This window comes from Arvicola amphibius, chromosome 2, assembly GCF_903992535.2.
Source record: "Arvicola amphibius chromosome 2, mArvAmp1.2, whole genome shotgun sequence".
NCBI classification, from domain to species: domain Eukaryota; kingdom Metazoa; phylum Chordata; class Mammalia; order Rodentia; family Cricetidae; genus Arvicola; species Arvicola amphibius.
The window spans coordinates 143699287-143843465 of record NC_052048.2 but is presented as its reverse complement, the minus strand read 5'-3'; the positions used below and the strand labels follow the sequence as shown (position 1 = coordinate 143843465).

The window sequence follows — 144179 nt, the reverse complement described above, 5'->3', positions numbered from 1 at the left end:
TAGGTTTAACCAAGTTCTCTGTGTGACCATTCAACCCCGGATCCATAGTCTACACAATTTATCCTTCCTGAACATGTTCTTTCTTCCTACTTTGAATTTCCAGCAGGAAATTTATTACAGCTGGCAAGTCATAGCTGATGAAAGTTATAAACACAAGCTTCTCTTCCCTAAACACAAGCTTCTCTTCCACAGAAGAAAATGCTTATTTCTGCTAAGGACTATTTTATTTCTGAATAGGGTGAAAACTGGGGCATTCTCCCAAACTTAACCACTTTGCTTACCAAACACAGACAGCAGCAGAGTTCGGGTCCGTCACGGGAAGGCCACATGCAAGGACAGAGCGGTGCAGCTGAGCAGCTCCTGAACCACACACAGGTCTTGTTACCATGCATGGCTCTGTGTGGAAAATGCTGGGGGTGCTGGAGGGGTGACCGTGTCCTGGGGGCTGTGCAAAGAGGCCAGCACAATACACTCCGGCAGGGGGTCCTTCTGGGCCTATGGTTCAGTGCACTGGAAGGGTACCTGGGGCTAGGTCACTCCCACGGGCCTGGACAAGGATATGCTCAAATGTTCTTGTCATACAAAAACCTGGACACATTCAGGAACATCCATTAAGATTCCTAAAGAAAAAAAAGCCTATTGGTACTTTGAAATATGTCAGAAATTGCTTAGAAGCAAGTAGCTGGTCCTTGGTAGAGTCAAGAGGACAACATGTCACCAGAAGTCTACATCCCCTGCCACCAACAAGAGCTACAGCTTCCCAGGGTTTCTAGAATGAGGTTACCCAGTACCCTCCCCCGTCCCATTTCCGAAAAGACAGACTCTCAAATGCTGCCACTCATTCCTAAGACAACTAACTACACGGGTTAGTGATGTAGGTGGGTTTCTGTTTTGTGTTGATTTCATTGGTTAATTAATAAAGAATAATGCTTGGCCTGATAGGTCAGAACATAGGTAGGCAGAGTAGACAGAACAGAATGCTGGGAAGAAGGCAGTGAGGCAGATGCCTCAAGCTGTCTCCATGACTCTCCTCTCCGAGATGGATGCAGGCTGAATCTTTCCCGGTAAGCCATCACCTTGTGGTGCTACACACACATTACTAAATATGGGTTAAAGCAAGATGTGAGAATTAGCTAATAAGAGGCTGAAACTAATGGTCCAGGCAGTGTTTAAATGAATACAGTTTGTGTGTTGTTATTTCGGGTGTAAAGCTAACCATGCAGGAGCTGGGTGGCGAGACGCTGCAGCCCTCATCACTACAGGTCAGCCCCTGGGCTGAGGACCTCACTACAAGGCAGTACTAGCTACAGGCTTTGAGCTGGTCTCCATGGGGGCCGGACTTTCTTCAAGAGCCTAACCTAAAGAGCTCCGGTTTAGAAATGAAATTTCAGGAGGCGTTTGTTTGTTTGTTTTTCTGGCAGAGTATTTTGGGAAGACAGTAGGACTAGAGAATGTATTGTTTACTTTTATATTTCTGTGACCTGACAGAGAGAACTTTGGGGAGGGGCCTTGGTTTGAGTCCCTGCTTTCGGGGAGTTTCTGTTCAACATGCCACAGAAGGGGGCGGGGAGACTCAGAGGATGGCATCAGAGTGTGCGGGAGACTGTTCACATCACAGAGGCCAGGAAGCAGGGGAGGAGACCTGAGGCGGGAGGTGGGCAGACCCTTCAAAGGCCCGCCCTTAACCTCCTCCCACCATCTGTGCCTCCTGAAGGCTTCCTGGGCTTCCAAAACAGCATTACCAGGAGAAAAGCAGTCAAAAACCCGAGCCTGCAGGGCATTTTGGAGTCACACCAGAGCTCTGTTTCCAGGTCTTTGGGTAGTATTGTGTGGCAGCTGTGGTCCAATAAACATGTCTTCACTATCCCAAACATTCAGTGTTGAGTAACGGAATGCCTTGAGTATCTTCAATAATCCCTAAGATAGTCCCTTCACGCAAGTGCACATTCCCAGCACGCTCAGGAATGCTCGGTCTGCACATCTCATTTGTAGTTAACTGAGAGTTAGTTGAGAAATCTAAAATAACCAAGTTTTTAGATCATAAATGTTTTTACAAAGAAATAAGATTTGCAAAAGCCTTGTGCTTAACATGTTATAGACACAATATTTAACTTTTGCTGCAAACATTTCAGCCTAACATAAATGGTTTCGTTTTTAGAAATAAGTAGCATGATTTTGTCAAAACTCTCCTAGTTAGAAGTGCTGTAGTCCTGGCAACTGGGGAGCTCAGTGGAAGGGAGAGGAGACTCTTGCATGCTGGCAAGGGGGCGGGGTGCACGACCCCCACCATGGTAGGGCTCTTAGTCACTAGGTCATCTTCCCAGCTTGGGCCTCAGTCAAAAGGTGGAAACAGAACAGACGTTTGTGCAAAGATCCCCATTCGTTGTATTTACAAGAGTGACTTGGGGGAGAAGCAGCTAAAGAAGGAATAGGCCATGTTCCAGTTTCATCTTTGAGGTACACACATGTTCTATCACCCAGAAGGAAAAAAAGAGGAAGTGGAATGGCTCCATCCAGGGGACACTGTAAAGGAATATGAGATGGTAGAGCATCATTGGGACAACAGGAGTTTCCCATGCAGAATTAGGCAGGTGTCAGAAAAAGCCAGTTTATAAAAGAAAAAATACAAGTGGCCAATAAACAAGTATTGGGGGCGATGACAGAGTTGCAGAGTGTTATCATGTGGCTATGATATGTGTTATCATGTGGCTCTGGTGTGCATTTTTCCACTTAGGAAGCTGATTGATTTCCTTTATCTGTCCTCTAGCTCTTCTAATTAAGCGGAAGACATCTGGGGATTTCATTATATCAATAGATACATTGTCAAAACATACATAGATAAAAATGAATTTATTATGTGCATGTATACATACATGTATGCAAATACACTTAAATACAGATTCCTGTCAACTAACTCAAAATTTTAGTCATAAATCATGGATGCTTTGACTATGACCACAGAAATAATAAATTCCCCAAATATGGATGGAGCTAGAACAAAGGGGAAAATGTAGCAGTGTAAGATGGACAGCTTCCGGAAACAGGAAGACACAGGAATAGTCCAAAGCATGTTGGTTTATGCTTTCCATGTCACCAAGCAGCAAAACTGACATCCAAACTAAAATCAAAAGAAGGACGAGGGCACTGGTCACTGGCCCAGATGGGCTGGTCCTGATCGCCCCTAAAGGACGCTTTTTGCTATATTTATTTAGTGTCATTATTTAACAGAAGGTAAACTGATGATGGAGAAACTGCTGTGAGTTTGTATGTGACAGTAGGCAGACAGGCTTTTATTCTCCTGCGAAGATTTTCCTCCCACCACCCATTGCCTGATACAATGATGCTGCTGACTTAGAAACCCAGGGCTAATGGAGACTGAAGTAAAAGGCTTGAAGGAGCTCAAGGAGGATGCAGTGGGATGTGGATTAGACTATGGAGGTCTTCAAAGTCCTATTCATCTTGGTTTATATCACATCCTAGTCTCTAGTCTGTGCACCCCTACTATGGACACTGGCAGTCGGCGTTCCTTTAAGCAATGCCCACTTCTGAGCTCAACCTGGAGTCACGCTGCCTGGGTCTGAACCCACTCACAAGGCACAAGGCCATGAATGGCTTCTTCACACCTTGGTTTTTTAACTCTAAAATGAATATGATGATGGTACTTACCTCAAGAATGGTGCTAAAGAGCCGATGGGAATGATAACGTACAAGGTGCATGAGACAGTGTCTGGTGGAGGCGGTGCTTGAAAGAGCGTAGGGAATGGTGTGTATTGGGAGCAGTATTCACATTTGGTTATTAACATCATCCCCACGTCACCACTATGAGGTTCAAAGCATTAAAGGGTTGTCAATGCGGAGGAGGGGCACTGAGTGCTCTGGAAAAGATAAGCTTAGAAAAGCACCCTTTGTTCCTTCCCTGCCTGTCAGGCCCCAAAGATGAAGGACTAATATAGACCTCCCACTGAGACAAAGACAGCAGGACGAGTTCCACAGAGCAGGACCACAGTGACAGGAACAAAGTAACTAGTGTGGCACAGAACACAATAAACAAGATTGTTTTAGTGTTTGAACTTAATATTTATGCTATAAATGCACAGGCTTGCCTTACGAATGCTCAAATAGCATAGATGAGAGGCTACTCTCTTGACCACCATTGCTGACCTAGGCCCACTCTTCCATGTCCTGTACAGGAAAAAAAGCACATGGATCACTTTGAGTCTCATAAACGGATTCAGCTTCCCCACTGCTCTGTAATTCTATTCAGCACCGCCTGGAAATCTTGCCACGTTGCCGTGTATAAGCAATTCCATCTCACTGATTCTTCTCCATTTGTGTCTATTCCCACTAATCATGATGGACGGCGTCAATAGCGGGTGAGCATCCATTGCTTGCTCCCCTCTGTCTGCTCCAGAAGTCATGGCTTCATGGGAGAAATGACATTACCCTAAGAGACAGCTAGCTACTGTTTGGTCCTAGCCATTCTAAATAGAGACCATGAGCTTGTCATGAAGCTCTTCTGAGCTTCAACTTCCTGATCCACTGAGGAGAGAATGTGTTTCAAGATTCCCACACCTATGCTAATCCGTGTTTTGGGTTTTGTGATAGAGAAAAGCCAGTCCCTTCTAAAAGTCAGAATGAAGGAAGTTACATGAGTGGGCAAGAGCTGATGGCCCCCATGACATTCTTCACACTAATAGGACATGTCTCCCACAAAGTGAAGCTTGTTCCGAAAGCCCACCTAACGTGGTTCTCCTAATGCATGCAGAGTACTCGATAGGATGTGTGCCTTACTCTACCTCCCAAGAGTCAAGGAACTTGAATGTACTCCCAGATTAAGACATGTAGTTGGATTGTTTGTGAGGGGTGCTAGAGGGTAGATCTGAGAAGTATATGATAAAGAGAAAAGATCTGAGTGCCCCCAAAGCGGTGCTCGGTCTTTTGTTCAGTTTTTATTGAGCATCTACTATATGCAGCGGTGGAGATGTTGAAATAAAAGGTCTAGGAGCATTAACCTTTGTGCCTCTGAAGTCTTGTCATCACTGCTGTCCACCGTGGGGTGTGCACGTTATAGAGATATCGCTCACTGCCCAGCCCACGCCAAGGTGTCCTTGTGCTGTTGAAGAATTCTGACGAAGACTTTGGAAGTTGCTTGCCAGCTTGCTTTCTTGGTTTTTTGAGACAGGGTTTCTATGTGTAACCTTGACTGTCCTGGAACTATCTCTGTAGACCAGGATGGTCTTGAACTCTTAGAGATCTACCTGGTGACCTTTGGCCTGTGGTGAGGTAATACCTCAAGGTGGAAGAAAGCTGATCACTTCTCGACAGCTGAGAAGCAAAGAGAAAGTAAAGGACCCAGGTGTCAGTCATACCCGCCAAGGGCACATTCCCAGCCACAAACTTGTTCCAAAAAGATCCAGCCCTTAAAGATCCCCCTGCGTTCCCTTAGTCTGTAGAACTGTGACTCCAGCATTATTGCAGGCCTCTCGTGAAGCAGTCACCTTAAAGATCCCCCTACGTTCCCTTAGTCTGTAGAACTGTGACTCCAGCATTATTTCAGCCTCTCGTGAAGCAGTCACCTCCCAGCCACCGTACCTCTTAACACTGCCACACTGGGGATCAAGTCTTCGAGACCAGAGCAGAGGGAAACATTTTGGATTCAAACCAGTTCCCCCATTTGAACTGCAGTTGGTTGTAAGACTTGGAGAACTCACAGCCTCCTCTGTCTTCACACAAACTTTGGTGCTAAGCCCATGGGGAAGCTAAGGTCAAGAAGAGACTGGCATTGGCACCGGGCACACCAAGACCAAGTTCTTGGTGATATGTTTCTGCCAATGCGAAAGACCAGATCAGACCAGATTAAAGGCAGATAAATGCAGGTTTATTGGGCATGGTTTCTAGGTTCACTGGTCCCAAAGAATGGGGCCAGAGGGTCACACATCCAGGCTAAAGCAGGGAGGTTTTATAGACCCAGGTGAGGGGTGATGATGTGCCAGCCAGGAGCTGGGACTGTGCTTAAGTATGTTCAAAACCTTAAGTCCCTAGGCAGACACTTGGATGCCTTTCCTTTGTTCAGAGTTTCCTCAGTGTGGGCGGGGTTGGGGGAAGCAGGGTAGATGGGGTTTTCCAGCTTGGGCAAGGGGGAGCCAGGGTTCCAGCTGAACACTCAGCACAAAGCACCTTTATTTGCCCCCAGAGGGACAAAGAGCAGGGAATAAAAGACAAAGACAGGAGATGCTGAGGGAGAAGGGAAAGGATACAAGGGAGGGGGAAAAGGGTATTTGTCCCAGAGGACCAAGGACTGCCTCTCGATAGGAGAAAGACATGGCCCATAGGCAAATGGCAGTTTAAGAAGGGAAAGGGGTAAACCCCATGTTAGCATGAATCAGCTAATTTTGATTGGAGATATTAATTAGGATAGCCAAAGGGGGCTTTTGATTGCTTGACTTTAATACCTGGATAGCTGGACCTCGGTGATCAGCCTCAGGAAGTGGCCAAATAAGGGAAAAGCTTAGCAACCAAGGTCACTAACTTTTGGAATGTTAACTAATGGTTTAGCGGGGAAGAGGGGATGGAGAAGGGTGAGGCCTGCTAGAGCCACGTTTGTCATGCTCAGGCCTACTAGAGCCTTTGGAGCCCCTTTGTCCCTACCTCACATTCTAAGAGTCACGTACACACCCCAGCTGCATTCTAGACTCTTAACTGTAGTGGCCGCTCCTGCCCAGCTCTTTCCTTTCTGGTCCCCAGGGGAGTAACCTTGTTTGTTCAAGAGAGTCCTTGGAGGAAACTATGTTTTGTTTGGTTTTGGAGATACAGCTTCACTATATAGCTTTGATTGGCTTGGAACGTGCTTCATAGACCAGGCTGACCTTGAACTCACAGAGATTCACCTGTTTCTGTCTCCTGAGTGGGACACAGAATTCTGCTTGAGTTATAAACATGAATAGTTTTGTTTTTGAGACAGGGTCTGGTTGCATCATCTATGCTGCCCTATCTGCCTGTCCCTGTCTCCCTAGTGCTGAGATTCCAGGCGTGTATCAGACCTGGAGAAACGGTAGTTTTAATGGCACACTGAGTTGTTTTAATTCACAAGGTTTAGTTTGGCTTTGTCTGAAGCCCACCAGATCTCCCCAAAGTGCCTCGCTAAGAACAGCAGCACCATGGCTTTGCCTAGTTCTTTTTCCATCCTTAAGACGAGAGGAAGAAGAGTGGAATAAAGTTGCCATATGCCTGTGACTCATCAAGATGGAACAGATACAGGCTGCGAGTTATTTTTAATGCAAACTGAGACAAACTCACCCGTGAATTAAAATCAGAATATTTGTATACTTTGACAAAAGTACTCTAAGCCCCCAAATCTGTGTTGGGTTAAATTCTTAAAACTGTTCTATGTAGATTGCCTACTATACATATGTTCATTTTCTGATAAATCATTATCTTTATATTAACTTTATGTTAGAAATAACAGTGGGCTAATTTAAATTTGTTCTGTTTAAATGGAAAGATCTGAGTTATTTGAATGATTTTTTTTCTTTTTTGTTTTTTTAAGACAGGGTTTTATAACATGAATTCTAATTGGTTTTAATAATAAAAACCTGGAGTCAGCTATCAGCGATGCAGAGTGGCAGCCACTAGAGTTCTTAGTGCTACCAATGCTCAGACCAAAGGGGTGATCCTGTCCTCAGACTGCCTCCTTAGTCAGACTGACTGCCTCTAACTGCACTGCTGCTCAGACTGCGCTGCTGCTCAGGCTGCACTGCCACTCAGGCTGCATTCAGCTCCTGTCTCCTTCCGTCTTGCATTCCTCTCTCTGCCCAGCCACGTCACTCCTGTCTCCACCTCCCTAGCGCTGGGATTAACAGCGTGTGACTCCAGGTGACCACCTTTGTGTGACCTGTTTCTCTTTTAGACTGGATCAATCTCGTGTAGCCCAGGGTGGCCTTGAACTAACAGAGATCCGTCTATCCCCCAAGTCCTGAGTGAGATTAAAGGTGTGGGCTACCACTGCCTTGTCTCTAGTGGCTTAGCTCTGCACTCTGATCTTCATGCAAGCTTTATTTGTTAAAACACAAACAAGATATCACTAGAGGGTTTCTCTGTGTAGCCCTGGCTGTCCTGGAACTAGCTCTGTAGACCAGGTTGGCCTTGAATTTACAAAGATCCAACTGCCTCTGTCTTTCAAGTGCTGTGCCATCACCTTAAAGGCATCTGCCAACACCACCTGGCTTAGTTTTGATTGAATTAAAACCCCCAATTTTTTTGCACATGTATATATTTAATGAAGTAATTTCATTATATTTTTATTAATGGTGATTGTTGATGTTCACGGACTGAGGAACACTAGAGAATGGGAAAAAACTCCTCTGGGTATGTCTGTGAGGGACATTTTCCCAGGAATGTGCTTCCAGAGAGGATTAACCAAGAGAGGGAAGTTCAGAACCATCCTATAAATTGGGGGACCCAGACTGAACAAAAGGGGAATGAAGACGTCTGTTTGTGTAGCATCTCTCCCTGCTTCCCACCTGTCTTTCCACTCTGCCTCCCAGCCACTGTAAGGTGAGCTGTTCTAGTCCTCCACACCCTCCCAGCCATGATGGACCGACACCTCCGAAACCATGAGCCAGAAAACATCTTTCCTCCTCTGGTAATTGCTCTGTCACAGTGGGAAAAAGTGTAACTTACAAAGGACATTCGTTCCAGAGAAGTACTGTCATTGTGTGGTTCTGGGACCAATGTTGTGTTTCTTCCTGCGGCTTGTGTTTACCGCGGAGTAGGAGGAAGGAACCTGGGACTCGACCACGTGCATGCGTGCGTGGAAAGGTTGTTTATTAGGGAAGGGGGTGTTCCACAGTGGGGTGAAAGGGCAGGAGGGGGGCAAGGAGAGAGAGATGAAGAAGAGAGGGGGGGGAAGCAGAGAAGTGGGGAGAGAGGGAGAAGTGAAGCTGCCTCTCTGAGAGGAAGATGGAAAAGAGAGTGAGCTCAGGCCAGAAGCTGAAGATCAGCCTGCCTCAGTGGATGGGGGAGGGAGTGGGCGTGTCTTGTCTCTTAAAGGGACAGGGACCAAAACCATAACAGCGTGACTAAACCTGACTACAGTTTGGAAGCCCTTGAAACTGATTGTGAGAGGACTTTGAAAAGATTCAGAGAAGGAGGCTAGAGAATTCATGGAGAATGCTGTACACTGGCTTTCATGGTTTATCATGGTGGGAGTTCAGAGGACCAACATGCAGTAGTAATGTCTATGCTCATGAGGTTTCAGATAGAAGTGAAGACTCAGTTAGGAATTGTATTTAGAGGCCAGTGATTCTGGCAAAGAATTTGTCTACATTTTGTCTGTGACTTGAGATGGTTGGAGTCTTTGAGTTTAAAGGTGGTGGAATAATTCATCTAGCCAAGAAGTATTTAAGGTGGCCTGGCATTTTAGGTGGCCCGGTATTTATGGTGGCCTGGTGTTCGGGCTGTGTATGGATTTTGCTGATTGCTTTTAGTCAGCTTAACAGTGAGAACAGTAAGCAAAACGAAAGGTGTGAAAACTTAGACTTTTTCAAGAAAGGGAGGAAGGGAAAGTTAGGGCCAAGGAAAGTGTGGCTGCTGAAGAATCAAGGACTTAAAACACTGGCAGGACGGTGGGAAAGAGGCCTTGAAGGCGCCCTCCGAGTCAGGGACCCTGCTTATCACAGGCTCAAGGGGTAAAAGGTGTCTGCTGTTGTTGGGCTTGCTTTATTTTGTTTCTGTGCAGGAGACGGAGACATGGTTTCTCTATGTAGTCCAGGCTGGCTCAGGACTCACCATGTTGGCTGATCTCAAATTCATGGCAATTCTCCTGCATCAGCATGCCACCAATGATGAGACTGGAGGTGTGTGCCAACATGTCTGGCTCAGGGGTATAAAAGTTGACTCCTTTGGAAGGCTACACCAAGCAAAGAGCTCTGAGGAGCTCTGCACGTGGACCCCTTATGGAAGCATTGTCCCCTGAACCCATCAGCAGCCCAGGCCCTCAGAGACCCCTGCAGACACTGCCCAATGACTGCTCGTGCCGATGGCAGAACTTGGTATCCAAGTGCTGCTGGTTTTATAATCATGGAGGCGTCTATTAGATTTAAAAAGGAAGCCCTTAGAGGCAGTGTGTGGCTGGGTCCGGAGCCCTTGAGGTAGCCCCTGAGAAGTGATACCTGAAGTAGAAGAGACAGTGTTAACCTTAGAGGCCTGGAGAGTGGGATATCTGCCAGGCAATGAGCAAAGGTGGGGCTTGCGGGGACTGCCCGCCCCACCCCCACACTCACATCATGCCCGCCCCACCCCCACACTCACATCATGCCCGCCCCACCCCCCACACTCACATCATGCCATTGCGGTCAGTGTCAGACACCTGTCCTGCCCATTTCCAACCTAGCTTTGGTCCCATCTCACCTTTCCATGCCCCATCTCTCCGTTTTAGAATGGGGATGCTTACTTTGAGACACGGTATATTAGAAGTATGTCACTTTCTTTTCTTATTTCATAGGTGTCAAGGCTAAGCATTTGCCTTGAGCCTCAGAGGACACTTTGAAGTTGGACTTTTGAACAGTGTAGGAACTGTTAAGCTACGGGGCCTCTTGGAGTCAGACAGAATGTATTTTGCATTACAAGACAGACACAAATCTTTGAGGTGTCAGGGTGCGATGTTATGGTTTAAAGAGATGGTTTGTGCATCATGTTGACACAAGGTTTACCTTGATTGAACTGAAAAGGGCCTGGGGGTCAGAAAAGCACAACTTTGGGTGCTTCTGAGTTTCAAGAGAGAATAAATTAGTGTGAGATTCACCCTAAATGTGAGCAAAACCATCTCCTAGGTAAGGGCCCAGATTGAGTGAGAAGACTTGCCAGCTCAGAAGTCTGTCTGCTTCCTGGCCACTGTGATGCGGGTCCCTTGCTCTGCCATACTCTCCCTAACATGATGGACTGAGACCTCTGAAGCCATGAACTTATCATTTCTCCAGGAAGTGGTTTCTGTCAGGTATTTTGTTACAATAACAAGTGTACACAGTGGCCCAGAGCGTTCTTAGGAATGACAGAGAGATGGAGCCATGCAGGTGTACACAGCGGCCCAGAGCGTTCTTAGGAATGACCGAGAGATGGAGCCATGCAGGTGTAATTTTCTTTCCTCCTAACTTTCGGGCAGGATGAGGCTTTGTTAAAATTTAGTTCTGTTTAAGATATTTAAATATAAATGTTATCCCCGCCCTCCCTCAAATATTTTCACATGGATAAGCGGAAGTTCCAGAGCTGTGAATGTTACATGCAGTCCCAGGGAGGGACCAACACGGACTGAGAACTTGGGTGGTCCTCCAGATTTCACAGCGGGATTCCAGGCCACTATGTGCTAAAAGCCTTCCTTACAGCTTAGTGATCTGTGATTCTTACAGCCTACACGGCTTTCAGCCTCTCCTGATTTTTTTTTTCCCCTTACATAAGCCTTACTTTGCCCCAGGAGTGAGGCAAACAGCCTTGAGGTTTTAGAAGCGTTGCTTCCAGACAAAAGCTCATCCTTCCAGCGGCTGAAGCACTCACGGCTGCCTGGCTATTTGTCATAACTTAACTTCCCCTCTTTAGAGCTCTCACGGACCACGCTGTTTCTTTAGCCCACAACATGAAAAACCTAGTATAGGTCACAGACAGCACTAAACGCCAGCGAGGTGGGGAAGCCATTTTTATTACCATTTCTTCTGTCATGCACACTGTGAGATCCAGCTAGATGAGCCCCAAGGTTTATATTAATGCAAAATGAAGATATTCCAAGTTTTCTTTAAATTTGGCATTCTCAGAGCTGTCATCTTGCCTTTCTATATTTTAGAAACAGACTTCTGGACGCTATGATCATATTTAAATCGGCTTTGCAAATTCCAGCAGGAGATTGTGTCCGAATCGATGCTGGCTCGACTCTGCCGACTTCCCTTGTTTCCTCCTAGCCAAAAGATAAGTCATTTTTTATAATCATAACTTTCCTTGTAAAGCATACAGCTAGCTAAGTTCCTTGGGAACCACAGCACAGAAGGGAAATGGACAGACAATATGACATCAGGCAGAGTTCAAGAGAGACTAGTAAGACTAAAGCAACGGAACAAAGCGCGCTTTGACTGTGGGCCGCGACTCTTTAGTTCTTTCTTAGCTAACCTTGGGTGGTTAGGCTATTGAACATCACAGGGCTGTGGAAGTCAGCGGGGGACAGCCCTTTCCTGTGGCATCGGGCAGCAAGGACTGCCTCGCAGAGCTGGTTGGCAACTACAGAGCCCTGGAGAGAAGTGGACTCTGGGACCCCGTTTCCTTACAGTCTCCCACCCTGTCCAGGCTTCTGTGTCTTAGAGTTGTCTTCTATACAACCATCTGTGGGAATATTGCACAGACAACAGGAACCCAATGGGAGTGGGGAGGGGAGGGGAGGGTAGGAAGGAGAAGAGGGGAAGTGGGGAAAGCAGGTCTACTGGGCATTTCCCAACACAGAAAAGGGGCCTTAGCCTTTTCTTATCTTTTCTTCTGTCTTTTAATTTTTCTTCCAAAGGGGAGCCTTTTCTAACAGGCTGGGAGCTCTGAGTATAATCCATGCCTCGTTAGCTCTGAACTCCGGGCAGAAGTCCCACTTCTCTAAGCCACGTGTGTTCAACCAATACTTGTCAAGCTTGTGTCTGCCAAGCAGTTTGCACAGCTCCTCTATGCGCTGACTTCTCGCCAGAGAGAAACAAAACACAGCGTGATGAAATGGCCTCTGTTACAGTGGACGGCACCAAGGGCTGAGACAGGGAAGGCGGAACCAAGGGAAGAGGATGGGTTTGGTTGGAAAGGCAGAGCTCTCTAGGAGAAGAGGTTCGGTCAGACTCCAGATGAAGAGAGAGAGCTGTGTCTGAGGGAAGAGCAGCAACTGCAGTCTTCCCTGTGAGAACAAGCTTGGCCTGTCCCCATGAAGACAATGAGACAGCATGGCTGGTGGGACACACGTGTAGGCACGGTAGATGAGGTCAGATGTGTCTACGGGGCCATGTCCTACTGTGGCGTGGGTCTACAGAGTATATTCAAGGACAGGGAACAGCCGGGCGGTGGTGGCGCACGCCTTTAATCCCAGCACTCGGGAGGCAGAGGCAGGCGGATCTCTGTGAGTTCGAGACCAGCCTGGTCTACAAGAGCTAGTTCCAGGACAGGCTCCAAAGCTACAGAGAAACCCTGTCTCGAAAAACCAAAAAAAAAAAAAAAAAAAAACAAAAAAACAAAAAAAACAAGGACAGGGAACAATGGAGGAGTTTTACATTTGTTTGTTTACATTTAGTGTGTGTGACCTATGTGCCAATGTCTGAGGAGACCAAAAGATGGTGTGGGACCCCCTGGAGCTGGTCACAGGTGGTTGTGAGCTGCCCACTATGGGTGCTGGGAAATTAACTTGGAAGAGGACATGTAATAGTCTCCAGGCCCAGACAATGAGAGACTTTTTTAAAAAGATCTATTTATTTAATGGACACGGGTGTTTTGCTGTATATATTCTGTGTGAGAGTATCAAAACTCTGGACATATGGGTGCCGGGAATTGAACCCAGGTCTTCTGGAAAAACAGCCAGTGCTCTTAACCGCTGAGCTGTCTCTGACAACAGAATTTTAGCAGAGGAAGTGCATGGTGCTTTTGTGAAGCTGGATATAATGACAGAGAGGCTTGCTCTGTCTAGCATGGACTCTGGGAGCATTTTCACCCTTGGGGGTCATTATTTAAAGGCTATTCTTCTGCCCTGGTATTTGCCATTCCCATCGCCCAAAGTGACACGCTGCAGTAAAGCTCACTACGGGAAAACTGGTCAAGAAGATGAAATCTCTGGCCTTGGTGGAGACCCACTGTAAACAGAGTAAATCCAGCTGGGTGGGCCAGTCACCTGACCAAGGGACCACCCATCAGGAAGGCTGATGCTGGGATTGACAGCTTGGTTTGCCGTTTTTCAACAAAACTGCCACCTTTGAGTAAACTTGGGCCTGGCTTGACTTTCAAAATTTTCCTGCCTTTTAATTCTTACTGGGTAGGAAAAAAGGAGCCTGTCCCTGCACTCCACGTGTGTCAACGGGATTCCAAAAGCTCCACGCTGACCTCCAAACATTTCCTCAAGGGCCTCAGAGCATCTTTACACGAGGGAGGTTGTTTGGTCAAGAATGCAGAGAACGCACTGAGCAACAGCATAGGGGTGCACAGCTGTAATCCTAATACTTGGGAGACTGAGACAGGAGGATTGGGAATTGGAGGCCTTCTTGGGCTACATCAGTCAATTCCAACCCAGGCCAGCTTGGAACGACATGGGGAAACTATCTCAAAGAATCAAAAAGCAAAGCGGCACAATGTCCCAAGCACGTTGTGAAGACTGTCGTCCTGTAGCTGCAAATCCTGCCAGAGGACACAGAAGCAGCATGGCAGCACGGTTTCAACCCCGCCTCCAGGGGGCATCTGACAACAGAAAGGGGGATATCTGGACCACAGCGCAGGATGGGTATGATGCTGGTACTCAGTGGTTGAGAGCTGGAGCTGCTCCATGAGATAGCCCTGCGCAGTGTAGAAACTGAGGGCGTGGCTGCTCCATGGCATGGTTAAGGGGAAGGTTTTAAACTATAGATGTGAGGGGAGTACAGCCAGAGGCACCTGGGGGAGTTCTGAGCAGAGTGAGAAAGCAATAAAGTAATAGCCTGGATGTGGTCCGCAGAAAGAGGGGAGAGAGGTGGGATTGGAGGGACAGGGACCAAGAAAGGGCAAAAGAGAGAGACCAAGAGAGCTCACAGCCAAAACAGCAGGGTTCTGAGGAGAAAGGCGCAGCTGGGGGACCAGGGTGGGAAGCCCATGAGCTGGAGAAGTTTAGGGGAGGGGAGGGCCAGGAGGCCAGCATGTGCTCTGAAATGTGTACCGGGTTCTTAGATACCGAAAAAGCCTGGAGGCCAGTGTGCACTTGGGTACGTAATAGGCACCGCAGATAGCCATTTCTCCCTTCTGCCGGCGATAAAGAGAAATGGCTCCTTTGATAGAGGGAAACTGACTTCACAAATTCACTGTCATTTGTGTAATTGTTGGGATTTGGGGAAAGGGAGTCTCCTTTGGAACTGACACAAAATAAATGATTTTCCCACCCCCAACTTCCCATGTCATCCCTCTGAGAAATACACAGGTGGCAGGAAGTCCTGCACGAGGAAGTCCTACATGTAGTCTAGCTCTAGGGAACCCATGAAGCCTGGGCCCCGGAGAAAGCAGCACTGAGTCCCAGACTCATCCGTAACAGTAACAGAGCTGGGACCCGGGCTATTTCACTGTAGTTATTATTTTGTCTTCTTTACCCATAAAACAGGAAACCCTTTCTCTCACCAGCTTCTTGGAAAGCTAGAGAAATACATTAAGATGTGGACTGTGTATGCTTTTATTACGTTGTAAATCATCGGGCTAAACAGCTTACCCCTCTGCACACACAAGCTGTTAACAAGATAAAAATGCAGTCTATGCCCCAGAGAATTTGTAATTTAATCAGCAGAATTAAAGAGCTACAAGTCTTTATTAGATGACAGAGTAGGAAATATGCTTTCAAAATTACAGGACTGTTTTCGCAGACCAAACATCTTATATTTAATTAAATTTACTAATGTCAATTCTATTTTTTTTCTGGCAAAGGATATTTTCCAAAGCATATCCATTCTATACCAACATGCATTAACTCAAAGACACCGAAAACACTATGTGGTTTTTAGGTGCTACTGTTTATGCCACTTACTTCACCTTATTTTTCTGCTTTCATTGAGAATACTATTATTTCTTATACAGTAAATTAGTTTCACTAAGAAAAATTCTGATCTGTTAAAACAAAACTAAACTAAAACAAAATATCATGGGAACATATTTTTAGGTTTATTTATTTTATTTTATGGATATGATTGTCTTCCAGCATGCATGTATGTATGTGTACCACATGCTGCGAGGGGGGTCAGGAGGAGGCGTTAGAGCCCCTCAACCCGGAGTTACAGATGGCCGTAGGCTGCCATGTGGGTGGGTGCTGGGAACCAAACCTAGGTCTTCTGCAAGGACTGTTTTCGCAGACCAAACATCTTATATTTAATTAAATTTACTAATGTCAATTCTATTTTTTTTCTGGCAAAGGATATTTGAGCCCTCTAGGCCTCAAAATTTCATTCGTTCACAGAAAATAATGGCATCTGGGTAGATGTCTCGGGCAGTAAAGGCTGTGTGAGGACTGTGCTCAATACCCCCCACCCCCACGGCACCCCACCCCCACACTCATGGAAAAGGTTAACATGGTAGCACACATCAGTAACCCCAGTGCTGGGAGGCTGAGACGAAGAGCCCCAGGGCTTGCTGGATAGCCTGTCTGGTTGAAGTGGTGAGCTAGGAGTCCAGGAAGAAACCATGTCTTGGCTTCGGGTGTGCGCGTGGGTGGGGAAAGACTCAGTTTTCCTTAAGGGGCTGGCCCCTGGGAGTTTAACCGTGCTCCAGGGAGAAAATGGGCAACACAAATTGGACTTCTTTTTTCTTTCTTTCTTTCTTTCTTTCTTTCTTTCTTTCTTTCTTTCTTTCTTTCTTTCTTTCTTTCCTTCTTTCTTTCCCTTTGTGTTTGTGTGTGTGTGTGTGCAGGGAGGTCATAGTTGGTGGGGGTGGGGGACCTGGGAAGGAAGTGCAATCAGGGTTCATCACCTGAAATTCCCAAATAATCAACAAAAATATTACATAAAAAAGCAAGAAAGAAAAGAGAGAAATGGTGGCACACACCTTTAATCCCAGTGCTCGGGAGGCAAAGGCAAGGAAATCTCTGAGAGTTCAAGGCCACTGACATCTACGCGCTGAGTATCTGTCTCAACAACAACACTCCTCCAGAAAAAAAAAATAAGGTGGAGTAAGATTAAGAAAGATACCCAGCATTGCTCTCTGACCTCCACACACATGGGAATGCTATACACAGACACACACACACACACACACACACACACACACACACAAACAAAAGCTCCCATACATACACACACACACAACCCTTGCCCCCTCATACTCACACAATCTCCCCCACAATCACATACATATACAAGTACACACATGTGGGCCAGCACACATAAATTTTAAAAATTTAAAATGATACTCTACCACAAATAAAAGATGATGTAATTTGGGAGCATCCGAGCCAAATATACTAAAGTCTGTACTCTAATTTTTCAAGGAAGATAGTACTCTTAGTTAATAAAATAAATAATAAAAGTAAAATATAGACGCTGTGGTGGAGCGTTTGACAAAGTCATTGCCCAGGCCGGCCCACAGCAACTGCAGCGGTCTGGACATGGCCAGGTCAGTCGGCATAGAGCATAAATGCGGGAGGGGCTCGTGAGGCAGAAAACTCTCAGGAAAGATGGAGGACTTGATCAATATTTAGTATTATATCCAGCATATCCAGCAAATGCATAGATGAAAAATTAAATTAGAAATCAATTTTTAAAAAGGTATCCTGAAAATCCCAAACATTTAGAAATTAAGGAGAAATCAGAAGAAGCTGAAAAACAGCAATCATCTGACATATAAGCATATATTAATGCCGACCAGACAATGCTTGGAGAGCGTTGGAGAGTGTCCCAGCCAGGGTCACTATTGCTGGGATGGAGCACCATGACCAAAAGCAACTTGGGGAGGAATGGGCTTGTTTCACTCACTGTTCCATAATTCATCATCAAAGGGCGAGAACTAAAACAGGTCAGGAACCAGGGGGCAGGAGTTGAAGAAAAACTCATAGGAGGGAGCTGCTTATTGGTTTGCTCCTCATTTGCTCAGCCTGTTTTCTTATAGAACAAAGGACCACCAACTCAGGAATGGCACCACCCACAATGGGTTAGGCCCTCCCCTGTCAATCACTAATCAAGAAAATGCCCTATCCATGCCTGCCTACAGACCAATCTGATGCGGGCATTTTCTCACCTGAGGATCCCTTCTCTCAGATGATCCTAGCTTGGGTCAAGTTGACATAAAGCCAGCCAGGGCAGAGAGCTACAGATGCCCACGATAGGGAAGCTCTAAGGCCATGCATTCTACTGTAAGCTTTAAAAGTATCAGGAAAGTAAATCCAAAGCAAGCAGAAGGAAGCAGATAAAATCGACTAGAACAGAGGTCAGCAAGACGGCAAAGAGACAGAATGAGACAAAGCCAGCACAGCAATCACCAAGGATTACTGGAGCCAAAACTTTAAATAGAACCAAAGCAGAGACTCCTTGAGCATCAGTAACAAAGACAGGTTAGTATTGGCGAAAGATCGATACACAGAGCACTAGAGCAAAGAGCCCAGAATCAGGACACACATACGGTCAATTAAAAATGGTTTTAATCCCAAGCCACTTAAAAGTCAGGAGATAAAGTAACCTTTTGTGTTTGTTTGTTCTTTTGAGACAGGGTCTCTCTGTGTAACAGTCCTGGAATTGTTCTATAGACCAGGATGGCCTCAAACTCACAGATCTGCCTGCCTCTGCCTTCAGAGGGCTGGGATTAAAATAACCTTTCTAACAGATGGTTCTGGCTATTTATAGGGAAAAGGAATCACTGATTTCCCAAATCATCTACAAAACTAAGCTGAATTTTATACAACAGACAACTGTAGAACCTTATCTATAAAATCCCTAGAGGACAGTACAGTTACTGCAGAATAAACATGTTTTTAGATAAGAACACAAAAATACGGAAAATGAATGGGAGAAATACAATGTCAGGTTTTCCAGCCAAAGGACAGTAGCATGTAAGGATGGAAAGACATTCAGGGCAATGGCCATGAGGCACAGATCCAAGCCACAGCAAGATCCCACTCCCAATATGCTGGGGCATCAGGAGCAGAAACATCAGGGCTGGCAAGTTAGCAAGTAGGTGGAGGGACAGTCATGGTGGCACTGGGACCAGTGCACAGTTCACGGACACTAGAGAGCAACCTGCAGCTCCCCGGAAGGAAAAGCATAGTCTTACCACAGAGACCGGCAGTCCACTCCCAGGCGTGGGCTAAGGGCACATAAAATGCATATCCATGTTTTAAAAAATGGCACAGAATGTCTGTAGCATTTGTAGCTGCCCCCAAATGGAAACAACTTAGAATGGACAATCAAGAAAATGTAGGGTAATCAAGAAAATGTGATTTCTTGGTATCAAACATGATAGAGCGAGAAAACATGAATAACTGATACCGAGAGTAAAAAGACCCAGGTTAAAGCCATATGCAAGAGAAATTAAAAGAATTACGGAGAAGCTTATGAAATGTCAGACAAAAAGGAGAAAGGAAACTGGACAGTTGAGATGAACTGACCAAATTCCCGGAAAACCCACGATTTACTGAAACTCATAGAAGAATCAGAATATCCAAGTGCCTGCAGGACAGTTCAAAGAATCGACTGTTCCATCCTATCTGCTGTCCCACAGAACGAAATCAAGGCCACGTGGTTCAACGGGGAGTTCACCAATCAAGGGACAAAGAACACTGATTGCGTGTGAGATTTTTCAGAAAGTAAAATCCTTGGTACTTGAGAGCCTATAACTCCAGCAGGTTCCTACAAGGCATCACGTAGTGACACAAAGTGACATTCTTCACGAGCCACACTCCCCCACTGCCGCCACAGAGGAGGAAGGCATTTTTATTATTATGACTAGACAGGGAGGGAGCCAAACTGAGTGAAGGTCCAGCCACTAGGGACCACATTTCTGCAGTGTTTTAAAGGTTTTGCTTTATTATAGAATGCTGAAGGAAAACAAGTAGAGGATTATACTTTTCTTAGATTCTAATAGATTTATTTATTTATTTGCTTTTTTGTGTCATGGTTTCTCTGTTTAACGCTATCCTGGAACTCACTCTGTAGACCAGGCTGGCCTTGAATTCATAGAGATCCACCCGCATCTGCTTCCCGAGCCTTGGGATTAAAGGTGTGCTCCACTACCACTCAGTCCTAATAGTTTTTTTAAATATCTATTTATTTTTATTTAATTTGCATTGGTGTTTTGCCTGCATATATGTCTGAGGCATTGGATCTCTTGGAACTAGAATTATAGACAGTTGTGAGCTGCCATGTGGGTGCCGGGAGCTGAATCTGGGACCTTTGGAAGAGCAGTTGGTGCTCTTAATCTCTGAGCCGTCTTTCTAGCCCCTAGATTTTTAATCTTGATGTAGACAGCTATAAAAACACCATAAGCATAATATTAAAGCTGACAAACGAATAAGGCCAGGAAGATAGGAGGTATAGAAACTGTCACACCTAGTGGAAAGGTAGTGGTTCCCACCTTAAAGTTCCCCTTCAAGAGCCCATGTCTGAAAAGCAAAGGGCAAGCATACACTGCAGTTTCAGGTGGAAAAGGCCTCATTTTAAAAAGCAGTTTTTGTCACCATCATTACCTTGTTCTCCTCTTCATTTACTTGTCATTTGCTTGCTTATGTTGAAGCAAGGTTTCATCCGTAGCCTATCCTGGCTCTTCCTTCTGCAGGCTCCGCAGTGGGAAATCACAGGTCTATGTTGTCCTAGAGTTCCATTGCTGGGAAGACACCCTGACTGCAGCATCTCTTCTAAAGGGAACATTTAGCTGGGGCTGGCTTACAGCCAGAGGTTTAGTCCACGGTCATCCTGGTGGTAAACATGGCGGCACTCAGGCAGACATGGCGGTGGAGAACAGCTGAGAGTTCCACATCTGGGTCTTTGATCCCCAGGCAGCAGGAAGACAAAGAAGAGACACTGGGCCTGGCTTCAGCATTTGAAAACTGAAAGCCCACTCCCAGGGGCACACTTCCTCCAACAAAGCCACACTCACTCCAACAGGGACACAACCCCAATGGTGCCACTCCCTATGAGCCTATTGGCCATTTTCTATTAAGCCACCACGCTCCACTCCCTGGCTCTTAAAGGCTTGTAGCCATATCATAATGCAGAACTGCATTTAGTTAAACTTCAAAAGTACCCATAGCCTATCAAAGTCTCAGCGATGTTTAAAGTTCAAAGTCTCTTTGGAGACTCATGGCAATCTCTTAACTGTAATCCTCTGTAAAATCAAGATAAAAAAGCAGATCACATACTTCTAATGTACAATAGCACAGGATTTATATTACTATTCCACAAGGAAGGAAAGGGAGCACAGTGAGGAAATACTTGACCAAAGCAGGACCAAAAACCAGTTGGGTGAACTCCAAAGTTTGATGTCAAAGCCCTCTTCAGATTTCCAACTTCTTTCAATTTTTTGGCTGCATCACACTTCCTTCTCTTGTGCTGGGGCCTCCAAGGCAATCCAGGGTTCACCCTCACAGCTTCGCACAGTGGCCTCTCTGGGTCTCCATTCATGGATACCCCTGGCACATTCTTGGTCTCAGCAGCTTTCCTTAGTTACAGAGGGAGATTCCACAACTCCTGTTTTGTATCCTTGACTCTAAAGCCAGAACACGAGGCTAAAGCTGTCAAGTTCCACTGCTGGCTGAGGCTGGCACATACCCCCTTGTTCAAACACATTGTGACTAACTTGCTGTTTTTGATGGTGTCCTTCACTGCCTAAGCTTGGCTAACCTGGAACGTGCTGTATAGACAAGGCTGGCTCAGAGATCCACCTGCCTTTGCCTCCGGAGTGCTGGAATTAAGGGTGTGAGCCACCACATCTGGCCCTAAATGTTTCATTAATTCCTTTTCACAAGTTGGAAGCTTAATTGGGTGGGGTCTTGACCTGAGGTCACCACTCCCTTTATTCCATTTAGCAGGTTTTTCTTTAAACTTTTTAATCTCCTTGAGCACTGAACTTGACTCCATTAAACCCCTAGGGCTCTTTTCCTCCTCTTCTGCACATTTGCAGTTTCCCTGTTCAGCTTATAGATCTGCATAAGACTGGCCACTAATAACCACAGAATACAGTCAATACTAGACTGCTTTGAAATCTCCTCTGCCAAAGATGTTAATCTCTAATTCTTCAATTCAGCCTCAGGTAGGCAGATTTTTTGACAAGGACAAAAGTAGCCACATTCTTCACCAACATATCACAAGAATTGTTTTTTAGGCCATATACGAATATTCGTCTCCTCTGAAACATTTTATCCAGGCCCCCACCGTTTAAATCACCCTCAGCAGCGCTGTCTTCCATACTCCAGCTAGTATGGCCCATTAAACCCTGCTTAAAGCATTCAAATGCTTTAATCCCAAAGTCCACATTCTTCTAAAAAAAAAATCATATGGTCAGGCCTATCACATCAATACCTCAGTTCCTGGTACCAACTTCAGTCATTGCTAGGGTTTCATTGATGGAGAGACACCATGAGCACAGTAACTCCTATAAAGGAAACATTTAAATAGTTTATTTTCATCTTATGTGCACTGGTGCTTTGCCTGCATATGTATCTGTCTGTGTGAGGGTGTCAGATCTTAGAGTTCAGGCAGTTGCGAGCTGCCATGTTGGAGCTAGGAATTGAACCCAGGTCCTCTGGAAGAGCAGTCAGTGCTCTTAACCTCTAAGCCATCTCTCCAGCCCAAAGAAAACATTTAATTGAGGCTGACTTACAGGTTCAATGTTTAGCCTGTTATCATGGCTGGAAACATGGCAACATGCAGGCTGACATGATGTTGAAGAATAGCTGTGAGTTCTACATCCGGATTGACAGGCAGGAGAGGAGAGGAGAGGAGAGGAGGGGAGGGGAGGGGAGGGGAGGGGAGGGAGAGAGAGAGAGAGAGAGAGAGAGAGAGAGAGAGAGAGAGAGAGAGAGAGAGAGAGAGAACAGTGGGCCTGGCTTGAGCATTTGAAACCTCAAAGCACAGTGACACACTTCCTCCAACACAGTCACACCCACTCCAACAAGGCCACTCTTCCTAACAGCAATAGTGCCACTCCTATGGGCCTATGGGGACCATTTTCATTCAAACCACCGCATGAGCCTTTATACGGGGTTCATTTCTTAAAAACTTATCTTTGGTCCTGGGGACTGAGTCTTTCACATGTGAAGCATGTGCTCCACCACTGAGCTACGTTCCCACCCCAAGATTAGCAACATGAGTGAAATCAACAGAAAGTGCGCCGCTAGTTTTTGTCAGCTTGACACACACTGGACACCTGGGAAGAGGAAACCTCAACTCAGGGACTGGATTGCCCTGTGGCTATGTCTGTGGAAGGGCCTAGCCCACTGTGCATGTACTACCCCTGGGCGAGCAGTCCAGGGTTGTATAAGAGAGTAGGCTGAGCAAACCGTGAAAGCAAGCAGTAAGTGGTATTCCTCCACAGCCTCTGCTTCGGTTGTTGCCTCAAAGTGCTGCCTGCCTTTGCTTCCCTTGCTGATGAGGAGAAAGCAGATGTGTTCAAGAGGAAGGATAGAGTATGTGTTAATGAATCAAAATCCGGTGGGTTAAGTCAGGTGCATGGTTCACACCTGCAGTCTTGGTTCTTGGGAGGCTGGGGCAGGAAGACTGCTGAAAGCTAAGGTCAGCTTGGGCTACATAGTGAAGTCTGGACTACCCTACGGGATCCTGCTCCAAAAAGAAATAAGAAAGAAAGAGAGAGAGAGAGAGAGAGAGAGAGAGAGAGAGAGAGAGAGAGAGAGAGAGAGAGAGAGAGAGAGGGAGGGAGGGAGGGAGGGAGGGAGGGAGGGAAGGAGGAAGGAAGGAAGGAAAGAGAGAGAAGGAAAGAAGGAAGAAAAATTCTCAAAGGAGCCTTAAACAGGTAACATTAAACATTAAAATTATTCTTATAAAATTAGGAGAAATAGAGTGTATGTATTTATCTCGGCTGTGGAACAATGACACATTACTGTTTGTGGCAGTCTTACTATGTATCCAATAGCCTATGGCCTCAAACCTGGAATCCTCTTGTCTTGGTCTCCTGAGTACTAGAATTACAGGAATGTACCACAACTCCTGGCTCTATAGTTTTATTGAGACCCCCCCCCCCACTTCTATTATTTCTTAAATTTAAGAAATATTCCTTGGTTAGCTTTTCTGGCCTGGCACCAGTGTGACACACAGCCTTCCGTTCCCCACACAGTACAACTAGGTCCTCCTCCTCCTCCTTCAGCCCCGCCAACTCTTAGGATTCTGGTTGAAGGAACAGCACAGGGAGAGAACCTCAAGACCAGCTTGTGTTGTCGGCTACAATTGTGAAAACCACATTGCCCCATCCACCTGCTAATTCCTGCATGCCTTGAGAATGTCTTCTCTCGGTGGCATTTATCCGCTTCTCATTTGCCAGCCCATGATTGTTTCCATCCAGCCCTCTCCACTTCCCTACCACCCCCCCCCCCCCCCCAGCCTCTACTACACTATATTCCAGCTAGTGAGAGCCTCCGGACACAGGTGTGGAGAGTTCATTAATCACCCCCAAAGAGAGGTCAGGGCCTTGTCCTTAGCGCCTGAAAGGTGATCCCTAAGCTGTAAATTGTGTGGTTTATAGTGGGGCCTTTGACCATGCAGTGACAGAGGGGCACGCTAGCTAGGGTCAGCTAGGCAGGCAGTCATCCACAGCTGTGCAACTGACTTGGATGGAAACTGTATGCACAGTTGGGTGAGCTGCTAGACAATTCTTCATCTTGTCTTACACCATAGCCAGGAGAGGTCAGCAGTGTGCCAAGTCCACCAGAAGAGAGGAGGCTACACAAGGACTCCTCAACTCTGCACTCTGCATCCCTCCTGCAGGCTGCTTTTTAGTGCATCCTTCTCCTGGAATAACCCACAACTGCGGGTGGGACCCGCTTCCTGTGAGTACCGCGTGACCTAGCGAATTACTGAACCTGAAGCTGGCCTTGAGGCTCTCTGCCTGTGTACCAAGACTCTCACATCAAGGTCTTTCATGCCTGCAGACCTTCACTCCTGTAGATCCTCCACCTCCAACTTCTCCATGATGCTCCTGTCCCTTATTCCATGTCTTTTTTTTTTAAATTACTACTCAATGCTGGCCTGATCTACATAGCAAGTTCTAGGCTTGCCAAAACAATATAGAGAGATGCTGTCTCAAAACAGCAACAAAAACAAAACCCAACAACAAAACACCCAGTCAGTGTTGCTTTCTTTCACCTGAAAAAGTAAGCTTTTTTTTAATATGAAATATTTGAACAGACAGGTACTAAAAATTAATTACCAGACAGTCACATTTGTAACTGCAAGGTTAGGAATTTAAACACGTGATGTAAAAAGTGTAACTGAAATGAGTTAAAGTTCCATATTTAAATTCATATGCAGATTTCTTGGAGCAATCTAATTTTAGCAAGAAAATACATGATTACACTTTCCCCTTTCTTCTCAGCCAATTTATTTTAGTTAACTTCTAGTTGTGAGTTATTGTAAAAAATACTTCACAAATAGGCTTCTCTCTTTCTCTCTTTTTTTATTTCTGAGACAGTCTCACACTGTAGCCTAGGCTGGCCTGGAACTTACCATGTAACACAGGCTGGCCTCAAACTCATGTCACCACTCCTGCCCCAGCGTTTCAAATGTTGCAGTTACACATAAGAATGTCCCATGACTGACTTAAATGTCCTTTTTTTTTTTTTTCTAAAGCACTGGCCACCAACCAAGAGACAAAATTTACAGAAATGATGCTTTTGTTCTTTCATGCAAATGTGTATGTTTATTGTGTTGATGCAGCTACATAGCTGGGGTTTGTCTTTCTGGACTTTTATCCTAATGATGCCTATGGTCGGCAACATTTCATGACGGGGTAAAGTAGTGCAGAAAGGGCCTATTTATTAGATCTCGAGAGCAGAGAGGAAGACATCCACGACACACTCCTGGATGACAGCCTTCATAAGCAGTTCCAGAGCCCGGATCTTAGTGATCGCCAGCAAACAGGCGGCTGCTCAGAGGCCTTAGCCCTAGAGGGCATCTAGAGATCTTGTAATAGAAAGCATGGCTGAGTGGGCAGGGTTTTATTTATGTTTCAGATCAACTGTTTACTGTTAGGAGTCGTTATGCTGGGACTAGTTTTTCAATTGCTCACTGTTAGCTGTGAGTCGTTGTGCTGGGACTGGTTTTATTTTTATTCTAAGGTCTCTGCACTTTAGACATAAACTTTAGCAGTGTCTTTGGCAGCAAGATAGTTCACCATGAAAACCATTCATGAGCCCACGTACTGCTGTTCTCATGTCTACCTTTAAATCCAAGTTCTTGTAACATTTCTGGTTCCAGCTCTGTACCCTTAAGTCTACCCTAACCAAATGTTTCTGGCTCCATAGCCCCATCTCAGCAGAGCAGCACATCTCGCCATTTTTGTTTTGTTTCTTCTTTCCAAAAAGGATGCTCAGACGCTCAGCATTTGAGAACCGGCCAGTGACAGTGTCACAAAGGTGTATCCATTGGTCTCACGGGAGGCCACCGGCCACATTCAAACCCAAGAGATGATGCCAGTTATTCTTCTAAACTCAAACAAATGATGCTTCTTCTTCTAGGGTAACAGCATGAGGAACTCTCAGGAAACAAGCAAAGTGAGAGTTAAAAACTGCCCCCCTGGTTGGGACTCGAGAGATGGCTCAGCAGTTAAGAGCCCTTAATGCTTTCACAGAGACCCCGAGTTCGGTTCCCATAACCCACACTGGACAGCTCACAACAGCCTATAACTCCAGCTCCGGGGGTTCCAACCTCTGGCCTCCACGGCCTCCACATGCTCTTACACTGCGGTGGTTTTGAACGAAAGTGACCCCTGTGGGCTCATAGGAAGTGACATTATTTGAAAGGATTAGGAGGTGTGGCCTTATTGGAGAAAGCATGTCACTGTGGGGTGAAGTTTTTAGTTTCAAATGCTCAATCCAGGCCCTGTCTCTCTCTCTTCCTGCTGTCTGCTGATCTGGATGTAGAACCCTTGGCTACGTCTCCAGCACCATGACTGCCTACCTGCCGCCATGCTTCCCACCATGATGATAATGGACTCTACCTCTGAACCTGTAAACCAGTCCCCATTAAATGCTCTCCTTTATAGGAGTTGTTGTGACCATGGGTCTCTTCACAGCAATAAAAGCCCTAACTAAGATACACATAATTAAAAATAAAATAAATGGTTTTTTAAAAAGTGCTCTCACCATTGGGGCAGAGGGTGTAGTGAGGGTGGATCTTGGAGGAGTTAAAGGAAGGAATAGAGGGTGATTGTGACCAAAATATGTTGTGTTGTTATATGGAATTCTCAAATAATTGAGAGAGCAAGAGCAGAAAAATATTAAATAAAGTTCATCAGACTAAAATAAAATAAACTCAGATTAAATCTGAATGTATCTGAAAGCAAAGAAAGTGTGGGAAAAATTAGAACTATATTCCTGTGTAGACATAGAACTCTTCTTTGTTCTTTCATCTGAATTACCAAGTGTATAAACTTTATACATGTACGTATGTACGTGTTTCTGAGCCTGTAACATTGAGCATCGTGCACAAAGAGGACATCTTGGGCTAGGGTATGGCCATAAAGAGATGACACAGTGAGCTGGGTGGCGGTGGCACACACCTTTAATCTCAGCACTCGGAAGACAGAGGCAGGTGGATCTCTGTGAGTTTGAGGCCAGCTTGGGCTACATTGCAAGGTCCAGGACAGCTACGACTATTACACAGAGAAACCCTATCTCAAAAAACCAAAAAAAAAAAAAAAAAAAAGAGAAACTCAAACTCATGAGAACAAGCAAAAGCACAAAAATGACAAACAGGAGAGCTAAATATAAGGAGCACTAAATGTAAATGCATACCTTATAGACATTATTTTTTATCAGTAACACATATATAGCTACATAACTAGCAATTATGACAATGTTTTCATTGCTTTGTAGAGCATAAAAGACATAGTATGTATAACAGCAACAGAGAAGACAAAATAAGAGGGCAGTTTTCCCTTCCCATGGGGTTAGGCTGGTACACATCTGATGGTAGCTCTGACAGGTTAAAATGTTTAAGATGAACCATAAGGCAACCGCTGAGGCAAAGACAGAGGCCACAGTGGAAATAATCATTAAGTTTAAACATGATAATAGGTTATGTTTTTTTCTTTCCCCCTTTTTTGAGATTTATTATTTTTCTGTTATGTGTATGGGTGTTTTGCTGGCATGTGTGTCTGTGTGCCATGTGGTTATAGTGCCCACAGAGGCTAGAAGAGAACACTGGATCTCCTGGAACTAGAATTACACAGTTGTGAGCTTCCATGTGGGTGCTGGGAATTGAACTCAGGTCCTCTGGAAGAGCAAGGCCATCTCTCCAGTCATAGACAATGTTCATTTGAACATAGACGCAGTGAGAGACAAATAAAACAAAAAGACAGAGACTCAGCCTGGCAATGGTAAGTCTAACTGTATTAATATAACATTAAATATGAATTATTAATTCACCCAGAGGCAGAGACTAGCAGAACATGTAATGTAGCAACATCCAACTACATGATCTCCATGTGTTATGCATTTCAGATTGAAAGACAAAAAACATCAAGTTGAAAGCAGAGGGGTAGGAAAAAAAATGTCATATAGACAGCAAGCATGGGAAGCTGCAGCGCTACACCAACGGCAAACCAAACAGCCTTTAAAACAAAGGAGCACTAGAGGCAGCCACAGTTGGCCACAAGAAGCAACAAGCTGGGCGGTGGTGGCGCACGCCTTTAATTCCAGCACTCGGGAGGCAGAGGCAGGGGATCTCTGTGAGTTCGAGGCCAATCTGATCTACAAGAGCTAGTTCCAGGACAGGCTCCAAAGCCACAGAGAAACCCTGTCTCAAAAAAAAAAAAAAAAAACCCAAATAAACAAAAAAGAGCAACATGCCAATGCCACTAGATATCAAGAATCAAGAAAGGATTTTAGAGCCTTCCTCAGACACATGGTGCTTATCACACTTAGATTTCAGGCTGCAAGAGCTGTGAGAACACACACTGTGTTGTTTTAAGCCAAAGAGTTGTGAGTGCTTGCTACAAGCACTCCAGGGAACTAAAGCCCCACCTTCTGAACTCAGTGAACATTTGTCTCCTGCGGAGTTATAGCTTCATGGAGAGGGAGCTCTTTTTTTTTTTTTTTTTTTTTTTTGGTTTTTCGAGACAGGGTTTCTCTGTGGCTTTGGAGCCTGTCCTGGAACTAGCTCTTGTAGACCAGGCTGGTCTCGAACTCACAGAGATCCGCCTGCCTCTGCCTCCCGAGTGCTGGGAGAGAGGGAGCTCTTGACTCTGCTATTGTTACCATAGAGTTGTCACTTCCTCCCTTCAGCTCCATCAGCCTTTCCTCATATAGTCAGACTTTTTGGTTAGGTCACCTGTTTTATAATTGCCCTTTCTTCATAACAGATTTACCACGATCTTTATCATTATAAAATGCCTTTCTCTGTAATAACGTTGCAGTTAGTGTGTGTGTGTGTGCGCGCGCGCACGCGCGCACATATGCACACACCATGGTGTATGTGTGGAGAGCAGAGGACAGTCTGACAGTTGGTTCTCCCCTTCTGTCATGTGGGGCTCAGGGATCCGAATCATCAGGATTGGCTGGCTGGCAACAGGAGCCTTTAGCTCCTGTGCTATCTCACTGGCCCCTACAGTAATACTCTTTCTCGCTTTAAAGCACCGTGGGATGGTGTCAGTATAGCTCACTGACTCCTTTATGATTTCTATTTGCATAGTGTTTCTCCTGGCAGATATAGTTTGGGGTATGGGTGGTAGGATAAAGGGGAACTGGAGCTTGCTGGCCAGTTAGTCCAGCCAATTTGTGAGCTCTAGTTTCAGTGAAAGACTCTGCTCCAAAACATAAGTTGGAGAGTAACAAAAGACTCCAGAGACACCTGATGCCAACCTCTGGTCTCCATAGCACACATGCATACATGTGAATAAGCATGCATGCGTAACCCACATGCATGATTCTGAGTCTCGTGACTCACTAATCAAACCCAGTTTTAAGTCCATCTCTGATAGCACTAATAATTGGCTTAACTGTGTACCCAACTTTTTGTCTTTATATTTTCGATAAATGTATAAAATAGCATGTTTCTGTATGGCTTTCCCACATATTTCTTTTTCTTCCAAGACAGGGTTTCTCTGTGTAGTCCAGGCTGCCCTGGAACTCACTCTGTAGACCAGGCTGACCTCAAACTCACAGAGATCCATCTGCCTCTGCCTCCCAAATGCTGGGATTAAAGGCATGCACTACCATTGCCTTTCCACATATTCTTAGTTTGTTACTGTTCCCTCCTTCCTGTCCTCCCACTCCTTCCCTACTTAGACCCTTCTGCCTGAAGCGTTCTACCACCCACCCATCTCATGTCTTATGTGCTCTACGATATCCCTCCCCCTCTAGTGGCCCCTGTCTATCTTTCTGGTCTTTATTCAGTGTTAAGCTCAGTACTCTAAAACCTGTAGCTAGGATCTGCCTGTGACGAACAGGCAGCATTTGTCTTTCTGGAGCTGGGTTACTACATTCAGTATAATGTTTTCCAAACTCATCTATTTTTCTTCAAATTTCACAGTTCTATTCTTGTTTATTGAAAACAATTCCATGGTACATGTTTCAATATCAGTTGATGGACAGCTAGGCTAGTTCCATTTCCTAGGCTGTGATCAGAGCCACAGGGAACATGTATATGCAGGCATCTCTGAAGTAGGGATGTAGAAATATGCCCGGGAGTGGCAGAACTGGCGCATGTGGCTGTTTTAGCTTTTTGAGGAACCATCGAACTGATTTCCATTGTGGTTGTACCAGTTTTGTTTTGATTTTGTGACAGAATCTCAACACATAATCCAGACTGAAATGGAACTATGTAGCCTAGGCCAGGCTCAGCTCTGTATCCGCCCGGGTGCTGGGATTACAGCTGTGAACCAACATGCCTGGCTCCAAATGACTTATTTCCTTAAGATGTGTGCATGCCTATGCTGGTCTAGAAGTCTTGATTCTCCTGCCTCAACTTCCCTAATCCTGGGATTACAGGCATGTATCATCATGCCTGGGTTTGTGAATCTGTTTTAGTTCCATTTTCCCCTCAACGACTCTCAGAATTTGTAATTCTCTGTAAGTAATTCTCACATAATTCTCGAATTGCGTGTGACACATTTTACACCAGTTTCCTACAAAGAGGGATCATGGTATTTCCTATTGGGAAGAGAGTGGGGATGTGTAGATCACATTCACCTAATCAATAATTCAGTTGACTTGATCCAGGTTGAGACTTTATAAGGCTTAATTTACTCTGACCCATCTGTTTCTAGGGTAAAGCTCTTTGGTGTTCTGTGGGCTTTTCTGTTGTTTTGTTGTGTTCTTTTGGTGCTGGGCATTGAACCCAGGGCTGTACACATGCATAATCTATGCCATGCTACATCCCCAGGTCCAATCATAAGTCAGCTTCTGAGATGTAACTTGCATTTTCCTCTTAAATAAATACTTTTCCTTTTTGCTTGTTCAATGTCACAAACAATAAAAATATCAAACCCACAACTTGGCTCTAGTTTTCAGCCTCTCTTTCTCTGTATCTTCCTGTATCTCTCTCATCAGTCTTTCTGCTCTGAGCAGTTGGTGAATACAGCAACTCATCCCCTCAAGCAGACAGCCATCAGGGCCAGACTTGCTTCTCTGAGGCTCCCGCTTACCAGGCTCTGCTCTCTCAAATGCTGGCTGGTTTGGCGGCTTTCCATTGGTTTCTAGTTCTGTGTGCTGTTGCCATAGTATGCTTGTTTCTCTGATACTTAGCAGTGAGTTTTTCAGGGGTCTTTTACCCCAATTTGTGTCAAAATTTGGCAAACTCCAAATGGAAGAAATATCTGTGGAATATAGTCCCTTCCTAAGACTATACAGCGAGACCCCACATCTCACCCCTTCTTCCCAGTCAGTGACTCACAGAAGGATTCCAAGGGCTCATTGTACAATTGTGTTCATGGCTACGGTTTATTACAGCAAAACATTGGGAAGCCAAGTCAACAAAGGGAAGAAAAAGGCACAGGATGAGATCTGGAAGAAACAAGGTCTGAGCTTCCTTACTCTAGGGGGTGACACCTGCTGTGCTTGATTCAGCCAGCCCTGAAATGTACCCGTTATGGGTGCTCATTAGACACTTACTGACCAAAGTTTGTGTTACCGCTAATGCACATCACAATTCCATACTCCCCAAAGATGGCATTCAGTATAAACCGCATTGCTGAGAATAAGCAGTTTCTAGAACAGAGAAGGTGGAGCATTTTAGAAAGTTAAGTTCCCAGACCAGAGCCAAAGCCCAACTTCAATAGCTTCAGACTTGGCTTCCAAGCAATTTTATCCAGTGTTGCTTATTCTTTTAAGGGTAGCATTGTTATAAAATTTCAGGTTGTCTATGCACTGACTTTGAAAAATTGTAAAGCTGTAAATTCAAGATGATGGACTGTTTGTTCCTCTGGAGTAGATGCTTATTGTCAGGAAGCCAGAAGAGTACTTGAACATGGCTCCAGGAATTGACATGATCTGGGGAGGGGGTTGAGACGGTCCTGCTATGCAGACATGGCTGATTCTGAGCTCACCATCTCCCTGCCTCAGCCTCTCAAGTGCTGAGCTCTCTGCCCATATGTCTGTGGGAGGGCTACCCCTTCACTTCACTTTCTCTCCTGTGGTAGAGATTTAAAACCCTAACCCCAGGCTCGGGCATTGTCTTAGCCCTCTCTCATGATTTGGCAGTCACTGCCATCCCGTTTGTAGCTTCCTGAAGCAGTAAGATGAGCAGAAAGTAAGCTCACATCTTAAGTGTTTCTTCTTGTTTCTTCTATAATCAGCCAGCATCCCCAGGAAATAAGCTGGATTTAAAAGTTTTTGTTGGGCCAGTGGGATGTTAGTAGAACAAGGCACCTGCTGCCAAGTCTGAACTGGATTTGATCCTCAGGACTCACAGGGCAGAAGAGAAGTGACTCCTGAACACTGTCCTCTGACCTCCACAGGAGTGTGTGACACGCATGGGTGTGCGTGTGCGCATGTGCGTGTGTGCATACACACACACGCACACACATACACACACAATATATTAATAAATGTAGGAAGCTTTCCCTACGTTCTTATTTATTATCTAATGGGGGATTTGATGTTAATTATTCTGATTTCCATTGTCAACTTGACAGGATTAAGGATCACCATGGAAACACACTTCTGAGTGTGTCTGTGAAGGTGTTTCTATAAAGATGTAATGGATGAGGGAAGGCCCACCCTGCATGTGTGTGGCATCGTGCCTTTGGCTGGGGTGTCAGACTGAATAAAAGAGAGAAGTGAGCCGAGCGCCAGCACTCCCCTTTCTCCTTCCTGGCTGCAGATGCCTGCCGTGTGAGCGCGCACTGGGGCTGCACAACTTCTCCCTTGACCGACTGCCTAGGCCTTCATTCTGGAGCCAACACGAGCCCTGCTGCCCTCAAGCTGCCTTTGCTGGGCATTTTGTCCAGCAATGAGAAGTGCAACTCCTATTGTGTTGTTCCTAGAAAGAAAACTCCAATTTTCTCTTTGGATGTTTTAAGGTGAGGCTCTTCAGGAACCTTTGGAGAGAATCAAGATGGTAAACAGGGCATCTAGTATTGTACATAGAAGCCATGGTACTTGGGGAAGGCAAAGCTGAATCCAGACTCAGGTACTTGGGTTCTGGGAAGACAGACAGCTAGCTGCCTCTCCTTGAGAGGGTGGTATTGAGGTCCAGCTTGCTGACATCTGTGCACAGCCTCGGTCCAGTATAGCCAGTAGCCTTCCTCACAGCCACCTGCTGACTGACAGGGACCCCACCCACCCACCCTCATCTTGATTATGTGCTTATTAAGGGCCTCCTTCACAATGGGGCCTGTGCCTAGCCATTTATGTGGCAAACAACTATTCTTATATGAGCCCATTTTAAGAAGTCCAATCAGACCTGTAGCTCTAAAATTTCCATCACTGTTACATCCATGTCCCCAAGCATCTGGATGGGTGTAAAGGGTGCCGAGCTGCACCTCAGGATGGCTCCCTGAGCAGACAAGAGCACAGCTTGTATTCCTCATCCTGCCCTGCTGGCCGCTAGCGCCACCTCCACAGGGGATTTAGTACCACAGCTCCAACCTACTCTGGCACGTCGTGCAGTGTTGCTTGAGTGGTTTTTCCTCTTCGGTGAGCTCAAAGTGTATTATTTCCCATTGCAGGTGATTCATGGCTTTCTTTCTGGCTGTTTTTCTCCTTTTGAAGGTCTTATAAATTTCAGCTTGATTGATGTAAATAAATTAAAAGACTTAGGGAAAGAAGTAATTACTGAGCCAGGTGTTGGTGGTGCACACCTTTAATCCTACCACTTGGGAGGCAGAGATTCCAAAATTACCCAGAGAAACTCTGTCTCTAAAACAAACAATCAAACACCAAAAAAGAAGTAATTATTGCAACAGGACTCTGAACTAGTGAGGAACTGCAATAGAAGAGGGGAGGGTAGTTTTAAAGGAGAGAACACACTGTAACTGTCAATTATGCAGAGGCCAGGGGTAGAAAGGTGCAGGTTAAACAATGAGCAAGGGTTCCAATGAGCACCCGCAGGCTCGGCATTCCGTAGCAGCGCACCCAGCCCAGCCACAGCTAGTGCGGCAAGGAGAATGTGAGACACAGAAGACAGGTCTTGCCTGTTTTGCCATGTTTGGAGTCTCATCATCGCTCAAGTGCAGCAGACACACAGGAGAAAATGATATGGCAGAAAATGACAACAACAACCAAGTTAATGCCAAACACTGGCACAGAAAAATCCTTCCGCTCCATTACCTCTGAGGAAAAGAAAACATGTCTATATTTGCAACATATATTTGCAGACACATGCCTAAGAATCACAGTAATCACACTTTACTCTCTGCTCCATGCAGCGGAATGCGAGGGAACAGGCTTCCCAACCTCGCTTGAGTGCATGAGAAGCAGTACAGTCGGCTGTGGTTTCGCTGCCTTCCTGACTAGAGTCAAAGTCCATCTAGGAGAACGCATCTTACTCTGTCGTGCAGAATGTGCTAAAGCCTCACTAGGGAAAACACAAACACAGCACAACGTAGTGACCGTCCTAGCACAAACAGTTAGGCCCAAGGGCTGTTAGGGTCAAGGCGCTTCAGAAGAAACTGTGGGGGATCTTCAGGGTAGCCCTGAGAAGTCAGTAAACACACTGACTTACCACCCTTGTAAAAGGGCAATAATTCAAGCCCATGAACCCCAGCTAATGGGCAGTGTCAGAATGGCGTAGAGAGGACGGGCCTTCCCGTACCAGCCTGGCTTTGTTACTGATTCCAGGAACTCTGTGTCCAGGAAAGAGTAGAATGTAAACGAATGAAACAGACGCATGAACCATCTCTATTTCTCTCTTTGCACTAAGAAAATTGGAAATAATAATCTGCAATCCTAGTGGTTGCTTCTCAGTGGTTGACTTAGCAAGGCTCTTTATGACATCCCCCCCCCCGCCCCGCCGCCACCATGAATCCTAACTATTAACTCTTCCAAACCCCATCCCTCCCTCATGACAGAGACACTCATTTGCACATAGATCCCCAGTTCTGCAAGTACCTTACTCCTTGCTGCAGCCAGAGACGCCAAGGTGACCCTTCACGAAGGGAGTTCTATTTAGTTTTGCTTTGTTGACAAGTCATCTGAAGTTAAACAGTAGCAAAGATGTTTTAAAAGAGACTGTTGACTTAATGGGTATGCACTCGCATACAGGAAATAGTCTATTTTTTTAAATGCCAGAACAGTTTGTCTTTCACTACAGGTCTCTGTCCGTGATGTCACTGACAACTGAGAAACCCCACTGAAAATTACCACATCTCTTTGAGAAGTCTTTTCTAATAACAACCCACCACCCAATACCTAATCCACTGCTGGTGGTTACTGGGCCAAACTTTATGTTAAATTGAGGAACTTACTAGAAATACAGGTTTCCAAGTTTCACACACAGTGATTAGGATTCTTGGGAATTAGCACAAACCCAAGAATCTCCATTTTCAAAGCATCAGTTTTTCGCAACATAGGTTGTGGTGCGTGTATGTGTGTGCATGTGTGCATGTGTGTGTGTGTATGTGTGTGCATGTTTATGTGTGTGCATGTGTGCATGTTTTTTTTTTGTGTGTGTGTGGTCATCTGTATAAGTATATGCTGTATTTGTCTGGGTGTCCACCGAGGCCAGAAGAGGGCATTGGATCCCTTGGAACTGGAGTTGGTTGAGCCACTGGATGTAGGTACTGGCAACTGAACTCAGGTCCTCTTGAAGACCAGCAAGCACTCTTAGCTGCTGATCCATTTCTTGAGTCCCAAGCCTGTCTTTAGACCACATTTTGAGAAACAGTGTTCTTCCTTGGTATCAAAAAACACACATGAATGTTGTGTGTATGTATATTACATATAATATACATAATATGTAATATATACAGACATTCAACATAAATATAATGAAATGGGCTCACACTACATACAACATATACAGATTCACATTTTTAATGGCTATATCATATTCCACTATATGTACTAATTGAGACATTTAAAGTCCTGACTTTTTTTCCTATTACAAACAACAAAATTTAATGCAAAACAGAGTAGAACAGTTATAGGGTAGGATTACTAGGTCAAAGGGCATGGGTAATGAGTCTGCTGAATTGCTCATACTCCATTTGTAGCAATTTACATGACCACCAATTGTCTCAGGCACTGAGGATTTCTCCAGATAAATACAAATACCAGTTCCAAATTTTACCAATCTAAAAAGCTAAGGAACCATTTATTTTAACTTGAATTAGTATATTTTAAATACAGCAATAACTAGCATTCTAATTACCAATGAAGCACAATTATCTCGTATTCTACAAAATATGGCATCATTTAGTTTTATTAAAATTTTACTTTAAGATGGACTAAATGAGTTTAAATACATGTCCATTTGACAGGACTTGGGATCCTTTTACTGAGCAACAACAGAGCTGTAAGGCCAGCCTATGTTCAAGGTCGGGTGTGGCCACCCAGCATGTGGAGACCTTGAGCAAGGCACCTGCTCCCTGAAAACTTCAGTTTCCTCTTTTGTAAAATGGGGTGCTGCTCACTTTTAAAGACAGTTTTGAGTACTTAAGTGATGAATCAGCTATTACAGCCACAATCACCCAAAAGAAATTATGGAATGATTTCAGTCCTTATGAATGACTATAGAGTGGGCATGCAGGTATTAATGAAGTCCGACTCTACTAGGGGAGCCGGCTGTGTGCCAGGGACTCTGGCGTCACTAGAAGGCTGCTCACGTCATAATACCAGTTACAAGTCTTTAAACAGGCAGGCGCTGGTTCCACAAGCCGTCTTCTAGGAGTAGCTAAGGAAGTGTTTGCTTAGGATAGCAGGAATTAGTCACATACGTAATCAACTGCCCACTAGAATGATTTCTTTTCAATGGGGCTTGTTTTAGTATACACAATACAGATCAGGAATGCCACTGGGATCTCCTGCCACCAATAAATGAAATATTGGGATGTATCTTACCATCCAGAAGCCAGCAGCATCCCAACTCTGCTCTGCCTACCACCCCTAAAGGCCTGTGCTCAGGTCGCGAGGAAACCCTCTGCACTCAGAGATAAGCTCACTGAAGTTAAAGGCAATCCTATTCACTTTGGCCATGCTTCAAGAACCCCTCCCGCACCCGGAGCTCATCCTTGGATGGACACTAATGAGGTTTCCCAGTTCCTCATCCTGAGCTATAAAGCCTGGAGTGAAAGTCATTGGCCGGCTAATGGCAGCAGCTCCCAGCAGCTGGGCTCCCCCACGCTGACTTCTGCCCCTCCCATTGCGAAGCTCACAAACTCTTATAGCAGCTTTTAATGAATAAAATGATCTGGAAAATTACTTTTTAGTTTTTATTTCAATGAAACAAGAGGAAACACGATGTATAAAGTACTGCATATGGAGAACATGTATACAAACGTACAAAACTTCAAAAAACTCAACTCCAGTTTATTTCAACACCTTAAAAACGTAGAGAGCACAAAAAATATCCAAAGTCACGTCTATTCTTAGGAATGTAAACTCTAGAAAAACAATGACAAGTTTATCTGTGAGAAGAGTTTAGCATTACCACATGATCAGAAGTAAAGGTCAGAGGCACAAAGTCAGCTCCAACAATAGACAGTACGGGGGACAGGAAAGGGAAAAAAACCCACAATTGAGACCCACGTCCACTAGCACTCCACTGTAAGTCACAAAACCATCGTCAAAGTCTTTTTGGATATGTGCAAGTTACAGCGTACAGAAGCTAGCACACTGGTGCACTCTTCACTGGTACTAAACACATCTCTCAGCGATCCACTGTCAGCGCTCAGCAGCAAGCCTACGAGTGTGAACATAAGCTCACTAGAGGACGAGGGTGTCAGCCTTCACTCAGGGACTGGGAAGACATTATTGTACAGTAGTTTCTATCTACAACGCCTTAGTACCCAACATTGTGTTTTTCTATTTTTCTGTTACAATACTTAACATATGCTTCCTTAATGTGCTTTCCTTATTATAAAGTTTAATGTGCTTATAGACCTAGACATTAAGCTACCTTACTTCGGCTCTTGCTTAATTACGGAGTAAATATTTACTCCGTAATTTACTGTTCAACATTTTAGTTATGACTTTCCAAAATGGGCAAAAATCCCTTTAAACTGGGATCCTTTTCATCTATTTTGATTTAAAGAAATATTTCCCTTTAATTCAACTTTTAACAACTGGGTATTATTTGCAGAGTGGTTGCTTTACAATTGAAAGGGCAATGAAACATTGCTTTTTCAAAACAAGTTGTTAGGGAATTCTTGCTCTTGGTGTTACAGAGAGGAACAGTCCAAGAAGCCTCCCAGTGACCCCAAGGTGCTCCCCAGATCGAGGCTCCAGGGAGGAAGGGAGGCACCCAGGCAGAGGGACCCCTGGAAAAGTCTACTTTGTTTCTCTCCTGACCTGTACTTCAGAGGTTAGTGCTGGGCACTGCTTCACAGGGGTGCCCAGACAGCACGGCTCTAAGAATGCAAGGGTCAGGCCAATTCAAGAACCCTATATTATAGCTGAACTATGGGGTGCCAGACCCCAGTTCTGTGTGGAATCCTCTTGGCAAGGGTTATTACTCTGGATCCACAAGATGTCTACACTTAACAACTTTATAGAAAAGTGACCCACAAATCTACCCAACCTTTCACTTTTGAAAGACGAGTAGGGAAAGACTTGTGAGTATAACAATTGTTTCCGTAGTTAATATCATCTGACTTTTACAACTGTTATAAAAAGCCTTCAATGTACACAATCCGTATTTGAAATAGTATCAAAAGTAGTATAAAAGAATTCCACATTCCAGAGAATCAATTGTTGTAAATCATTTGGAGCCAAAATTCAGACTCACTCCATGTTGTAAGCTGTTACAGATGCTGTAAAAGAGCATGAACACATGCAAACAAGCTGTGCTTCATCAACAGTTCAAAAAACAAAGGCAGCGCCTTTCCTCTTAGAAGCTGCAGCATCCGAGGCTCTGATTTCATTCACAATCAACAAGAGAAGCAGACGATGCCTCATTTTTACTACAGAAATAAGTGAGAACTAGGAACTTAAAATGAGAGGGTGTAACAAGTCATGTGTCTATGTTATTAAAAAGTTAATGAGCTGTCAAAGCCAATGACGGTATGACAATCTAGGATCTAATATCTGTGCTTGCAGGCTGTGAGACCACTGAGACTCCTGCATATTAGACAAGTATAGCACTCTGAAACTGCCTGCACAAAGATGAATGCACACAAGCATCATTGGGGACCTTGTTAAAATGCCAGTTTTGATTTACTAGGTCTGCCCCTAAAACTGTGAAGTTCTATTAAGATACCAGGTCACACCAATCGTCTTTGAACCACATAAGTAGCAAATGTCTTGAACAATATCAAAATGAGGTTTCCTTATAGTAGTTGAACATTATCCTTATCTCTCATTTATGCCAGATGTTGCTTTAAACTTATTCTATGCTTAAGCAAGCCCCTTAACTTGTCTAATAACAATCTTTTCAATTTCTTCTTAATATTTATCAATACTGTTAGTGACTATGTGTAAGAAAAGCTCTTTGTTAAAGAATTACAAAAAGAAAATAGGAACTTCACAGTGACATTTTACAAACATTTTCAATGGTATACAAGATTACTATTAAATCATTACAATATCAATCTTACTCTCTAGTTACCCTATAACTTTTGAAGACAATTTAAGTCAACAGTTCATTCATTACTGAAACTAAAATGTTAAACTCATTGATGCTGAGAAGCACAGGTCTTAGCCTGTAGGTGAGCATTTAGAACTGGACCTCAGCTGTCAATGTTTTGCACTCTACAACAATGCAGTTTTGTCGTCAATATGAGCTGGACCCACGTGGGTTCAAAACGGAAACCCAAGCACGTTCTTGTGACCACAGCTAGGGACCATGAGTAAGGAGACCTTGGTGTACTAAGAGTCAAGGAAACCAGGAAGTGGTCAGCTTCCCAGGTCTTCCCCACTGACCTTGCTTCCTCACTCCAATCACTACTAGAACACACCGGCTCCTTCGGTGCTTCAGCCAACAGAGCAGATCAGCACAGGCACCGAGCCTGCGAGTCCTCCCCAAGAGGTCACAGAGCTCCCCATGCTCCCAACACAGCTGCTTAGCTTCTGCCTTACCGCCTTTCTTAGTTTACGTGTTTGATTGGCAGGGGTGGGTGTGTAACTGAATTATTCTTTCTACATCATAACAAGAACACTTACGAGAAGTACATTCTTCTTTTCTTATATTAAATTGAAGAAGACAAACACAAGCAGTCCTAAGATAATGCACAGTGTCCGTTGTCCATAGTCCCTGGCTTCATTTTCTTTTATCACATTTTGTAGATGAAAAATTATCTATTTCCTTCATTTGCAGACAGTTCATTATTAAATGCTTGATACTGGTATCTTGGGAGCTACGTTGCAAGATTTACAGTGGTTTCCAGGAAGTCTTCTGTGATGTAAGCTCTGAACTCTAAAATACAATCTAACTAGGATTTCCAGAGTTGAGCAGCAGAGTCATTCAGCTTTATGGCTGGTTACACTTTAGAAACCGAAAGGGACTTCCACCTGTGGGATCCAGATCAAATGCTTGACAATGTTATCTACCAGCAGTCTCAGTTTTGCAATTTAATGTTCTAAGGACACCAACAGAAATCCTCCCGCCTTCCCTTTGCAACTGTCCTGCCAGGCAACCTGCAGTGTGTGAGCAAACTGTCCTCATCTTAAGGATGTTGTGGTCACAGAGCTTTGATGGCACTTGGCATCCTCGCGGCTCTCTTCTTTTCCACAGGCCTGTGTGTCGTCATGGCTTCACAGACTCGCTCCTCTGTCCAAGGCTCCACAGCCAAGTCCTCTCATACAGAGACTCTCTTTGACTTCTCAGGGCAAAACACACAGACACTACCATACGAGGTATTAAAAACAACCTCACTGAGGATGTACCAACTCAGACAACTGCAAAACTTTATTGTCACGTTGACAATCTTAGAGCAACAATAACAAGGGATGGGAAGGAGGAAGAAAGAGTAAAGAACTCAAGCCAAGGGGAGAAGGGTACCCAAGAAATTACAAGACCATATCTCAGTTTTCTGCAAACTACTCATTCTTCCCTTTATAGTCAAAGGAGCCTTCCGAATTCAAGACACAGGCCTCCTGCCAGGACCAGGCATGAAGGACTCGGTACTTCCATATAGGAGCAAAGCCATCTTTCCAGCCTCACTGGTTACAAGAGAAAATAAGTAACAAGTTAATCTGCGGACAAAGTGACGCTAAGACTGGGAGGTCCCTGCGGACCTGCTCGATACTTCACAGCAAGCTCAGTCCTTTCTGACACGTAAGCGAGCTTCTCTTCTTGGAGACTACAAGCAGAAAACCTATGGGCATCTGCCCCAGCAACACAGCCAACGGCAGGAGAGGGGCTGCGAGGGACTGGGACACCACTGACCTGTTCAAAGGATTTACTAAACACAGTGGCCGCAGTCTTAGCCAAGCCTTGGCTGCTGGGCTTGGGCAGGGACTGGCTGGAGGTCAAGGTCAGTCTCTTCAGAGAGAGAAGCTCAAGGTTCTCGCTCTGGGCTCTCTGGGTTTGTTTGCGAGCAAAGTGATCTCTGCAAGATTCCCCTGCAGGTTCTCTCTCTTTTGCTCCAGCTCTGCTTCCTCCTGACCGTCTCTGGTTCTTTCCTACACCTGTCTTGTTACTACAATTGTGACTACTGTTTGAGAGACCCGACTGGCTGGTGCTAGACGCAGCCCTGGAATAAAATCCCTCGTCAACTTCAGTTATCTCCATCAGTTCCTCTTGACCTGTTAATTCTGTATCTCCTAAACAAAGAAATGACAAAGATTAATTAACATTAGGTATCTTAAGCAACATTTAAAAGAGTAATACCAAATCAATCACATTTAAATCAATACCTTAGCAGAATTTCTTAAAGCAATAGATTATAGAAAGAAATCAGAGGATAAATTGAAACATTTTATAAATGTCAAAAAAAGTTCATTGTAATTAAATGACAGTGATTTAGAATATATTAATCCAACAGCATGCTGTAAACTATCCCCCACTACATTTTTAGAAAGAGTTCTCCTATTATGCATGCAAAGAGCAGAAGCAATTAGAAAAACCATCAGACATTATACACTGGGGGGCGGGTGACCTCTCTGTCATAACTCCTACCAAGGAACTTAAAACAGAAGAATATTTAACGAGTTTTCTTTTTAAAAGAAGGTTGTATTCTCTATTCCAAGTACTCAAAGAATTTTAAAAGACCATATATATATATATATATATATATATATATATATATGTTCAAACTTGTTAAATTCTATATACATTACCCTATATATAAGATGGCAAAATGATTTTAGTTCCAAACTTAAGCAGAAAATTATTTCAGAAGCAGTTTTCTGCCTCAGTTTCTCTAACAGATTCCTCAAAGACCATCTAGGGGTGATCATTCCAAAGAGCATTAAAAGTCATTGAGAAATTATGATGCATAATTCATGCACTCTATTAGATGACATGCAAACCGTCTGTGGCTGCGCAACTGTGGCATAGCATGCACCAGTGCCCTTGTGCAACTGTGGCATAGCATGCACCAGTGCCCTTGCCTCAGGATACCTTGGGTGCGGCTATAAAGTGCTCTGCTAAAACTGCACTCTGCCAGTTGTGGCCATTCCATCCTCCATCATTTTCCTTACAGATTTCTGCCTCCTGAGCTCGGGCAAGCCTTTGCTCTCACTCCTAGGGTCTGTGGCTGTCTCCTGCACGCCCTGCGTATGCTGGGCGTCAATGTCTCCTAGTGCTCTGCCTCTCTCCCCATTCCCGGCTCTCTCTCCGGACACACTGGTGACACTAATCTCAGGAATGACAAGGACGCCCACTTCAGTAGCGTCATTACTGCTCTCAGGTTGCTCTAGGATTGAAGATGATAAGACACAATGATGGCTGAAGACAGAACAAAAGAAAATGCAAAACAAAACCAAACCCACAAAACTCGATGACTGAATGTTATGACGTAAGCCAAACACTGACACTGTGATTCCATGATTTACAGTCCCGTGACAGCACAGAAGACAACAGGTCCGCTCTTTAAAAGTCTGCAGAGCATCAGTCATTGCCTGTATTTTTCACATATGTCACATAAATTATGAAACACAGTTTTTAATAAACAAAAATAGAATTCCTTGAAAAAGAAACATTGTGACCAACTGAACACATGCAAACTTTAGGTAGATGTCCCAAATTATACAGGCAACAACTCTGGCTCTTGTCACCAATGGTAACCAAAGCACACAGAAAGTCCCCTTTGTACACGTCACATCTTATTCTTAATTAGACTACATTAAGCGTGACTTAACCATGATACTCAGTGAAATGCTTATTCAATCACGACATCATGATCAGTAATCCTACAGCTCTAGCTGTTGTCTCCCGCACTCCACATCTTAGACATCAGCAAACATTCATGTGCATAAGGGAGAATTAAACAGTCTATTTCTTCAGGTTCAAACTGAGTCCACGCATTTTGGTCAGCTTGTAACAGTCCACTACTACAATGGAGAAAAATGAAAACAGATAGGGAAAAACAAATTGGTTCTCAATACTTTATTCTGAAAATAGCCCTGTAATTCAAACCAATGAACAAAACTCACAGCTAGTAAATACCTATAAAGATGACTTTATTTTGTGCCTTAAATCCAAAAGGTTTAAAACTCAAGGAAATATCTGTGATAAGTGGTAAAAATAATATAAATATGTAAAAAATTGGACAAGTGGTGAAATTTAACCTCCATAGAAACATAAGACAACACAACCAAAACCAAAACCAGAAACAGTTTATACTCTTAAAAAATGTAGCACACAAATCTGTTTGAGAAAAATGACTTTGTGCTTTCAAAATGTTTTCAGAGACAGACTTATCAATCCCTTACTACTGTGTAAAGTCTGAAGCAGAATAGATAGTAAAGGAACAGAGGCCACAGCTGCACATGCTTAAGGCCTAGCTTTGTTGCGTCAAGAACACCCGGGCATCTTTGAGCATTCCCGGTGCCCGTTTCCACCCCAAGAGGCCTGATTCACAGTAGGATGAGGGAGGATGGGCACTACATGTCTCCAGCTCCGGGGGGGGGGGGACGGACAGATGTGCACCTGAGTTTGGAAATCAATGCTCTGCTTCCTTCGGATTTGGAAAATGACTTTGACTACCACATTTCGCACAGGGAACCCTTCCACACGTCTCCTCAAAGCACCTGCTGTCCTGCGGCCACAAGGATGAGCTGATACAATTATTTCTCTTCATTGTTGCTTACACACCCGTGGCCACAGCTTCTCCACATCAAGTTTCTCATTCTCAGGCAGGCTGAAGGATGTGACGCTCTAGGGCCCTGCTGCTCCTGTGTGTAAATTCTCTAACCAAGCCTGTCCCCAGTTGCTAATAGCTATAATCAAAAGTAAGGGCAAATCAATTCCTATTGAAGTACATGCCAGAGGTCATGGCAACACAGAGTAAAATCACCATGGCACTCTTCGGTGGCAGCCAAGACTTGTTATTTTGCGTTTGTAGAAACCACTTCAAAAAGAAGCATTACAGAGACTTCCACTCCAAAAAGTAAAGCAAAAATGTTGGCAGTTACCCAGTTATAAAAAAACAACAAGTAATATTTAAGTTTTATAAAACTTTAAAAGTTACACATAGGCATTCTTATAGAATAAGGGACACTCAATGGCACTATTTTTTTTAGCACATTCTCAGATATTACTCTATTATATTCTCAAAACAATATGGCACTGAGACTCTGAAGTGGGCCTTTTAATCCCCATTTGCATAAGAGGAAACTGAAGTCTAGAAAGTTTGAACAACTGTTTAAAGAGAGAGGCCGAGGTGAGACTTCTGTTTTCAGTCGTCCGCTCACACACGGTGAATTCTAAGTCAATTTGTCAGATCAATGAGGTTGAATGCTCTCTGCCATCTCCCAACAATGTTTAATTTATTTGTTTAGAATCTTGGTCATTTCAAAGAAGGCAAATAATTTACTTTGGCTGAACAAAGAGCCACAGCAAATACACTCTAGATGAATACACAAGGAATTAATAAACTCAAGGTCAGTTTACTTTTGTTTTTAGTTGGTTTTATTTGTGAAAATATGCTGATGGAAGTTAAGGTTTAATAATGGTGATTCACTGGTGGAAATCTGCAGGGAAACTGAGAATGGTGAGAAGAGCATTAATAAAGCAGCAATGGCAACTGAACCGTCAGTCACTATCAGCAGTCAGGGGCTGAGCAGATGTAAAATCATGAAATTAAATGGCATTGAAAAGGGGATTGAGCGCTTTCCTGTAATAACGAACTCTGGTTAAATGATACAAGTGGTTGCTCTAAAGGTAACCAGAATGTCTTAACTACTCATTAAATCCATTAAAAGAAGAGGCTGTTATTCTGGAAGGATCAAGAAAGGCAAGATTATTTTTAGGGAAATTAGATAGAAAAGAAAGATGATGAAAGGCCCAAGCATTTATTACATGATCCCTTCCTTAATGTCTTTGGCATTTTCCAATGTATAACTCTGTGACTGAGACCCTCGTTCCCCAGAGCTGTTGGACTGGCCCTGGATTCCCCCAACAGTTGAGGGGCACATCTTACTTCTTTAGAAGACTTTCCAATGTAGACTTCCTTGTCTCAACATCCCCATATTCCATAAGGCCTCTCTCCGATTCTGTTTCTTTTAGAAAACTACTTATAACAGGCTACAGTCACCTCATCTCCCTAGGTGTATATTCCGCAGTGACACTGATTTTTGTCTGGCCACTGCTAAATATCTAATACTGGGAAAGCAACTTGTCTATAGTAGACAATAAATCTTTTTGGTTATTTTTTCTTTAATTTTTTTTAAAAATGCTTATTCTATATGTGTAGTTATTTTGCCTGCATGTGTGCATATGCACTACTTTTTTGCATAGTGCTCTGTGGACCAGAAGAAGGCTTCCAGTCCACTGAAACTGGAGTTAGGAATGGTTGTGAGCATCCATGTGGATGCTGGGAATTGAACCTAGGTCCTCTGGAAGAGCAGCCAGTGCTCCAAACCACTGATTCATCTCCTGAGACCCTGAAAATTAATTTTTTAAATGAACTGAATAAATCTCTATTACAAGATAAAATTATTTAAATAAGTAAATATGAAAATGCAGAAGATATAAAAAAGGTAAGCTTGGAAAGTGTTATTTTTTCTTTTATTCAGTCAAATAATACACAGCTTAAGATAATAAAAATTTTTAGATGGCAAAAGAGCAAAAGTTCTTTGTTTGAGAAAAATGAAGTAAGAATTTCTAAATGTAGGTTTATTATAATGCTTAATAACACCAAAAATATTTTATAAGCTAGTTCATTTTTATTGTTATCCAAAAAATGACATATATAACTAAAGAGAGGTAATTAAATCTTTCTGTAAGAAAATTATATAGAAGATGTTTAAGGGAATAATAATTAGATAACAAAAGAGTTGCTTTTCTTTGGAATTTAAAAATGTATGCAAAATGAATTACAATTAATTTAAAACCTTGTTGGGTATAAATTTTTGAAATATTTAATTTACTTCAAATAATTAAAAAATTGAAATAACCAAAAAGAAAATTCTCTGAGGCTATTTCATAACTTCTAGGTACACAGCACTCCTCACTATGGAGATGAAGAGCTAGAACACTTACTCAGGGTTACAGGATGCAGCGGGTAAAGGCACTCACCATGTAAACCTGACAACCTGAGTCTCAAACTCCAAACCCATGTGAGGGTGGAAGGGGAGCTAGCTCCACAAAGTTGTCCTTAGACCCCCTCATGTGCATGCAAGTCCCTACTTCCCTCCACACACATGTGTATGTGCACACACACACACACACACACACACATTTACATCCACACAAACACACATGCTTTATAAACATTTAAAATTTAAGAAGATCTATGCTATACATTGTCAGTGTCTACTTTAATATAGATTCTTGTTGGATAACCCAGTCTGGCCTCAAACTTCTGATTCTCCCACCTCGGCCTCTTGAGCAGCTGGAGCTACAGACCATGCTTGGCCATGTACACTTTTAATATTTTCTCCTCAAACGTAACTCAAATAATTTCACCCTAAATATTTCTTCTGATTTTTGAGGGGAAAAAAGGTGAATTACGAACACTACTAAAACTGATTTCGCACAAGCACAATTTCATAAATCCAAATATCTATTCTATCGGCATTCATGAAATCATCTAGATTCTGTTCTTACTTGCCTTCTGGCTGTTCTGTTTACTAAAGGTGACAATTTTAAGAAAAACAATTTAACTATTAAGAGAATTTACATATCTTTGTACTCAAACTACCTTATGAGCTAAAGTATGGTATGAAGCTCCTGAAACCTCTCTGTGAAATAATAGACTACAGCTTAAAACAACTGAAGAGCTGCATCACATAGCTTTGACAGTAATTGTGAAAAGAACTTTAAATTCCAAAGACAGTCACGTGCATCCTCTACAAGTTCCCACAGTGCAGCTCCTTCTGCATACGCATACAGAAATGATAGAAGGTGCCTGAGCAATTCTTATTCTTTAATACTGCCTTTTAATTATCATATTTTATTCTATCAAATGGAGAAACATCCTCTATGTATTTACTAGGTTGTACCTTAAAGGATTATTTATAACTAGAGAAATTAGAAGCAACTTATTCAATACATGGGCATAGGTGAGTAAATGACAAGTTAAAAACTCAGTGCAGAATATATATTATGTAGCCATTAAATAACTGTAATAAAGTTACCAGGAGAATTTGGAGAAACATTTGAAATGTTAATTAAACAAAACCAAAGTGCTAAACATTTAAGTAAGGTAAATGATGCAAACTATATGCACATGTTTGAGAACACACTGAAAACTCTAACAACTGACAGCATTAAAGATGAACAAACACCACTCCACACATCAGCTTTCATACAGCAATAAAACGATTAGAAAAAACAAATTGCTCGCCCTAAAACTTTTCAAGTCATCCGTTCATTCACCCATGAATGTAACTACAATGTATCTAGCACCTATAATGTGCATGCCATCATTTTAGGCACTGAGAGATCAATGGCAAACATAATAGATACAGGTTCTTCCTTCTATGTAGAAAAACAAATTTGAAATAGCAGAAAAATACAAATAAAAATAGTGGAGCCAGTAAGCAGGCTAATGGGGGGCAAGGCTACTTCAGAGTACTTTGGGAGGCTTCTTTGTAGAAGAATTACTTGAGATCTGAATGTTGAAAAGGTACTGGATACAGAACAATCTGGAAGAAGAAAGGGTGCAAATGGGTACCTTCTTGCTAGTCAAATTTCAGCCAAAAATCCCAAAGAACTAGTCAAAGGTCCTAAGGCAGAAATGACTCTCGAATGTTCAAGGGTTAGGAGGAAAGACTCTAGGGAGTCAGAGTGGAAATGCTCTAAAGTGAGGTGGAAGCAGTAGGGAACTTGCACTTCAGACTGCAAAGGCAGCCACCAACAGGCACACGAACCAACCAGCTGCATACTTTACTCGCATTTTAATGCAATAGAAGTTACACTGCTTAATATAAAACACTGAACACAAGTGTATCCCAAGTTACAAAGAGGAAGTTCTGTGGCAAGGTTTAGCCTGGGCCAGTAAGTAATCTTAGGAAGAGATCAAAGCTTCACGGAAGGACCAAACCAGGTTTGAGACTGAAAGGGCTGCTCCCTGAGCAAGGCAAGACTGAAGACGGACAAGAGCAGAAAGCTACACCTGAAAGTCAGAAGCAGACTGTGCAGCAAGGGAGCTTCTGAACTTACTGTGCAGAGCAGGCTGCCCGCCCACCATGATGCTCCATCTCAGTCCGTGGTGCTTAGGTTACAGCTGAAAGTTCCAGGCCTGGCTTAGAATTGTGACATTCTAATTGGAGATGTAGAAGGGATTCTAATAACCAATTACTAAAGTTTGCCATCAAAGTTTCAATTATCACTATTTCTCAAAATGTTTTAAAACTCTTACCAACTTTCATTTCCCTCAGTTTAAGCCCTTTTCTCATTAAATCATAAAATCAGACTCACAAAATAAATATTCTATCTCAAGATTTATGAGTTTCTCTTCTCCACTATCTAGAAAGACAGTCTTAAGTGGTCTGAGATGCTTATAAACAATTATTTTAAAGACATTTTCCTAGAAATGCATTTATGACTTTTTATCTTCTGTCTTGCTTCATCAATCACACACACAGCAGAAACTTAACACTGTGCACAGCACTGGCCAGTTTAAACAGAATGATTTTATATACAAATTGTTCTTCTGTATTTGTGTGTCTGTGTGTTTGTATGTGCACATGTACATGTGTGTGGAAGCCAGAGTTCAGGAATATATCTCCTTCAGCTGCTTCTTACCTTGTTTTTTAAGGGGTCTCTCAATGAACCTGCAACTCACTGACACAGCTAGACAGGCTGATCAGCGAGCGCCAAGGAGCCTACCATTTTCAATACCCAGCTCCCAGGGCTGGAGTTATGGACCTGCACCACCACCCCTAGCGCACATATGGGTGCTGGGATCTGAACTCTGATCCTGAGACTTGCCTGGCAAGTATTTTATCTACTGAACTATTCCCAGCCTCTGAGTCTTTTTATCATTTCTTTTTTTTATTCATCTAGTAAGAGAACATTTAATCACTGAGCCAATTATGACACAGACTACTTTTCTGGTATTTTATGACATTATTAGAAGTCTCCTGAACTATACTATCTCACTTAATTTTAAGTGCCATGGTATCCATTAAATAGAAACAATTTTATAAACCAAAGCTGTAATCAAATTGCTTTACATAGTAACTTTCAATTGCTCTATTTTTGGGCTTAATATATCTAAATTGTATTAATCTGATTTTTCTTTTTTTTTTTTTTTTAAAAAAATCCTTCTCATTCTAATTGCTTGGATAGGAATGTGTTATATATTTTTCCCCACTCTCCTTCCACCCGCCACCCTCCCCTTCCACACACTGATTCTTCCATATAGTAAAATATTGTAAAATTCTCAAGGTACTTGCTTTTGGTCACCATGTCAGAAAACATAAAAATACATATTACCTCTTATTTAAAATTCTTTTTCACCACTTAAAAGGTTTTATTCTTGGAAATTCTAAGTCAAAATACTTAAAAAGTAGCCCTAATTAAAAATATCTACTAATTAAAAGGTACATGAGAGGCTAAAGAAGGGGGCTTCTGCGTTTAAGGCCGACCTGCACTACATACTGAGATCCTACCTCAAAAACTCAAAGGTTAGGGATAGAGCACACGGGAGCCCTGGATTCAATCCCTACCACCACCACAAAAAAAAAAAAAAAAAAAAAAAAACCAAAAGTAGGGTGATGTTCAAAGGATTTAGTTTAGAAATATTATTTTCATTATTCTTTATTATTGACACTTTCCTGTTGCAGACAGTTCTGTGTGTGACTGAGAAATCCAAGTGAGATCTAGTTCCTATTTTGACATTAACAAGATGAAGTAAGAGACTAAGTATGAAACAACATTTTAAAAATCCTGGTTCTAATAACGATATGTCAGGTACTAGAGGGACGTCAACAGCAACACTGGACACACTGCTGGTGGTGTATAACATGCATGCTTTATGCTTGATAGGACTCGCAAACTGAGCACATTTATTTCAAATTAAGAAAACTCAGAATTTAAGTTTTAAGAGGAGAATATCAATTGAATGTCAAATTAGTTAGTAAAAACTTATCAAGAACACAATTACTGGAAAGCTAACAAAGCAATTCTTAAAGAACTAGTCAGCCTGTGGCTGGTTAAACCCAGCCTTTATGTGGTACTTCAAAGCACACAAAATACTTTGTACTTGCTGCTCCCATCCCTCGGCAAATACACATAGGAAAGGACACAGAGATGAAGACTTGGAGTTTGGTGGATTATTAGGTACTAGTTGGCAAAGTTGCCTGTGTTCATTATTTACAACCATATGTCAGTCACTAACGTAATTAGGGGACTTACATAAAATGGCAGTGTTATTTCAGTAACCATTCTGAGAAAATGGAAAATAGCTTATGTTGTTCCCATGTAGGTATTTTTTTAAGTGAAGAAGAATGAGTCATAATATTGGTAGTTGTGGGAAACAAACAAAAAGAGCAGCTAAATTTTCTCTGGAAGAGGGGTAAGGAGGGAAAGTCTGGGGTGGAACTGTGGGGCCAGAAACTCTGGGAGGACAGGGTCCCACAGCTGCAATGGCAGAAGCAGCTGGTGCTTTACAGAAACTCTCAAGACCACAGAATAAAGCACAAAGAAATGCTTTGGCTTCCTTTTCTCTCTATCTTACTTTTTACAGAAAATATTTAGGTAAAATCGCCCTTTTTTGGTTTTAAAAATAATGCTATCGCTTTATCAAAATTTAGCTTGTTTTTCTTACTAGAATTTTCATTTTTAGTTCTTTTTATTGTTACAACCTATTTATCCTTAACTTTTTAAAGTGTAATCTCATCTTTCTTCCTCTACTTGCCTTTTACTTTCTATATAGCCTCAACATATAAATGATTTAAAAATTTTTATTTGAAAAATATACCTTTGCCTTGAATTATTTACCATCACAGAATAAAGGAAATACAACAGTGTTGAAAAATAAATTATTGCCATATAAATAAAAACATTAACCATGAAACCATGAAAAATCAAAGCAACAACTGTACACTATAACTTCCATTTCCAAACTTAAGCACAGACATAGGCTGAATCATTAAAATTTGCTCAAGACTTAAATACAAGACTTGCGGAATTTGAAAGGCACAATACTGAATGAAGCCACTTCACTATAATATTCAAACAATCAAGAGAAAAAATGTGGAGATCAGGTCAACATACAGTGAATTGTCGAATAGCTTTCTCTAAAATAATACCTACCACTGGGAATTATCCTTCTGTTGTTACTTGAAATAGGATATAAACCCAGAGCTTCCAAGCTCACAAACTGCTGGCTGACAGCAGGGCAGTGGTGCCAGTGAGTGGCAGCAGACATGAAAACTTACATCCTATAAACTCACTTCTGCTGTGAACCTAAACTTGCCCTGAAAAACCATTCTGTTAATTAAAAAGTAAAACACAGGGCCAAGCAAATGACAAAACTGGTCACAATACAACCAGCTAGAGGAGAAGGCTTGTGATGGCTAGTGTCAACTATCAATCTCCCAGGACCTTGGCTCTGACTTCCTCATAGGGATTATCTTCACTAAGCTAACCAAGGTAGGGGAAACCCACACACTCTGGGTAGCAGCACTCCCTGGACTGAGATTCCAGACTATAAAAAAGGGAAAAACAAGTGAGCATGCTTCACCTGACTTCCTCCTGACTGGGGAACACAGTGTGAGCAGCGGCCTCACATCCTGCTGCCTTGACTACCACAATAGTCTGCACCCTCAGACCGTGAGCCAAACAAACCCTTTCCCCTTAAGTTTCTTTTTTCAGGGTATTTTGCCACAGTAACTGTGGTGTTCTGAACAAGAATGGCCCCAATAGGTTCATATATTTGAATGTTTGGTCCCTAGTTGGTGAACAGTTTGGGATTAGGAGGTATGGCCTTGTTGGAGAAGAAGAGTCACTAGAGGAGGGCTTTGAAGTTTTAAACCCTCCCCCCTGCACCATTCCCAGTTAGAGCTCTTTCATTCTCTCTCCCTCCCTCCTACTTGTGAAGCAGATGTGAACTCTCAGCTACTGCTCCTGCACCATGCCTGCCTATATGCTGTCATGTTTGCCTTTGTTTAGAGTGTTGGTTACAAGTTGGTATGGATAATGGTCAGGAAAAAAGCTAAACAAAAGAGATTAGATTCAGAGTTCTTGTTTTGAAAAGAAAAAAAGGGGAAGTACGGTGAGATAATGCTCTTGTACCTTATAAAGATTTGTCACTAGTATTGGTTTAATAAAGCACTGATAGGTCAGTAGCTAGGCAGGAAGTATAGATGGGGCAACCAGACTAAAATTCTGGGAAGAGAAAAGGCTCTGTCTTTAGTCACCAGTCAGATGCAGAGGAAGCAAGATGAGAATGCCTCATGAGTAAGGTACCAAGCCATGTGGCTAAACATGGATAAGAATTATGGGTTAATTTAAGTTGTAAGAGTTAATAATAAGCCTGAGCTAATAGGTTAACCAATTTATAATTAATATAAGCCTCTGTGTGTTTTGTTGGGACTGAACGGCTGTGAGACTGGGCAGGACAGAAACTTCTGTCAACATTACCTTGATCATAGTGTCTCTTCACAGCAATACAAAAAAGCAACTAAGACAAAGTTCAACAGAAAAGAAATGCCAGTCTTTCTCACAAGTGGAAAAACAAAGGAGTCAAGAAGAAAAAATAGAATACTCCTTAAAATTGATTTTGCTTTTCCTGCCTTCTTCCCCAGGGGCTCCATCACCACTTGTGTAGGGTTACAGCTGTGTGTCTGAGGACGGCTGTGGTAAAAGTGGGGAGAGGAGCTGAATAGAAAGCATATCTAGGCTTCCACCAAACACAGGAACTCTCTCTCAGTGTCTGCACAGCCATATCCTGTAGTGACTCCACAGGACCAAGGAGCATACAGGAAGGCCACTGGAGGCCACCCTGGAGTCTTCAGGTCCTTTCATATTATGTCCCCTTTGTACTGTTTCTAAAGAAATATTTTACTTATACATTGTTGCAATTTTACATAAATATAATATAATCATATAAAGATAATTTTAAATTTGTTTTCAATTTGAAAATTGTCTACATATTTAGAAGTATACAATGATAACCATCCTCTCCATGAGAATCCAGTGCTGGTTAGAGAGCCAGAACAAGAGTATGTCCAGGCAGAAATCACAGGAAAGGGCTGAACGGAGTAGAACGTGGTAACTCCATGAATAGTGCTTCTCTAGGAAGGTGTGGTTCCTATGTGGTTCAGGGCTGGATGCTAGGCTAGCAGGATGGTGTGAGAGGCTTTCAGCACCAGGCGTGGGGGAGGCATTTAGAACTTTCTGTTATAGCGATAGAAACTCCTTAAGGAGAATCAAGACTAACTACCCTTAGAAAGGACACTGCTGCCCCCCTGCAGAGACACATCAGACTAGACAAGTGTTATTTCACTGTAGCTCACACTGTGTAAAGTGACAAATAGAGCTAATCCATCTTCAGTATCTGTTCATGGCTGTGTGTTCTTCTCGTCTATGTCCTCATCTATGACATTTGTGCTATCATAAACGAGAGGTGCTCAAGTGACATGAGGGCTAACATAAAAACAGGCAATAAAAAGGCTACTTTAATACGGTCGTAGCCTGAGACAGAGCAGTCAAAATTGAACACAGATCCATAAGAGCATAACAGAAGCAATATACGCAAGAAGTCTTTCATCTTGTTTTGGCATTTTTTTCCTACAAAATGTTTCTAAAAAATAACTTCCATCTTGTTGCAGGATTTGTATCTCTTTCTTTTAAATCCGTATCTGGTCATGTTCACACATACATGTATGTGTGTGAATACACACACACACACACACACACACACATGCATGCGCACAAACTAGGGAGCAGCAATATTTCTCTCATGTTTGAAATGTATGACACCCCCCCTTTCCCAATATGTCCTTCTATACAGTAAGAAGGGAAAGTAGAAATTAGAATTCATTCTTGTATTTTTTTGGAAGCAGTAGTTTGGGAGTGATTATGTCCATGAGGCCAGTACAATCCAGTTTGTTGTATCGGCACCTACTTTCATACAACGAAGCTGTACAGAATTACTAATCTTTAGTGTATCACATATCCATTAGATTGCTTTCTGTAATGTATTTTCATTAAACAACATAATTTCACTGAAGTACATTTGGGGTTCTCAAGTTTAAATGGATTTTGTATGTCTATTTGCCTAATAGCAAACACCACCAACTTTTTTATGCCTCCCTGTTGGACCTTTAGGACTGCTACAGTAACTTTAAAAGGGAGTAGGATCAAAAATGATCATTGGTTAAACTGTATAACTCCACTCTTGTTCTTTTCAGTCACGATTAGCTTTCTGCATTATGATCTGTTCTTTTTTTAGTGTCTTCTTCCTCTTTTATCCATTCTCTCCCCAAGGAACACTGATATGAGTTATAGTCTATCAAGCTGAGCTGCCATTTCCATCAGTGCAGAGGAGGAAGGCAGAGTAGAGTCCCCCCAACACACATCTCCCCCATGCTCTCTCTAGGCAAGGACGCAATTTCCTGCCTCCCACGCAAAGGTTGCTTCTGAGGAGGGTGACAGTGATCCTCTGGTTCTTGCTGCCATGACTGCCGGATAGGAGAAGTCATGGAAGGAAGAAGGAGTTAAACAAGGAGCAGATTAAAAGAAGAGACAGGCTGGGAAAGCATGGAGGTGGCGTGGTGAATGAAATTAACTTCCAGCAACATTTGACAACAGTAAAATGAAATGATAAAAAGGAATACTGACGTGTCCTGAATGAAAATAAACTTGTAAAATAGAAACACCTGATGTTATATTGACAGCATGGCATTCTTTACCCAGGAGTCTAGACAGAACGTAAGATCACTGGTAGTTTTACTCCAATGTGAAAAAACTTGCATGGTAAATGCCTGACTGAGGCGTAAGAACATTCATTAAGGACTATGCACAACTACTCAAGAATAGCAACATAAAGTATACGAGTAGCTAAAATGCATTTTCTTACTCTCCTACGCTGCTGCAGCTGGTACAATTTTACATAATTCTTCATTCATATATTTAATATAAGAACATCCATTCCGTTCATTGTCTATTGCCCTGGATAAAAGTCAAAGGTGATGAGCTAGCACTTCCTTTTCCAGGCTACAATGGTGCTGTTTCCTAAAGTTACAAGTTCTAGTACCACAACTGCAGAGAGAATTGTGAAAGAGCTACTAATACTCAAATGTAAAGAGTTCTTACCATGCCTTTTCCACCTGTGACCTCTTATTGACATGCTTGTAACTGCATTTCTTGATATTCTAGAGGATGTTGGTGTGATTTCAACTTGAATACACCTTGTACCTTCCTTACTAGATTTCATGGCACCATGAGGCAATGAAGCCTTTATTGCATTAGCAACCTAAAAGGAAAAATAAAGTCTAAGATCAATAAATAGATGTAGTATTTACTTTTAGATAAAATATAAGACTAAGTGTTAACAGATTTAAAATAAATACTTTCTCCAAGGTATATGATGATCAATATACCCACCAATAAGGAGTAGGAGGGTCAGAGGGATACTTGTATCTTAAAACAGTATGAATGAAATGAACTTTGTGATTGTTAAATAATAAATTAGGCTTCTTTCTCAATATCAAATGCTAATTGACAAATGAATCTGGATGTTGAAGTTCTTATAAGCAGAAGAGAATGCTATCAGTGAAATATCTTAAACCAGTCTAATTAAATCTCCAAATTTATGCAAGTAATTTAAATGTAACATTTCCCAGTACAACAAAGCATGAAGCACCGAGTAATAATGACACTTTAATATGCTATGTATTACTTCTCAATGCATAGTTCTGAAAAATTGTAAGTTAAGAATTTGTATAATTAAGCAAAGAACCTACCAGCAGTGGCTCTGGATATAATTCTAGCTGGGCTCTGTATATAATATCATCCAATGCTTTCTGAGCTAGATCCCATTCTCCATTGTATCTACAAAATCATGGGAGTTAAACAAAGAGAGATAAATTTTTAATTTATCCTATATAACAGAAAAACCATAACTAGAGACTATTTATCTCTACTAAAGAAAGCAACAGACCACATCAGCACACCACTTCCCCATCCTATTCTCAAGAATATATTTAAAGTCTTTGAGTTCCTATTATCTGAAAGCCTATTAATAACAAAGAATATTTTATACATGTACATTTTTCTCTAAGGAACATGACTATTTATAGAACAGAAATCAAAGAGCTAAGGCAATTTCAAAGCATCTTACCCTGTCAAAGTAACTCAGAACATAATAAATTATAGACTTTAGAATAATGTTCCGAACAATTTATGGCCAAATTACTCTGTAGTTTCCATGGTTTTAGTGAGAACCCAACCCTACCCACTTTCCTAAGTAGCTATTCCTTTGCATTCTGATGGCCATTTAGAAGAGAACATAATACATGTTGTGAACATGAGAGAGAAGTAAAGAAAATAAGCACATGTGTATTATATATGTATAACTTTCAACAATATGGCAAACCCTTCCTACAAATCAACCAAGTGATAAAAGTCAACAGAGACATACTGGTTTGGTCATCTGAATTACAACAAAAGCACGAGTGAGGCCTGACAGGCAAGGCCTTTAAAATTGTAATTCTAACAAATCTATCAACGAGAGCTGAGGGCACAGGGCAAACAACTAGCCTGAACCCAAAAGAGGGAAGGTCATAAGACATCAACTAGGGAGAATTCAACTAAGTTTTCTAACGAGTTCTAGCACACCACGAAGCTGGGTCTGGAGATACAACACATATAAAAATTCTGGAGCATATACATGGACAGTCCACACCACCACACAGACTTCCCACAAACTTCCTGTAGGTATGCACAGGAAACATGAGAAGCAGGACTGGGGACCAGAAAAGGTGGCTTGAAGAAGCTAAGTGGTCACTGCCATGGAAAAGGCACAAGGACCCTGCCAGACACTTGTTCCTTTTCCTTTTCTTTTCTTCTTTTGTTTTTTAAGACCTGGCTGATCTGGAACTCACTCTGTAGACCAGGCTGGCCTCAAACTCATAGAGATCCGCCTGCCTCTGCCTCCCAAGTGCTGGGATTAAAGGCATGCACCACCACCTCCACCACCACAATCATCGCCGGGCCAGACACTTTTTTCATATGAACAAAAGTCCTACAACTTTTGAGGATAGAATAGCCAATCCTATTACCCTATAAATAACCCCCAGGGCATAGCTGGTGAGGAACTGTGGCTCTGAGAGGGAGAAAAGGAATATAATCCTCCTTCCAGGCTGAGAAAACTAGGGGTTCTCTACTTCTGAAGGGGAAGCAAGAGCACTGAGGACCACTCTAACACACCCCTGCATACACATCATTCAGGATCAGGGAGTCTTCCTAGAACACTGGTTGACATTCCAGCCCCATCACTGCCTGGCTAGTTAGTGTACACTGAGAAATAAGGAATAACAATCTATTGCTGAAGGGGGGCTAGAAAACAGAGGGTGAAACCCTCTTTGAGGGGCAGGCATACAGAGAGAGCAAGGAAACTCTTCAGCAATCCAGCTCCCACTGAAATACTAGGTAAGAGTAGGGGGATTTGTAGTATGAATGTAACTATGGCAACAGTAACACAATACCTGGCAAGAGCAAAGAGAGACACTTGTGCCCCTCCCTTTGACTATCAGCCCATTGAAACTGGGGACCCCAAGGAACTGGAGTTTCCCCAAGTGTCTCATGCTGGGATAGGAAAAGGACTGGGGCTATAGTGCCTGCTGGAGAGGGAGTGAATCTCCCAGGAATACGAGTCAACAGTCTGATAACTTGTCACCACACCTTGCAAGTGAGACTGGAACAGATGATGGATTCACAGGGGTGGATGGCAATTGTGTATTCCTCTGTCTTCTATAATTTGCTTCTCTCCCTATTGGCTACGTTGAGTAGAACTCCTTTTTCTGCTTTTCACTGTTTCTTGTTAAGGCTGCCAGGGCTCTGGGCTCTGACTCTAACCACTTCATAGCACTATCTACAAAATTTCATTAGTACCCTCCAAGAAGAATCATTCCTATTTTCACGCATAAATCATATTTCTATCAGTTTCTGCTGACCTACTACTAATTGAAATCATGAACAAGCAAAAAATTACAAGGCATGCTATAAGCAAGAGAAAAGATCCCTGTAAATAAATGAAGTAATTAATTGATTTAAATTCATGGCCAGAGAATCAGGTAAGCTGTAGAGTACTTATATGAGATACTAGGTTCAATCCCCAGCACCACTAAGGAAATAAACAAACAAGCAAAAAATAAATACATAAGTAAATTAACTAAATCCAGAGGTGACTCAAATGTTGAGGCTATCAGGTTAACCTGGGTAACTTAAATTGCTATGATCATTATTTTAAATAATCTCGTGGAAAAGACTGGCAACATTCACAAATAAGTTGAGATTTCAGAAGAGAGTAGAACAAAAAGAGTAGAAGCAAAACACAGTAAAATATGAAAAACCTTCAATGGCCTTGGAGTAGACTACAGATCAAGTCTACTAAGTCACGGAAAAGTTAAACATTGAGACAGATCAACAAGAGGCACTCAAAATAAAATGCAAGTCCTGTGGGGGCAATCCTAATGATCTAACATAAAGTTTAGAAAATCTCTTTTAAGAGCCAGTAAACAAGTATTTCAGAGCTAGGTGTGGACATCTATAATTCCGTGGCTTGGGAGGAGGAAATAGCAGCATCAGGAATTCAAGGCCATACTGTCTCTAACAACAAAAACAACAAAACCCCCAAATCCAATGTTCTAAACTGTGGAATGCTTTTTCTATCAGAACTACCCAACTCTGCCATTGCAATGGCCAGTGTGCAAACACATGAACACAGATATGCCTCAGTAAAACTTTACAAGGTGCAAGCCAGATTTGGTCTCTAAGTCATAAATTCTTCCCTGAGTCAAGAAGCTTATTTAATTTACCACAGTAAATTAAAGTGTCAAGCGAATACAATGCAAAGTGCCTTATCATCTGTGTAACACAAGATTACAAAGTATAATAAGACAGAATTCAGTCTAGTAACTGGTGCCTAAGTTACTACCAAAGGCTAAGCACCAATGATAGAAATTAATGAGTTATTTCTGATTGAAGATTCTCTAAAGTGCTTTTGAAGAGCTAAAAGTTCAAGAAACAGAAAAAAAAAAACTCATTGGGAGTCTAAAAATCCAATTTGACAATCATAGCAAAAAAAAAGTCATATACAGAAGAACTGAGCATATTCACATTTTAATCATTGCATTCTGACCCTGTTTTTAAAAAATGAAGTGTTTTAGTCTGTTTGAAATTCTGCACAACTTTAAAATACGTGTTTTAAATGATAAACTATTAAGAACTGATTCCTATTCTTTCTAAAAATATGATGATTGGCCAGGTGGTGGTGACACATACCTTTAACCCCCCCACTCAGAAGGCAGAGGCAGTCAGATTTCTATGAGTTTGAGGCCAGCCTGGTCTACAAATCAAGTTCCAGGACAGCCAGGATTGTTACACAGAAAAACTTTGTCTCAAAATAAAAGAAGAAGAAAAAAAAGATTTTTTTTTTATTTAATGAGATAGAAACAGACTGGCAAGTTATATTATGCCAAAGAACCAACAATGTGCTTTGTATATGAGACACACTTACAAGGCAAAATAGACTCCTGTTAGCATCTGCACCATGAATCCAGATGAAATTGGTATTCTGTTACTTACACCTTTGTATTTTCTTACATGTTGTCGAGGATATCCACAGACACAGATTCTGAAAAGACAAAAATAAACATAGGTTTATGATGGTTTTCTAATATTTATGAGCCAATATTAAAATTAACAAATCTAGTATCTATAAAACAATCTCCTAAACAGAACATTTTCCTGTAACTCCCTGACTATGTTAGACTGGAGAAAGCTTGTAAAGACAAGGGCAGGAGATGTATGCAGCTGGTGAATCACACTCTCTGCTTGGTTTACTAACTTTGATTAATTCAATTATCAAAAATTGTGGGGACATTACATGGATATTGTCACTAATATCTTTAGAATAATCTTTAATTCCTGATTAAGCTCTTGGTGCAAACTACAGGATCAGAAAAATTACTATAATCCAGATTCTACTTCCATGAAATATCCATAATATATTTCAGACAGATAAAATATTTTAGTGCTCCTGCTAGACATAGTGATGCACACCTTTAATCCCAGCAAGTGAAAGGTGAAGGCAGGTTGATCTCTGGACTCCAATGAGTGTGGTCCACCCTATCTCTGCTCTCTCACTTCTCACACCAAGTGCCCAAAGTTGGGGGTGGGGAGCAAAGGGACTCTAGGAAGCTTGACCCTTCCTTCAGAGGAATTCGATTCCCAGCATCTTCTTTTATTCTTCTGACGTCTGTTACTAAATTAAGAAGTAATGAAACCAACTGACTCCCTTGCCCAAGGTGGAAACAGTGCAAGGTCAGAGGGCTCCTCAGAACAGATTTACTTTACACTGTGCCTGAGGATTTGGAGTTACCCAGGAAACGGTGTTCTGGGAGCCCAGCATGGGCAGTACTCTCCCATGGGTGGGGTTCCGCGGTGAAACAGAGTCAGTACACAAGGACCAGCCTTCACCTCTCTCTGCTTCCTCATGTGGCAGCCAGCTCACAGCGAGTCTCTCAATGCCAGGCCTTCGGTCAGGAGGGAGTGTATTCTGAGTGTGTGAGCCGAAACAAACTCTTAACTGCTTAAGTTGCTTTTGTCAGTATTTTCTCAGGGCTATGAGAAAAGGTAAACCGATATGCTCTCCTTCTGGCTAGTTTTTTTTGTTGTTTGTTTTTTTTAAATACATTACTCAAATATGAATCTCCATCTAACTCCCTTAACTATATAATTTGTCTTATTTACTTGACCTGTAAAAGGTAAAAAAAAAAATCTCAGTCTTTTCTGTTTTGTTTATTGTTTTAAAATGTTAATCATAGAAAACTAGAAAATTGTGGAATACCACAAAGGAAAATAAAAATTATTTCATAATGCTCCCAATAAAGTGAAGTATTATTATCATTCTAATCATATTTAGCAAATATAAGAGCTGTAACATACCATAACACATATGCTATTAAATGTTCAAATGCTTAAAAAACTCTTAAATTAAGATTTTTAATGTTTGTATAATATACCCCAAATTTTATAATTTATTCAACAAAAAACTTAGCTCTATTTTTTAAAGGAAGAAAAATGCAATGCCATGTTTCTCTTATTTTTTGAACCAAACTAGAACACAACAAACAACAACAAAAAATAAGATGAAAAGGATTACCCAATGACACTCCACAAATTAAAAGGTTATGACCATGCCATCATTTTAAATGTAATGTAAGTAATATAACCCCTCTGATTTAATATTCCTTCCAAACATTACTCAGTTGGATATTCACCATTGTGATTTTTTGGTAGCTAAGCCACCTTCTATGTGCTAAATGGGCTGAACTGTATGCTGAAATATATAATGTTTTAAACAAACAATTACTCAAAACAAAAATAACTTAGGCTTGCAACAAACCTAAGCAGTCCTACATTAATATACTCCAGTATTAGAAAAATAGAAATTTAAATTACCTTGAACAAATCTGACACAGTGATTGAAGAGAAACACTGGGCATATAGGTTAAGGCAGCATTGTAACACAACAAAAGGAATGTCAACACTTCGAACCTGAAGACAAGCCAAAAGAATGTTAACAGATATTATGCAGAAGAACCAGACTTAAATATCACTAGCATAGTAAGGAAAACTCAAAGGAAAAAGAAGTCTTTGCAAGTAACAATTATATACCATAAAATCTTTAGTGTTTCAGATAATCTGGAGCAAAGTACAAGGACAAATCTAGATATGTGTGGTTCTTTTATAAAATGATTCAATATCCACATAATAGTTACATATAACTCATTAAACACTATAAATGTACTGAAATAGTTTTGAATAAGTTGGTGTGGCAGAATAGCTGGCTCTTACCTGTTCTGTGCTGTCAGCATCTCCCTCTGAGGATGGGGCCCACTGTACACTACTTTTGACAAGCCATGCTGGGACAGTGCACTCTCAGTCAGGGCCATAGACCCAATGCTGGAAGGCTAAAGAAAAGATGCTGTTCTGTTACATGTGACATTCAGAATACCCAGAGCATGGAGAGTGCCTACTAGGGGCACCATGTAGTTTAGAAATATTCAGACTGCCATCACATTTCCACCCCAAGATTTAATAAAAATTAAAAACACTTTCACATTTTCATTAATTAAAATTAAAAACATTAAGTTTAATTTCCAAATTCTATCCTGGAGCACACAAACTGTCTAACCACCTCCACATGCACACAAACTAAGATGAGAGATGAGTCTTCCGCGTTACACGAAGATAAAATAGGATTTTCAGTAAAGCTCTCATGATCTAATCTTAGTTGACCACTTAGTAGTTTTGACTTATGTTATTTTTGGGACAGTATACATCCTGTGTGGTGCTAATTAATATCTTTTGAACTACTAATAATTCACCTTTATGCACATGTAACCCTATCTTACGGGACTGTCAGAGTATGACCCAATAAATATACTTTGATAAAAAGCTACTTACTTCATGATATACAGATGGTTTGGATAAAGATGGAATTGTAAAACTCAATACTTTACTATGTCCCTGTTTGTCAACTATTTCCTACAAAAGTAAAAGAAAATATCTTAAAATAGTCACCTTTAACACATAACATCTTAAAAATACAGTTAAGTTATTAGGACATTTTTCCAGGTTTAATTTTTTGGGGATTATAATATTAATTACATTTCACCCTTCCCTTTCTTCCCTCTAAAACAATTTTTAAAAGACCAGAATAAAAGGTATTTTAGAGTCAGTTCAATCTTTAACATTGGTGATCCACCTATTAAGTAACCACTAGCATCAGCAAATACATGTACACTACTGCAGCTTAAAAACAAAAACAGAGCAGAGCCTTGTAGTTCAGCATAGACAAAACCCAAATAAATTAAAGCTCCGTGGTTTTCAGAATGGCTGTGGTATGGATAGCATAGTGATTGTTCTTTACCAGCAAGTTCTATTCTCTAAGTTAATTAAACATGAGGTGTGTCTCCAGAAGGACCTCGCCCTTCTTTTCCATCTTAAAGAACACAAACTGTAGAGAACCCAGCATGCCATCTCATAATGAATGCTCAAGCTAGGAATGGCACACACTGTAAACAGAACACACGTGCTCAGGAGACAGTAGAGACTTACAGAGTGTGACCAGTGAGTCTCAGGTCTTGCTACTCACTTTTTTTGTGAAGAAAAAAAAAAACTTACAGATAAACTTAAACATGCCATAAATAAAAAAAAACTTTAAATATAATAGCAGTAGCTAGGCATGACAACGCAGGCCTTTAATCCCATCTCTGACTTGAAAATCAGAGACAGGAAGATCTCTGTGAGCTTAAGGCCAGCCTGTTCTATGTAGCAAGTTCCAGGCCAGCCAGGGATATACTGCGATATGATGCCTCAAAACAAAATGAAAGAAAACCCCAGTGGTGGTCTGTTGCTGTTGCTATACTATCTCTCTCTCTATAAGAGAACGCCATGTTCTGAGTTTCAGCTTTCATTCAACCCATACAAGTTTATATAGATAAATATATGGATGCACCAATACTAGTAGGTTCTTTTGTCTTTTCTTTTTCTTTCTTTCTTTTTCTTTCTCTCTTTTTTTCTGTACTGGAACTCACTCTGTAGACTAGACTGATCTCAAACTCAGGTAGATCCGTTTCCCAAGTACTAGAACGAAAGGCATGCATCACCATACCCCGATAGTCTTTGTTTTTTTTTTTTTAACAAATAGTGGTTTTACTAAAATGAAAATCAGTTTTTCAAAAAGCATTTTGTTAATCCACCAATACAAACCAGGTTGTAAACCCCTAGAAGAAGGGCCTCGATGCAGCCACTGCTGTGCACATTTCTGCTGGCCGACATGGCGAGGTAGCACCAGATCAGCTCTGGGAGGAACTGCAGGGTGAACCGCAGTAGCTGCTCCTCCCCACTGCGGTAGAACTCAAAGAGCTGGTGACACACAGGCTCTAGCAACTGGAAGAGATGATATGTAAATAAGAACTGGACTGTATGTGAATGACACCACTGTATGAATATAGAAGGTTTCTCAGAATGCTTAATTCTGAAATACATAAATATTTTAATTTTCCTGAAGCAAAGCTCGTCACTGCCCAGCTATTTCAGAAAGCTTTAAATTCTAGTGGAGGGACAGAGTGACACATCAGCAGGATGCTCTACAGCTCTCAACAAGTCCTCCTACTCAAGTCAGGGCACTTTACCTCTCAGCTACACGCTAGGGAGTCTCTTCCTTGATGCCCTTCTTAGTAAATGGAAAGCCAACATATAAGGGATTATCTACAGGGCATTCCTATGTGTGCAATGGCTGGTGTGTAGAGCAGTTATAGAGCCAGGACACCCAAATCCCTGCTGAAGCCATGGTTACTGCCCCTGGCTTTTATATGTAAGTTAGAATTGTCTACAGCTTTTTTCTTTCCTACTATACTCCCAATTACATTATGTTAGCAGAGCTAACTATACCTTTATTAAAGACTCTTAAAAATCAGAAAAGCAAGTTAAGAGACTCATGACTCTCAAGTGTTACTTTAAGTCATACACTGGATCAAGCACAAATCATGATCAAATGTGTCAGGAGATTCACAAAGTACTGTTTTTCAAGGAAACTTGAACAAACTATGTATTTCATTAGCAGACAACAAATTAAAACAAGCTATCAAGCATATTTCTATTACTAATAATTATAACAAAGAGAAATCAATGAACAGTATAAAATTTGATTCCAAATAGACTAAATAAGTAAACGAAGTATTAAGTCAAACACATCCACCTTCTGACAGCTACTCTTACATAAGGGACATTTTTTCCCATATCACAATGGTGGTTAGAAAGTAAAAGGTAAGCTTGCCTAAAACAAAACAAAAGCCCTAAGTGACTCTGCACTGTGGCCCAACACTCATATTTCCAAATCCCTAAGCAAGCTTTAATTGAATCAATTCGGGAAGCTTGGTTAAGTTTAACAAGTATTTGCAATTATGAACCTTGCTAGAAAATTCATTCAAGACACTCTGTAAGAACATATAATCAATTTTAATCAAAACACACTCAAAGTCTTTTTAACCAGTTTCAAATTCCAAATTGAAAGGATTTTTGCTTGATGAAAGCAGAATTAAATGAAAACAGATTTAAAGAGAAGAAAAAAATCATGCTGCAAAAAGATTAAATAAAATTATGCATTTGAAACCAATACAGATAAATACCAACATCTGTTTGATGTTTTACAGCCTGCAAAATACTATTCATACAGAAACATCAATTTCCATTACACTGTAAGTAGAATATGATTAGTCACGTTGTTCATATAAGGAAATGGAGACAGAAAGGCTATCTACCATGACAGACAACACACATTCACAAGAGCCAGAAAGGAGCCAGATCTTCTGACTCTTACAAATGTTAGAAAATAATAATATATAATGTGAGAAACATAGGAATACCTACTTGAATATATTTTAGGCATGCAATTGAACATGTTGGATTTCTAATGACTCAGGTACATTTTAGAATATGTTTCTCCATGGAAACTCTGTTGTTAGGCTATTAAAGAACTGTTAAGATAAGCCAGTACCTCAAGTACATGTATTAAATAACCTGTGCATGTACATGCGTGTAGGGCAAAGGCGAACCTCAACTGTTGTTCTTTATTTTTTTAAATATTTATTTATTTATTATGTATACAATATTCTGTCTGTGTGTATGTCTGCAGTCCAGAAGAGGGCACCAGACCTCATTACAGATGGTTGTGAGCCACCATGTGGTTGCTGGGAATTGAACTCAGGACCTTGGGAAGAGCAGGCAATGCTCTTAACGGCTGAGCCATCTCTCCAGCCCCCAGTCTTTTGTTTTGTTTTTCCTGAGACAAGGTTTCTTTGTGTAGCCTTGGTTGTCCTTGAGCATGAAGCAGACCAGGTGACTGTTAACAGCCGGAGTGATCTGAGGAGTGAACGGAGAAGTTCTCGGTCCTCTGACCTGTTGGACCTGCATCCCTTACTCAAGTAAAAGGGATGCTCTAAACTAAAACAGCTAAGTGGAAACTGGCCCTACAAACTCTTTCCACAGCAGCCGGTCAAAACCCAAGGGGCAGAAACATATTTCAAGCCTTTTAAAATGCCAATGAGCAAGTGATCAGTAATGTCTAATTGTTCAAAAACATATATAGTTATATTTATTTTATTTGATGAAATGATTCTAAATCAAAGACAAAGAGAACTGCAAACAAGTTTTCATTTTTTTTTTAAAGTCTGGCTATGTAGCTCAGGTCTTGAACTCACAATACTTCTTCCTCCGTCTCCCAAGTGCTGAGCTAACAGCCTAAGTCACCACTCCCAGCTTGTACCCAGACCTCAGTTGTGTCCGGCTGGGGTTTCCTGGGCTTTCCCCTTCCACCTTAGCACATCTATCAGTGCCCTTGTTCTGCTCATGTTTAGGCAGTTATGTTGGTGAGACTCATGGCTGTAGCTTTGACATCACTAGGAGACACAACCTCACAGCAAACTCCTATTCCTTGTTCTGCCCCCTTTCCCAATGTCCCCTAAGCCTTAGTTCAGGAGTGTTTTATAGTTGTAGCCACCAGGACTGTGCTCCACAATTCTGCATTTTGATTGGTTGTGGTTTTCTGATAGTCCTCCTCAGGAAAGAACACACAAATTAGTTACTCAATACCAAACAGTCAGTCCCCAAAACATGCATGCAAGTAACATTATAAAGACTGAGCAGGTTGTACTTATGTATTTAGGGAAAAATGCATCTATCTCTCTCTCTCTCTCTCTCTCTCTCTCTCTCTCTCTCTCTCTCTCACACACACACACACACACACACACACAAGTATGTAACGATTAACAAGAAGAAGAGGCTACACGTTTGAAAAGGAGCAAGGAGGTGTATATGGGAAGGTTTAGAGGGAGGAAGGGGAAAGGGAAATGATGTAATTGTATTATAATATAAAAAATAAAAGAAATATTTTTTAAAAGCAAAATCCTTCAAGAATATGGGCAATCCAGACATGGTAGCAATCCAGCCTGAGTTCTTTGGAGGCTGAGGACTGCAGTCAAGGATCCCTAGGCAACATGAAACCCCACCTCAGGAAAGTAGAGGAAAGACACTGGGGCAAAGAGAAGACAAGGTGAACATAGTTGTTGGATTACATTATTCCAGATGAAGTCTGTGGCTTGCAGGAAATCCTTACATCCACCAGCATCTCATTTACAGTACATTCTACAGCATAATAACTAGAATCTGGGCTATTCTACACTCCCTCCATCTGACACAAAGTCATGACTCAACAGACTGTATAGTCTTGTTTTAAAGGTCCATGGATCCATGAAGGACTGAACTCTGCAGTATGTTACACAACTCAATATTAAAGGTCCCTTTGTGGGAACATTTTTTTTTCCAAATAATGGGAATAATTCATACCAAGGTCCCTAAACTTAATTTATATGTCTGACTAAAGGAGAGCATCACATGCCCCTATGACTCTAGTCCTTGATTATGTATCATTTGCAATACACAATAATACAAGAGCCTCGTGTGTGCCTGAGGCATCTTGTGACCAAAGTCATGGGATGACTACAGGGCCCCTCGGTGAAACAAACCTAGAAATCACAGAAAACAATCACTGTTTTCCGCAAGGATTCTCAAGGTCAAAGGACTTCTAGAAAACAGCTGTTCACGCTAATGTCTACCCCAGATACAGTGACTCCACTAAATTCCTACATTTCCCCCTTTTGTTTAAGCTATATTAATTACATTGACGATTATGCAGCCACGTAATGAAGACAACCTTTTCTCTTTTGTGCTGTCTCATAGTCTTATGTACCTAAGTCAGAATATATTCAAAAGCCAGTAAAACTATTATAGCAAAAATAAGTATAACAATGACTAGAATAAGAAACTTATTAAAATTATTTACAGGGTTAAATGAAGCTATGGTATCTTCAAGACTTTCCATAGCATTCATCCCTTTAGAGATGCTCTCTGAGTTTTTTTTTTTTTTGTATCTGATTTTTTTTATTTATTTTTTTTTATTAAAGATTTCCATCTTCTTCCCTCCTCCTCCCCCTTCCCTCCCCTCCCTTCCCCCCATACCCCCACTCCACCCCTCTCCAAGACAAAGAGCCATCAGGGTTCCCTTCACTATGTTAAGTCCAAGGTCCTCCCAGCTCCCCCTAAGTCCAGGAAGGTGAGCAACCAAACTGACAAGGCTCACAGTGAGCCCGTCCATGCTGTAGAGTTCACGTTCATTGCCATTGTCCTTGGTTTCTCAGTCCTCCTCCACTGTCAGCCACATTCAGAGAGTCCGGTTTGGTCCCCTGTTCCATCAGTCCCATTCCAACTGGACTTGGGGCACTGAACTGAACAGAGAATTCTCAACAGAAGAAGTTCGAATGGCCAAAAGACACTTAAGGGCATGCTCAACCTCCTTAGCAATCAGGGAAATGCAAATCAAAACAACGTTGAGATACCATCTTACACCTGTCAGAATGGCTAAAATCCAAAACACCAATGATAGCCTTTGCTGGAGAGGATGTGGAGTAAGGGGTACACTCATCCATTGCTGGTGGGAATGCAAACTTGTGCAACCGCTTTGGAAAGCAGTGTGGAGGTTTCTCAGGAAATTTGGGCTCCATCTACCCCAGGACCCAGCAATCCCACTCTTGGGAATTTACCCAAGAGATGCCCAATCATATTACAAAAGCATCTGTTCAACTATGTTTATAGCAGCATTATTTGTAATAGCCAGAACCTGGAAACAACCTAGATGCCGTTCAGTGGAAGAATGGATGAAGAAAGTGTGGAATATATACATATTAGAGTACTACTCTCTGAGTTTTTAAAGGCCTTGTGGCCTTTTGACATTCTGTATCTGTACTTTCAAAAGCCAAAGTCTCAACCAAAACCTTCCTAAAATCAGGGTCAGTCACTGCTCTATGCACTGCTGAAGTCAATATTTGTAGAAAATCAGTGTAAGCTTCTCCTTAGTAACCATTTTATTTGATAAGCTAACAACCCGCTGTTTCAGGTGTTACATTTTATAGAATTTAACCAAGCATTTCCAGAAAGCACCTTGAACAGAGCCAAATTCTCAGTAATGATAAACAGACAAGAACAAACACAATAATATAGTTTAAAATCATAAATTTTCTTTTTAGTTCATTTATTATGAAAATTAAACATTCATTTAAAGATTAATTAGACAATGAAGAGAAGAGAACATCCTCCAAACGATGAATGACTAATACCTCTGGAAATTCAAACAGCATCAGCTTAGTGCTTTATGTCATGACTGTAATTGTTTTCTATTAGAAACTGGGCTTATTTTAAACTTTTTTCCCCTGAAGGGACTATTGATGTAAATAGATTAGAGGTAGGCCAGCAATGCCAAATGCTCAGAAGGCAAAGGCAGATGGATCTCCATGAGTTTGAGGCCAGCCTCGACTCCACAGTAAGTTCCCGGACAGTCGGAGCTACAAAATAAGACCCTGCCAAGAGAGAGGCAGACAGACACAGAGGGAGAGAGAGACAGAGACACTGAAATTGATTTTCAACCTATTAGAATCTTTTTATAAACTCAAAAACAAGAGGTATCACGCAACTCATCCGCATCCCATGTCCCCCAGTGCTCCGACTCTCTAGCCAGACTTAACTGCCATCCACACTTCCCCAGCCTCCCATCCTTCACTGCTACTAGGAGTGCTTGTTTCATTTGCCACATAGAAAACCTGTATTTGTCCATGGCCTATTTTTTGTTTTGTTTTGTTGTTGTTGCTATGACACCAGGTAATTTATAAAGCATGCACTTCTTCACAGTTCTGCAGACTGGGCAGTCCAAGTCCAAGCGACTCCTTTCTGCATGTGTCACTTCACAACAGAAGACAGAGGGCAAAAAAGTTAAGAAGGCCCAACTCACCTTAAGAATAGCACCAACCCCAAAACTGTTCCAGTCTTTCCTTCCACTCTTTATGCTGAGAACTGAACCCAGAACCTAGTGTATGCTAGGCCAAGAGCTCTACCATTGAACCATATCCCAAGTCCATTTTGTAAATATTTGTTATGATGGCAAGCTTTCTGATGAGTTTTAGAGGGAACAAACATATAAACCACAGTATCAAGAGACTCAATTAAGAATGGTTGCTTAGTCTCTTCTGCTTATCTCTCTCAGGATAAAGATCTCCCCATCATGGATCTTAGAGTTCTAATATCCACCACAGAAATGGCTCATAGTAGATAAAAAATACTTGCTGAATAAAAAAAAAATTAATGCAGTGACCTAGACTTCTCAAGGCTATGGAGAGTCAGAGACATACAGAGAGAAGGAAATGCTGAGAAAAATGGATTGGGGATATAGTAAGGATTCTAGTTTTGGGCATTTTATTCTTGTTTTGAAAACATATACATTTTCTTACTTTACATAATATATGCTATATTTCATAATTAAATAAAACAATCAACTGAATATTAATACAAACTATAAAGTACTTACCTCACTTTGTGGCTCCTGGATAACTTTATAGAGAGATGAAACTAAAGAACTCTTGTCTTTCAAATTTGTGGCATAATTTGGCAAAGATGTTTCTGGGAGTGTCTAAACAAATTCAAAAGAACAACTTTTATTTTTGTGAAGTTCTAAAGCAGACAAATTCATAAAAAGAAAATATCTATTGGTTATTACACAGACTGGAGGTGGGAGAGGGAGACTGAGAAAGAGTGTCTAACAGGCATGGAGTTTCTGGAATCCCATGCTGGTGTTTGGTGCAATCTTATAAATATATCAAAAGAACAAGAGCAAAAATAAATAAATAAAACCAATACTTCATTCTCATTTAAGATAGTGGATTTTATATGGTATGAATTATAACTCAACAACAAATTCCAAAAAATATACTTTATTCTCTTATTACCAACGAGATGAATCACTATGAAAACTTCACCGTTGGGACTAGGGTAATGACTCAATGCACAAATAAAGGGCTGCACAAACATGAAAAGCAGAAGTAGGATCCCTAGAACCCACTTAAAAGCAAGGGCCATCATGGTAACCCCAGTACTCTGCAGGCAGAGACAGGGCATCACCAGGGAAAGCTAGCTTGCTAGACTAGCCACCTGGTGGGCTCTGTGTTCCACTGAGAGACCCTGTGTCAATAGATTAAGTGCAGAGTAATCAAGGAGGACACTCAACGTCAACCGTAAGCCTACACATGCAAGCGCACATGTGCAAGTGCACCCACACACATGCAAACACTAATAAACACATGCATGCAGCCCACACACTTAAAAAACATACAAACAAAAAAAACTTCGCTTTAGTTATATTATTTTTAGAGTAGAAACAATACTGAAAACCACGTAAAACTAGAGCTCTGTCTTCGAAGCTTCAGGAGTGATGGATCTCCTTAGACCTATGTATGACCTTGTTCTTGTTACAAGAGGATCTAATGTCTCTAACCTGTAAACCATAGGCCACCTGATCCAAATACTCCATGCGGCTCTCAGTGGTGAGTCCACACTATGGGTTGGGCAGATGACCTAGACACCAGGAACTGGAGACCACAGAACTGTACCACCACAAATTAGTTTTCCTAATGCCACTTAACATACAGCCACAGACTGCTGGCAGCACTGCTCCAGACGTGGGGCCTACAGGGAAGAGGGCTAGAAAGAGAGACTCTCAGCAGGAACTCATATAATTGTGGGTGAAAAGCAGCATATAAAACTGAAAAAATATTCTAACAATACTAAAAACTTATCTTTCAGAGCATAGCTCATTAGCAGTATCTGTCTCCCAATCATTGCTTCCATCCAAACTCCTTCCTTCACTCATTCACTCACTCAACCAGTTGGTGCTAATCCTGCAGCAGACATAACATCAAGATATTCCTAACAGCCATCTCAGACATAAACTATTTCTCACATATCCCATAACCAAATTAAATCATGATTTAATGTAGGTTGTGGCTAGGATACATAGCGTTATTGTGCAAAAGTATACACAGAAAATTAAACTGAACCATTTTTTATAGCAGTGTTATTTGATTCGTTCCTATTTTACTGGGGTCTCCTTGAGGGAAAAAGCTGTCCTATCCTCTCTCCGCCCCCATCACTCAGCACAAGCCTCATACTCAGACCTCTACTGAGAGAACACACAGAGACAGAATAAGAAATAAAACTATCACAGCTGCACTCGGACAGAGTCTTTAAAAACAGGTCATATTTTTGCCTGAAGACAAATAAGTGAACAGGCTTTTCTAATTTAACGGAAGAGTTCTGTTTACCAGCATGGCACGACACATGAACCATTTGGGAACCTTCCACCATTTCCCAGAACAATAGCAGCCACCACCACAACAAACACTGTCACCACAATGCTTACATAAGGCAGAGATTAGGGCATTCTTCAATATTTTAAAAGTGAGTAACAAAAGGCCTCCAGGCAACATTCCATTCTGTCATTTAATCAAAAGCAACCCAGTACTGGAGAAATTTATATAAAAGGGGATGGTAATCAAGTAAGCATCAGATTTCTATTCTCCTAAATAAAACAAGCCTGAAGATATGTATAAAGCATACTGTGTAGTCTATATGAACACACATTTTTTCTGTGAAACACTCAGAGGCTTTTAGTGTTACTTATCCTTCCCCATACTGCCCTCCCATCTCCTCTGCCTCATTCAATCCTAACACTAAAGACTTTTGAAATGTCTTATGGAAACCTACTACTGTAGAGGCTTCCTAAAAGGCATATGTATATATACATATATAAAATGAGCTATCTTATAATGGGGGGGCAATGACACTCCTAGAGAACATTAGCTATCAAATAAAAAGCCCAATATTGGGTATGCCTTACCTCTTTCTGAGCTGTTATTCAGTAAGATTCCCCTCTCAAAATTCCCTCCTCCAAATTATAAAGATTTTGTTTTTTGTTTTGCCATTGCTCTTGGTTACTGTCATGGTTTAAATAAAAATGGTCCCCATAGGCTCAAAGGAAGTGGCACTATTATGTGTGGCCTTGTTGGAGAAAGTGTACCACTGTAGGGGTGGGTTTTGGGGTCTCAGAAGCTCATGTTAGACCTAGTGTGGCATTCACTTTTGGATCAAGATATAGAACTCTCAGCTCCTTCTCCAGCACTATATCTGCCTGCATGTCACCATGCTTCCCGTCATGATGATAATGGTCTGAACCTCTGAACTGGAAGCCAGCACCAATTAAATGTTTTCTTTTATAGGAATTGCCATGGCTATAGTGTCTCTTCACAGCAATAGGAACCCTAACTAAGGCAGTCACTCTCCAGAACTTGGAGTAAAAACCTACTGCTAAAGATACTAGACATCTAGACAACAGGATATGAGAAATCAAGCTGGTACCACCCTGGAAGCTTCTTCTTTGCATCCTAACTTTCACAGAGCTGGAATGTTCTATGCATCCTACCAGGGGAAAGTCATCAATAGTCCTACTTGTGAGCACTGCAAGCTACAGTAACGACTCTAAGAGCCAGAGGGGGTAGATGTCTGCAGTGAAACAGTATTTGTCAGACACGACAGCTCAGATGCACACATCAACTCAGAGCAGCTGGGACTGCCCAAGATTTGCCCAAGATCAAGCAACCTGAGTCCCAGCAGAGAGACGAGAGGGGCTGGTGATGTCCCACCCCCATCTGGGGAGCTATTAGCAATTGATGGTTGCTAGCGTAAGAGAAAGTCAGTTTTCTTCAGGAATGCAGCTCCAGTGAATGGTCCCACATTCATACGCATACCAACAGTACTAAATGGATCCAGCGGGTATTAAAATTTTTAAAGAAAAAGCATATGAAATTAGGAAAGAACGAGGGAAGGCCAGGGAAGTAATGGAGGGAAGAGAAAAGAGGAGGATTTGCATATGTGAATATTAAATAAAATATTCTAAAAGAGAAAAAGAAACAGCCAGAGACAAAAGAACATTTCTTTTCTGAAAAGTCAAACTCTGTAAAGCAGGGTGTCCTGAGGCTGCTTCTGACAAAAGAGAAAAGAATGCCTTTAAACTCAGTGAGGCAGCTCTCACACTCGGCTCAAAACTCCATTACTACCTCACGGCATGGATGGACGAAAGCCACTTTTCTAAGAAGGAAGGGTACAACTACTGTGCTCATGTGTCTGGAGAGATGGCTCAGCACTAAGAGCACTGCCTGCTCTTCACAGGACCTGGGATGGATTCCCATAGTTGTCTGTACCTCCAGTCCCAGGAATCCCACTTCCTTTGTGGGCCTCTGTGGGTACCAGACACAAACATGATAGATGACATACATGCAGATAAAACATGCATATGCATAAAATAAACACATAAAAATTCAAACAAAACAAATGGGGTTTTGAAAAATGGATTTTAAGGATGAACTTAAGGACTGTTGGCCTTCTCAACTACCAGCTAAGGTTCCTCATGCTTCAGAAGGCAGAAATGGTGATGAAAATTTTAAAAAGTTATGTTGAAATTATTGCTGGCAATTTTTTTTTTTAAAGAAAACAGATGCTTCATACTAAAGTATTGTTTGGCAGATGGCTTTAAATTAAGGAAGGGACTGGACTGGGTGAGGGAATTAACAAAACTGTGCAGATGGGCGAAGAAGCAATAAACAGAACAACCTCCTCAACCGCTTCACACATGAAAATGGGTTGAGCCACATACTGAGATGCAGTGACTATGAGAAAATTGAAAAAAATTTGGAGTCTAGAGAATATACACACAGCATTAAGAAAAACACAAAGCAATTTGAAATTTCTTTGAACTAATAAGCCATTGAAAATAGTAAATAGCCATGAAATTCTAGTTTACTTGTTGGTCTATCAAGGAAATACTACTAGAGATTACCTACTGCAGACACTGGATGCTTTCCTACAAGCAAAATATTTCTTTTAAAAACTTTTACATTTATTTTTATTTATTTAGTGTGTGTGTATGTGTGGTGCAGCGGACAACTTGTGGAAGTTGGTCCTCTCTGTGGGTCTCAGGGACCTAACGCAGGTCATCAAATTCGATGGCAAGTTCCTTTACTCTCCACCCCCACCCTACCCTGAACTATCTCCCCAGCTCACTAGAAAAAATTTTACATGTGTTTATTTTGCTTGTAAATTTTTAGCTAAAGCTTTACAGGGGTAAATGGTCTCTGTGGGTTTCAGAGGCTGCTGAGTCAGACCGTGGAAGAATGAGTTCAAACTGTACAGGGCACATCATCGAGCTAAAGTCACCTCTACAGACCACCTACTTCAACCTTTCTGATGCTACCCACTGAGCTGTAATGGTTTAGTCAAGAAAACCACCTACTAGAATTCTATGGGTTGCTGACTCAGCCCACCCAGTCAAGTACAATAATGCTGCCATAGTTGTGCTACTCAAAAAACAGAAGATTTTCTTTAAAAATGAAGAAACAAAAAACAAAAGCAGGGGGCTGGGGAGATAGTTCAGTTGTAAAAAGCACTTGCTAATCTTCCAGGGGACCTGAGTTCGATTCCCAGAACGCACTTGGGAGGCTCACAACCATTTCCATTTCCAGATGCCTTTTACACGTACGTAAGTCTTCCAATTCTGGTCTAACTCCACTCCTTGATTTCCTATCAACAAACCGCATTCCAGGTTTGCAATGCCTTTCTCAGACAGAGCAAAATCTAACCCCCATATTCTTAATATATGTACTTATTTACTCAATGGCACTAATCTACTAATACAGTCTTTCCAGCTAGCTCTGGTAAAAGTCACCTTTGCAACCCTTCTTCCTAATCAGATAAGTACTCCATTCCCTCAGACACCAGGACACACTACTGCCAATACTGCCGCCCTGCCCCCTCTGTCCTCCCTACTGCATTTCCTAGGTATCTGAACACTGTGGCAAGAAGGGAAAGAATTAACAGATAGGTGTTGTCCCAGGATTTCTATCGCTGCAATAAAACACTGTGACATAAGGGTTTATTTGGCTGACACTTTCACAGCATTGTTCATCACCAAAGTAAGTCAGCGCAGGAACTCAAACAGGGCAGGAACCTGAAGGCAGGCTTGCTCCACATGGTTTGCTCAGCCTGCTTTCTTATAGAACCCAGGACAACCAGCCCAGGGGTGGCACCACCCACAATGAACTGGTCTGTCCCCCAATAGACACTAATTAAGAAAATACTCCACAGGCTTGTCTGCAGCACAGTCTTATGGGGGTATTTTCTCAATGAGGTTTCTTCCTCTCAGATGACTATAGTTTGTGTCAAGTTGACATAAATCAAGCCAGCTTAAGCATCATGATTTTCAAACTTTTGCCATAATCATCACCCCTCCCCCATGACTGCTATTTAACATGTCTTCTGTGTATACCTCCATCTTAAGGAATCAGTAACTGGCTTTTCCACATTTCACATAAGAATGATCTACAAAAAATGGTACTCAACAGCTAAATCCGAAAAATTCCATCAGCTGGCCCTCACTCCAAAATCATAACAGTGTGTGGCAAAATATTATAAAGACTTCTGAAGCAGAAGAAAGGCTTAAAAACTCCTTGACTGATCATTTACAAAGCTAACACGAGGCAAGTACATATAAAATTCAATTCAAATATTAAAATTTGCAAAAAGTGCTGTATAGTGTACTTTCATAGTATCCCACACTGCTCCATGATGAATTAGGAAATCCGAAGAAGGATACTCAACTTGTGACAATAAAACTAAGAAAGTAGCCATGAAGTGGTGGCACACCTTTAATTCCAGCACTCAGAGGCAGAGGCAGGCGGATCTCTGTGAGTTCAAAGCTAGCCTGGTCTACAAGATCTAGTTCCAGGACAGCCAAAGATACACAGAGAAACCCTGTCTGGGGTCAGTGGGCTAAGAAAGTAACAAAGTCTATCCAGCATTCACGAGGATTGGATAACAGAAGCAGATAAAGCCAGCATAGGGTTAACAGGTCACTTAGCAACTGGAGTGTAGTAACACCTCCTTTTTTGAGTGACTATTGTATTCTTGCTCACTGAAAAGCCCAGATCATCCAAACTTTGTCACTTGAACACGTATCAGTAAGAATGACACATGTGCCTCTTGCCTGGAGAGTCTGACTCACTGACACGGAGAAGCAGCCTTGGTTTCCACCACAAATAAAGGGCTTCAGACCAGGAAGTTTGAACATGCCACAAATCTATGCTAACGTCATAGTTTTCAAGATGGCAGGATTCTGAGTTTACTTTCAAGTCTCGACTAGATGGTGACCCTATTACACACAGCCCTACCATTGTCTGAACCTATTAAAACATGGCTTCATCTAAATGTCACCCAAAACACCTTCCCTCCAAATGCTCCTTCTCTTTGGTGATGTCACTGTTGAGCCTGCTGTGCAGTCTCCTTCTCTGCAGCAAGCCACAAAATCTGGCACTATGACATTGTAAATTTGTTCCTAATCAGCCAGACAAAATCAAAATGACATTTGCTGCCCAATCTCTTCAAGTCTGTTTAGATCACGAAGAGTCCCACAAGGTCAGGAGAAGAAACTAGCTGGGTTTAAGGACCACAGTGTTTGCCACCACAGAGAAGAGCTCACGGGGCAGCCAAGACCAAGCTTTATTTTCTTCATCAGTGAATCAAGGACTGCACTCTCCTAACACAGCTCCCAGGCCTCCATCTAGAGACAAAGCCATTGGTGAAGATTAAGTCAGTATCTTACTGCCCTCTCCTTTCTGCCAAGCATGCCCAGCTCCACTCTTTCCCACCCCATTTCTGACGATGCACCACTGATGATCACTGGGGGTGACATAAACATTCATAACCATGGCACTGTCATATGGAAGGAAGAGGATACACAGATAATAAGTTCTTGGAGCCACTTGGGGGAAAGAAATTCATTCTCCACAGAAGATCACGGTGCATAAATTGCTCCCTACTACGATATAGTAAAGCATTCTTTTTCCACATGCTTTAGCATGCTAGTCACATAAAATATAAAAAAAACGCTAAAATTTAAATCCAGACAAACTCTGTCTAGAATAAAACTACTGTATTAGAAGAGTTGCTATTACCTTAAATTCTGACAGCCATTCTTCCACAACCCCTATCTCTGAGGTGAACATCTTGCCACATTTGTTCCAAACCTTCAACCTGAAAATGAATATAGAAAATGTGAAATATTTTAACTAATTTTATTTCATTTTTAATACTATGTATGTATACAGGTGTTCCTGTAGTTACCTCTTACTTGGGAAATTGCAAATATAAATAACTACATTCATTTAAAAATCAAGGCCCACAAGCAAACCTTAATGCAAGATTCTAACAAAAGCATAAATGTCATAAAATAATAAAGCTGCCTCTACAATTTTCACTCATCTTTCAGGAGTGCCAGCTTGAAACAGAGAATGGGAGGGGCTTTAAAGGAGGGACACTCCATTTTCTGGCTTCTTTTGATAGCTTTGCATCAAGAGAATTTTTAAGCAAAAGTGACAGTATCCACCATGAAGCTACTCAATAAGGGTTACTCTGAAGAGTGACTTTACTTAAGTATAAAACTAGCACACACGCTAAAGGAAATGTAAATTTCTATTTCATGCAAAATCAGTGTACAATCTCCTTTTCTTCACCTGTCCATCTAAGTCTGCGTATCAGACTTAGACAAGTGTTTCCTGAGGAAAAACACTTACTCTAGTTAAACTCTGAGCTGCTTGATTCCAGCACAAATCTGACCTACTATAGGTTCTTCTCAGTGATGTAAACGTAGCAGGAAGTGAGGCCCAATGATCAGAAACAGAATCCCGAGTCCACTGCTTACTTGTAGTATGACTTTGGCAAGACATTTCCCTCGCTTCTGTATTCATGAAGAAATGGTAACCACACATCCTATTCCAAGGGACTGTTCTGAGGATTAAGTTTCATAATACAAATAAAAGCATTTATCACAGTGCCTGGCAATAAGGATTACTATTCAGTAATAAAGAATACCACAAACTCAAGGAACCTTTACCCCACTGTCTACCCAAGTATGCAGACATGCCTAAATGAAAAACACAGGTTCTTGCCAACAAATAAGTTAATTCATGGTGACTTGAGTGGTAAATATCTAATTTTTTATATTAAAAAAGGAGCCCATTATCTTTGGATCAAGTCAAGACTATCAGAAAAACACACATACTGTGTGCACTGTGTCACTGATTCAATAGAACTGTCTAGATAAACAAGGCTTTGAAATTATGCTCAAATATCATCCAAAGTACTGTTGGATCAGGTTATCACCCTTAAAATTCAACAGGGGAAAAAAATTACATCTTAAGCTCTCAGTATTGGGAACACTCTCCTGTAAAGCAAATGTTGTTTTTATATTGACCGCTGTGAATTATAACTGATTGCCTTGTTTGACTCTAAAAATGTTGAAAGCAAAGTTTCCACCCTGACTCTATCAAAAAGGCAAAGCTCCATGAATTTCAACTATCATTTTAGTTTAGGTTCTGTCATGTTGCTGTTGGGCTGCTTTGTTTTGTCTTGTTTGGTTGGCTACTTGGATGGTTTCTGAAACATGGTCTTACTTTAGCACAGCTGCCCTCAATGCATAGCCCTCCTGGCTCAGCAGTACCCACATGCTCAGCTACTTCACATTCTTACTTTCTTCCCACCTCTACCTACTGACATTATATTTCCTTTTGGATATATTTCAAAACAAAGCAAATACAGACACGTATGTTTTCTTTTATATTCTACTTCTGAATTAATGATAAAAAGTTATCACGAATAGGCAATAATAAATCGTTACGAATAATAGGGATGGTGAAATTTTCATAAAAATTCAAAACAACTGCTATTAAAATTAAGACTTATTTTTATACTATTAAGAATCAATAGAATGTGCTAAAGGCACAAGATAGTCAAGGCCGTCTTGAAAACAACTGAGCTGGAAGACCTGAGCTTCCAGATAGCAGAGTTTAATATAAAACTTAACAAACCTTACAGCTAACTCAATGTGGTATTCTCAGAGGGACAGAAAAATAAGTCAACAGACCGAACAGTCGTCAGAAGCGGACCTATGAATACATGGCCATTGATTTACTGCAATTCTGAGAGGGAAGGACACAATAAATGTGGCTAGGCCAACTGAACAGCTGTGTGGGCAGCAATAAACAAATAGCCATGATGCCCTAGATCACATAACATGCAAAACCCATTTCTAGCCAAATTATAGGTCTAATTAGAAAAAAAAATGTAAGAAAGGACTTTCATAACCTGGGGTAGGGACAGATTTCTTAAAAGACACAAAAGCACTAATCATAGGAGGGAGAAGTACATTGGATGTCATTAAATGTAAGGATTGTTTATTCATCAAAAGATAACACTTAAAGACTAAGAGGGCAAAGTTAAGAGAGTGGAATTTTTTTCAACTCAGCAAATATGTACACAACCCACATAAAGACTATTTAAGAAGGCAGAAGACCCAATAGGAAAACCAAGACCACCACTTAGCCAGGCAGAAACCTAACAAAAGAGAAAGAAGTACTCAATTTCATTAGTTATCAAGGAAGAGTCAGTAAAAATGCACAACAAAACATGACGCATCCCTTTTCACCTCCCTACCCCCAACACACACTAAATATGACCAAAATGAAAGACAGAGGATACCATGTGTGGCAGTTTCCAATTGGTGGCTGTACAGGGAGGACTCGGGGAGGATAAGAGGTGTGACTTGCTAAAGGAAGTATATTATTGGGGGAAGGCTTTGAGTTTCAAAAACTCCTACCATTTAAATTAACTCTCTCTGCTTCCTGTTTGTGGATTAAGATGTGAGCTCTCAGCTGTTGATCCAGCTCCATGTCTGCTTGCTTGCTTGCCATGCTTCCCACCATGATGGTGGTAGACTGCTGTATCTCTGGAACCATAAGCCCAAATGACTCTTCCATTTATAAATTATTTTCCCCTTGCTGTTTTTTTCCTTGATACAGGGTCTTGATTTAGCTCAGACTGGATTTGAACTCGTTATGTAACCCACACTGGCACCAAACTTAGCCATTCTCTTACCTTGGTTTTCCAAGTATTGAGATTACAGGTGTGCACTGTAATGCTCAGAACCTATAATAGTTTTAAACTATGAAGTCAATCCAGGTCTTGGAGGATACTGTTAAGAAATAAGCCATGTAAAGAAATGCAAATAAGCCAACCTCAAAAGCATAAACAGAATAGACTGATAGTGATCAATGCGTGGGGATGTCGGGGGAGACGTTGGACAGGGTGAATAGAGTCTACCTTTTCAATATGTGTACATGAAAACTATCATGATGGTAGATCTTTTTTGTTTGTTTGTTTGTTTGTTTGTTTTGGAGTCAGGGTTTATCTGTAGTTTTGGAACCTGTCCTGGAACTAGCTCTTGTAGACCAGGCTGGCCTCGAGCTCACAGAGATCCACATGCCTCTCTGTCTCCTGAGTGCTGGAATTAAAGGTGTGTGCCACCACTTCCCGGCATGACGATCGATCTTAAAGGTTCTCACCACACACAAAAGAAAAGAATGAGGAGGGCTGGGCATGTTAATCTGTTAATCACAATGTGGACATATATCAAGACATTATTTTGGCCAGGCCCGTAATACCAGCTCTTGGGGAGGCTAAGACTGGAGAATGGCCATAGAGTCAAGGCCAGCCTGGGTTGCATAGTGAATTCAAAGCAAGCCTGAGCTACACAGAAAGACCTTTTCTCAAAAATAAAAAATAAATAAAATAAAAATAAAACAAAAAAATCAGAAACATGGTGTATATAATAAACATATTATATATACATCTATTTTTGAGACGGGGTCTAGCCCAAACTGGCCTCAAACTCATAATCCTGCTGTCTTTACCTCCTGAGTACAGCATATATAATTTTTATTTGTCAATTATAATTTAGTAAAGCTATGAAGAAACCAAATCCAAATAATAATAACACTTTTAAGGTAATTTTTTTAACTTTTTGAAAAATTTTGACACTATAATTGCAACATTTCTTCTTTTACTTTCTTCCCTCCAAACCTCCCGTATGCCGCTCCCCACTATACCTCAAACTCATGGCTTTTGCTTTCATCAGTTGCTAGTGCATGCATATCTGTATGTGGATATACAGATATATTCCTAAATATGACCTTAATATTCCTAAATATGCTTAATCTGTCTAATGTTACTTGTATGTATGTCTTCAAGGCTGACCATCCTGCATTGGACAGCCAACTGGTACGCTCTTCCCTGGAAAGACTTCTCTCTGTTTCCAGTTTTCCTTGGTTGCTTATAGTCCTTTGTAAGATTGAGGCCTCATGGGCTTTTCCTTCTCCACTTCAGCATGTCCACTGCAGTTGTCTTTGTTCAGCTTACATCTGGGCAGTCATGTTGGTGAGACATTATGGGTATATCTTCTGACATCACTAGGAGACACAGTCTCACAGCAAACCCCTAATCCTTTGGCTCTTACAATCTGTCCACCCCTTTTGCAAGTTCCCTAAGCTTTGGGTGTGGGAGTGTTTTGTACTGTATCCATTGGGACTGGGTTCCACAATTCTGTATATTGATTAGTTGTGGTTTTTTTTTCAAATTGTTTTTATTGAGCTATACATTTTTTTCACTCCCCTTCCTTCTTTACTTGTGGTTTTCTATAATGGTCTCTATCTGTTGCAAAGAGAAATTTTCTTGATGAGCTTTTAAGACTACACTTATCTGTGATGATTAAGTACAGATAGATTGTTGTTAGGGATTATGTTGGTTTAGTAAAGTAGTGGTTGTTGATTTTCCTCTAATAACCATGACTTACCAGCACTTAGTAGTTAGCTGGGTTTCCAATACCAGGAATGGTTTCTCTCTTGTTGAGCAGGTCTTAAGTCCAATAAGAGAGCTGTTGGTTACCACTAAGGTATGTGTGCCACCACTGCACTCTTAGGGTTATTGTGCCATGCTGGCTGTTGATGTAGTTCATAGGTGTTATAGCTGGGTAGGGCTGTTGGTTGCCCCCCTCATTTAGAAGCTTGCATGATGCCTATTGGTTCCATGAAAGCTAGTTCTCAGGAAGGAGGTAGTCAGGTTAGTTCCAGCTCAGGGGTCTCTGGGTCCTGTTTTTGAAATGCATGGTATCTGCAGCAACAGGGACTTACCTTTCACCTCTAGGGAGCAATCAAGGGCAATAGCAATAGGTTGTATATTTTGGAAGTGTCTTAGACAGCTCTGGCCAACAACTCAAAAGAGGATTTCTCATGCCTAGTATTGTTTAGGTGGCCTTTGATTCTTTGACCTATATGAGGAAAGTTCATTAAAATTATAAATGATATTTATACACAGAATTACATGTATTATTTTTCAGGTAAATAATTAATATGATTCTACATGGCCTTTTCAGACATCCTTGTTATTTTACCCACTTCTTCTACATTTACTTCCCTCCTCCTCCTTAAAGAGTCCTTCCTTTCCCACGCCCCTATCAGATCACTCATATCCTGGTATTTCACTTTACCCTACCCAACCTTCTGTATAAGGAGCTCCCTTTCCCATTTCCCCAATCCGATGACTTGTACCCTGCTATTCCCCCTCTCTATTGTCCCCAACTCCTTATCCTGGCAATGATTCCATTTTACTTTCCTGGTTATACAGGTTATGCACTCACTTCTGAAGATATGGAGCTAGGAACCTCCAATGAGAGAACGTGCATCTTTCTGGGTTTAAGCTGTCTCATTCAGTGTGATCTTTTCTAGTTCTATCCATTTATCTAAAAAGCTCATGATTTCATTTTTCTTTCAGCTGAGTAATATTCCATTATTTTCATTATCCATTTGTTAACTGAAGAACATTTAGGCTGGCTGAGCAAGTGTATGTGAAATTGGATGTCTAGTCCTTTGGGTATATCCCAAGAGTGGTGTAGCTGGATCTCAAGGTAGATCTAATCCCAGCTTCCCAAGGCATCACCATGCTGATTTCTATAGTGGCTTTACAAGTTTGCAATTCCACCAGCAATAAATGTTTCCCTTTTGCTACATCCTCACCAGCAGGAGCTGTCATTTGTTTTACTGATTATGGTCATTGATTTGGCCATTCAATTAAAAGTAGTTTTAATTTGCATTTCCCTAATAAGTAAGGATGTTAAATATTTCTCCATTTCTCAACTACTTGTGTTTCTTCTTTTGAGAACTCTCTGGTTAGCTCTGTACCCCATTTTAAAATTGAATTACTTGTTTTCTTGATGTCCAGGTTTTTCTTTTAGTTCTTTATATATTTTATATACTAACCCTCTATTGCAGTGGTTCTCAACTTTTCCAATGCTGTGACCCTTTAATATTGTTCCTCATGTTGTGGTGGCCCCCAACCATAAAGTTACTTTGTTGATACTTCATAACTATACTTGATACTGTCATGAACTTTAACATAAATAACTGATATGCAGGATTGTCTTAGGCAAAAGGGTCATTCAACCCCCAAAGGGGTCCCCACAGGTTGAGAACTGCTGCTCGACTGGATGGTAATTAGTAGAGTTTGTTTCCTATTCTGTAGCTTGCTGCTTTGCCCAAAGGATGGTGCCCTTTACCAAACTGAGTATTTTCACTTTCGTGAGGTCCCATTTATTAAGTGTTGTTCTAGTGTCTGTGCCATGGGTGTCCTATACAGAAAGTTTTTCCCCATACCAATGAGTTCAGGACTGTCCTCTGATTTTTCTTCTTATGATAAGGTTCTTAACTCATCTGAAATTGAGATTTGTGAAAGGTGATAAATATGGATCTATTTGCATTCTTCTACATGAAAACATCTAATCCAGTTAGACTAGCACCATTCACTGAAGAGGTTTTCCTTTCCAGTGTGTATTTTTTGCTTATTTGTCAACAAAAAAAAAAAATTAGGTGTCCATAGATGTAAGGCCTTCTGTCTGGGTCTGCAATTTGATTCCATTGATCAACATGTCTGTTTTTGTGCCAATACATGTTGTTTTTATTACTGTAGCTCTGTAGTACAATTTGAGATCAGGAATGGTGACACCTCCAACAGTTCTTTTATCATTTAGGAGGATTTTAGCTATCCTGTATTGTGTGTGTGTGTGTGTGTGTGTGTGTGTTTCTACATGAAGCTGAAAATTGTCCTTTCAAGTCCTGTGAAGAACTGTGTTAGAATTTTGATGGGGATTGCATTAAATCTGTAGATTGCTTTTGGTGAAGCAGCCATTTTGACCACATTAACCCTACCAATCCACAAATCATGGGAGATCTTTCCATCTCCTAATGTCTTCTTCAATTTCTTTCTTTAATGTCTTAAGCTTTTTATTATACAAGTCTCTCACTTGGTTGGTTAGAGTTATCCCAGGATATTTTTTTCAAGCTGTTGTGAAAGGTACTGTTCCCCTGATTTCTTTCCCAGTCTGTCTGTCAACAGCATATAAGAAGGCTGGTGACTTTTGTGTTAATTTGTATCCTGCTACTTTGCTGAAAATGTTTATCAGTTGTAGAATTTTTCCAGTGGATTTTTTAAGGGCATTTTACATAAAAATCTTATCTGCAAATAAAGATACTTTGACTTCTTCCTCTCCTATTTGTAACAAGTTCATCTTTTAAAATATCTCATCATAATGGTGGTGCACACTGTTAACCCCAGCACTCAGGAAGCAGAGGCAGGTGATCCTTGAATTCAAAGCCAGCCTGGTCTACAGAGCAAGTTCCAGGATAGTCAGTGCTACACAGAGAAACCCTATCTTAAAAAACAAATAAAAGAAATTTTTATTATAACAAGAATAGGTATATTACTAATAAAAATGAGGTCTGCATAATTAGTGCATTTTATAGGAAAGAGATTAATGTAATTCTATACAGAATAGGATATATAGTTTAAAGAAACAGAGGAAGAAAAGTCACCAGTAATGGCAGGCCGGCTGAAGCTTTTCTTTGTCCTTACCCCATATTCATAACGTTATGTCATTGTTTTTAACAATTCTTTCCAGTAGGCTCAAGCTCCAAGATGAGCCACAGTTACAATTAAAGGCATCACTAAAGACTAGGTAGGGCAAAATGGAAAGTGGCCACAGAATAAAACAGTGACTTAGAGACTTTCTGTCTACCAAGAGACTTTGCACAATTGCTACTCCACCCCTGCATTGCCTACTGAATATGGAACCTAGTAACACCACAGCAAAGCCTTGATTATGTAACAGCCAGCTCTCCACAAAGCTGGATATATCAAGCACTATTCAAAATAAATTCTTACATTTTTAAAGTGCTTTATTCTTTCCCAAGGTGAAAGGAATAAAATCAAAATGCAAGTTTCCCACTGAGTAACTAACTTCTTATTTTTCTTCAAATATGTTCTGGAGCACAGTAGTTAGACAGTTCAGTAAGATTCTAAGCAGCATTTAGCAAGTATAGTTTATGAAATTAATTGCTATATTTCTGACATAATAAAAATTTTCCAAATCTATCATTGTATTCAATTCCCATACTACATTTTTGTTTTAACCCTAATAATGACCAAAATTCATCATTTAAAAGTGCTGTCCTCAGGGACATATAGCATTATAATTGTTTTTTGTTAATCCCAAAGATCCAAGAGACCACTGGCCCATCATCATGGCCTAATTAATTAAAACAAGCTAATTAATTAAAGCAAGTCTTTTTATTTGTGTACATGGGCTGCCTCCCCCTAAGGCAGGGTTCAAGAGGTCAGCATTGGACATGGGCAAGACAACAGTTTTTATAGTTCAGGGGTAGGGGACTCCAAAATGGGAGATTTGGGAGGGTTATACGAGCAGCATTAACAAGGTGGTCATAACAAGGTGGCCATGACAAGGTGGCCATGACAAGGTGGTCATAACAAGACAGCCCTAACAACATGGTCATGACAAGATAGTCATAAGAAGGTAGTCCTAACAAGGTAGTCATGACAACCTTTGTCAAACAAAGGTAGGGTTGAAAGATGGTCATAACAACTTCTTCAAACAAATACATAGTTATTGTTTCCTAGAACAGGCAGTAGAGAACCATTTGTAGTTAAGGTTATAGGTGGGGCATGGCCCAATCCTTGAGAAACAGAGGTTTAATAATAAATAGGAATAAACCTAGTTTCTTTTTACTATAAGATGACTTTCAAGCCTAAGATAGAGGTAGGCTAGTTCATCAGTTTTATCATCAGCTAACTCAAGAATATAAAAAACTTGAACTATAAATCTAATATTTTCCTCATTCCTACTATAATTTCATATAATCTTCATCATGAGGTATTCATTATAAAGTAAAACAAAATGTTTATATATTTTATCTTATTATTTTAAAAATCAAGTTTCTATTCATGGATAGTGATATATCATTTCTTAAATATGTTATTTATTTACTTATTTGGGGGTTACATATCAAACTCAGAAAACAACCTGCAGGAATCAGATCTCTCAATCAGCCTTGTAACTAGGTTCCAGGGATTAAACTCAAGTTATCAGGCTTGAAAACAAGTGTCTTTACCCACTGAGCCATCTTACCAGCTCCACATCATTAAACTTTAAACCTCTCCCCCATGTGAAGAGCCCACTGTGACAGCTAATTAAGTGCTGTCAGAATGTTCTCACAGTTACAAGGTGAAACTCTGGAAAACGAAGTAGAGGTAACTGTTCAAATTATGTCACAGAACAAAAGTAACTCCATCTATGGGTTTTACTGTTAAGTCTGACTATGAAGAAGCAGAGGATGAGGTGCTGCTGGCTGCCCCATGAAACCACTGCTCAGCACGTAAGGAAGAAAGGGTAGAAATGTGGGAGTCTTTTTAAATGCTCATTGTTTAAGCCTGTTTTCCCTATAAATCACAAATCACCTATCTGGTTACTGAAAATTGAGCATTTTTTTAAAACTCAAGGAAGTATTTTTTGAATAAAACATCATTTGCCTAGTCCACAGACAAATAAGAACATGTTGGAATGTCAGTGTGCTATGGCAACCAGCCCTGAGGGTGCCTGTTGGGAAAGCTAGGACAATAGAAAGAGAGATGACAATCACTCCTCTCATTTCCATCTCCTATTCTTCTCAGATTCTCCAGAACTTCACAAAATACCTTGTGCAGGAAGAGGATGTCTGCCATGAACTCTAAAAGAAGTTAGAAAGCAGTATCTTCAACAACCATGTTGATGTCGGAACTAGTCCTACAGCTGCTTTGACCAAACTCACACAACAAACACAATACCGGCAGCCCTGAGGCCAGGTTTGAAGACTTCTGTCTCTTCATTCCCTATACTAGGGGTCTCTTCTGTAACTCAGGTGGCTCAGTTAATGAAGCCCAAACCACCATGAAGGGGGAGTTTTGTTGGGTTAAGCCACTAAATTTGATAATGGTTTGACAGGGAAAATCAGTACACAAAACATTAACCCCTCTCTGTCTCTGTCTCTCTCTGCCACTACCCCTTCCTCTCCAACCCTCACTCCTCTCTTCTGTCTTCTTTCCCTCTTTGTCTTACTATGCAACTCAGACTGGCCTCAAATTGGCAATTCTTCTGTCCCTGCCTCCCAAATGCTGAGATCACAGGTGTGAGCCCACCATGTTCAGCCAAAACACTAACACTTTAACACTTCAAACATACCATCTCTATGCAAGGTATCATTGCAGAGCCCCCATAACAGACTTTTAAAAGGTCAACACAATAAGGAATTTAGAGTTGATAGAATAATAAACAATCATTATTACTGGGTATGTCAGTATGAAATGGGCATTGAGAGGCTTGAGATGGCTCAGAAGTTAAAAGTACTTGCCTTCCAGAGGACCCAAGTTCAGTTCCCACTACCCAGTTGTGAGACAGCTCACAACTGCCTGTAACTCCAGCTTGCAGGCAGCAAGCAAATACATCACGCACACATACACACACACACACACACACACACACCACACACAGAGGTAATAATAAAAATAAATATTTTAAGTCATAATTTAGAGGAAAAAGTTTTCAAAGCTCTTTAATAATACAGTGATAGATTTGTCATCTGTCTAGGCTTACTAAGTATAACTCATTAAAATAGGAAATAAACTAGAAGGTTCTTAGCATCTTCATAGTCTTATGTAAATCATTAAAATGAGTTGCATAAAATAAGCAATACAAAAATTCATTACTTTAAGTAGTTAGACATTCTCAGACAATTTTAACACCTTAACGTTTCAGAAAAAGAAACATGCAGAAGATCATGATCCATATATTCAACCCATAATGCCTTAAAAGATGAATACACAGAAAGTTTTCAAATGTTAATATTTTTCCAAGGGATCATTTTTTATTTTGATAACAAAATCCAGAGCATAATTTTACACATAATACCTTTAAATTTAAACTCTAAATTTTGAGATTTAAAACCTCTTCCAAAAGATGGAAAGAGGAGCTAATCACAAAAGATTTGGAAACTATATAATAAAACTACCAAAAAATACAGTTTCATACCACCAGGAAAACACAAACATCAAATCCATAGTATGAAAGAGTTTCTTGGGTTTTTGTTGTTGAGACAGGGTTTCATGTAGTTCAAGCTGTCCTCAAACTCCTCTGTAGTGGAGAATGAACCTCCCATCTCCAACTCTCAAGTGTGCAGGCTACAGATGTGCACCACCATGCCAGCTTCCATGTAGTGCTGTGGATCGGTCCCAGCAAATGTTGTGCAGGCATTCCAGCATCAGAGCTATGTCCCCAGCCCTAGAATACTTCCTAAAATAAATGCTATACCCAGGAGGCATGCATTATTCTCATATCAATAAGAAGTGTCATTTCAACATCTGTATGGCTCTGACTAAAAGAAATTGGTCAATAAATTGAAGGTAGTTCCAGAAAGGCTGAATAAACACTCACTTAGAGAGAAGCTGCAAAGAATCTTGCAGACATCCAAAGGACAGAAATGTAGTATAACCCTCTTGAGAAAACTGGGCATAAAAGTTAGAGACCAAAACATTAGGTTTCCGTGTTCTAAAGGCCATCATCCATCATCTTGTTCAGGTGGAAGCTCCATCCCAAGCCCCACTCCCTTGGCGTTGCCTTAGTGCAGACTCCACCCCTGAGAAAGCTCACCAAATGACGACCCCTCCCCATAGATGCTCAAGACCACTCCCACAGGGTATTTAAACTGCCCTGCAGAGAACACTGGTTTTCCAGTCTTCCTTTCCCATCTCCTCTGTAGGGGGCTGGAAAGCCATTCAGGAGAGTTTGTATCCATTAAACCTGAGCTTTTTCTAACTCGGGCCGATTTGGTCTGATTTGGATTAATGCATTGGCAGAGAGGTTTATGGGGTGCAGAAACTTTTCACATCTACTTCTACTTCATGTGCTGTGCTATTTGCTCACTGGCTTCCTAACTAAGGTGCTGTAGCCCATAATGGTTACTGTATCATCACATTTCTGCTCCAGACCCACAAGCATTTTCATGTCAAACCCATGTGTCTCTGGTTGGGCCCTAATTTCTTTATTTTGGGCCTGACTACAACTGCTTGCCATCCTGGAGGTCAGAGTTGAGGCCAAGGTAAAGACTCGGGTAGATAAGTTTAGAAGGGTTTTTAAAGGACGGAAATGGCAAACATACCTAGTAGCTGTGTAAATATAACAAGCCCAGGAAATTTAATGGGAATAAACACTTTTATCAGAAAAACCTAAAATTTTATAACTTTCCTTAGCAATGAAGTTCCTCAGAAAGAGTTCATATCAGGTGTGGTAGTTTGAATAAGAATGGCTCCCACAGACTCATGTGTTTGAATGCCTGGCCCATAGGGAGTGGCACTATTAGGGAGTATAGCCTTGTTGGAGGAAGTATGGCACTGTGGAGGCAAGTTTTGAGGTCTCATATGCTCAAGCTGCACCCAGTGTGGTACATAGTCTCCTGCTGCTGTGTGTGGATCAAGCAGCTCAGCTTCTTCTCTAGCATCATGCCACCTGCATGCCACAATGTCCCACCATGATAATGGACTAAACTTCTGAAACTGTTAGTCCACCCCCAATTGAATATTTTCCTTTATAAGAGTTGTCTTGGTCTTCACAACAATAGAAACCCTAACTAAAGCTTGGAATCGGTAAAACCTTGGGGTCTTTCAAAAGCAAAACAAAACAGCTGCCAAACAGATCACTCTTATCTTGTACTTACTTAGTCACACATATGTATTTTGTTTGTTTGTTTTTTCAAGACAGGGTTTCTCTGTAGATTTAGAACTTGCTCTGTAGACCAGGCTGGCCTCAAACTCACAGATCTCTGCCTGCCTCTGACTCCTGAGTGCTGGGATTAAAGGCATGTGCCACCACTGCCCAGTACTTATTTTTAACATTTAATATTTTTAACATTTAAGTTACAGTATGGCCTTGCTTCATTGGATCACACCTAACAGGTATATAAATACTTATTTTATGGATAAATATATGAAAAAACATAAAATTTTGCTTGTTTGGACCTTGGATTCTGTTCTCTAAGTTGATTCTCGGATCAATTTCTGATCTTCCTGTCTCTACCTCCCAAGTGGTGGAATTACAGGCTTCTGCAACCACACCTGGTTTATGCTGAACTAGGGATCAAGCCCAGGGCTTCATGAATGCTAGGCAAGCACTCTTCCAACTGAACTCTATTCCAAGCCCCATTCTCACTTTTTAATAATACATTCACATCATTAGCTAACCATCCCTAGGTAGGTAACATCATAGCATGCAATAAGAGCCATCCTAAAGGAAGAAAGTGTGTGTGTGTGTATGTGTGTTTGTACATGCTTGCAATGTAAGTATGTGATAGTCATAGGACAACTTGCTAGACTCAGTTCTCTCCTTATAACATGTGGGTTTAGGGTATCTAACAGGTCATTAGGCTTAATGGCAATTGTTTTTAACCTTACTGAGTCATAGCACCAGTATGGGAATTTTATACTAAAGAAAATGTAAGGATCAGAGCCAGAGACATGTAAAGTCATCTAACAATAATTGTTAAGATTTTACCCAAACTGAGTGTAGTCTGAATATAGGAAGTATCAAACTAAGTAAATATTTGTGTTAAAAATTCATACCTTAATATAGTTAATATAAATATAGGAAAGAAACAGGGTTCTTTGCTGAGGAGAGATACAAAAAAGACAATAAAATAGAAATCTCTCAATGAAAAAAACCGGAGAAATGCCAAGAGAGAAAACATGAACTATAGGATCAAAAGAAAATCTGACAGCCCAAGAGCATAAAACAAAACGACGACAATGGAATGAACTCAATGAAAACTCAAAGGTTTTCATTAAACTCTAATGGAGGGAAAATTTAAAGCAAATATATTGGCAATAAATTTACAGTTAGGAAGGCTAGCTGCTTTTCTATTGCTGTGACAAAACACCATGACTAAAGCAACTTATAGAAGGAAGGCTTTATTTGGGTCTTTCAGTCCCAGAGGAATAGGAGTCTAACACTATCATGACAGGGAACATGGCGGCAAGTAGGCAGTCATGGCACTGGAGCAATAGCTGAGTGCTTACATCTTGATCCACAAGCAAGAAGCAGAGGGTGGACACATTGAGCACAGCTCCAGTCTTTTGAAACTCAAAAGCCGGACCCCAGTGACACACCTCCTCCAATAAGGCCACACCTACCAACCCTTCCCAAACAGTTCCATCAACTAAAGACCAAGTATCCAAACATATGAGCCTATAGGGGCCATTCTCATTCAAACCACCACAGAAGGTAAGAAGAATGGACTCTATTTGTCTACTGTAAACAAAGACATTCACTGTGAAATGCTCATGTTTAACTTTCTCGTCAATAAACTAACATATAAATGATTCCTAACATGATGATTTCTAACTCCTTGGTCTCATTCTACCCTTATGTTTATATCCCAGCATGTCAATAATTAAATATTAATCAACATTTACTTACAGAAAACATTATTTTCTAAGAATGGTTAATGCCATTAAGTGGATTATACATATTTTATACCACTGGCTCTACGAAGAGAAAATGACTTTGAACTTAAAAGGACTTTTCAGTTTCTTTTAAACTATCTAATAGCTTGCTTTAAGTATTGCTTGAGGTAAAAAATCAAGTTTATAACATGTTTTAAAAAAACAAACAAACCTGTTACACAAAGTGATAGATGGCATTGCAAACTATAAAGAACTTTCTTTCTCTCTCTCTCTCTCTCTCTCTCTCTCTCTCTCTCTCTCTCTCTCTCTCTCTCTCTCTCTCGTAGCCCTGGCTCTCTGTAGACCAGGTTCACCTAGAACTCAGAGATCTACCTGCCTCTGCCTCTCAAGTGCCGGGATTAAAGACATGTGCCACTAAAGCCGGCTCAAAGAACAACTCTTTATGCACTAGAATTTTCGTAATACAAATGTTAAGTTCTCGTTAAAAAAAAAACCACAAAAGTCTGCCCAGGTAGCTGGGGATGTAGCTCAGCAGTAGAACACTTATCTACACCCACAAGGCCTGAGTCTGGGCAGCAATGTGGGGGCAGAAAGTCAAGCTCTCCAGTCAGAAACTTCCTTCCTTTTTTCTTTTCTTCATTTTTTGTTCTTGCCAGAAGACATCTTATCTGTGCGATTAAGTAGCTGCCGTCCCATTTGCTAACCAAATAAACTATAAAATGTTTGGAGAAAAATGTTTTTCTTTCCTTTTTAAATTTTTGTTTCTGTATATGTTGTGTGTGTGTGTGTGTGTGTGTGTGTGTGGCTGGGGGAGCTCTCAGAGCCAGAGAGGACATCAGATCCCTTGAGCTGGAGTTAGAGGTGGCTAGAGAAAACCAGTGCTGGTGCTGGCTATCAAACTAAGGGCCTCTGGAAGAGCAGCAAGCATTCTCAATTTCTGAGTCATTTCTCCAACCACTGCTTTTCATTTTTGAAGGACCTATGGCATTCATCTAAAAACACAAACCTCCAGAAAAAAAAAATCGAGAATTCTACTACCAGTATGCATTACTGTCATTTCACTTCATTTATTATTTATTTACTTTCATGTAGCCCAGACTGACCTGACGCTCATGGTAAGGATAGGGATCAAAGGCAAGTACCACTACACCTAGCTAATGTAATAGTTTTTCAAATACAAATATAAACATCTTAGGCTTGAGGTCCAGCTCAGTTAGGAGACTTCTTGCTTAACATGCACAAGGCCCTGGGTTCTGTCTCCAGCACCACAATAAAAATTTAAATAAAAGAATAAAATTATGTAACAGTTTAGAACTTAAAATTGTGTTAGTAATTATAGGCAAAATTAGGTCCAGATATTATTAGAATAGTGCATACAATATCTAATAACTATTTGCTGAATAAAGGAGTAAATTTCACCTATCACAATGTTTGTCAAATTTGCCATCTGCTCTCCATCTCCACGGCAACTCTGAGAGCTGGCTTCATTGTGTCTGCAGTGCTCATGCAGCCTTCCTCCTCTGGACTCCTCCCTTCCGCAATGCGCCAGGCACGTTATTGCTATACTCATCTTCCTGAAACATCATGCTTTCTCTGAATATATGCACCCATCCTATCTCAGTCTTCCACACCAAAACACCCTATAAAATGGGCATAGTTCACTAATCTCAACTTTCCTCGTCCTGTCTAAAACACCCTAAGCCACTCCAGCCTGTGTGACCACTTCTCTCTGCCCTGTATTCTTTCTGCTTGTCAGCGTTTTACAGTCTGCCCAGAAAGAACTCCAGGTTCATGCTGATGAGGGGTCTGTTTGCCAAGGGAAAATGTTCAGGGAGAGCCATGGCATTGTATCTGTGAGCCACCAAAGCCTCGCCCAATGGCATAGAGACTGATTAATATATGTAACCACTTAAATCTCTATTAGAAATAAAAATGATGTTTTTTATTAAATATAAGAACAACATAAAATGAAATTTTCAAATATACTATTAGGTAGAAACCTGCAAAAGCAATTATTTGCTGAACTAAGATTTTTTTTTTCCAAAATATTTGTATCATCTTTCACAAAATAAAATTTTAGTACATTTTAGGTGACTCAAGTATTGTCTCGGTCAATCAAATTTCATTTTGCTCTGATGACTAAGACAAAATTCTTAAAGTCTTCTGACAGATTTTAAGAGGTTGCCGTAAAAATTTCAAACTACAAATTATCTGAAGAGTATTCACTGACAGATTGTTATGTAAATGCATAGAAAGTAGCAGAGTGATTAAGAATGCTTCTCATATATTCACTAGACCAGAACAGCAGGCTGACAGTTTAGTCTTTCAAGCCCTGTCAAGCTCATACAATTTATGCAGACTATAGGCTTGCAGCGTCAGAGTGGGAACAAAGAAAGGGACTATGAATAGGCAAAAACAGACAAACGAGGAGATCATGCTAAGGGTTAATGTATTCAACATTTTTGTGTTTGCAAAATCAATATTACTATGTATTCAAATTGTAGCATTAATATTTTAACAAGCCCTTGATTGCTTACTGAGTATAATGCAGGTTTTCCTATTACTTTGCACTATTGGCGAAAAGACAGTAAGGTCTGTCCTGCCCTCCAGGGGCACACAATGCAGGTGGCTAAGAAAGGGGGTGGGGAAGTGAGGAGAAAAATCAATTGATGCAGTACCAGACATTTTGTGGCTGGTTAATTACAAGTGCTTAGTTAGCATCATGATTGAATTAGCATCCTAGTCAAGTTCATAGTTTAAAACAAGGTTTCTGCTGATTATGTCACCCAAGGTAGTTAAGAAGAGCTACTAAGAAAGGAAATCTCTCATACACACACTCACACACATACAAATACTGTGAACATTTTAGTCAAACATCTACTATCTTCACTATTACTTTTCTTAAATGGAAATTATTTTTAATTGCTATCCTTGTCTTTTATACGTAAACTAAAACTTTACTATTAAAAATTATTGTGCCTGACATGCTGATACACACTTATAATCCTATCACTTGGCAAGAGGACCATATCTAAAACACAAAAAAAAAACATTGGCCTTCACCAATTCCTTTCTTAAAGTTTATTGAAGACTCCATAGTGGTTATGCTTATTTTTATATTAATTTTTATGATGTTTAGAATTTTAACAATATATTTTAAGTGTTCATTTAAAATAAAATGTTAAGCCTATTCCATGTCAATATAAAAGAAAAATGTTGAGATGAGCGTCATTGTTTCATATTTTTGCAAACTTCTTTAATGTCTTGGCTTAACAGAAGATAGTTGGATCCTCATAAACACTTCTGATTGCTGTGTAGCCCAGCTGGCCTCTGACTCTCTATGAAGTTCAGGCTGAGCCCCAAACTTACATCAAGCCTCTTGCCTCAGTCTTCCAAGTGCTGAGATTTACAGGCATAAGCAGCTATGCCCAGCTTTATTTTATTTATTTATTCTTTATTAAGAGTGTTTGCATGGGCCAGGCTAAACTAAAATTCACATTTCTCTTGCCTCAGCATCCCAAGAGCTGGAATTACAGGTATAGTAAACACGATTATTCTGTTTCTACTGAGGGCAGTAGAAAGATGAAAGAGAGGGTGGAGAGATGTGCTAATAGCAGCCAAGCTGAAAATAAGAGGGCCGCAGAAAGGACATGGTAGGGTGCTAGAGGGAAGAAGGTCTTCAGTTAAGACTTAGATCTAGCCGGGTGGTGGTGGCACATGCCTTTAATCCCAGCATCGTGGAGAAAGAGGCAGGTGAATCTCTGCATTCAAGGTCAGCCTGGTCTACAGAGAGAATTCCAGGATGGCCAGGTAAACAGAGAAACCCTGTCTCGAAAAACAAAACAGAAACAGAAAAAAAAAACCCACAGATCTGCCACTTACCTATCTCTATGATTTGGGGAAAGTCTTCGTTTTAGTATTTTCTTCAATTGTAACAAAAGAAAGGAAAATGCCTAAAGAAAGTGCATCATCACAGAGTTAGGGTATAGCTCATCGGTAGCACATATGCTTGTATACAGTAGGTATGCAGTTGTAGTTTCAATTCTTAGCCTCAAAATATAAATAATAAAATAGCTCACTATTGTTTACCGGTGTGCTCATATATTCATAATAAGGATGTTCCAAAAATGCACCCAAGTTTTATGCCAAAATCAAGTGAGGTGTCCTAACTTTCTCACAAGTCAAAGTCGTCGCTTTTTCTTTGCTGGGTGACAAACCAAGTTTGTTGCTCCCTTTGGGGACCAGGGCTTTTATTCCATTCTGTTCTCATCACATTTACTCTCAGAATTCTAGCAAGCTGCCTCCAAATGATGAAAGAACTCCTTTGTACATATTCCAAACTAGGTTTTCATAATAGAATCTCAAAAACACTATAAAATCTGACTAACTAGAGCACCACTTGAATACGACTTTACTTCAAAACAATAAGAAATAAATGACAAAAAAATTTTACAGACTTACGAAGCATGTAATAAAAAACTGCTGACCGGTCTGTGGCAACTCAGTAGGGCTGGCAACCAGAGGGCTCACAAGCCTCAAAGACACTGTGCTACCTCTGCTGGATCTCACAAGGACAGGGTAAAGCAGATGATACTGAGCTGCAGCTGGAATGCAATCAGCTGGAATTAACATTATACTAGAAAGCACTGCATCTGGCCTTCCATTTTTTACCTGAAGAGCCCAACCAGGACTGTTGTTAGTGGCTCCTTTGCCCTGAAGAACATAAAAGCCCATAAACACTTTCTCTTGGTCAAACTAAACAAACTCAGTTGAACTAAAAATTCAGTCACTTGCCACAGTAGTATTGTACTGGGGAGCTGGCCAAGGAGGCAAATAGCTATTTCTTTCTCCATTAAGCTATCCCATTTCTCCCCCATGTTTTGTCTAGAGGAAACATAAAATGTTTGGAGGTTTAGGCATTAAGCTTGGAAATCTGTTTCTTGGGAATAGGCAAGTGAAGGGATTTGAGATGCCGCTGCATAAAAGCTTATAACCCATCTACATTATTTCCTAGGGCTGTAGTAACAAAGTAGCACAGACTGGGTAAGTTAAACACAGAAATTTACATTCTCCAGGTTCTCCAGGCTAGAGTTTGAGAGCAAGGAGGGTTCCTGCGAGAAGCCAGCTGAGAAAGGGATCTCCCTTGGGCTTTTGTTTTTAGCATGTAGATGGCTGCATCTTTACATCCTCATCTCTCTTTAACTGTCATGTCCAAAGTTCTAGTTCTTTCAAGGACTTTGATCATATTGGATTAGGATCTGTTGTGGGACAATGTTCTTGTACCTTGTAAAGATTTGTCACTTGTATTGGTTTAATAAAATGCTGGTAGGCAGTCTGGGGCAATCAGACAAGGAGAATTCTGGGAAGATGAAAGGCTCAGTCTGAAGTCATCCCCCAGAGGAAGCAAAATTAGAATGCCTCAAAGGTACCAAGACACGTGGCTAACATAGACAAAAAATATGGGTTAATTTAAATTGTAAGAACTAATTAATAATAAGCCTAAGCTAATAGGCCAACCAGTTTTTAATTAATATAAGCTCTGTGTGTTTTGTTGGGACTGAATGGTTGCAGAACTGGGCAGGAAAGCAGGACAGAAACTTCTGTCTACTAGTATCCACCTTAATGGCCTCACTGTCACTTAATTACCTCTGTAAAGATGCTAGATGCTATCACCAGTTTCGGGACTTCCACATACATTTTGGAGGTGTCCACATGTCAGCCTATAACAGCACTGAAGCCACAATTGACCTGGCTCTTTTTCTCTTGGACTAATGCCTAAATCCTATCCACTTAGTCATAATCTATTAAATGTCCACTATGTCCTACTGACCACAAAATGGATATGACATAGTAGCTGACTTAAGGGATTCACAGTCTGTTAGTGGAGACATGTAAACCTAAAACAGCAGAAGTGAGTGTTCCTTTGTCCATTTTGAAATAAATAAGATGAATTAGGGTATAAGCAAAGAAATAAAACAATAAAAATAAATGCTATTTATATAAATTTAAGAATATAAACAAAAACACAAAGCAATATATTTTAATCATTTTGATATCACTCACTTCCCTCTTCTCTTTTCCAAACATAATAGCATACAAAAATACACTCTTCAAAGCACAATTGTGCTTTAATTTCTTAAAAGTTTTTTGCATTTTAAGTGGCAGTTTTCACTGCCAGAGATAAAGCAAGATAGAAATGTCAAGAGAACCAAATTCCAATTAGCTTGTGGGCTGATGTTTTAGAGTGAGTCACTGCCCTTTAATAAGCTGGAATAGGATTCAACCATTAGGGAAGTCGGCCAGTGGAGCCCCAGATGTTTAATGGAAAATGGTGAGCACTGGGTGGATACAATGAGAAAATACAAGGAAACACTGTTAATGGCAGTAACGTTTACTAACAAGACATAATTTGAAAATGTGACAGATCTAGGCTGACAATGTAGCTTAGTGGTACAGCACCTGCCTAGCATGTGTGAGGCCCTGGTCTTAGGATCAGTCTCTACCACAGCCTTAGAAGGCAGGAGACAATGGATCTTCCCAATCAGAAACTTGGTGGTGGGTCTCAGTAATACAGATGTTTGTCTTAAAAGTTATAATAATCAAAGCACATAGTTTAGTATGACCACATTGGCTGGTAGAACAATCAATTTGGTTTAGTAGAAGCTGAAGTATAAAATAATTTAAAAAATAGTTTCCAAAAATATTAAGTCATATACTAAACATCAAAACGACCCTAGATATTGCTTTATGGCTGACTAGGAAGCTAAAATTAGCACAGCAAACATTTTTATCCACCCAAGGTACTTGAAAGTCCTAGAACAATTGTTTAATCTCTAAAGTATTTTAAGCATTTTCTTTTCAGCTGTGTTGTTTCTGAAGAAAGTATTTTGTTTTCTTTTCTTTTCTTTTTTAAAGAAAGAACCTGCTTGGACTTTTTGACAATAATTAATTCATGATTGATAGAATTCAAATTTCATAAATCACATTCTATTGTAATCAACTCCTGGAACTTTCTAACATGATGGAGTGAAGAGTATCTGCTCTGACTGCTGACTCACAGGCAGCTCAGTTTCATTTCCATGACAATACTGGCCTTTCTAAGGAGTGATCAAATACTACAGAACCTATTATAGCTCTCACAGTGAAAACAGCACTCTACTCTTATCTTTCTTAGTCTTTGTTGGCTGATCCATATATATATATATATTTCCAACCTAGCATTTATTATGAAAACATACATATACATGTACACCACACACAGAAATCTTTAAAATTAATAACAATTAATAAACTGTAGATGCTCACAATGAGTCTATGAGATAACTAACAAGAATGCACCTCAGCATTTTACAGTTTCTGAAAGAACAGCTCTTCACCTTCCCCAGCCTTGGGGCTCCTTCCATCCTTCTTCATTCTGCGCTGACTTTCTGATGCAGCAGCCTCATCTATGCCGCTGCCTCCAGCTGCCTGCCATGGACTTCTCCCTTACCCAACCCCATACTGTTGACTTTGGTTCTCATCATAAACTCTCCACAGCCTTACAGACAGCAAATCAGCCAGCTCTTCCTCCAGGCTCATCCTTTACCTTTGCATCAAGTGTCTTTCTTCCATCCTGAACTGCTATGTCTTGACTTCACAGAGGACAACACTCCGGTTTTTATCGTTCATGTGACTGTTCTCTGTATTTTCTAGACACATCTAACAGTCTGTTAGACTTGCATGGCTTAGGGGCTGCTTCTTGCTCCACCCATTTCTTAATCACTGTCACCTTCTTCTCTATCCCCTTAGCAAGACCAGCTTCATGCTTCAGAATTTCCCAAACTGATCTTCCCTCTTCTAATTACTGTGTATGCTTTAAGGACTATGCTGTCACTCTGCCTGCCACTACATCTGTAACATCTATCAACTAACAAATCACTGTGACCTTTGAAATTAGGTCAAAAGAATAAATAATACATCTTCAATACAAGTTCAGAGATGTCAGAGCGGCTACATTCTATGACCGATGGGAACAGACAGTCTGGATACTGATTAGAACCAACCCTCTCAACTCTTCATTCATCTTTCAAAGGGGGGAGTTCAGAAAGCTCATAATTGTTTACCCAATTTAAGCACTTTTAAAGCTTATATTCTTCTCTTAAATTCCCTAGCTTACAGATCATATCACTCTATTCTTTTTGTTTCAACGCAGGGTCTCAGTATGTTGCCCAGGCTGGTCTCATAGGCTCTGGTCCTTGCTGCCTCCTCAGTGTCCAGAGTAGCTGGGACTGACTACATACACTGTCACAGTGCCTGGCCCTTACATAAAGAAAATGAATACAAATCTTCCAGGAGCTGAAACCCAACATGATTTCCATAGCATATATTGAAGAACTCATGCACACTGTGTTTATGAAGTCAAATACAAATGACTGAATGAATTCTTAAGCATTAGAACGAGAAACAAATAATGTTCATCAAGTAATCAAAAGACTCATTGTACATTTACTACTGAATGCTACCCTGACACAAAGCTCAAAGAGAACAGACATTCTGACTACAACGGAAAGCACTGTTTTCCAGACTCGTATAACAGCACTTTTACTGTGACAGTCTACAACATACAAATAGGACTTGGGGGTACAAATCAAGCTTGGAGACCAAACAAACCTAGGTCTTAAACTTTAAGTCTGGGCACAAGTTTTAAACTGTTAAGTATATTGTGTATGTTTTATAAAAATTAATTTTAAGTTCCCCATCTCATCTCACCCTACTCCAGAGTCATCTACTAGTATCAAGGTATTAAGCTATACTTATTAATGTAGCAGAAGATACAATATCAACACAGAAGAGACCAGTAATAATTATGATGGGGCACCAAAATATAATTATGCAAAGAAGGAAAACAATATTTCAAATAAGTGATTATTTTTCAGAAATAAGGAAAGCAAAAAGTAGCAAACCAGAAAGAAGTTAAGGAAATGATGTGAATACAGGGACTTGGGGAGATGGCTTAGTTGGGCAAGGGCTTACTACACAAGCATGAGGACCTGAGTTTGTCTCCAGCACACCCAAGTAAAGGCTGGCATGCTGGAGAGTGGTGGCAGGAGCATCTCCAGGGCTTTGCTAGCCAGCTAGTTAGTCTAATTGTCTAGCTGCAGGTTCAACAGAAGACTCTCACTCAGAAAATAAAGCAGAGAATGACTGAAGAAGCCAACTGATGTTGATGTCCAGCCTACTGGAACATATGCAACAGGCATGCACAGACAGTGGGAGCTGTGATTTTAGATTGGGTTTCAACTCCCTATACTTAACCTGAACTGAGACTTAACATCTCGGTCTCAGTTTTTAAGCTGTAAAATAGGAATGATAATCTTTATTTCATAAAATTTTACAATTAAATTATTTAAATTATAGAAAGGATCTAATCCCAATGTGAGATATCAACAAATTGCAAGGAAGACGTATATATTTTTACAGCTAAACTATTTAAAATCTGCCAAGGGAGAGATTGCCAGAGCAGAGAGAGAGGTAGCCCCTTCACATCCTCTGCCCAGACTCTTTCCTTGTATTCAGAAAACAAAGCACTACAAAGTTTCTAATAGTGGAAAGGGTGCACTATGAGGCCATTCTCATCCACTGCAGAAAGGAAGCTCATCAAGATGCCTTAATCCCCAGAAGAGAACCCTTCGGTGAAATCTATTAAGAAATCTAAATAAAACAACTCACCAACCAGCAGGTCAAAACGACACACTGTCATCTTAACACACATTCCGAGGGCATGTGATCATATTTAATATCTCAATTCAAAAAAAGGAAAAGGACAAAAGATTTTTTTAACAGATCATAAATGAAAATTTTGAATATTTGACTGTGAAACCCTAAAGGCATTCTTCTGCATTGAGGCTGACTTCTTGGGATTAGCTAGCCTACCTCGGGGCTCATCCCCGGGGAAACTAATCCTTCCTCTCTCAAGCACCCATTAATTGCCTGTATCTCTTCCTTGAGGGAGAAGCCTCATGAGAAATCCCCCAGCCACAGTGACATGCCAATTGGTATGGTAGTTTTTTGCTTTGGTTTAGGAAACCTATTGTAATTTCCTGGTACACGCATGACATTCCCCTGTCTCATAGCAGACATCCCAGCTGTCCTCTGACTCTTAACAACCTTTCCAACCCCTTTCCATGATGTTCTGAGCCAAAGGTGTAGAGGTTGTGTTGTAGATGTATTAGCTGGGGCTCGGCACCCCATAGTCAGTTTAAACAGGATTTCCAACTGCTAAATGTCCTCGTTCCCCTGTTCAGATAAGCAGCCTAACTCTGAAAGGACCAGAACAATTGTCTGGCAGCATTTGGCTCTCAACCAGTAAGCAACAAACTGTTAATTCCTCACCTTCCTCCCACCCCTCCCCCCAAAAAACTGATCAAGCATTCCATAGCGATGCTAAGGGTCTCAGGCTCCAGGAAATGTGTTCTGCTGAAGGACATCTGTTCTCATGATATTAGGCTGTGCACTTTTTTGAGAACCTTTAAAAGGCACTTCAGGAAACCAATCTTGGTACTATTGACAACATCGACAATTATTATTTTTTAGATATTTATTTATTTTTTTTATTATGTATACAGTGTTCTGCTTGCATGCCAGAAGAAGGCATCTGACCCTACTATAGATTATGTATACAGTGTTCTGCTTGCATGCCAGAAGAAGGCATCTGACCCTACTATAGATGGTTGTGAGTCACCATGTGGTTGCTGGGAATTAAACTCAGGACCTCTGGAAGAACAGCCAGTGCTCTTAACCACTGAGCCATCTCTTTAGCCCATTAACATCAACAATTACAACAAAGAAATATGCTACTTTATTATCCTGTTCCTTATTAAAGATATTGCCTCCAGAAATATTCTTATTTCTTACTGGCCGGCCTTCTCTTCAGCTCCTTAAGGACTAAGTTTGAATAGTTATCTAATTTTTTCCCCAAATCTCTTACCTTCAGTCTACATTTTTTCTTCATGAATGCACACAAACAAATATTAAATTCTTTCAGGCTAGGCTCTACTGTAGTGGGCTTTTTATAAGAGATTTCTTTTTTAATGTGTCTGAATGTTTTACCTACATATATATATATATATGTATATATATATATATATATCTTACATATATGTGTGTGAGAGAGAGAACTGAGTGCCTAGTGACTTTGAAGGTCAGAAGAGGGCATCAAATTTCCTGGAACTGGATTATGGATGATTGAGAACAACCAAGTGGGTGCTAGGAACCAAACTGGGGCCTTCTGCAAGAGCAACAGTGCTCTTAATCAGTGAGCCAATCTTCAGCCCCTAAAATGGGTTTTCAACCATGTTCACACAATGAAATTATCTAGGAAACCAATAATATTTTTAAAGGTTTTAAGCTTTTTTTTTCTGAGGTTTAAACGTTTACAGGCAAGCACCCTATACCAACAGAAAGTACATGAGCGGTCCCTGAGGATCAGAAGAACACAAACTCTAGGAGGTAACGTATGGGTTCATTACTTTAACAGTGGTAATGATTCTATAAATATAAACATATTAAGCATTAAATGGCACAACTGAAATATGTATAGTTTATTACATGCCAATTAGACTTCAGAAAGTTCTTGTTTAAATAAATGCTGATGCATAGGTCCTATCCTGCCCTCATTGTTGAAAGAGCAGGGATTCCTTCTGAGAGTAAAAAATTTTAAGTTCCACAAAAGATTATATATGTGTGGCCAAGATAGAGAAGTGCTATTCCACAGCCGGAATTTTCTTCCTTCCTTATTTCAGTTTTCTTGAAATGCCTCACGCACACATCACTGCTCATTGTCACCAGTAATCTGATGACTGGCTTCTGAGCTACTCTTAAAAATCACCTATGAAGACGTTCTGGACTTGATTACAAAATAAATAACAGGCAACAGGATGCTAAATAAGAGTGAACTAGAAGATATATTTAAACGTACTGTCAAAATTGCACCATTCTTTGAAGATGCAAACAAAAGGGATTTTATAGAAGAATCAAAAAACAAACAAAAAAGCTAGACAGAGGATATGGCTCAGATGGTAAAGGCACTTGCCACCAAGCCTGATGACCATATAAGATAGGCATCCACAAGGTGGAAGTAGGGAACAAACTGATCTCGGTGCCATTGCAATTGCATGCACGCGTATACACACACACACACACACACACACACTCACACACACACACACTTTTTGAATTTTTCAAAAGACAACAGGAATTGTTCACTGGCCCAGCCCCTTCTCTACCTGGTGTTCATATCCAGAAACTGTTAGTCCTGATTACTAACAGATTTCTAATCTGTTTCTGACAATAATGTTAATAAATCAAGTGACTTTAAAATGTGTCAGTTGTAGAACCTGTTTTCTAAACACATGTGGGCCTTCCTCTTGCCACTAAAGTGATCAAATTATCTGCATATCTGACTTCGACGCTACTCCTGACAAAGCATTCTTTTTTTCTTTCTTGTCCTTCCCCGTGCTTCAAATGGTGGTTCAAAGATTCATCCTGTAAATCTTAAAATGTATTCATCTAAAGGGAAAAGGTGCTCACAAATGATGGAGGGCTAGTGCTCTTGGCAGCAGAGCGGTGTTAGGAAAACACATCTCCCAGAGCTATCTCTTTGCTTCAAGGTTACACTAATCTTTATGGCTTTATGTAGATAAAAGTTTAAAAACTGAAAACCTCAAACTGCAACGTGTTGCATGAACTATGGGGCTGGCACATCTCCAAAACCTACTACTGTGTTACCCGAAGGACACCCACTTTGCAAAAGGCCAGTGTACCCTGCAGCCTGCAGCAGTCTTTCTGTAGTAGCAGCACTCCCCCTACCTGAGCCACGCAGCCGCTGCTAGCGTGCGATAGCGTTTTATCCTAGAGCCAATTCTGTGCCGTGCAAAACCACTAGGGCCAAATTTAAATCCTTCAGGAACTCTAAAGATACAAAGCACACACATGCACGCTGCAGGGCAGACACCCAGTTTCGCCGAAACGTGCAAACTTGGGGTGTTTTCGTGGCTGGGGGGAAGGTTTAGCGGAAACCCCAACGATTCTCGAGCGCGGTCACCGCAGCCTCGGAAAAGGCAGAACACCAGGGTCCAGGGCGGCGCGGGCAGAAGAGGAGCTCTCCGAGTGATGGGCAGACCAGCGTGGCACTCTGAACCCCGCAGCCCCTCGGGACCTGAGACCTGGGAGAGCACGGCTCTGAAGAGCACCGGGTCTGGGGAGCCCGCGTGGGCCGTGGGGCCGGACGTTGGGAGGCGGGGACGAGTGGGCAGCGGCCGTAGGCTATAGTGGGCTCCGCGCTAGGCCGACCCTGGGGCTCCCGGAGCTCGCCGCCCCAACAGAGAGCCGAGCCTCGTCGGCAGCAGGCAGGCGGAGCGACCAAGGTCGGCTTCCCGGGCCGCCCCGACCGCCCAGCCTCGCGCGGGAGCCGTTAGTCGCAACGGGCCGCCGCCCCAGGACGAAGTCCTCGCTGGCCGCCCCCAGCTGCCTCAACCCCGCTCCTCCCAAACCAAAGAAAGTTCTCGGTCTCCTAGCGCCCCGGGGGGCCGGCGTGGGGCTCGCGGCGGACTCACCAGAGCAGCTCCGGGACCCACCGGGGCCTCGCCTCGTGACCACGGCGACCACGGCGACCAGGCGACTGCGCTCCTCCCGCAGACGCGCCACCTGCCCCTCTCCTCCTAGCAGCACCGGTCCGGGCGAGCCAGACAGCCGCCACTGCCGCCGGCCTCTCTGACAGGCACCACCAGGGACCCGTCCCCAGACAGCCAACCACCACCGCCCCACGTCGGGGTAGCCTATCACTAGCCCCCGGGGTGGGACCAGAACAACTTCTTCACCAATGAGAATCTGCAGTTGCTGGAACTAGGATGGGGGGGCGACTTGAGTGGGCGTGGTCTGAGAGATGGGCGTGGTCGGGGAACGCCCAGGGGAGACTCGAGTGACTGTAGCCTTTGTGGTGGCCCCTAAGCGACGACCACCAGTCAAGGTCTCAGACTCCCTGAGCCCTTAGAGCTTATGGGCTTCTCAGAAGAAATTAAGCCTCACTACATGCTGTAAAGCAAATGATATTTTATTACTCAAGTAAATCATTTCACGAGAGTGTATCAAAATTTGATCAGATCCTCTGAGGGAGGAAAAGTACGTTTTCAGAAATAGCAATGAAAATTCTTCCCTTTTGTTATATTCATTGTTTTTGACCTTAGTTTTGAAAATTTCAAATATGGGGTTTAAGAGATGACTTAAGAGTTAAAAGTACTGACTGCTCTTGCACCCAAGGGGTGGTGGTGTTCACACCCTCTGTAACTCCAGTTTCAGGGGATCAGTTGCCTTCTTCTGGCGCCTGCAGTCATCCGTGCACAGATGCACATAACACACACACCACACACACACACACCACACACACACCACACACACACACCACACACCACACACATGCAAATTTTTTTTTTTTTTTTTTTTTTTTTTGGTTTTCCGAGCCAGGGTTTCTCTGTGGCTTTGGAGCCTGTCCTGGAACTAGCTCTTGTAGACCAGGCTGGCCTCGAACTCACAGAGATCGTCTGCCTCTGCCTCCCAAGTGCTGGGATTAAAGGCGTGCGCCACCACAGGCAAAGGGGGAATGGAGAAATGTCTCAGCTTAAGCACACTCGCTGCTCTTCCAGATGAACTGGGTTCAGTTCCTAACACCCACATCAAGGCTCATGGCTGCCCATAACTACAGTTCCAAGGGATATGGCCTCAGAAGGCACCTGCACAGACATGGTACACATACATACACTCAGGCACACACATATACACATTAAATAAATAAGTCTTTTTCTTGTGAAAAAGAAATTCAAATATATTTCTCCACTTTTTCCATAAGCCATTTTCCATCTTCCCTGCCTACTTTTCTCCTTAAGATAATATTATGTGTAAGGACTAAGAAACCTACACCCTGTCAGCTGGCTACTGCATGTGTTCCACCTCGTCATCTGACCTTATAAACTTCCCCACTTACAATCCTCTCAACTCTGATCTGATTAAATTGAAGAAGCGAAGAAGATGGAGGAGGAGGAGGAGGAGGAGGAGGAGGAGGAGAGAGAGAGAGAGAGAGAGAGAGAGAGAGAGAGAGAGAGGTTTATAGTTTAGTCTATAGGCAATAAGCAACCCTCAGAAGTGTGAGGTGGGAGTACTTGGGATTTTTATGAGACATTGTCTCATGGTGTAGCCTTGAGCTTGCCTCCTTCCCTGCTTCCAGGGGCCCTCCCTGAACTCCCATGTTCAGCTCAACAGAACTTTTTAATTACTTTTAAATTCATTTAGAGGGTCAGAATTCAAAAACAGAATAGAAAGAGTATCTAGTCCCTTTGACCATGTGGTGGTTTAAATGTCATTGTCCTTCACAATCTCATAGGGGGTGGCACTATTAGGAGGTGTGGCCTTGTTGGAGTGGGTGTGGCCTTGTTGGAGTGGGTGTGGCCTTGTTAGAGTGGGTGTGGTCTTGTTGGAGCAAGTGTGCCACTGTGGATGTGGGTTTTGAGGTCTTACATATCTCAAGATGCTGCCCAGTTTCTCAGACCACTTCCTGTTGCCTGCAAGATATAAGACTCTTGGATACTTCTCCAGCACCATGTCTGACTGCATGCCACCGTGTTCCACCATACTGATAATGGCCTGAACCTCTGAACTGTAAGCGAGCCACCCCCATTAAATGTTTTCCTTTGTGGGAATCTTAACAGGTCAGCCCAGGTTCTGGCAGAGAACTGGCCTGATCATTTCTGTCTCCTGGGATAAGGTGAGTGGGAGTGTGTAGCCCCAAGGCACAAGGACAGGAAGCCTGAAAAGTTAAATTCTGCTTTCAAGCCCTGGGGAATAGGGGAGTGAAGGTCCTGAGAAAGACGGAAATCCGAAGACTCAACTAGGTCATAAACAAGATACATAAGATACACACAAGAAGACACACTCATACAATCAGTTTTACTGGCTATAGGCCATGCTAGCCACTGATGTGTTGCCCTGGTTTAAAGAGCCAGGGTGTCTAGTGGTGGGAAGGACAGGACCACGGAAGATCCCAAAAGCTGAAGACCTAAGCCACACCAGTGGAATCAGGGGTGGAAGGTGGGAGGAAATACCAACTTCCTGGATTGTACAGGCTCTTGACTCATCACACATACAATCCAAAGGTAGAAACGCACAGCACAGAGAGCTGGGTAACAAACGTGAAACGTGAACCGTTGATCTTTTGATGCAACCATAAGTGAGATGCACGAGACAGTACACAAGTAATGCATTGTTCCAGCAGAGGAACAAGCCCTGCAGTCAAGAATGACGAGGGAGGCTTCGTGGAGGAGGTGACAGCGGAACTGCGTCTTGAAAAAAATAGGAGGAATTTGAATCAGGAAAAGAGGCCTGGGGAGGAAAGTCTTGGGATGCCTGGGAAAATAACAGAGTGGGCCAGCACAAGCAATGTTCAGAGGGCATTGAACGCATCGCAGCTGGCCACAGCCTGGCATCTTGGCTGTGAACAGAGTACCCTGACTACAAGCACAAGAGTGCATGAAGACAATATTCTTTCTCTGATCTCTATCTACTCACTAGAATCACTTAGGTTGTTTTCCGAAATTACTGATACTCAACCTACCCTATCAATCAGAAAATCAGGGAGTAAGGATGAGGTCAAGGGTATGACACTGGAACAGTTTTCTAATGCTAAATTCAGACTTTGTGAATGGATTGACGGAGAGACACTGGAGTCGAAGTATACTTTATGGAAATTTGTGCTCTTCCTTTAGGAAGACAGGAAATAGTTTACTGCCAGGCTTCACTTTCTGTTCTACTGTCAGAAGCTAATACAAAATCTACCTAAGTCTTCCTCTAAGTCAAAACCAAACCAAAGAACAAATTTCTGGTTGCCAACTACTTTCCATCACAAGTTGTACACATTGATTTCTAATAATAGGAGTCTAATAATAAGTTAACTGCTACACAAAACCATTTATATTTTAGTAGCAAAACAATGGTGGGGGAATAAGAGAACATTCTGTTTTAAAGGGGAAATTCTTTTAATCTACTTTATAAAAGTCATTATATTCCAGGCCCTTCCTGCTTGTCTTTGCTAGTCTTTGCTGTCTGTGAGCACAAGTCCACATAACCTGTTAAGATGGCTTCACCATCCTGAGAGTAGGTCTACAAGAAGGCCAGTTGGGCATTTTCCCTATGATACTAAATCCCAGGAACTTTAAAAAAAAAAGGGGGGGAGCATTTAAAATGGATTTCTATTGAAGTTGTGTGGAAACAAGAGAGTAACATGACTTTTTAATGAAATGAAAGGATTTTATTTTGAAAAATGTGGGAAAGTCAGGCATGGTGGTATCCCCCTATAGCCTCAGCATAGGGGATGTTGAAACAGAACTGCCACAATCCAAAGCCACTGTGAGCTACACAGTGAGCACCAGGTCATCAGGGGCCACAAAGTGGTATCTTGTCTAAAACCACCAAACAAACAAGAAACAGTAAGATTATGTCCAAGTTTTGCTTCAATAGTATGCTAAACATATACAATCTAAAATCTTTGTGTGACTAACGGGCCATTCAGAGGTTTTACAGTACGAGATGCTGGGCCCGAGTTCCACACGGCCCACTTCATAGAAGTGTATAACTCGGGGCAGCAAAGCTTAAGAGGTGGCTATAGGAATACTACAAAACAACAGGAACGGTGACGGCTGCGTATACCTTTGAAGAACTTGAACTGACTACTGGAAGAAAAAAAATCAATCACACAGTGTGGGCTAAAGCTAAAACATCAGGGAGCCGAGGCTTCAGAAGCCAGCAGAGGGAGAAGTTAATGAGCCAAGTGATGCTGGGCGGGAGAGAATGGACATTCAGCGCAGAGGCCAGAGAAGATAGTGGCAGAGCAAGTCACCATCATAAAGTCGTGTCTGGGTCATCTCAGACCTTTCTCCAGGGACAATGACACAGTCTGTTTCCTACAGCTGCACTGGATCACTCTGCACACACACACACCCCATGTTTGCATGCCACCTCTGGGAGGGCCAGCTGCAGCCGGTCACACAGCTCCGTAGGAGTCCCATCTCCGTCATCTACAGCCTCATCTTGCATTTCACTTCTGTAGAAACCACTAAGGAGACGTGCAGAATTGTGGGCTGTGATGTGAGACACATTTGGAGTTTTGTCCTTGTTCCTGGCTCATCGTTCTCACAACCCTAGTTATTCTCTAAATGATCAAGACAAAAAAAATTAAAGTATATGACCTTTTGACTTTAGTTTCTAAAGCAAACTTTGAAAAGGCATGAGAGGGATAAAGGAGAAAACCAATCTCCTGCTATACTGTTGGGGTACTCTAGGACTCATGCAGGCTTCAGCAAAATCTTTCTTTCTGACCTCCTTCTAGCTTTCTTTCACCTGCTCTCTTTTCTTCCAAAGGCAGGCTGTACAAATTAGAAACTATTGCGAATCTCCCCCGTCTCAGTCTTAGAGCTGCCCATAGGGAAATGCTCTCACATTCCCCAACTGATAGCGGATCCTTCTTAGACCCCCCCCCATTTCAGCGGGCTGCTGTCCTACACCCAGAAGAAAAGAATGCTACACAGAGAAGCCAAGAAGAATCTGAACAGACAGGCTTTGCTGGGTTTCCCCTCTCGGTCTGTTAGCATTAGGTCATGCCTTTCTGTCTAATCACACTTCTACATGACTGTCCATGCTTCAACCATGCTTATGAAACAGTTCCCATGTAAAGGGGCAGGCTTCGGAAAATTCTGGACAGCTAAACATGTGAAGGCTTGCAAAAATCAGCAAGAACTTATGCACATACAGAAGGGCAACGCACTCAGCTGCATGGGGACAGAGGCTCCTGCTGGAAATTCCTCCATCCCTGGCTCATGCATCTCTTTGTCTATCTGCTTATCTATATGCTTTTAGATATCTTTAGGAAGCTAGTAGACATCGCAATATTAATGTTTCCCTGAGGTCTGTGAGGCTTTTTAAGCAAATTAATCAAACCTAAAGAAGAGGTTATGAGAGCTCCAAATTTAAGTCCGATAATCAGAAATTTTGGAGGCCTGAATTTTTTTTTTTTTACCAGTATCTGAGTTTGGGATCAAATACTATGCCCATGTAGAAAAAAAAATAGTCAGAACTGAAGTGTATTAGGAAATACTCAGCTGGTGTTTGCTGAACAGCTGCTTGCTGGCTTACTGGTAGGGAGAAATCCCCGCACACATTTCTCAGATTGCCAGCCCGCAGGACATGGAGACTTATTATTAGTTATGAATGCCCGGCCTTATCTTATGCTAGTTCCACTAACTCTTATAACTTAACCGGGTTCTCATCATCTATGTTTGGCCTTAGGGCTTTTTACCTTTCTTTCCTTCTGTATGTCCTACTCTCTCTGTTTCTTCTGTGACTGACTGGCTGGCGGCTGCCCGGCTGTGCCTCTCTTTCTCCCTCATTCTCTCTCCTCTCCTTCTCTTTGGAGCCTAGGGTCTCTCTGCCCTCCCGGCCCACCTATCCCTCTACTTCCTAGCTAAAGACCATTCAGCTTTTCGTTAGACCAATCAGGTGCCTTAGGCGGCAAAGGAACACACCTTTACATCATTAAACAAATGTAGCATAAACAAATGCAACACACCTTTACATAGTTAAAGTAGTATTCCACAACATGGTCTGTGTTATGGGTGTGCAGGAGGAGGAACTGAGTTGATTCTTGCTGTGTCTTCAGATAAAGTGAAAGATGCTAGGTGGATATCGTTTTGCAAAGGGAATTTATCCTTCAAGGTTGGCATACATTTTTCTGGAAATAATATTCCTGGAAAATAGAGAATGTCGGCTCAGTGGTGAACATTGGTCTGGCCCGTCTAAAGCCCTAGGTTAAATACCCAGAGCATATGCACTCATATGTGAAACCATCATTATGGGAATCTGAAGGGAAATGGTGCTTTTCTCTCATCTGTTAGTAGTGGAAACCTGGGTGGCACTAACTGGCAAGCCATAAAGACAAGGCAGAATTCAATGACCAGCTGCTCCTCTTAAGTAACTGAAACTGATATCATATCATAATAAGATATCATATTAGCCAAGGTTCTGAAGGAACTATTGCTAGGGAAGAGTTGCCACGTCTCTTTCATAAATCATATTTTTGAAAATAATTTGTGATCTGGTAAAAAAAGACATTTTCTTCACAATGCTCGACAGCTAGGAAGCTATTTAAAGACAGGACGTTTCACACGAAGACAAGCCAGCATTACAGAAGCATGGAGAAATCATAACCTTTGTTTTCTTCTCTGTGTGCTTTCACGTCGCTAAACTAAATGTTCTATCATACACTAAGTCTTTCTTAAGGTTTCTTTTATTTTTGATTATATGTATACATATATATGTGTGTCTGTGTGTAGGTATGTACATGTGTGTGCAGGTGCCCATGAGGACACGGCTACCCCTGAAGCTGGAGTTACAAGCTGCTGTGAGCCATCTACGGGTACAGAAACAGAACTCAGGTCCTCTGCAGGAGCAGTATGCGTTCTTAACCACCGAGCCATCTCTCCAGCCCTCGGTGTTAAGTTTTATTATCAAATAAGAGGAAGTGCAAATTATTTTTTATGATGAGGCAAAATCCGACTGTGCATGCTGGCTGTTCATGCTTCCTAAGTGAACTTCCGTTCCACATCCTTCCTTTTACTCCTAGCCCATGTATTTACCATTCAGACTTCTCTAAAATGTGTTCCTGTGTCGTGCAGAGAAGCTCCCATTGGTGCAGACAGGAAAAAGACCTCACTAGGGAATGTTCGGTGTAGAACCATGAAACGGTGTATCAGTTTGCCCTGCCAGATAGGAACCCGGAGAACAGAAAATATGTTGGTAAATGTGATAAACAGTGACTGCCCCAGAGGAAGTTGAGCTGCGGTTTGTCATCTTTGGGTCCCCTGCAGTAGCAAAATGGTCGGTCACAGGGGAAGTTCAGAAGCACAAGTTACAGGAGCACATGAAATGACGGCAGCTTCCTTCATTTGCCTCAGTTTGGTTTATAGCTTCTGCTCAGGTTCACACATTTATCTCTGCATGCACAGGGGAAGTGCTGGGTCATGGGAGGTGTCCCGTCCACCCCCTCCGTTCAGGAGACCAGTGCATTGTGATTATGTTCAATTTTATATCTCATTTGTGTCACTTTCATCTCAGAAAATTATTTCCTATGTGTTGGTCTGTCTGTCGGAAAATGGAGGCAGCAAGGAACATACATCTTTGGTTGCCTCGCTGAGTGCTGTGCAATTCCCAAAGCAACTGGACAAGCACAGACACTGGAGGAAGGGCAAGTGGCTCTGAGGCCACAAGTCAAGCTGCACAGAGAGGGACGAATGGGGGAGCAAGAAGAGGCATACCCTCCAACAGCTCTGGCAGCCCACTCTCTCTGGTTTCTAAAGGCTCAGGGAATCCACCAGATGAACAATACTTCCATGTTTTAATTTTGTTCTCATCTGCTTAGTCATCATCACCACACCCTAATATTTATGCCAAAGAATTGTCCAACACAGAACAGAAGAGTGCCACATGTTCAGTTAGAACAAGCCAGCTTCCATTTCTTCATCCGCCTGTAAAAGTGACACAGTTCGTCACGTGGTCCCTCTCAGCCTCCTGTGCTGGCAAAGCCAGAACACTTAATCTTTCGCTTTCTCTTCTTACCCCAGCGCAGACCTGGTCTGGCCAGCTGTGCTGTGCCGTTTGCAGGGTGTCGCTCTCAAGACCTCTATAGGCGAGACCATGGATCTAAGCCTTAAAGAGACTCGAAGATTTTTTTTATTTTTACAGTGTTGGATTTATCAACAAGAGGAGCTGTCAAAAACTTATCAAAGATTCAGTGGCTATCCTTAAAAAAGAAAGGGCTATTAGAAAGAAAATGGGGAGAGTAGAGAGACGGAGTGGAGGGATCTGCGATTAGACCAGTCCTAGAGCGCTCTGGAGACCATGGACAGGAAGACGTGGCCCGAGGCTGCGCAGAAGCAGGGTGACTGTTGAAGGAACCTAGATGAAAAGAAAGGATCAAGGCGAGGCGGGCCATACAGAACTGGGTCCGGCCCACCAGTTCTGCTCTTGTGACATTTTAAAATTGAAATGCAGGGCCTGGAGAGAAGGCTTAGCGGTCAAGAGCATTGACTGCTCTTTCAGAGGACTTAGGTTAGAGTCTCAGCACCCACATGGCTGCTCACAACCTTCTGCAACTCAGGTTCTGGGAGATTTGATGCCCTCTTCTAGCCTCCATGAGCACTACATGCATGTGGTATAGAGACATGCATGCAAGTGAAACACCCATACACATAAAAATAAACTTTTAAAAAATTGAAGTACAGTAATCCTTTGCTTCCTGACAGAGGACGCTTTCCAAGACACCCCCACTCCCAGAGGATGCCTGGATATATGCGCATGGTATCAAACCCTATATATCACCCCCACTCCCAGAGGATGCCTGGATATATGCGCATGGTATCAAACCCCATATATACTGTGGGTTTCTTTCTCTCAATACATGTTTACTTATGATAAAGTCTAATTTATAAATTGGGGAAACTAAGAGAGGGACAGCAATAATCTAATATTATTAGAATGATTATAACAATTATGCTGCAATAAAATTGTCAATGTCACTATGTTTATACATTGAGGGTTATTATTAAATAAAGTGAAGGTTGCTTGAACACAAGACTGTGATACTGAGACCGTCCAGGTTCTGACTAACACAGCCACTAGGGAGCAAGTGGGCAGGTGCCATATATGAAGCTGGGCAAAGAGATGTTCTGGGTGGCAACAAGTAGACCAGCCTATGATTCCATTGTGCTGTTCAGAATGGCTCAAAATTTAAAACTTATAGTTACTTATTTCTAGAACTTTCCATTTAATATTTTCAGGCTACCATAGAGCACAGGTAACTGAGAACTTAGAAAACAAAACCTTGGACAAGGCAGTGGAACTACTGTACAATATCTACAATTAAAAAAAGTAAAAAGTCAAAAATACAATTAACTCAATATTGTCCCAGGGGACAGTCTGCAACCAGGTCAAGAAATCAGCACTGAGCATCTAATATCTAGGCTGGGCCTCTTCCCAACTATTATTCCCATCCTCCTCCCTCACGGGTGGCTTTAGCTTATTTATGCCTGTTAAATTCCGTGACGTGGAATGATATGGAATTTAGACGTGCAGCTCTGGCTTCGTCTCTCGGTACTGTGTTTGGAGAGTCCGTGTTGTCGTAGTTCTAGTTAACTTGTTTTCATGGCTGCCCGATGTTTCCTATAGAAATATGCTTTGGCTTAGTGAACCATCTGGGAGCCATCTGAGTGGTTCCTAACCGCAGGGGAGGGGACTGTAACAGAGAACATCCTTGGGAGCGTTCCTGTGCATGCCTCTGGTACACGTGTGCAGTCACTTCCACGGTACACAGCCAAGAGTGGAAATGCTGGGTGTAGGATCAGCACATTCTCTCCTTTTCATGACTCTGCCAAATCGCTTTCCAAAGTACTTGTACCCCTTACACACCCACAGTGGAACAGGAGAATTCCAGTTGCTCCACATTCTTGCCAATATTTGAATTATCACTCTTTTAAATGCTAGCTGTCTTGGGTGGGTGTGTAGTACTATCTCATTGTGGGCTTAACTTGCATTTCCTTGATGACTAAGTCCTATCTTTCAGGCTATGCTGTTTTAAGGCATCTCCTCGTGTCCTCTTTTATTGCAAATTACTACTCAGCAACATTTAGATTCAGAAGCAAAAATCATTTATTAAATCCCAATGGTGAGTCACAGTCTACATGCGTTTGATACCTTCCATACCCAACTCCTCTGGGTACTTCTTTTCTGGATTGGGTGGTTCCTCCTCATCAGTCCTGGTTAAGCTTTCCGATACATGAACATTGTGTAGAAAGCAATTCTAAGTGGAGGGTGCCCTAGTAGGGGTGAAGGTGGGGATGGGATGGGATGGAGGACGAAAAGTGAAAAACAGATGGATTTTCAAACCTTACAGTTCTACAGGAGTGGAGGGTAGTTTGAAAAACTTCAGATATCAGTCATGAAAATAGGATGGTGATTAAGAGTGTTACCAATAACATCAGTTCTCATAAGCAAGAGAAAGGTGAGCTGGTTTGGGGTGGTACTGTGAATAAGAGTGGTCCAGGAAGATCATGAGAACAAGTTCTCTCAAAGTGTGGGTAACCCTCTGGTAACGTAACGTACTTTGAGAGCCAAACACAGGTTTACCTGACCTTGACCACCTGATAGCTTTGTGTAGAGGTGATGAGGAAGCCAACGAGAGAGAGGCTTGGGATATTTTTAGATGAGGCTCTGAATTTCCTTCCAGGGCATCTCAGCAGAGAGGCGATACTGGCGGGACCTCTCTATGCTGCTTCTGTTGCAGGCTGAGCACAGTGTTTGAATAATCCATCTAAGGTCAACTGATCGGACGGAGATGAGATCAGTGTGGAAAGGGTAGTGGGAACGAGAATGGAGGACACCAAGCCAAGGCGAACAGTTCTGCGCCTCTGTTTAGTAGATCACTGCTGAATCTCACAAAAAGGAAAGCCCTCAGACAGAAAGATCTTGACGAAGCAGAGGGTCAAGGACAGACTAAGGTGTGGAACCTGTGTAGGGAGGAAGGCGGGTGGCTCCACGCGGAGGGAGGGATGCACTAAAAGGGAGAAAGAGGACTTGGAAAGAGATGAGCGTAAATCACCCACAGCAGCCATCCATTTCCCAGTTCCCCAAAGTCGGCCTTTCAACCTAAAGATTCTTTTCCCTTGGGCAATCTGAGCCATGACCAGTCCTAATTAAGCCAATATTTTGGCTTCCTTAAGCACCCACTCAAATCGCCACACAGCACACCTGGGAGCATTTAGGTGAATCAAATAGATAACTCTTGGTGAGCCAGTTCTTCAGAGTCCCTCAGGCAGGACCAAAGAGTGATATCTAGGCTCGTGTTGGTCAGATTCTAGCACCAAATTGAATGCCTAACCCAGGCTACTTCAGAAGTCAGGGTTCGTTTGTACACAGATGTGGAAACTTGAGGTACAAATAGCATTGTGAGACTTTTCCTGCTGCAGCTGACCCCTGGCTGCACTGACTCGTGGCACAGATAGCGATGACAAGGGCAGAGGGGAGGGAGCAAGCACTTCATCAGCACAGGAGCAAAGGCAATGGGAGGGTGGTGGCAGCTGTGCTCCTTTTTAAAGCTGTCTGGTGACAACTGCCAGAGCTCCCTCACAGCCTGATGACCTCAGCTCCTCCTACTAAGCCCCACACCAATGGCCCCAGTTGCTCTTCCTAGGACCACCCTGGAAACCAAGGCATTAACACATAAGCGTTCAGAGGAACACAACTAGATCATATCCAAGTGAAAGCAGGTACATTGCGATTCCTGTGGAATTTGTGCCCTATTGCATTTTCAGGAACCGAGGAAGCTGTCTTGCTCAGATGAATCAACCAGTGGTGGTGGTGTGTCTGCTTGGAGAGAAAAGCTTTATCTCTTTTTTTCCTTCTGTAGGAAACAGGGGATCTGGGAGACTGGACTTTGAGGACAAGTAAGAGCATGGGGAGACCTCGAAGGAGTGAAGGCAAAGAAATGGAGTGGAAAAAGCTAAGGTCAAGGCATCACATTCCCCTGGTAACACATGTGACCTCGGACACAGCACTCAGGCTGTGCTGATCTCAGTCTTCTTGTCTATACAGTGGGGGACTGGACTCTCATCTAAGAGGGAGATAGTTCCTTAACTGACACATGGGGGTTTGCGCAGAATTTCCCCAAGAGGTTATAAGAGTGGCAAAAAAGAGGCCCGGTGAAGCCCCATGGCCTCTCAGAGCTGCTCTCTCACCCCCACAAGGCTCTTGGGTTCCATCCGGCTTTGGTCAGTGGTTGACCCTTGCAGGAGAACTGAAGCCTGCAGCAGAGGAAGGGAGAACAGGTAAACTCTGATGTGAATGTTCACGTCCCCTCTAGAATTTATTTGTTCAAGTCTAATTCCTAATAAGATAGGAATGAGGCAGGTAGGCCTTCGGAGGTAATTAAGTCATGAGGCGCTCTTGCCCCCTCATCCTTCCACCTCCTACTGTGTGAAAACTCATCATTCTAGGCATTATCTTGGAACCTAAATCACCAGTCTGTCTGACCTTGACATTGAACTTCCCAGCCTCCACCAATATGAGCCAATAAATTTCTATTCATCATAAATTATGCAATCTGTGGTGTTTTATTATAGGAGAACAGTGAATCATGGTATTTGCCTTCTGCCTCCTTCCTGCATTGGTGCCTTGCATCTCCAAGGTTAGCTTCCATGCCGCAGCCCTCTCCTGTCCTGTCACATCTTTCCTCCCCTTGACACCGCAGCCTCCTAGCTTGTCCTTGGGCATCTTACTTAGCATTGTAACTGTCTCCCTGAACTATGCCCTAACCTACAAGCAGTCAGCTAGTGGGATCTACTTAATTGTCTATCCACAGATGAATGGGTTAAAACTGTGACCAGGAGAGAACAGAGAAACAGTGTGCAAGGTCCGCCTTTATAAAGTATGCGATTCTGTCATTCGCAACAGTACAAACGAACCCAGACCATTCGTATATGACAGTATATGACATAAATACAACATAGGAAGACAAATACTGAGTGGTTTCCCTTGTGTGTATGATCTAAAGAATTAATTTCACAGACCTTGAGAGCACTCGGGTTGGCTGTTGGTTACCAGACAGTGACAAGGAGAAATGTGGAAACCCTGGGGGGAGGGGTGCAACATTACAGTTGGGTGGAGATGATCAGTTCTGATGCTCCGGGATGCAACAGAGTGGCTATAGCACAGTGTCTGTTTATTTCAAAATAATTAGATTTTGAGCATTCAACAGAAAAGAAATGATAAATGTTTAATGATAGATAACTTGATTTAGTCATTGCATACCGTGCACATGTGCCGTGGCGTCACCCTGGGCTGACAATTAATGCAATCAAGCGGGGAACTTTGTTTCCTACAAGACTCTTATTGACACAAAAGTCCCTTTTCAAAAAGAAAACTACAAGTTGTTGAGCTCCATAGTCACCCACTGTGTACTTGTGTGTGTGTGTGTGTGTGTGCGTGCGTGCACGTGTGCACACACACACATCCGTGCATTTTTGCATTTTCAAACAGACACACACACACACACACACACACACACACACAACTTGATGATGCTTCTTATTTCTAAAGAGCAAGGAGATTTGGGCAATTTTAATTACTTGGAAGAAGAAAGATACGCAGATTAAAATTTCCTCTTTCTATTCCTTACACTACTGTTGCCCGCCTTGGAGACCCAGGGCAGCAACTGAGGATGGCACAGCTTCACACTTACACAAAAGAAATCCAGGAAAGCAAATGGCTGGGTTATTTGACTAACAGGAATGGCCAAATGACAGGGTGCAGCTTCCAAAGGCCGTTCTCCCCCTTCTCACACCTCCTCTGAGCAGAATTATTGGATGTGATTACAAAGTGAAACCAGATTAAGCCAGCCTTTCCAAGCTCTCCCTCTCCTTTGCATCCCAAGATAGATGAGATCCATTACTTTAATCTAAATACATTTGGGGTTCAGTCAGGAGTTGGCAGGTTTTCAGAAGGGCTGTGCCAAGTTTTCATTTCTCTACTAAAATTTACATTTTCCATTTCTGGTCCTAGCCTTCCTCCTCATGCCCTCTATTTCTCCCCATCCCCTCCCAGCTAACCGCTGCAGATGGAGGACTCCTAATCATCTGGGAACCGAGGGATTCGAGAAGCTAAGTGTCAATCACCTACATCCCAGATGCGACCAGAAACTCCTGTGATGTTTGAAACTAGAAATGCTGAAGCTGCAGGAGGTTTGTGGAGAGTTTGCAAGTGTGGAAAGTAAAACTGGGGGCTTTCAGAGCTTTAAAGAGCTTAAAAGGAAAAGGAGAAACAGCAAAAGAAAAGCTATCAGAACCAGACACTGTGATTCATGCCTGTAATCTCATGACTTCAGAGACTGAGGCAAGAGGATTATCACAAGTCTGAGCCCAGTTTGGGCTACCTAGAGAGTTCCAGCTGACTTGAGCTACAGGCTAAAATTTCGCCTCAAACATACTTGGATCCCCTAACTCCATATACCCAAAATTTTTAAAAAGAAAAATAAATTGTATTAGACTTCTCTAGTGTTTGTGCCTTGGTACCCAAATAGCCTAGAAGCCCCCTGGTGAAAAGAGATTTTGGGAAATAGCATAAAATGTGACTCCTAGATAGCCCCAAACTATGTTAAAGACACTGAGAATCAGGTAGAAAGATTCTTTATCCTGATTTGATGGCACACACTTGCAATGCCAGCACTCGAGAGGTGAAGGCAAAAATGATTGGAAGTTCAAGGCCAGTTCCTCAGTTACATAGGGAACTCAATGCCAGGCTGAGCTATACGAGACCTTTTTTTTACGCTGGGGGCCTGCATAAGCCTAAACTAGGCTTTCTGTGGGTGTCAATTATGTGACTTGGGCAGTTGTGGGGACACTAGCTGTGAAACCAGTATTTATCCCTAGTGCATGAACTGGCTCTTTGGAGCCCATTCCCTATGAAGGGATACCTTGCTCAGGAAGAGGGCCGTGGTCCTGACTTGGAATGTGACAAACTCTGTCGACTCCCCATGGGAAGCCTCACCCTCTCTGAGGAGTGGATGGGGGCAGGAGGATGGGGAGGGAACTAGGATTGGTATGTAATAAGATTGCTTTAAAAATAAAATAAAGAAAAACAAATGAACAAGCAAACAAATGTGCCTTCCCTCCGCTGTCATTTAGGTGGGGGCTTTGCCACAGCATTCATGTGGGGGTCAGAGAACAACATGAGGAAATGGGCGCTCTCATCCCACCATATTAGTCCTGGGAACAGCAGGCCTGGCAGCGGGCGTCTTAACCAGCTGAGCCATCTCTTAGACATCCCCAAAACCTCCTTAATGATTGAACTTTGCATTCTTCTAGCCATGAAAGTTTTCAAATGGCTCCTGTTTTTTCACTACAGGGTTAACACATGTATCACAGCAGGAACGTGATTTCTAGCCTCTCCATTGTCTATCTCTGGCGATGGCACTCTTGCCCTAGAATCCCAAATCAGACAATATTGCTTTCTATCTAGTGGAACATTCTAGCAGATTTCACAAGTGCCACGCTAATAAATGGACTGAATGAATTAATGACCAAACTAAATCATTGTGAAATACTTAACCCAGTGCCTGAAAATGGAGCAAGGTTTCCATGAATGCTATTATTCCTGCCACTTATCAGGAGCTATAGTTTAGAAGAAATAGAAAACCTTAAAACTTGTTGGGCCCCTAGTAAATAACTTAAAGGCTGCTAATCTAGAGTTTCCAGAAAGATCCAAATGCTTACAACTCAACAAAGTGACCTTTCACACAGAGAAACCGTATATGAAAATGTACCAGAATCACAGGGGAAAAAATGTTTGCTCACAACCATAAACAATGAACGGCAGGTTTCTACAAGAAAGAAGTAAATTCAGCCTGGTGCTGGTTTCTGGTTAGAAGACAGAGCTAACATGGTATGTGAGTCTGCCCTTGTTCTTAATAACCTTGCCCTAGATGCAGGTATTTACAGCTAACAGTATAGAAACACAATCTGTTCACATAACACGTTCACTTCTGATCTTCCTAGGACTTACAACACAGAAGAGTCGTGCTAATAAACTGGCAATAGTTAGCACAGAACAAATCGACTTCCTTGGAAGGATGGATCTTGTCTGAGAATTTCAAGTGTTTCCTAATTTAGTAATGTGCTGGGCTAAGTTTCTCACTGACATCTAACTAATCACACTGAATCTTTCCAAAGAGAATTGTTTTTCCTGCCCAGCGCATATCAAGGAAGCATTAAGAATTGGGTCGTGCCTTTATAGAACACCTTTTATAATTTATAGCTCAGAAATAGATGCGGGCTCTCATATACATTAGCTCATTAGTGAGAGATGGAGTTGCCGGTTATTTCAAGAGGAAAAGCTGTGATCTATTAAAACAACACTTATTTTCAATACATGTTTCTAACTCTGATTGAGTCTTAGGAATTTACCTGACTCTAAGTTTGACCAAAATCACAGAAATTCTTGCTTGAACTAGTCAGACAGCAAGGTATACGGTGACTTGTACAAGATAATCAAGTCTTTATCAGGGGCTTCTGCTGTTAAGAACAATGTGGGCTCCATCCATTTCTCTGCTCTGTCAGCAACAACAGCAGTCTCTCCCAGCGGCTGGCTCTTTCCTCACACCATAAGACGGCCACCAGCAAACCCTAGAACAGTGGTTCTCAACGTTCCTAATACTGTGACCCTTTAATACAGTTCCTCATACTGTGGGGACCCCCAACCACAAGATTGTTTCATTGCTACTTCATAACTGTAATTTTGCTACTGTTATGAATCACAATGTAAATATCTGATATGGAGAGTATCTGATATGACACGCCAAAGGGGTTGTGACCCATGGGTTGAGAACCACTCCTCTACAACAATATTGTGCAGTACTTGACCACAGCAGTACAGAGCAGATCCTCCCTTCAAGAAATAGACGCCTTGATGGCAGGTTCCCAGTCATGCCTGGACTACATATATCCAGAGTGAGACATTTCTTTAAAATGTAAGTTTATGCAGTGCTAGGACTCAAACCTAGGGTTCTGTGCATGCTAAGCAGGCAGTCTACCAACTGAGCTATGTTCCTAGCCTGCTTGCTGTTTTCCTTTGAGCAACGGAGAGCAGCCACTGAATTATGATCTGTCCTGTAGATGGTAATGTGCTCTTCTCAGGAAACTTAGAGGCGTGGGTCGTAGAGAAGAAAATCTTGAAGCAAAAAACGCTGATGCTCCAAGCCAGGTCCAAGGTCATTCCTGGCAAGCACTCCACCACCCCAGCCACATTCCCAGCCCCTGGAACTTATTTCTAAAATTAGAAATTGACTTTCAAGAGGCTCAAAAGTGGTGAAATTCACCCCGAATATTTTTTCCCAAACAAAAGGAAACACCAAAGAGACTAGTTGGAGCCTGCTAGAGCCAGAGAGACCCAAGGGCTTTACCTTCTGACTCAGGCCAGCTAAAGCAGCAACTCCAAAATTATTCTGTCTGTTTCTTCTTTTATTTAGGCAGCTGAGCTGGACTCTCAGAGTTTATCCCTATACAGAATTTGTTCTTAAATTCTAAAAAGAAAAACATAGACAACAAGCATTTATCACGCACTCATTGTATGCGTGAGTCAGCAGGAGTTTGTTTACCACAGCACCATGTGATACTTTGATTAGCCTCTAGGAAGTGTGTGAGTCACCCACACCCACCCAGTGAATGATCTGAAATTCGGGTGCCACAGACCCTGCGCTCAGACGCTGTGCGCTCCACTTTCACTCAGCTCCTATTAAACTGACTCTCGCAATTCTACAATTCATGTAGCTTTAGTTTACCATGATTTTTTTAGCATGAGGCAGTGTGTTATAATGAAAAGAATGTAGACTTTGAATTTAGGTTATAACTTGAATCTTGAATTAATCACTGGTGCATGATTTTTGGACACGTTAACTAGCTCCTCTGCAAATTTAATTTTTAATCTGTGGACTAACATCTTGCATAGCATCTGTAAGAGTTAAAATATGTAAAAGATTAAAGGAAATGATACATATAAAAGTGTTTCCCGCAATGCCTTGACTATAACAGATATTCAATTGCTGTTCATTTCCTCCTTGTCTGTTGCCCTGTGGAAAATATTATCTGCTGAATGAAGGTGAAATATTTTGGAACATTTATTTCCTTAAATAAATATTTCTATTCATAAGTGACCTTGTAAAGTACGATCAGGAGAATAGGAAGGGGAAAAAAGCTGCCTGTGACCTGTAGGCTGGACATTTTCCAGACCTGGAAACCCAGGCAGAAGACTTTATCCAGAAAAAGACAACTCTGGAAACTTTCATCCTTCTCCCAATGTCTATCCCTGTCAACTGTTTCATTCCACAATCTTCATATGGGAGCTTAAAGATCCACATTTAAATCTAAGATGCCATTTTCAAACTTCCAAAGTATCTCTGGTGTTTCTGGTGTTGATCTGAACTAAACACAGTCTCTATGAGATAAGACTCACTTACCACACACACACACACACACACACACACACACACACACACACACACACACACACCTTGCAATGGAGAGGCAACGGCACCCACTGTTTCAGGAAAAGTATTTTGCTCTTGATGACAATGGCTGTTGTTTTCACAGACGCTGCTCCCGAGGAACTGCTCCATCAAGAAGGAAGGCCTCTGACCTCTGCGCTCAGAAGGCTGTGAGCTGTACTCATCATGATTCACTTCCAGGCTTTTGAAGAACAGTTTAAGACACTTTTTTTTTCCCCAACTCTATCATCATCTCACCTTTAATGGTGAGAAATAGTAGGTTTAGGAAGCTCCCACTTCAAACTCTCGCAAAGGAAGCTGTCCCTCTGTTTGCTTTGAGTTTTAATGTTACAGTTGATGGCAGATTGTTGAATTTTGTCATCTTGAAGAATAACAGACACCTTGAGGAAAGTTTATAGTAAATAGCTTCTGAAGTTATATGATGCTTCCGTTTTTTAAACTTTATTTGAGCACAGTGAATGTTTATGGTTTTATGTTTTAGAAGGTCAAGACTAACAGCTCTTACAGTCAGTTTTTGAAGCAAATATTTGACATCCAATTAGGGAACAACTCTATAAAATGTTCTGTATTGTAATTGAGATGCTATACCAATCAGTATATCTCTGGTTCATGGAGAAAATGCAAAATAATAACATCAGAGAGGTTTATTCCCTCTCTAACACAATGTTGGGAAGGCTTGTGCAATTTGTATTGTTCTTCAGAAGCAAAGGAAATTGTAAAATTAAGAAAAACATCCCAAATGTCCTTATTTGTGGTAATTTTTAATCACTCAAGTTTGTAACGGGGCTACTATACATAATTATAATATATAATTATTGTAATACTATTGCATGAATATGTTTTTGGTTATTAGAACCAAAGCTGACTTAATACCCAGGACCTTGAGACTCCGTGGGCTGAAGGCCAAGGACACCAGTGGCTTGTTTTGTTTTGTTTTTTCAAGATTTCCCAGGTGACTACAGTGTACGATATTACCAACCACAAGTGAATACTATATTTTTAACCTCACTGGGAAGATAAGAATTCTTCTAGTAACAGAGTGTCAAATTATAGACAAGCTCAAGGGCCTTGCTGGCGGTCCCATGATCTTTCCTTAGCTTTCCCTTGAACACATGTTTGCTCTTTGCATGCATGCGTGTGTATGTGTGTGTGTAGCAATGTTTTTGTTCTTTTTCTTCATAAAATTAATTTCATAAACTAAGGATATGGAGCAAAGGAGAGATATCAGGGCTGAATCCGTGAGGAGGGCTCAAGCCTGGCCTAGAACCTGCTCCATTTTCATCATCATCCAAACCCAGGGCTTCCCAAAGCACGCTTTAAAAAATGTGATTCTCAGACACCGAAGAGCTTCATTCTTGCTCTAAAAGAAGGCTCATTTCAAAGGCGGCAGGAAACCCAGAGCTGTCTGCTGAAGTCATCTAATAATCAGCCCCACCCAGGAAGCCGGGATCCACCCACGAATGGAAATCCAGAAAAATGTTTTTAGCTCTTGTATTGACATGGCTTTCTGTCGCTGTTGGGTTGGGGCTCAATTTATTTTGTTTATTGTTCTGATTTCTTAGTAATGCTAGGAATTGAGCCCAGGGTCTTGCTTGAGCCAGGAAAGTGCTCTTCCACTAAGACTCATTTACAGTCCGGGATAATTTTGTTTTGTTTTGAAACAGGGTCTTGCTATGTATCCTAAGCTGACATTGAACACGGGATCTTCCTATGGTAGCGTCCCAAGTGTTGTGGTTACAGGTGTGTGCCAACACATGTGGCCTTACAGGTAAGCACAGGCTTTTCTAATGGGTCAAAGAATGAAGCAAGCTGCACAGTGTGCTCCATTCTTTCTCATGTATTGTCCTGCTGCTTCCAAATCAGATCTCCAAAACATCCTAAAGGACCTAGAAAAGGAAGCCTACCATAGCTCATCACATAAACCGGGGTTGGAAGAAAGAACTGGCTAAAAATGTAGAATACAGAAATGCACTCATGGCACACAGTGGCTTGTAACTATTCATAACATTAATGCTCAGAGAAGTTAAGCAACTTAACCAGGGTCACCCAGTGCGGGCTTGACACTTGACACATAATTCTCTGTAAGGATTTCTGACTCCAGAAACCAATAGCTTCTACTACATTAGTTTGATTTATGGGAAAAGACTTTAGTTTAGATAATGAACAAAACATGAACAATTTTGGACAGATGAAATTGGGAACAGACTATGCCTAAATAAATACTAAGGTTATCTAGAAAGACGAAAAGAAACAAGGCCACCACCCACCAATGAGCTAGGAAGGAAGGCCTGAGACAGCAGCATCACCAACTTCAAAACTTTGAACATCATCACATTCGAGTCTGATATTCAGGCATGTACCTGGCTCTATAGGAAGATGAAATATGTGCAACATTTGCATTTCTTATTCTGTAACATTTTAATTATACAGTCTGCATTCAAATTCTGTATTCATTTGGTTCTTCAGCTTGTTTTTTAAGCAGCGAGCAAAGGGAACCGAGCGGATCTGATTTGCCGTGGGTGTGCTGTGACCTTTGCTGTTGTTTAAGGTTATACCATTGAGATTGACACTTGCCATGGAGCCCTGGTCTGTCTCAGACACAGACGCAAAGTCACACACTGATTGGTTAGTTTATTTACAGTTCATCACAAAAGCGTTCCTAGCTCCGTGACTGTGAGTGTAATTATAGATGTTACCAGTGAAACTTGCCCCTTGTTCTCCTCTTCTCAAAGGAGAGAACTCAGCTAAGAAACACAGACAGTTTAAATGGAGTTCACTTAGCAATGCAGAGGATAATTAGCTCTGGAGAGAGAAAATGGAGCAGGTAGACCCAAAGGGGGCAGTCAGCACCCCACTGAGTTCTGTGTGATGGATTTTTAAGATGTCATTGTTAATATTCATGAGATGTACAGAGTTATTTATGAGGTAAGGTGATCCTTTCCCTTCCCCACACTATGAAGAACCAGATCTCTCTATTAGGATATTTCTTACCATGATTTTCTTAGAAAGCCCAAAAGGGAGGAAGCCAAAACATTGATGTAAATATGTAAATTGTATTGTAATTAATCCTGGATCTTTTGCTAGTGCATGTGTGTGTGCCAATTTCTGAGTTTCTAATACAATGGAAAGAATGTGCCAGGTAGTGAAGGTGCATGCCTTTAATTCCAGCACTCTGGAGGCTGAGGCAGGGGGAACCTCTAAGTTCTCGGACAGTCTAGTCTACAGAGTGAGTTCCAGGATGGCCAGGACTATATGCACAATGAAACCCTTCTCAATACTGATGAATATCTTGCATATCACCATAGAAGCTTCATCTGGCGATGGAGGGAGATAGAGACAGAGACCCACACTGGAGTGCAGGACTGAGTTCCCAAGGCCCAAATGAGGAGCTGAAGGAGGGAGAACATGAGCAAGGAAGTCAGGACCGCGAGGAGTGCGCCCACCCACGGAGACTGCGGGGCTGGTCTAATGGGAGCTCACCAAGACCAGCGCGACCTGGACTGAAAAAACATGGGATCAAACCGGATTCTCTGAACGTGTTGGACAACGAAGGCTGACTGAGAAGCCAAGAACAATGGCACTGGGTTTTGATCCTACCGCATGTACTGGCTTTTGGGGAGCCTAGTCTGTTTAGCTGCGCACCTTCCTGGACCCAGATGGAGTGGGTTGGACCTTGGACTTCCCGCAGGGCAGGGAACCCTGACTGTTCCTCGGACTGGAAAGGGAGGGGGAGGGAAATGGGAGGTGGGGAGGAGGTGGAAATTTTTAATAATAAAAATAAATTTAAAAATTTAAAAAAATAAAAAAGAAAAAAAAAACAGAAGTAACCGTTTAACTGCCAAAGGGCATGCTGAGGACTCAAAGACAGTTACCAACATACAGCTGCAGTTTTCTTAGTTCCCTCAGATTTAATTCCCTGATTATCTAGTCGCAGATAAACTAGATAATTCCCTGATTACCTTGTCCAAGATAAGCCAAAATGAAGTGATATTTTTAAGTAATTTAAACAACAAGCAAAACAGCAAGAAAATTCAGTTCTGATCATCCTTATTCAAACACCTAACTGAAAAAAAACAATGTGTAAGACAAGGGACCCAAGAGATAGCTCCATCCGTAAGGTGCCTAGCTTATAAACACAAAGACCTCAGTTTAAACCATGGGGGGAAATAAAAACATTAAACCTATATTTTAAAAAGCAAAGCCAGGTATGGTGGTGTGCATTTGCAATTCTGGAGCTGGGGAGGCAGAGACAGATGATCCCAGGGGCTTGCTGTTCAGCCAGCCTGGCCTTCTTGGAGAGTCCAAACCAGTGAGAGACTCTGTCTGGAAAACAAGGTGATGGCACCTGAGGAATGATGCCCAGGGTTGTCTTCTGGTCTCCGGGTACACACACACTGGCACACGCACATACATATACATAACACTCAAATCCATGAAGAAAATAAAGCACGAACACTGACAGAATAGTGGAGGAGGGAGTTGCCTGCCTCCTCCGTGATGACAGTACTGTAGTTAGTGTGGTAGAACTTTAGAATGCTGTGGCCTGATAACTTAAGGGAGAAAAGATGTATTTTAATAAGAGCTTCAGGGGTTTTCATCTGTGACCATGTGGCATCATTGTTTCTAGATCTGAGCTGAGGCAGGACCTCATGATGAAAGCAGCATGATCCCCAGGATGGCCAGGAAGCAGAAGAGACACAGCCCCGAAGAAGGGACCAGGGAAAAACACACATTTCAAAGACCCTTAAATGACCTGTTTTCTCCAAACAGGTTCTACCTAATTTTCATTACTTCCCATCAAATTATGACTCTGCCAATAATAAGTTCATTGATGAAGTTAGACCCAACGTGAGCCAATCGTTTGCCAAAGCCCACTTCTGAACATTGTTTTCATGGGAACCAAGGTTTCAAAATACAGTCTTTGGAGAAACATTTTCATACCCAATTGTGATGATTAGCTTTGATTTTCATTTGACATTACCTAGAAATCACCCTGAAAGAGAGTCTTCAGGAGGGATGATCTATGCTGGGTTGGCGTGTGGGCATGTCTGTGGGGGACTGCCTTAACTCAGCTAACTGATAAGGAAAAATCCAGCCTAGGCAAGGGATTCTAAACCATCTAGGAGTGAGAAACTGAGCTGAGCATAGACGAGCATATGCACACTGATTTCTCTTTGCTCTTGACTGTAATGTCATGTGACTAACTGCTTCAGGTTCCTCTTGTCTTAACCTCCTTGTAATGAGAGTCTATAACCTGGAATTGGGCGCTAAAAACCTTTTCTCCCTTGATTTTTAGACTTATCGATTTTAGTTTACATGTATGAATGTTTTGCCCATCTGTATGTATGTATGTATGTATGTGAACCATGTGCATGCCTAGTGCCCCAGGAGGTCAGAAGAGGGTGTTAGGACCCTTGGAACTAAAGTTATGGATGGTTGTGAGCCACCATGTAGGTGAACCCAACTCCTTTAGAAAAAAAAATACTCCGTGCTCCAGTGAATATATGGGAAATACAAATTGGACTTGGTTTTATTTTTTTCTTCTTCATTGTTTTGGGGGAAATCACAGGGAGTGGGGGAAGTGAATACGATTAGAGAACATTATGTGAAACTCCCAAAGAATCAATAAAAACATTATTGGATTGGGAAAGAGTAAACAGAAAACTCATCTTTAGATTCAAATATTTTATAACAATAAATGAAACTAGAATGCTAATGATGGCAAATATTTTTGTTTGTCTGGAAAAGTTACCTTTTAAAACTACATATTATTTTTTTTTAGAGACAGGGTCTCTCTGGGTAACCCTATCTATCTTGGAACTCAGAGATCCACCTGCCTCTGCCTCCCAAGTGCTGGGATTAAAGGTGTGCACCTTCACGGCCTGGCTTAAATTGTTTTTCAAATGAAATGGCATAATATCTATGATCTACAGCAAAATAAGAGAATAGAAGGCAGAGAGATTAGAGAAATAACAAGCCAGTAAAGATGAAATAAGATTGAATAAATTGGTAATTGAAGATAAATGATGGATATATGGGCTCACATTCAATTCCTTCCCCTTGTGTTCATGTTTAAAATTTCCACTATTTTTGCTGTCTGGTTTTTTTTCTCTGTATGTCTTTTAAAAAATATTTATTTATTATGTATACAATATTCTGTCTGTGTGTATGCCTGCAGGCCAGAAGAGGGCACCAGACCCCATTACAGATGGTTGTGAGCCACCATGTGGTTGCTGGGAATTGAACTCAGGACCTTTGGAAGAGCAGGTAATGCTCTTAACCTTTGAGCTATCTCTCCAGCCCCTTCTCTGTATGTCTTTAGCCAGTGAGGTGAATGGAAATTCCCAACGGTTTGGAGGCAGGTGAAACAACAACAAAAACGTATTCACTTCACTAATTAGTTAAGAAAAGTCTCACCTGAGGAAAGATTCCTGCGTTTGCAGAGTTTCTCCTTCATCATTGAAGTGATAGTACTGGGGCTGGAGAGGTGGCTCAGAGGTTAAGAGCACTGCCTACTCTTCCAGATTGGACCTGGGTTCAATTCCCACCTAATGGTGGCTTACAACTGTCTGTAACTCCAGTTCCAGGGCACTGAACACCCTCACACAGACAGACATGCAGGCAAAATACCAATGCAAATAAAATCAAAATGAATAAATTATTTAAAGTGATGATATTGACTTATGTCTCATAGTTATCATGAAAATTAGAAGAAATTGCATCTGTCCATCCTTGATACACCACCTCGTGTAGAGCAGATGAAGAACCAGTCTGCCTCCATTTTAGACTTAAAAGCCATCCCATTGTAAAGACAAACTAGGTTTATTCCTGCATTTATGGTTAAACCTCTGTTTTTCAAGGATTGGGCAATGCCCCACCTGTAACCTTAACCATAGTTGGTTCTGTACTGCCTGCTCCAGGTGTGGCTATCACGTCTTTGTTTCAGGAGGTCATTGTGATTAACTTGTTATGCTTTGTTCTGCTTCTATAACCACGCCTATTCTGCCTGCTAAATCACGCATTTGGAACCCCACCCCACCCCTGAGCTATATAAAAACCTAGTCTTCCTCACATCCGGGACAGCTCTCTAAAATCCAGACAAGGTGGGACAGCTGGCCAGTCCTGGGTGTGCCTCTAAAATAAAGCTTGCTTTAATAAGACAGCCATGGATTTGGTCTTTCTCTTTGCAATTTTCCAGTTTAACACAGACACCCAGTAACTGCTGTCACAATTGGAGAAGTTACTGAAGATGTGGACTTTTTTATATTTATTTGTTTTTACTTTATGTGTATGGGTGTTGTGCCTGCCTGTATGTGAGAGATCACCATGTACATACACTGCCCAAAGAGGCCAGAAGAAGGTGTCCGATCCCCTGGAACTGGAGTTAGAGACTGGTGTAAGCCACCACGTGGGTGCTGGGAATCAGACTCTGATGCTCCAGAGCAACAGTTGGTGCTCTCAACCTCTGAGCCATCTCTCCAGCCCCAGATGAGGGCTTTTAAAATAAACTTGGAACATCTTGGTTTAAGACTGCAGTGAAAACCTCAAAGCGGAGAAAAATAAACCTAGAAGAAGAGGTGGCGCCCTTTCACTGAGAGCCTGAGGTTAGGATTTTTTTGCCTAGGCAACAAGACAATTACTCACACAAAAGGAAACTACTCTGCATTTATCTCATCCCTAAGGAAACCACTGCAGCACTAGGGAGACGTTCCAAGCAAGAATTGGGCATGGTCTGCAATATCTCCGATCTCGTCTTTTGAAAGAAAAGCAGCAAAGAAACATGTCCTTGGCAAGGAAGGACAATAGGATGCAGAGATTCGGGGATTTTATCAACATGTTTCTCTAGTTTTCATCTGCTCGGTTTTTAGTCTTTGGTGAGAAGAGTGAATTCTTATTAGAGAGCTATGTTTGAATCTTTTCTTTCTCCATAACTGAATAGGTCAGAGGCTTCACCACCCATCTATCCAGACCAGAGCTCCCTGCACAGTTCTGCCCATACAGTCTCGGCTGCTCCCCACCTCGCTTTCACGTCTCAGGTCTGTCTTGAAAAGGCCTTAATCTATCTTCTCATAGGGATTGCCTTACGTCAGGCCCTCAACACACCACGTGTCAATTTCCACAGCAAGAATCAAACTGGTTTCCTCTGTATTGTCTCCTCCTTTAACCAACGTTCCAGAAATGCAGGCAAATTAGCCATTTCAACATGCAAATCTAATCACATCTTTACTCTAAATAAGATGCCCACAGCAACTCCCTCCTGTCCGCAGAAAAGATTCCAAGGCAGGCATGCAAAGGTTTTATGGTTTTCTCTTTTCTACCCATGCCTCCTTGTCCTTCGCTCTCCAGCCATACTAAGGGGCTGGTTTTCTCCAATGACTTCTGATATTCACAAGTATACACCAGGATCTCACAGAGTTGAGGCTTTAATTGCATAAAAAATGTTTATATGGGCCTCCAGCTTTCTTAATAAAATTCCTGGTCAGGTGTGGTGGTGGGACACACCTTTAAGCCAAGCACTAGGGAGGCATAGGCAAGCAGAGCTTTGTGAGTTCAAAGTTTGCCTGGGCTACACATTGAGACCCTTCATCAAAACAAAAACGACAGGTAGCTCCCCAAAATATCTCCGTCTGCACAGCAAGCCCAAAGCAAAACAAAACTGGCACCATAATGTGAGTTTCCCACATCAACCTTCCCAGTATAAACCATAGCTTTCCAGTTCCACCCAGTTACTTGATGAACCTTTACAAGCAAATTCCTCTCCAGGGTGACTGAATGAAGGGGTCTGCACTGGTGAAGACTCGGTGGGCTGTGGATGCCAAGCAGTGACCTGGTCCAGAGCAATGGCTCTTTAGGACCAAGGAAAACCTTCTCGACCTAAGTGATATAGCCGAGAATAGCTCATTAGCTTATTGGTGTCTTGGGGATCAAGAAAAAAAAAGCCACATTAAATCCAAGTGAGTCTGGTTCTATCTGTGGAATCGTTACTTGGTGTTGTTTCAGAAAATTCACTATCACTGAAATACGATCTCATGGTGAATAGGATATTAGCACAAATCATGGAAACTTTGGAGCATTAGTTATTATGATTTAGCGATTGCATAGGCCCTCTAAAATGAAAGCAAAGTTCTTCATTTTTTGGTTCAATTTTTCCTGCACCAAATTATTCTTGTGAAGAAATAAAATGTTCTCTAAAACACTTTATGTGTTATAAAGGTCAAAATTTAAATCTTCCACTGTTGGTAAAAGTTTTCCATTTATTGTTAGATCTTAAAATGGGGGAGCAAGGAAAGACTTCATCAAACATAAGTAATGTTTGGCTTAGAAATTTCCCCAAACTTCAATGTCTATGATGCTATAAAGTCTCTAACTGCCAGCTATACCAATACATTAGATTAAAATGTTGAGGTGTATTCATATTCCCTTGGCAGGCATACTTTTAGTTAGTCTTCAAAAATCTTCTTAAACTTCTCAAATAAGCACATTTTTATGTCCATAGCTGTTCTGAATCTGTCAGTAAGAAAAACAGCCACATCAACCCATTTTAATAAACCTATCACACAGTGCAAGGGAGAGAAGCCAGCGGGAGAGTTCCAAACTCATCAAGCAGGTGGTCTGAGCCTGTTAGCTGGCTGCCACCACAATGACACCTGCTGGCATAACCAGCACTGAGCCTGCAGAGGGAACCAGCAAAACGACAGAGCAGCCTTGGCGTCAGCCCCTTTGCCTGCAGACTGGCTACAGGAAGCAGGGGGCCGGACTTCTTGAGAGCAGAAGCCGCGTGTTGTTAACTTGTGCATCTCCAAGGCCTTATATTTTGCTTGTCCCATGACAGATGTTCCATCTTATTGGATGGTTAAAAATGGAACTATTTTTTATTTAAGCTCTTTAGAGGCATGAATTCTAAATCAGAAGACTTTGGTTAAAAGTTTGATTATTGAATTTTGTACTTTCTAAGAAGATGATTTTTCCCCTTCATTGTCCCCATTCCCAGAACAAAACATGTTGATTATGTGCAATATTTCTTACCATGCCAAGAAGCAATGACCAAGATTAAAGCTGTTTAACACAAAAAAGTTACTGAATTTTAAAAATATTATTAAAACCTTCTAAAACATAGATCTTTTGTCTTTGTAGCTGACAATCATCTTTTAAATTCTAATAGCAAGCTGGAGGCAGTGGTGCATGTCTGTAATCCCAGTGCTTGGGAGGCTGAAGCAGGTTCAAGGCTAGCCTCAGCTATGTAGCAAGTTTGAAGCCAGCCTGGGTATCCTAGTTAGCTTGACTGTCAACATGATACATCCTAGGGACCTCTGAGAAGGAAATCCTTGATTAAGGAATTTTCTAGAACAGATTGACCTGTGGGAGGTCCTCTTGGTTATTAATTGTTATAAGAGGGCCCAGCCCACAGTAGGCACCACCCCTAGGCAGGTTAGCAGAAAAGAAAGCCAAGCATGAGCAAGTCAGAAAGCAAGCTAAAACAGAATCCCATCAAAGATCCTACCTCCAAGTTCTGCTCCAAGTTCCTGCCCTAACTTCCGTGGTGATGGATTGTAGAATAAAATAAATGTAATAGTAAATGTAAAAATAAATGTGTAAGCCAAATAAATCCTTTCCTCCGCTAAGTTGCTTTGGTCAGAGTATTTTAATCACAGCAACAGAAAGCAAGCTAAAACACTAAAGTATATGAAGCTCTGTCTCAAAAAAATCAAAACAAAGATCTAATAATAAAAATAATTTCCATCTCCCAGAAGATATGATGCAATCTTACAATTTTATGAAGGTTCTAAATCTCATCTTCCAAATACAAAGCTAGAAACTGCAGAGCCAGGAGAAGGAGGTGCATTTTTAAGATACTCTGAAATGCATCTGAACAATAATACAGCTAAGAACCCAGTGAAGACTCCGCAGGATGCTAACGTCCAGAACACCAACAGTAAGTACCAAATGCTGGGGCAGGAGCTGAGCAGCCAGAAGGTTTACACAGAGCTCATGGAAAGGAGATGGTGCAGGTACTGGAAAGACACTCCACTGGCTTCCCACAAAATCAAACACATCTTACCAAACGATGAAGTCACTATGCCCATGGCATTACCATAATACATTTAAAGCATTTGTCCACACAAGAATACATAGAAATATTTATATCTGCTTTATTCATAATCACCAATATCTGAAACAACCAATAAGCCTTCAAGTGGGAAATGAAAACAAAAACTGTGGGATATATATCTAAAATGTTATTAAACAATGAAGAGACAAAGTATTGGATGACCTTAAATGCATGGTGCTCAGTGAAAGAGCTGGTCTGGGAAGGTGCATATTGTATCATTCTGGGTATCACATATTCTGAAAAAGAAAACACCAGGGAGACAAAAGAAAGCCAGTGGCTGCTGGGAGCTAGAGGAGAAGGGGATGGCTAGGTGAGCATAGGGATGTATAAGGCAGCAAAAGTGAGCTGTGATACCCTAATGTGAGTACAAGTTGTCCTATTTCCAAGACCCAGTGTACCTGCGACACAGTCCATGCCCTGAAACGGCACTATTAATAGCAGTTCTAAGGTATCCAGATCAGCTCATCCATCGTGACAGATGCACCGCATTAATTCAACTTGTTAACAGTGGGGAAAACTGAGGAGTGGGAGAAATGAGGATTTATGTAAACCACCCTTTCTTCTCAACTTTTCTGCATCTAAATCTGCTCTAAATTCGTCTACTAACCTAAAAATAAAAGAAACTAACTCTTTTGTATTGGATATATTTCCAGGTCTATTTGTTACATTTCTTTCAAAACTCCTGTCGCCCATGAGTAATGAGCTCAACAGGTTTCCAGCCAAATGCTTTTCCCTGTAACCATTTCAATGGCACATCCTCTATCACAGGAATTTATTGGGGCAGTCCTTGTAACCAAGTCTCTAACAGAAGGCTGTTTTTCCTGAAGAAGCCTCAAGGACGAAGAACTTTGTACTTAATTCTTGAGTTGATAAAATTAAACACTTCATTTGGTTAGCTTTTCATTGCAGTGTCCCTTAGGAGTGTGTCCTGCCATTACCAGAAAGTGCTATAAATCAACTGTGGATTGCTAGGGTAAGAGAGGAGGACTATTCCCGTACAGCTCCTGCCAAGACCTGTCAGGAGCAGCCAGCAAGCCACTGCCAAGAAATGCTTAATGATGTGGTGGGAAGTTCTACTCCCCAGACACTGGTGAAAAACCAAAAATTGTTTCAGTTGTAAAAACTCTCCGGCTTGAAACTGATTACCATTTCATTCTATGGAGCCCAGTGGCAGCTTAGCAAGTCATGGCTCCTGTAAGTCTTTTTGGGGAACGCTGGTGCCTACTGTCTCAGCCACTACTCTATCACTGTGAAGAGACACCATGACCAAGGTGAATCTTAAGAAAGAAATCATTTCACTGGGGGCTTGATTACAGTTTCAGAGGTTTAGTCCATTATCATCATGGTTGGGAGCATGGGACCATGCACGGCATTGAAGCAGTAGCTGAGAGCTGCATCCTGATCTGCAGGCTGAGAGACAAAGACTGGGCCTGGCAAGTGCTTTTGAAATCCCAAAGCCCATCCCCAGTGATATATTTCCTCCAACAAAACCACGCCTCCTAATCCTTGTAATCCTTTCAGATGGTTCTACTCCCTGGTAAATAAACATAGAGGCCATTCTTATTCAAACCACCACATCTTCTAATGTTGTTGGGCCATCTTAAATTCAAAAGGAAGTAGACATTTGGGTGATGGCTTGTGCCATCTCAGAGTAGCAAACTGTCCTCTGCCTGAGCTATTGTCATAATAAAAATTTCACAAAATGGAAACTTTGTGCCTTCACTCTTGTGCACTCCTGAGAAAGTCTAATCTTAGCTATCACACACACACACACACACACACACACAAATCATTATAAGATTATAAACCAAAGGAAGCAAATCTTGGCATCCTCGCCACAGTCCTACCCTGTTCCTTGCTTGCTCAGCTCCAACCACCAGAGTGCCTGGTAACTTTCTACCCAAAGAGCAAGAAGTGCAAGCCGTGGAAGGCCTTAGGAGACTCTCCCAACCTTAAATCTCTATGAGTCTAAACTCTTATAATAAACGCATTTCTTCATCTTATTTTGAATGTTTCAAATATTTTTGGGTATTTGCTATAAATAACAATTATAGAGATCACTAATGATTTGGAATGAATCCATTGTCAGAGTTTCCTCTTCTGTGACATCTGGTTAAGAAGAGGACCCTAGGGAACCCAGTAGCATGTGTTTATATTCCCAGCTACATTAGAGTCTGAGAAGTGAGGATCATTTCAGCCCAGGAGTAAATTAGCTGGGGCAACATAGAGATCCCATATCAAATGCAAGCACACAGGAGGTTTGCAAGATAGCCTGTAAAAGAACTTCCATCAGGAACCATGCGGTAGAAGAACACTGACTCCACAAGCTGGTCTCTGACTTTCACACAAGCACACGTACACACACGTACACACACACACACACACACACACCAAATAAATAAATATACAAAATATTTTGAAAAATCCATTTAACCTAAAAGTCATAGGTTGCTAAATTAAAAGCCTAGTGGTCAGCGTGGAAACTCTGCCCTTGTGTTGTTGGTCAGGGTGTTCCAGAGACCCTCAAAACAGTATAGATTATTGTCCTGGCTCTTGGTTACCTATCAGATCTTGATGCTAAGTCCCTAAAGACATCACACAGGTGGTCACAGGACATGGAAAGATCAAGTTGCTGCGGACTGGGAAGCTGCCTCCCGCCTGGCTATTTTCACAGCAGCAGGAGGCACTATGCAGGCAGCTGAAGGGGAATGTCACCAGCAGTCTAACCATGTGAACCCTGTGAGTTACAGTAACGACTCCTGTGGAAAGATGTGCTTGTGGATACAATAGTGGCAAAGTATTATAGGGATAACCAAGTACTTTCTTTTAGCATTTAAGGCCCAATCCACAAGAGAAAAAAAAACCTACCTGGTACTATAAATACAGCCAAGAACCAGTGGCGGGGGCGGTCACAGTATAGAACCTTCTTCTATTTTCTAAATAGACATAGTATCAAACCGCCACCTAACTTCATACCTTTCCATGTACAGATTAGTACAGTCCCCAAACCTCATCAGAGAGGTTTCTTTGTGCGGTGGATGGCAGTTAATTCAGAAAATCACCACTGATCAAATTTCAGAGAATAAATGTCTGTGAAAACTAGTCTACAAATCGGGCATCTATCACTTCCTATCCTGAAGGCTCAAGGGTCACCATGGAAGAGGGGCCAGAAAGACTGTGAAAGCCATAGGTTGGGAAGGGCTAGACACAAACAGGACAGGACAGGACAGGACAGGACAGGACAGGACAGGACCTCTGCACTCGTGAGCTCGCAGTGCTGTGGTTGCCGGCACAAGATGAAGCTCATCGATCTTCCAGCATGCAGGGAGACAAAGTTCACAACCCTTTACACCTAGCAGAGGAGCTATTGACAGTTGGGAGCTTCTGTGGGAAGGAGAATCAGTTTTCTTTGAAGGTATGACCCTGTAGTAGGTTGAACCTGCGTCAGTGGACAGTCCCATGTCTTAGTTAGGGTTTCCATTGCTGTGAAGAGACCATAACCATGGCAACTCTTATAAAGAAGATATTTAATTAGGGTTCACTTACAGTTCAGAGATTCAGTCCATGATCATCATGGTTAGAAGCATGGCGGTGTGCAAGCAGACATGGCACTAGAGAGGTAGCTTAGAGTTCTACTTCTGGATCAGCAGGCAGCAGGAAGAGAGAGAGACACTGGGTGTGGCTTGAGCATCTGAAAACTCAAAGCCCACCCCTAGTGACATACTTCTTCCAATAAAGCCGCATCTACTTTAACAAGGCCATACATCCTAATAGTGCCACATCCTATGGGACTTTGGGGATGTTTTCATTCAAACCATCATACCCACACCCATGAGTATGTGGGCCGCACAAGGTGAATCAGGTGGGTCATTTTTTAAAAAGGTCATGAAGCTGAAATTAGAAGGGAGTAGGGTAGTGGAGGGTGGACCTGGGAATATTAGGAGAAGTCATGGGAATAAAGACATTGTATGTATGTATGAAAATCTCAAAGAATTAATAAAAATATGATACATTCTATAAAAGAAATAGAAGTCATAATGTAGCAATAAGAATATGTATCTAGGGCTGGAGAAATGGCTAGCGGTTAAGAGCACTGGCTGCTCTTCCAGAGGTCCTGAGTTCAATTCCCAACAACCACATGGTGGCTCACAACCATCTGTAATGAGATCTGGTGCCCTCTTCTGACATGTGGGCATACATGCAGGCAGAATTTTGTATGCACAATAAAAATAAATAAATCTTTTTAAAAAAAAAAAAAAGAATGTGTATCTACAGGACAAAGTAACCGGGTGCCATTTAGAATTATTTGAACTAAATAATTCACCCACATACAGCATCTTAAATCTATTAAGAAGGGCGGGGAGAAGAGAACGAGCCTTGGACAAGAGGCTAGAATACACATTGCCTTACATGTCTACTGCTGTGAAGAGACACCACAGCCAGGACACCTTGTAAGGGAAAGAGGATTTAATTGGGGACTTGCTTACAGTGTCTGTGACTATTATGGAGGAAAACATGGTGGCAGGCAGGCAGGTGCTGTGCTGGATCCCTAGCTGAGAATTTACATCCTAATCAGCAGCAGGAGGCAGAAAGAGAGGGACTGGTCCTAGCCTAGGCTTTTGAAACATCCAAGGCCACTCTCAGTGACACACCTCCTCCAACACGACCACACCTCCTAATCCTTTCTAAACAGTCTACCAACTGGAAACCAAACATTTACACACATAAGCATCTGGGGGCCATTTTCATTCAAACTACCACACATGTCTTAACCACAATTTAGAAACCCGATTGTTCTTACACCATAAAAAACAAGCCCTGGGGAGACATGAGAACGCAGGAAAGCTACAGATGTGAAATGACAGACTTTATTTTATTAAAAAGAAAGCTTGGCAAAAAAATAAAATAAATAAATAAAATAAAATAAACAAAAAACCCAACCAAACATTTAAAACTATAACTCAAGGAGCAGTTAAGAACACTAGCTATTATTCCAGAGGACACCCGCTTAGAGGCTTACAGCCATCTGTAGATCCCTTGCCCTCTTCTGGCCTCCCCTGGAACCAGACACTCCTGTGGAGTACAGATATACATGCAGGCAAAACCCATACACATAAAATCATAAAATATTTTTAAATGCTTAAATATAACTCAGAATTTACCTTTATAGAAATGAATTTGGGGTTATTATCCCATAGAAATCAGCTTCAGCCATTAGAAATCTCTCTGTTCCTACAGCCTGTTTCCCCCTAGTTCAGAATCGAAGAAAGTGAGGTCATGAGTCATGAAAGCACCAGCCATTCCGGCCTTGATGAATGAGGAACAGGATACAAAGTCCAGTACCCACCTGGGTAGAATCTGGCCAGGTTATGACATCACCAACTTGCAGCTCCCTCCTCTGTGAAAGGGGAATCTGCACATTACATCGTAAGATTTAAAGACTTAATAGTAAATGTTCTTAGCCAAGTAGCAGGTAGAATTCACTAAATTAGCCACTATTGTTAGCATTGCTGCTGTTATCATATTACTGTGAATATAACCAAAAGCATGGGGCATGATGATAAGAGTGCTTGCTGTCTGAGTGCGTATTTTGTGGTTGTTTGAACAAAAATTACCCCCATAGACCCAAGGGAATGGTACTACTAGGAGGTGTGGCCTTGTTGGAGTAGGGAGGCTAATTGTAGGAAGTGTGTCACTGAGGGTGGACTTTGAGGTCTCAGATGCTCAAGCCACACCCAGTGTGGCTTTCTCTTCCTACTGTCTGAAATCCAGATATAGAACTCTCAGCTATCTCTCCAAGTACCATGTCTGCCTGTGTGCCACCTCGCTTCCCACCATGATGACAATGGACTGAACCTCTGAATTGTAAGCCAGCCCCAATTAAATATTTTCCTTTATAAGAGTTGCCTTAGGCTGGGTGGTGGTGGTGCACACCTTTAATTCCAGCACTCAGGAAGCAGAGGCAGACAGATCTCTGTGAGTTCAAAGCCAGCCTGCTCTACAAAGTGAGTTCCAGGACAGCCAGGTTTTTGCACAGGAAATCTTGTCTTGAAAAACAAAAACAAACAAGCGAAAACCAAAAAAAGTTGTGGTGGTCATGGTGTCTCTTCACCGCAATAAAACCCTACCCAAGACATATTTGTATGTTTTTTTTTTTTTAAGGGAGATACAATTCTAGTCCTGTGAAAGAAGACTTCTATTCTGCCTTCAACAACTTTTGAAACTGAATCATAAGACTGTGGAACAACAGCACATTTTGTGCTAAAACGCCATGAACCAAAGAATGGCAGATATTTCTCACAAGTGAAAAGACAAAAATCTTTTGAACATAACCCTTTGCGTGAAGCCTTGGGGCAGGATGACAGGGACACTGGTTACTAAAGCAATTTCTCTTCAAGCACAGTGACTCAGCACCATGACTGGCCCACACAGGCCCACAGCAGGCCTCCCTGGGCTCAGGCTCCTGCTGTAGACGCTGTGGCTACAGTTCCACCACCGTTTCCCAGTACCATCACAATGCCAAATTTGTTCAATGAGCGGGCAGCAGTTTGTGCCGGGAAGGAAGAGTCTGCCTCAGGAATGAATCACGGTTGGCTGTCTTGACATGGTGTGGCCACACAGCCAAAGCTTTTGCTCATACACAGGGAGAAAAAACATAAGGGGACAGGAATGCAGCTTTGTGGTGGAGCATGTGCCCAGCCTGTGTGAGGCCCTGAGTTCAATCCCAGCATCTTTAAATAAAAAGAAAATGAGTTTCAAGTTGAGATGAATTTGAACTTGAAGATCTGCTGCTTAACCAGCAATGTTAATGCTGATTAAGCAAATGATTTGATCCCTGAGTCTCAATTTTCTATTTTTCAAATGGGAT

The 144179-nt window shown here is 41.8% G+C and overlaps 1 protein-coding gene across 5 annotated transcripts; it reads right to left on the bottom strand.

The window, feature by feature from the left end:
- Window positions 1-37723: 37723 nt before the first annotated feature.
- On the bottom strand, window positions 37724-107745 carry Fam126a (family with sequence similarity 126 member A). 5 transcript variants are annotated; one of them, XM_038319552.1, is made up of 12 exons: window positions 107615-107745; window positions 97905-97975; window positions 79256-79334; window positions 71728-71829; window positions 65025-65204; window positions 63717-63797; window positions 63105-63220; window positions 62709-62804; window positions 60763-60879; window positions 56987-57074; window positions 56337-56496; window positions 37724-42226 (listed from the first exon to the last, which is right to left on the bottom strand). In XM_038319552.1, exons 3-12 carry the CDS (start codon window positions 79304-79306, stop codon window positions 41652-41654), a joined length of 1566 nt encoding a protein of 521 aa, XP_038175480.1. In that variant the 5' UTR covers window positions 79307-79334; window positions 97905-97975; window positions 107615-107745; the 3' UTR covers window positions 37724-41651. The 5 variants fall into 5 exon arrangements, with proteins under 5 accessions (XP_038175480.1, XP_038175479.1, XP_038175481.1 ...); XM_038319555.1 differs by lacking the exon at window positions 97905-97975 and adding an exon at window positions 43026-43320 and having other exon boundaries at window positions 42093-42226; window positions 107615-107714; XM_038319551.1 differs by lacking the exon at window positions 97905-97975 and having other exon boundaries at window positions 107615-107714.
- Window positions 107746-144179: the final 36434 nt, after the last annotated feature.

Coding starts and splice junctions, on each gene's coding strand:
- Fam126a (XM_038319552.1), bottom strand. CDS start 79,306: ATGTTCACCTCAGAGATAGGGGTTGTGGAAGAATGGCTGTCAGAATTT. Junction 62,805..63,104: donor ATGCTGACAGCACAGAACAG/GTAAGAGCCAGC, acceptor GCTTGTCTTCAG/GTTCGAAGTGTTGACATTCC. Junction 60,880..62,708: donor CTGTGTCAGATTTGTTCAAG/GTAATTTAAATT, acceptor TTGTCTTTTCAG/AATCTGTGTCTGTGGATATC.